The sequence below is a fragment of the Danio aesculapii genome, chromosome 4, assembly GCF_903798145.1.
Source record: "Danio aesculapii chromosome 4, fDanAes4.1, whole genome shotgun sequence".
Classification (NCBI taxonomy): Eukaryota; Metazoa; Chordata; class Actinopteri; order Cypriniformes; family Danionidae; genus Danio; species Danio aesculapii.
Window position 1 is genome coordinate 46,554,586 of NC_079438.1, and position 112,013 is coordinate 46,666,598.

At 36.7% G+C, this 112,013-nt stretch overlaps 6 protein-coding genes across 8 annotated transcripts; all 6 read left to right on the forward strand.

Moving 5' to 3' along the window:
- Positions 1-25,437: 25,437 nt before the first annotated feature.
- On the forward strand, positions 25,438-27,503 carry b2m (beta-2-microglobulin). Its single transcript, XM_056455844.1, has 4 exons — positions 25,438-25,578; positions 26,355-26,627; positions 26,732-26,778; positions 26,870-27,503. Exons 1-3 carry the CDS (start codon positions 25,515-25,517, stop codon positions 26,743-26,745), a joined length of 351 nt encoding a protein of 116 aa, XP_056311819.1. The 5' UTR covers positions 25,438-25,514; the 3' UTR covers positions 26,746-26,778; positions 26,870-27,503.
- A 1,786-nt stretch (positions 27,504-29,289) lies between these two features.
- On the forward strand, positions 29,290-40,391 carry irak3 (interleukin-1 receptor-associated kinase 3). The gene is given in 14 exon segments (XM_056455092.1): positions 29,290-29,308; positions 29,311-29,439; positions 30,271-30,453; positions 31,805-31,848; positions 31,979-32,045; positions 32,521-32,672; positions 34,581-34,645; positions 34,736-34,847; positions 34,930-35,048; positions 35,125-35,323; positions 35,468-35,530; positions 37,369-37,536; positions 38,860-39,277; positions 39,374-40,391. Coding segments are annotated over 14 exon segments (1,893 nt in total). The 3' UTR covers positions 39,529-40,391.
- Positions 40,392-40,789: 398 nt separating this feature from the next.
- helb (helicase (DNA) B) lies at positions 40,790-52,066 on the forward strand. Of its 2 annotated transcripts, none has more exons than XM_056455093.1 (13): positions 40,790-41,063; positions 42,947-43,300; positions 44,081-44,313; positions 44,399-45,406; positions 46,087-46,264; positions 46,399-46,540; positions 46,687-46,823; positions 47,290-47,374; positions 47,476-47,535; positions 47,614-47,812; positions 47,908-48,060; positions 50,017-50,631; positions 51,481-52,066. In XM_056455093.1, exons 1-13 carry the CDS (start codon positions 40,847-40,849, stop codon positions 51,607-51,609), a joined length of 3,510 nt encoding a protein of 1,169 aa, XP_056311068.1. In that variant the 5' UTR covers positions 40,790-40,846; the 3' UTR covers positions 51,610-52,066. The 2 variants fall into 2 exon arrangements, with proteins under 2 accessions (XP_056311068.1, XP_056311069.1); XM_056455094.1 differs by having other exon boundaries at positions 46,459-46,540.
- Positions 52,067-52,653: 587 nt separating this feature from the next.
- dera (deoxyribose-phosphate aldolase (putative)) lies at positions 52,654-65,325 on the forward strand. The gene is made up of 9 exons (XM_056455845.1): positions 52,654-52,783; positions 53,310-53,407; positions 53,494-53,641; positions 55,502-55,597; positions 55,724-55,858; positions 57,076-57,204; positions 62,563-62,675; positions 62,762-62,911; positions 63,131-65,325. Exons 1-9 carry the CDS (start codon positions 52,753-52,755, stop codon positions 63,185-63,187), a joined length of 957 nt encoding a protein of 318 aa, XP_056311820.1. The 5' UTR covers positions 52,654-52,752; the 3' UTR covers positions 63,188-65,325.
- Positions 65,326-94,920: 29,595 nt separating this feature from the next.
- Positions 94,921-100,132, forward strand: mgst1.2 (microsomal glutathione S-transferase 1.2). Its single transcript, XM_056455849.1, has 4 exons — positions 94,921-95,191; positions 96,932-97,061; positions 99,588-99,682; positions 99,761-100,132. The coding sequence occupies exons 2-4, from the start codon at positions 96,945-96,947 to the stop codon at positions 100,005-100,007; spliced, it is 459 nt and encodes a 152-aa protein (XP_056311824.1). The 5' UTR covers positions 94,921-95,191; positions 96,932-96,944; the 3' UTR covers positions 100,008-100,132.
- A 1,159-nt stretch (positions 100,133-101,291) lies between these two features.
- On the forward strand, positions 101,292-104,723 carry mgst1.1 (microsomal glutathione S-transferase 1.1). 2 transcript variants are annotated; one of them, XM_056455846.1, is made up of 5 exons: positions 101,292-101,487; positions 101,803-101,849; positions 102,194-102,330; positions 102,848-102,939; positions 103,012-104,723. In XM_056455846.1, the coding sequence occupies exons 3-5, from the start codon at positions 102,205-102,207 to the stop codon at positions 103,256-103,258; spliced, it is 465 nt and encodes a 154-aa protein (XP_056311821.1). In that variant the 5' UTR covers positions 101,292-101,487; positions 101,803-101,849; positions 102,194-102,204; the 3' UTR covers positions 103,259-104,723. The 2 variants fall into 2 exon arrangements, with proteins under 2 accessions (XP_056311821.1, XP_056311823.1); XM_056455848.1 differs by lacking the exon at positions 101,803-101,849.
- The last annotated feature ends 7,290 nt before the right edge of the window (positions 104,724-112,013 follow it).

Sequence of the window (112,013 nt, forward strand, 5' to 3'; positions counted from 1 at the left end):
CACCAATGCAATATCTCCTCACCATTTTCAAAACTACCTCTGATTTCTTCTACCAGCAAACCAACTTTCAAAAGACACACGCTGCTATATAGTTGTCATTATAAAGCAGGGGATGGCAGCGAGTGCCAACGTTGAAAACAAAACCTTGTCGTAAGGGCAGGCGAACGCTCTGAATACCGTTTTTTATTTTTTATTTTATAAGAGTCGGGCAGGTAATAACTGAATTCTGAGGTCTGTTTATAGTCATATGTAGAACTAATCATGCAGCTAAGGGAAAAGAAAAAGTACTGTGTTTGTTTCTAGTAAATTTCTCTCTCTCTTTTTTTCACATTAGCATATATCTGACGTTTGTAACTAGACACTCTTGTCTCTGCAGCTGGGATGTCTGTTTTACATTTTTAACTTGAATATATATTTTGTACTGATTTTACTCAATGGTTTCTAAGGATCAAGTGCTTGTATGACACTAAATGATAATGTTGCGAATGGATTTTTCCTTTTCCTTCTCTATTTTTTCTCCCCTCCTCCACTATTGCTCTGAATTTATAGTTTTAGTTATGTACTATTCAGATATGTACCTCAAAAAGAAAAGAAAAAGGATAAAAACGGACTAATAATCAGCTGACAAATACCTACCTCCAGTCTTGAAAACATTTTATTTGTTTGTTTTTGCCTGGTTTCTTCCAGTACGGGTTCAAACGCTGTACTGAAAAAGACTTAAGGACTGCACAAGATCCTGTTTTACAAACTTTTTACAGTTGATTTTTTTTGTTTCATCTTAATTCAGCTGGGGAAAACGATGGCTAAGAAAACAGCTACACACACAATATGATGCACAAATGATTTTTCCTCAGCATTTGTTTTGTTTTTCAGTACAAATAATTCTAAGTGAGATTTTAATGAAGATTTTAGTCTGGTTTCTGAAATAAATAGCAAAGATATGCTTGTGTGTGTTCATGCTAGGGCTGCACAATATTGGAAAAATCTAACATAGTGCTATTTTTTATTGTGCGATATGCACTCACTGGCTACTTTATTAGGTACACCTGTCCAACTGCTCGTTAAGGCAAATTTCTTATCAGCCAATCACATGGTGGCAACTCAATGCATTTAGGCATGTAGACATGGTCATGACAATCTTCTGCAGTTCAAACCGAGCATCAGAATGAGGAGGAAAGGTGATTTAAGTGACTTTGAACATGGCATGGTTATTGGTGTCAGACGGGCTGGTCTAAGTATTTCAGAAACTGCTGATCTACTGGGATTTTCATGCACAACCATATCTAGGGTTAACAGAGAATGGTCAGAAAAAGAGAGAATATCCAGTGAGCGGCAGTTCTGTGGGTGCAAATGCCTTGTTGATGCCAGAGGTCAGAGGAGAATGGCCAGACTGGTTCAAGCTGATAGAAAGGCAACAGTGAATCAAATAACCACTCGTTAAAACTGAGGTATGCAGAGGAGCATCTCTGAATGCACAACACGTCCATCCTTGAGGCAGATGGGCTTCAGCAGCAGAAGACCACACCGGGTGCCACTCCTGTCAGCTAAGAACAGGAAACTGAGGCTACAATCTGGACAGGCTCCCTAAAATTGGATAATAGAAGATTGGAAAACCGTTGCCTGGTCTGAGTCTCGATTTCTGCTGCGACATTCAGATGGTAGGGTCAGAATTTGGCATCAACAACATGAAAGCATAGATCCATCCTGCCTTGTGTCAAGGGTTCAAGCTGGTGGTGGTGTAATGGTGTGGGGGATATTTTCTTGGCACACTTTGGGCCCATTAATACCAATTGAGCATCGTGTCAAAGCCGCAGCCTACCTGAGTATTGCTGACCATATCCATTCCTTTATGACCACAGTGTACCTATCTTCTGGTCTGTGCTATTTGCAGTGCATGCGTTAGGACTATTTTGATGCGTAACAATCTATAAATACAATCAAGAAAGAGATACTATTGTAATACAGTGTTTTATTGTTTCCTGAGTCGAACAGTATCCAAGTACAGTAGCTGAATGATCAAAGTAAAAAATAATTCAATATAATTAATCATAGTTAATGTCACAAGTGGTACAATTTATTATACCTGAATGCTTTTAAGGTCATTAAACAAATCACAGGCATCAAAAACACATGCAAATGATGAATTATTACATTTCCTATATCCTGCGAAGTGACTATTGCGAACGATCACAATACGAAATCGATGCTGAAACGAAATATCGTGCAGCTCTAGTCCATACATTGGCAATAAAAAAAGTGATTAATACTTGATATGTTTTATAGACACACTAAAGTTGTGAGGTTGGGTTAAAGTTTTTTTTTTCATTTAAAATTTGGCTAGTTAATATTAAAACAACAAAAAATGTCTTGTTTATTTCACCTTTAAATGAGTTTTTCTTAAGCCACTGGCAGATATTTGTATGTTTTTCGTCCAAAAAAATTTTGAAAACTTTTTAAAATAAATTTTTATTTCAAGAATTGTAGTATTTGTACTGAAAAACATTTAAAACAGAGGCAAAATCTACGTTTTGCAGTGTACACATTACATTACAAAAAGAAACTTGAAACGTTCGTTCAGGTTTGACAAAAATATCTTCGGGTTTTGTATATGAATATGAATATGTTTTTGAAAAAATAGTAGATATTGAGATATACTTGATTAGCGTTTTTGTGTGTGTGTGTGTGTGTGTGTGTACTTTACACAAGTGTGATTTTCTTTCCTTGTCTTATGGTTCAAACAGATGTAATGCTCATGAAGTGAAAGAATCCACCTTTTTAGCCTGTCACCATGAAAACCTTAAGAAAAGTTAACATGGTAATCTCAACTGGGCCTGAGGTAGAGCCTCAGAGGAAGCTAATGGAACTGTTGGCATGCCTTTTGAACTCACAATGGCATGTAATGACCGTCTTTATATGCGGCAGCTTGGCTTTTGCCACAAACCAACATTAAACGTTGCTCAAACACTGTAATGCTACTACCTAAATGGTTACAGTTCTTGTTAAAATGTCAGTTTGCGAATCAGACCGCCTCTTTATTCTCCTACAACGAAACAGTCACTTGCTTAAAGAACCACTCCACTTTTTATTGGATATAGGCTCATATTACAAACAGTTTTGACTTTTTACGATTTTTAGCATAGCTTAGCATAGATCATTGAATCGGATTAGACCATTAGCATCTCGCTCAAAAGTGACCAAAGAGTTTCGATAATTCTCCTATTTAAAGCATGACTCTTCTGTAGTAACTAAGTCGATATGACTAGGAAATATACTCTCATTCTGGCGTAATAATCAAGGAACTTTGCTGCCGTACCATTGGTGCAAAATTCCTTGATTAGTTTGCCGGAATGTGAGTATAGTTCCTAGAAAAGATCAACTTTTCATTTTCTGAGTAAATTTTTTAGTCTTAGTACCTGATGTTACTACAGCAGAGTTAAGCTTTCAATAGGAAAATTATACATTCATTCATTTTCTTTTCAGTTTAGTCCCTTAATTAATCTGGGGCACCACAGTACACATACACTACGGACAAATACAGTACACATACATTACGGACAAATTAGCTTACCCAATTCACCTTTGGACTTGTGGGGGAAACGGAGCACCCGCCATATGAACATGGGGAGAACATGCAAACTCCAAACAGAAATGCCAACTGACCTAGCCGAGGCTCAAACCAGCGACCTTCTTGCTGTGAGGCAATCGTGCTACCCACTGCGCCACCGTGATGCCCCTGGTCTAATCCGATTCAATGATTTATGCTAAGCTAAGCTAAAAGTTGTCACGTATCCGGAGATCGGCAGTGTCAAAAATGGTAAAACTCAACTGTTTAACTGTAGGTGACTTGTAAAATAAGCTAAAAAAGAAAAGTGGAGTGTTCCTTTAAGTTTACGGACGGCGAATATCGACTCGACCTTTTGCGTCGTTTTTTGTAAGATCCGTGTATAATAGAAATGTGCTCCTGAAACTTGGCTTTGTGTTCATATATGTTGGTTTAAACGTGCATCCACAGGAGCCACTGGTTCATGTGCTTTCAGCTCTGGGTGTCTTAATGAAGATGAAGTTGTATTTTCACGACAACATGTTCTAGTACAATCGAATACAATTTTCTACCTCCAAGAGGGCCTCCTGTTACCTCATTTTTCAAACTTACTATCTGCTTAAATTCAGGTGCCTGAGTCCAGAGAGAACGGCGTAAAAGTTTTAAAATTATATATACCTATATAAATAAATAAATAAATATATATATATTCATAGTTTATTTTTGTGTGTTTCGGGGGGATTTCTTTCTTTTTTTTTAATAAGACTGTACCTCTCTGCCTCTCAGTCACAGGTTAGGTGAGACTGGACAATTTGACTTGTTTTTAAAACGCTGTCTTACATTTATGCAATGTTTGGTCGTTTCTGTGGCTGATGGAAAAAGATCACTAGGTGGTTACTCTCTCGGCTTTTCTTCACTTGATATAACTTGTTTTCTAACAATAATGGCTGTTTCACTTAGTATCACTGTTTGTGATTTCACTTAAATTGCTTGCTTATTTTAAAAAAAAAGGACAAAAAAGAAAACATATTAGAAAAAAAGTCCTCTTTATACATATCCACCTCTTTATTCAGCACAATAAAAAAGGTGCCTGTGATCACTGTTGTGTATGTAGTTGATTTTCGCTGCAAGCTTTATCTGAGGATTCCTGAATGTTTTCATTTATGTCATTTGAGCCACTTTACATTTAGTTCATCCCTATTAATCAGGGGCCGCCACAGCGGAATGAACCGCCAACTTATCCAGCATATGTTTTACAGATGCCCTTCCATCTGCAACCCATCACTGGGAAACACCCATTCACTCTTATTCACACACATACACTACGGACAATTTCACTTACCTAATTCACCTATAGCGCATGTCTTTGGACTTGTGGGAGAAATCGGAGCACCCAGAGGAAACCCACACGAACACGGGGAGAACATGCAAACTCCACACAGAAATGCCAACTGACCCAACCGAGGCTCGAACCAGCGAGCCTCTAGCTGTGAGGTGACAATGCTACCCACTGCGCTGCCCATACTTTCATTCATCTGCATTTTTATCCAGAGCTACATGCATTGAAGTGTGACTAAATTGCCAATATTAACCAAATAAACTGTATAAACTATATACTTGTACAGTATATAAATCAAAGTCTCATTGCTAGTCAGTGAATTATTTGTGAATCTGAAATATATGTACATTTTTGGGGCATAATTGACATTTATACATCTGAAAGCTGAATAAATAAACTTTCCATTGAGTTATGGCTTTGTTAGGATAAGAATATTTGGTCGATATACAACTGTTTTAAAATTTGGAATCTGAAGCTACAAATATTGGGAAGTGAAGTCTCACAAACTAATATCGAGAGGAGCACATGTTATGATCGACTACAGCTTATCCTTGTCGCTAAACATAAGCTATTCGGATCATTCCAAAATTTCTATAAATATCCTGCCTAAACTTCATTCCCTATCTTCGTTTTGGAACGAAGTGTCCGCAGTTTAATTCACCATATTTAACAGTTTATGCTGAAATCATTGCTGCTAACAAAAATGAGTAATGTGTATGATTCAGCATAGCGTGAACTTACCTGATATAAAATGAAAACTGCAGAGTCGAGCATTTTTAATTAGGTCCTCACTCCATTCAGCTCCCTTTTAGCCAAGGACGTCTGCGGTTGGCATTAAAAGCAGTGTGGTGTACCTTAAAAGTAAAGTTTTCTATTTTTGAACATCCAAACATTTGGCATCCTACCGCACAACACGACATGTTTGCTATTGCAGCCGGTCTTTTTTTGCAGCTGGGAACCCATGTGACATCATGTGTGATGTAATTTGGTAATTCCTCTATAGGTAAAAAACAAACTGGGGGGCTCTCGAGAAATACCTGATCTCGTATCCCTCCTGATGCTCATTGACCAGGCGGAAACCTTGGGCTCATCTACAGTATCTCCGAGCTCAGGGTTCTCTCCAGGGACAGAATGATAAAAACCTGCTATTATAGTCGAGCATTATTAGTGTGAACTCTTAAAAATCAGCTTTAAATTTGTCCAATCAGTGATCTGCAGTCTCTACATATCACATTTGAACAGAAGTATGGTTCCTTTGGATCCTCAACTAATTTACACTGTACCATACACAGTGGGAAAACCCCCAAAAGTGAGCCGTACCATGCAGTGGAAAAGTGGCTAAATGGTGCTGATGGGAATGTTCCTTTTAGGAGTGGTCACATTAGCAATATTTTACCAACAAAAACAGTAATATTTTTCATCTTTATGCACAACTCTTCAATGTTTAGATTCAATTAGATGGTAAAAAAAAACAATCCTAAAACATCTCTGTCAAAAGCATCAATCATTTCCTTGTGTGTAAAACTGGAAAAAAGTACTTCGCGCTACCTTTATTAGGGGCCCTAATTCCTTCCTTAACACATACACAAGCCAGCGCTGAAGTGTCAGAGGTCATTCCAGGGCAGGACGTCCAAGCTGCACGTTTAGACATACAGAGGCCATGTATGGAGCTACAAGGTACACAATGTTATGGAATTTAGTCGACTGCTTTTTTTTCGCACCCTCCTCCCTCCCCTGTTCCTCTTCCACATGCTCCCCCCCTCTTCCCAACTCTGAAACATCTCTTTAACTCCCATTCTTTGGTGTACTCACAGGGGAGACGTAGCCCACCCTGGAGCCCCTGACCTCTGCTCTGCAACAGACTCTGTGAATGGGCCCCCACTTCAAAGCCCTGCCGTCCCGTGCGCTCTGACAGGGCGCCTCTCGCACCCCTCCTTTGTGGAAAGCCCCCCAGCTCACCTCGGCTATTTGCCCCCACCCACCGCAGCACTGAGGATTTGGTTGTTAGTGCCAGCTCACATCGTCAAGCTGCTCAGTAATTTGGGCAGATTGACCCACATTGAGGGAGGGAGGAGAGGGAGTTCACTGCTACCACAACCATGTTCAGAGGTGGTCTTGCCACCTCTTCCTCTTTTTCTGTGCCTTTGTGTGAGAGAGCGGAGCGTTTCCCGCCTCTTTCCTGCTCGTTAGCAAGCACCAAACTGCACATTAAAAAAATATTTGGCTGCTTGTTCAAGCTACTTATTTAAAATGAGCTGAAACAACACAATTCTTGAGTTTTTTTATGGGAAAAACTTCATTGTTTTATGTTCAATCTACTTACATTTGTAAAATCTAATAAGTTAACTTAATTCCTTCATGTTGTCCCAACACAAATCGATGGTGTGCAACCTAGCATTTTTACAGTGTGTTCAGGTAAGAGGCCTTCGACAGGAATCTGGCTCAGTAAAGCACCAAGTATACTTTTTTATTCTGCTCGACACACACTAGTATTATTCATGCGTGTTCAGGGATATAACTATTTTTATGCGCACTTTGAATATGTAGATAAAAAAATTGCTTAATAGAAACGGCAAGATGCACATACATTTTGAAAATGTGCATAAAAAAGTATGCGCACATCTGAGTTGGACACACTACGCTGCATAAACTGGCGGAAAGACATTTACTGAATAAATTCTAGCATGCGCATGCAAATTAAGTCATGTGATTTTATTTTAACAGATCATGTAATAACAAAAATGAGCATGATGGGACGGCATTATTGAACAAACGTCTTAAATGTTGTTTTTGGTCATTTTAAAATGCCTTTGCGAATTCAATTTTATTCAGATATTTGGGGCCAGTTTATCAGGAAAAGATGATATTGTTCTTTTTGACTCGTTGCATGGAAACTTTGATGGATGAAAAAACCTTTTATGTGATATTCCAGTTTTGAACATGAATCTAATTCACATCTTCGCATGGAAACATAGCTAGTGTCTGCGCTTTTTCTTTACAGAAGTTATTAGTAGGGCCAGACATCTGCTGACATTTTTTGCTGTTTCTGCAGAGAATTTTGTAAAAAATCTGCAGATTTATGTGGAATGATTTCAGGAGTACCATAACTAAAAACTTAATATATAAAATAAAAAATAATCAATTTTTAACCTTTGTTTAATGTTTACAATGCAAATCCAATTAGATCCACTTATTTGGTAAACAAAACAAGTCTCTCATATAATATATCTACTAAAATATAGAAAATATTACTTTACAGACTGTATTGCAAATGAACATTTTAATATTACTGTTATTATATCACATTAATATTAGTCAAATTAATTTGAAAACTGAATAAATATAAATTTACATAAGTAAATACATAGACTTAATGGTCTGCGGATTTCTGCGCACGCAGATTCCATGTGGGCCTAGTTATATGAGCAACAAAAATGTCTGTACTCATTTGTACTACATCTGTGTTCACAGTAGTTCCCCTTCGGATGGGGAACTCCAATGCTATGTGGAAACTTCCACTATGGGGATTTCGTCAGAATCCAATCATCTGAAAGAGTATAAAAACGGGCCAATGAAATGCCAATGAGTTGGCAGCGTCAGCGTGCACAGCTGGCGTCAATGACAATCAGTCATGCTATAAAGACGCAGCCAGTGCCATGCTCGACATCCTTTCGCTTTCAGAGCCTTTCACGAAGCTTCTGAGAGAGTCTTTGAGGGTATCTCCAACCTGTGTCTACAGGGAGAGATCGAGAAGCAGCTTCTCCCGGTCCAGAGCGCGTATACGCAGTGGCAGATGGTCGAGCTGGGTATTTCTCCCTTGCCTGGCGTCCTTTGGGTCCGGTCCTCCAAGAGCGGTTTGTATATAGGAAAAAAGCTTTCCTAAAAGAGCAACACGGTCGTGCAGCGCGTCTTTTTCAAGACGTCACTCCGACCGTGCGTTTCTGGATGCGGTGGTTTCCTATCCCCGGATGATGGGCACGAGCACAGCGTTTCATGTCTGGGGGTCCAGCATGTTAATGCGGTGCTCGCGGGCAGTGCATGCCATCACTGATGTCATGTCTGTTGCGCAGTTAAGATCGCGGCTCGCTCTTGCAAAAGAGCCACCCACCCCAGTTGTCCCCCGCACTGCGGTTGGCACTCGGGCAGATCTGAGGGTTTCAGTGAGAGTAAATCCGCCGCCCCCGGGCCGTGGACCTCTCGCTCCTCCACGCGCTCCATCCAAGCTTCAGGTGAAGAGAAGCGCTCCGTCCTTGGATGGTCGCTCTCTCACCTGATGACACCGGGGGTCAGATGTCCATCGCTGCATCGGAGGATGGGCTGTCATTGTCTGATGAGGATGCGAGCCCGCTCGCTCCCTCCCTCCGGGGAGGAGAGCGCGGCGTTAGCATCTAAAAAGCAGACGTGATGGCCGTGCTTTCTCGGGCTGCTTCGGCCGTGGGTCTGGTGATGGTTTATCCCCCAGCCCCGCGGCCGGACCGACTAGATGGGTGTATGTGGAGGATATAAGGAGGCAAGACCTTCAAAGCCTCCCGTCCCCTTCTTCCCGGAAGTGCACAGTAAGCTCACGCTGTCCTGAGGGCACTTTTTTCTGCCCGATCTGCGTGCGCTTCCATCCTCACCATCCTTGGAGGTTGGGCTGTCAAGGTCTGACGAGGATTCGAACCCGCTCGCTCCCTCCGGGACTTTGAGCGCGGCGTCGAATCCAGAAGCAGACTTTGCGGCTGTGCTTCCCCAGGCTGCTTCGGCCGTGGCTCTGGAGATGGTTTATCCCCCAGCTCCGCGGCCGGACCGATTAGAGGGGTGTGATGTGGAGGATGAAGGCGAGACCTTCTAAGCCTCCCCATCCCCTTCTTCCTGGATGGGCACAGTAGGCTCACGCAGTGTGCTGCGTGCGCCTTCCCCCTCACCATGCACGCTATGGCCACCTACCAGCGCTACCAAGCGCAGGCGCTGGCCCGGCTGCGCGAGGATGGTTCTGACCCAGGACTGAGCATGCGCTCCGCACCGCAACCGACTATGCTCTTACAAAAAAAAAAAAAAAAAGTCGGCTGTGTGTGCCCTGGGAAGGACGATGATCACATCCGTGATCCAGGAATGCCACCTCAGGCTAAACCTGGTGATGTGCGTGACGTTGACAAAGTTCGCTTTCTTAACTCACCCATATCCCAGGCTGGCCTGTTCGGCGACACTGGCGGTGAATTCGCCCAGGAATTCACGCCGGTGATAGAGCAGTCGGAGGCGATGGGCGAGGTCTCTATCGGCGGGATTGTATGACCGCTCCCCCCCCGCCGAGCCATCCACATCCACTGCTTTTTCGCCGAGGACGCCCGCCCGCAGCTTTGCTTCGCCGCCCCCGCCTGCGCCTCCGGCCACGCGGCTGCGCCGAGCATCGCGCCGGCAACCAGCGTCCCCCGCCCAGGGCGCCGCTAAGTTCGGTAAAACGGACCGCGAAGCGTCCCTGAGGCGGGCCATCTGGGGAGGAGGGAATTTGCTCTTTCCCCGCTGGAGGGCGGGGCACGTTATTTAAAGGCGTAAAAAAAAAAAAAAAAAAAAAAACGCCATCAAAATCCTCAGTGAAAGAGCACTTTTCCCCTCCTCCGGATGTGACAGCCCGAACACTGCCAGTCTGGGACGCTATGCCTTCCAGCTCGCAGGATCGGTGCATTTCGCCAATGGCTCATGGAGCACGAGAGAACGGTCTCCTTTCTCTCCACTCCCAGCCCCTCTCCTGGAGTTTGAGTGCGAGACGAGAACATCTCCTCTCCTGCTCTCCTGTGGGACCCCAGCGCTCCCCGGATGAGCCCACTCACTCCACGCTGCCCCGCCGCTGGCACGTCAGCGATCGTGCGGGTGGGACCATTTGCGGGGGCTCTGCCTGCCTGGTTAGCGCGGGCCAGCCCATCGCAATGGCTCATCCATACGACCAGACTCGGCTATGCGATTCAGTTCGCTAAACGGCCCTCCCAGGTTCACGGGCGACCAGGGTCAGTCCTGCGTCCGCCCCTGTCTTGCGAGAGGAGATTGCTGTCCTCCTGGCGAAGGATGCAATCGAGCCGGCCCTCCAGCCGAGATGGAGCGCGAGTTTTACAGCCCGCACTTCATCGTGCCCCAAAAAAAAAAAAAAAAAAAAGCGGTGGGCTATGGCTAATCCTATATCTGCACATTTTGAACCGCTGCCTTCACAGGCTGCGCTTCGGAATGCTTACGCAGATGCGCATCACGCGATGCGTTCGTCCTCAGGATTGGTTTGCAGCAATAGATCTGAAGGACTCGTATTTTCATATCTCCACACTTCCACGCCACCGGCAGTTTCTGCGGTTTGCGTTTGAAGGTCGAGCGTGGCAATACACGGTCCTCCCCTTCGGGCTCTCTCTGTCTCCGCGAGTTTTCACCAAGCTCGCGGGGGGTGCCCTCGCGCCCCTTCGGCTCGCCGGCATCCGCACGCTCAATTATTTCGATGACTGGCTGATTTTTAGCCCACTCTCGGGAGCAATTGATTATGCACAGAGACAAGGTGCTCCGGCACCTCCGCCCGTTGGGGTTTCAGGTCAACCGAGAAAAGAGCAAGCTCGCCCCCGTGCAGAGCATCTCCTTTCTCGGGTTGGAGCTGGACTCGATCACTATGGAGGCGCGCCTCTCACGAGAGCGCGCCGAGGTAATGCTGAACTGTCTGAGAGAGTTCGACAGGAAAAAAAGTGGTCCCCCTGAAATTATTTCAGAGGCTCCTGGGGCATATGGCATCCGTAGCCGCGGCCACGCCGCTCGGATTGCTCCATATGAGACCACTACAGCATTGGCTTCACGATCGGGTCCCCAGACGCGCATGGCACGCGGGCCCACACCGAGTGACTGTCACTGCGCTGTGTCACCGCACCCGTACCCCCTGGAAAGGACCCCTCCTTCCTACGGGCCAGTGTGCCCCTAGGTCAGGCGTCCAGGCAGGCTGTCGTTTCGGCAGATGCCTCCAGTATGGGGTGGGGGGGCCGTGTGTAGCGGGCATGCTGCTGCGGACCTGTGGAGGGGAACCCAGCTGCATTGGCATATCAACTGCCTAGAGCTGTTGGCAGTGTTTCTCGCTCTGCGCCGCTTTTTACCGGTGCTGAGGGGGGCAACACGTGCTGGTCAGGACGGACAGCATGGCCGCGGTAGCGTATTCCATCCGGATGGGGGGTATACGCTCCCGCTGCATGTCTCAGCTCGCTCGCCGTCTGCTCCTCTGGAGTCATACGCGGCTGAAGTCGCTGCTTGCTATTCACACCCCGGATGGGCTCAACCGTGCGGCCAACAGGCTCTCACGGCAGCTCCTTCCCCGGGAGAATGGCGACTCCACCCCGAGTCATGCGTAAGTATGCACTCCCCCCAGTGAGCCTACTCGCGCAGTTTCTGTGCAAGGTCAGGGAGGACGAGGGGCAGGTCTTGCTAGTTGCGCCCCTGGCCCAACCGGACCTGGATATCAGAACTCTCCCTCCTCGCGACGCCCCCCCTGGCGAGTCCCTTTGAGAGAGGACCTACTCTCTCAGGGACAGGGCACCATCTGGCACCCTCGCTTAGTTCTGTGGAACCTCCACGTGGGGTCCATAAGACGCGACGAGGAAGACTTAGGTAACCTACCGGTGGCGGTGGTTAATACCATCACTCAGGCTAGTGCACCCTCTACGAGGCATGCCTACGCCCTGGAGTGGAGTCTATTCACTGAGTGGTGCGCTTCTCGCCGAGAAGACCCCCGATCTTGCCAGATCAGTGTTGTGCTTTCTTTCCTTCAGGACAGGTGGAGCGAAGGCTGTCGCGCTCCACACTGAGGGTTTACGTGGCCACCATCTCCGCTCATCATGATGCGTGGATGGCGGCACCGTGGGGAGGCATAACCTCATCATCCAGTTCCTCAGAGGTGCGAGGCGGATGTTTTCCCCCGCCCCCCTCTCATACCCTCTTGAGATCTCGCGGTAGTGCTACGAGCCTACGTGGGGATCCCTTCGAACCACTCGACTCAGTATCCTTGAGATTTCTGTCCTTGAAGACAGCTCTGCTGGTCGTGTTGGCATCGGTTAAGAGGGTTAGGTACCTGGAGGCATTTTCGGTCAGTGACTCGTGCCTAGAATTCGGGCCGGCCTACTCTCACGTTGTCCTGAGACCCCGGCCCGGCTATGTGCCCAAGGTTCCTACCACGCCGTTTAACAATCAGGTAGTGAGCCTGCAAGCGCTGCCCGCGGAGGAGGCAGACCCAGCCCTTTCATTGTTGTGTCCTGTTCGCGCTTTGCGAATATATGTGGACCACACTCAGAGCCTTAGATCCTCTGACCAGCTCTTTGTCCATTACAGTGGTCGGCAGATGGGAAGTGCCGTATCTAAACAGAGGTTGGCCCACTGGGTAGTGGATGCCATCTCCCTCGCCTTTGGGCCAGGGTGAGCCGTGTCCCCCGGGGGTGAGAGCGCACTCCATTACGGAGCATCGCATCCTCCTGGGCGTTAGCACGCGGCGCCTCTCTGACAGACATTTGTAGAGCTACGGGTTGGGTGACACCCAATACATTTGCAAGGTTACAATCTGCGAGTGGAGCCGGTTTCCTCAAGGGTATTAGGCAACCCTTGGTGATTGAGGAAACGATTCGGTTGAGGTGTCGAAACACGCTTGCTGCGCCACTCTCCCTAACCCGGAGATACGTGCGCTTTTTCAGCTTTGTCAGTTTAGTTCCCCATTTCTTTGGCGAACCCTGCAGAGTTCCTCCGAGGCCCCCAGCACCTGACTCAGCGGAGGAGTCAGGTGTTGGCCCGTTACGTTGTCGGCATGCCCGCTGGTCAGCCCGCGTTCTGGGTATAGGTGCCTGCTATGTGTGATCCCCGCTGGCGATCCCATACGTTCACACAGCCACGGTATAGTCCCCCCTTTTTAGGGCAGGCTCGTGTCTTCCCTCCCCGCTAACCATCCTTATGCTAGGACCCCCCCATCTCTGGGCTGGTCCATAGATTGTCACCAGGTCTCCCCTCTGGGTAGCAGGTGAGCTCCGCAGCGTCCTCCCTATCGGGACTGAACGCTTTCCCAACGTACTGTCGTATCAAAACCTTTTTACAGGGTTATTGCGACTCCCCGAAAATATAACCGTTTCTGAACAGGTAAGTGAGGGCCAGGGGACACGTTGGAAGACTGTGTCTCGGGGCGTTGTAGGTGCGCTTGCTCTACTGCGTGGCACACCCTTCGCCAGGGGCGCAGTAAGGTTCTTTCGTTGTGGCGTTTTCCATAGATTTCCCCATAGTGGAAGTTTCCACATAGCATTGGAGTTCCCCATCCGAAGGGGAACGCTACGGTTACTAAAGTAACCCTTCGTTCCCCGAGGGGGGGAACGGAAATGCTATGTTCCTTCGCCACAACGATTGTCCCTTAGCTGTTGAGCGTGAAAGTCTCTTCAGCTAGAAAAGGATGTCGAGCATGGCACTGGCTGCGTCTTTATAGCATGACTGATTGTCATTGACGCCAGCTGTGCACGCTGACGCTGCCAACTCATTGGCATTTCATTGGCCCGTTTTTATACTCTTTCAGATGATTGGATTCTGACGAAATCCCCATAGTGGAAGTTTCCACATAGCATTTCCGTTCCCCCCCTCGGGGAACGAAGGGTTACTTTAGTAACCGTAGCGTTTCTTGTTACTTTTGTCAAGGGTTGTGCGGATCGATAGTATCGATACCAATGTTGGTATTGGAATAGGATCGATAATAGCATAATGAGATCAAGGCTTATATTAGTAATCTATGCTGCAATGCTATACCTTTCATCAAAATGTAGTGTCTGAAACTTATTTTTTTTACATTTGCTACTGCATGCGTGTAATACTCTTTATACAGTATGTCTGGAAAAATTAAATAAAAAAAAAAGCTAAGTATCGGTATCGGGTATCAATATCGGTAACACTAGCCCTGTATTTGATATCGGATCGATTATTTAGACTGAATGAACATCCTTGCCCAGTATTGCCACCTTGTGGACAAATCGAAAGATAGAGAATAATTTGCATAAACGACATGCCTAAATTAATATGTGCCATGCCGTCAGATGCTACAACAGCTTTCAGAAAATTCTCATTTTACCATAGGTTCGACTTCTAAATGTAAACGCTGTTTACTCGTCGTCTGAATCTCATTACACACTTTTCAAATTGATTTATTAATCACCACAATTCGAATCGTGCAAATGAGAATTAGGCTACACCAAATACCCGCCTGTTAAAACCGTTTTTAATTCAGTTAATTGGGCGGATTACTTTGCTACTTCTGCTATTTGTTTCACTGCAAAGATTAAAACATTGTTATGGATTCAGTCCAGTTTTGTACGCCTTAATATCGTAAAGTTAATGTTTTAAATTCGCGGCTCAAGACCTTTATTCTTCATTTGCATTTGTGTTTGAACGGCTCGCTTCTTTTCTTCTCTATTTGAGGTGAGTGGCAGATGATTGTTACTTTTTGTGTCATCCACGTTAAAGGATGTCCGTCCTCTGTGCTGAGCAAATAAAACGCTTTTCCTGTCGTCCCTGTGTTTTCTGCGTGCAGCTGTTGACCCTTTAAATCCAATTTCATGCCTTTCTATATAATCCTTACACCCAGATATCACGTTATAATCTTATCTATAAGCCTTTTCGAACATTAGCATATTTGTATCTACTTCGTAAATGTGCACGCGTAATTGACATGACATTTCAAACATGTCTTAGACTACTTTTAATGTCATACTTTCTTAAACCGTAACAAACAACTCTTTTCCAACTATACAGATTTTATGACTTCTATAATTGCGAAGCAGGCGAAATGTTTTAAACATGTCACACCGCAGGACCATTTAAGACCGATTGCTAACTTTTATTTGGTCTTAACACTCTTTAGGTTAAATGAAATGGTGATCAAATGTCTATTAAGGAATAATGATAATTTAATAATGTAGAATCCTAAAAAAAAAAAACCCACATAGCCCTAAAATAAGAGACATTTTAACATTTCCAAATAAAAGTGGATGCATCTTTAAATAAATATGATATAGTCTATTCTATGTAGGCTAAGCTGTTATTTTTCCTCACTCTTAGCCCATATTATGCATCATAAATATTATTATTATTATTAATAATACATTTTATTTATAACACGCTTTTCTAAAACCCAAATCATTATAAACAAATGATCAAAATTACATAAATATATTTTTTTCAAAAGAGTAAATTACCTTATATGTATGGGCGGATTAACCAATGAGCAAGATAAGCGGCCGCTTAGGGCCCCAGGAAATCTGAGGGCCCCCAAATAAATGCCCAGAAGAATAAATTATACCTATAAATTATATATAACATAATTTTTCTGTCCTATTTTGTATGATGAGTGTCTAAAAAAATAATAGTTTGATGTTTATTACATCTGCACAAATATGTCCCACACCCTCAATCATGTAGAAGTCCAGCAGTCAAATTAGGTAAAGATTTAGGTTTTAAAAACGAAATATTTCATATATAATTTTTTGTTGTAAATTCACTTTAAGAAAACAAATCATTTAAAAAGTTTTACAAAATGCTTTACATGTTGGTATTATTAATTTGCAATAAAAATAACTTGCATTAAAACAGCATTTCCAAACTTTTGGGCCCCATGGCTGGAATTGCTTAGGGCCCCCGAATCACTAAATCCGCCCCTGCTCATATGTTTGACCCATATGCAGTCTTAACTATTTAACATTACATTTGACTTATATACTGAATATTTAATATAATTATGAAAGTGTTTAAATCATTATTTATAACATATATTAATAATGAATAACATATTTTGAAGATGGAAAATAAACATTACACTTTTTTTGTAAATAAACTTTAATAAAAATCATATATATGTTACTATGTTTTGCCTGAATTATTGTTTTTCTCTGATATGCATCAACTTAAATCCTAAGAATGCAATTACACATGCACAAAAGATAAATACTACTGCAAAAGTAAGTCCAAGGTGCTTGAAAAATGTGGAAAAAATATTAAAAAGCCTGCATCGACATGGCTATTCTTTAAGATATAGAAATATTCCATGTCAATAAAGGCTTATTAATATTTTTTCCACATTTTCCAGTGCCTTTGACTTACGTTTGCTGTTACTTCGGATAAATTCCTTACCCAAAGAGCACTGACACATTAATTAAGCTACCCCTGAGCACTTTTTGTTTGATTTTGGATATACACCACTGATTTAATTATTGTTTTTCCCCCCACATTACTTTTTTTAAGCAGTTGTTTCTGAACGAAGATGCGTTCAAGCAGCCACTCCTCCAAATAGTTCATGGATTGTGCATGAAGTTCAGTCCAGGGTTTTTCCAAGTCTTCAAGTGGCATGACTGTTTCGACCCATCCCACTTTTGGACCACCTTGTCCCCATTCAAGCCTTCAAAGTACAAAACTTCTGAAATGGAGGTGAGTCAGCAGCATATTTTTACTCTAAATTCTTCAGTGCTGAGGAGTCTACATCTGAATGGCTCCTCAACACATGATCCTCTTCCATTCACTAGTGACTGTATAGGAGTGAGTCACACTGATTCTACTTCCTTCGGGAGATTGAGTGTGTGTGTGTGTGCTGTGGGTTGTTTTGGAGGTGTGTGCATGTGTTACGGGGGTTAGTGGGCGACTGTGGGTGACATTACGAGTCAGATTGATGTCTGTTTGTGTTAGGGACGTGGTGAAACTGAGTATGTGTGTGACTGAATTTCATCTTTGTGAAGCTTAGAGTCTGAAGGGAAAATCAGATATTTGAAAGATGTAGTATGCAGGTTTTAGAAAGTTTTAATCTGTTTGGACTTGTGTATTTTGGTCATGTGTATGTCAATGCTATTTTAGTGTCAGTTTTAGAGTAATTGTAGGGTTGGTTTAACTTTTTAACTTTTTAATATATGTTTTCTGTTTTCAAGTTTAAAGTTGTAGTAATTTTTTTGTTGTTTTAATATATATAAATTATATTTTATTTTAGTTAAATATTTAGTTTTTTGTATGTTTTAGTTCCTTTTAAGTTCGATTTAAGTTAAAAAAATAAAATAAAATAAAATAAAATAAAATAAAAAGAGAGAAACATTTGGCAACTTTTAAAATTTTTTATTCAATTTGTGTATGCATTTATTTACTTTTAATGAAATAAAACAAGAATATCTTCCCTCTAACAGTTCCCTCTAATAACCTTGCTGTATATATTTTTAGAAATATATTTGGCTTTGTTTTACTTATTTAATTTTTACTTTATTTAAATAAATGCAGTTGCTTCTTCATATATGCAAAAATAAAATCTAAATAAATTTGAGTCGTCTTGTAACTCCCTAAAGCAACATATTGGCAATGTAATTATGTAATTATAAGTAAAACATTAATTAACAAAAGAAAACAAATAACTAAAGACAATAATTAATAATTTATTTTTATATTTGTAAATATGTTTACATGATTAGTCATGTTTTTACTTTTTAATTTAGACTAAATTAATCCAACAATATTGTCTTTAATTTGCTAGAATTAGATTTCAATAGTTTATTTAAATAATGTAAACTAATATCTAAACATTATGAAAATATATGTATTATTATATTTAACATATTTGTAAACAGTGTTTTTTTATATATTTTATAATATTCAATGTTTATTTAATGGTAATCAGTCAACTAGACTGTGAGTGACCAATCAAAATCAGGTATTTCAGAATATTAAAGGGACAGTTCAGCCAAAAATAAAATTTTACTCACTACTTACTATCAGTTACTATTACTATTAACTGTTACTATTAGTTCCAAACCTTTATGAATTTCTTTATTTTGTTCAACTTAAAAAAATTATATTTTGAAGAATCAGAAAATCGGTAAGCATTGACATATATAATAATAAAAATCATATAAAGGTTATATGATGAATCAATCATGACAACATATGTTTTTAGTTCATTATAATTTGGTGCAGTGGGTAGCACAATTTCCTCACAGCAAGAAGGTTGCTGGTTCAAGCCTCGGCTGAGTCAGCTGGCAATTCTGTGTGGAGTTTGCATGCTCTTTCGGTGTTCGCGTGGGTTTCCTCCATGTGCTCCCGGAGTCCAAAGACATGTGATATAAGTGAATTGGGTAAGCTAAATTGTCCATAGTGTATGTGTGTGAATGAGTGTTTATGGATGTTTCCCAGTGATGCGTTGCAGTTGGAAGGGCATCCGCTGCGTAAAACTTGCTGGATAAGTTGGCGGTTCATTCCACTGTGGCGACCCCTGATTAATAAAGGGACTAAGCCGAAAAGAAAATGAATGAATGAATGTAACTTATTAAACTAAGTTAATCATGTTCTAACTTAATTTCATAAGTTATGCAAGCTGTTTTAATTCTGCTTATCATAATATAAGTTCAATGGACTGATAAGGTTAATTTGATTCAGCTTAAAAATTTCAAGCAACCACGATTTTTTACACTATAGGAGAAAAAAAAATACTATGCAGGCCAGTGCTTACTGTTCTTCATCTTTCTTCAAAATATCTTCTGTTGTGTTCAACAGAAACCTTCTTCAGGTCTGTGCCAAGTGAAGAGTGAGTAAACATGACAGAATATTCAGTTTGGGAAAAAATCTAAATCTGAAAGGAATCTAAAACACAACCCCTTCCTTCATTAATGCCACCTCAGTGTGTCATTAAACACAAGCACATGAGCACACTTTTCCATGTGTAATGTGCATTCATGTCAACTGTGAGTCTCTAGTCAGTCCCGCAGGCTGTTTGTTTACTCTGTGAGAGGATGGGATAGGAGTGTGTGGCGCTGCAGTGACTAACGCCGGTGCTCTTGACTCATCCCGCCGTCAGCTCGCGTGCCGCTCCGCTCAATCTGGCCACTCTCGCACAGTCATCGAGGAACGATTCCCCTCTTCTTCTTGCTCTCTGTGACTCATCTTGGTTTCATTTTGCCGCCACCCAACTCGCCTCCTCCTCCCTCAATGGGTCCATCTCTTCTTTCACTCGTCCGTCTCATTCCTTCGCTCCCTCTCTTTCCCTTTCCTTCCTGGCTCTGTAAATGACCTCATTTTAATGAAGCACAGTCTTGGCACGGAGACCTAAACCGCATGGCTGGAACCTCCCTCTCCTCCATCTCTCGAAAACCCACCCTGCGCTCCAAAAAATCTGGCTTTCATTCCGCGCGCTAATAGAAGCGACCGGGAAGTCTGGGAATTCTAGAGTAACTCCAAGAATTCCACAACCAGCGTTTGATTGCATTCCATCTCTTATGGCAACAACACCAGCATGTCATAAAAGTACTTTTCCGAGGCTCTCGTGCTGCAACATCGTCCCATAAAGCGGGAGACGATTTACACAGTGCGGTCCACAAGTCTGGGAATGAAAATGTGATTTCAAACTGGAAATAAACAAAGGGGTTTGGGGCTTTTAAAACGAGGAGACGACGTGACGTAAAGCGAAGAGATTTTTAAGATGCTGCAGTACTCGTGTGACGCACAACTTACATTTTTTTGGTATGCAGAAAGTAGGTCCGGATGAGGGATTCTTCAATAATTCTTATATACACTCACCCGTTAATGTTTTCCCACAGAATTTTTATTTGCACAATATATCAACACAGGCTCATTGTGAAAACGTTCCCCCGTATACGTTTCTGGAGAGCGTAAATTATAGAGCCATGTAGGCTGCAATGCTACGGGGCGGTATCAAGAGCGTAGGTTTGCACTTGACATTGGTGGGGACGGGTGACTCAAAGATTAGGAGAACTGGCAGGGATCATTTTATACACTTAGCATAGGGATCCACTTAGGGATCGCTTTTACATTCAGCATTTATACTTTTACATTTGTTTATTCTGCAGGGCAGCACGGTGGCGCAGTGGATAGTACAATCACCTCACACCAAGAACGTTGCTGGTTTGAGCCTCGGTTGGATCAGTTGGCATTTCTCTGGAGTTTGCATGTTCTCCCCGTGTTCGCGGCTTTTCCGATGATACCAGTTTGCCCAGTAGCTCGCCCCGTATGTCGGCAGACATGAGATGTAGAGAGGAGTTGACCGCGAAAATCGGGTTCAAGTCTGGTGAAGAACGCTTCCAGAAAGCAGGTAAAACAAAAACAAAAGGCTAAAAATAAAGTAAACAAGGAAATAACAGGGTGAGAATGTGGTAAGATCTAAAATTTGTGGTGAAAAAAGCCACAAGGGCACGCGGATCAATCTGCTTTTGAAAACACTATCGGTTGGGTTTAGGGAAGGGAGTGGATGGGGGTTTCAGTTGCTTGGTCAGTCTGTCAGTCGACAGTGGCCTCTGGTGGATTTATGTGAGAACATCAAGTGTGAATGGCACTCGCGAGAGAAATTTGAGATCTGAATAAACATACACAGCGGCCTCTGATTCATGAAAACAAAAATTGCAACACCAAAAAAAAAAAAACCTACCTCCTGGGACATATTTCACGCTTTCCAGACATGTATATAGGGGTACATATCAATAATGAGCCTGGGTTGTAATATATCTAAAGGTCGAAATATCACAAATCATAATATAGATTCTCATATTCTTCAGCTTAGTCCTGGATTTATCAGGTGTCGCCACAGTGAAATGAACCGCTAACTACTTTTTCAAATGTTTTACACAGTGGATGATAAATCACAATATAAATATAAATATCACAGTGTTTTGCGATAAATTAGTGATTTAATACAAGAGTATCTTTGCGTGCAAACGTATAGCTCGGAAAGACTTATCAGTACATCAGGCAATGCTTCATCTCTGACAGCAGAGTGGACATGCTGGTTTTCTGTATAAAAATCTGTAATTATTTTAGTAACGTGCTGAAATATGACCAATCAAGCCATGTTAAGGCTGTAACTGCACTCTGTTTCAAGTTTTTTTAGTTTTTGAAATCTTACAAATCAGACACATTTCTAATAATACACTGTTAACAGTTTCCTACAGTCACTTACTGGCAGCAGTTGGCCAGTTTTGCAAAAATACTGTATTTACATTTACAGCACTGTTCATCTTGCTGTGTATGCGTTTATAGAATTGTATGTCTGTAAAATATACAGTCATTTTCACAATGCAAATTTGCAATACAGCAACATACTGCATACATGTTCTACAGTAAAATACAGATTATATTACAGTTAAGTACTGTGTAATCTACAAAAACATTAACGGTGTACAGAAAATGCTTATGTTTCCTTGTGAGAACGGAGAGAGGTGTAAATGAGTCCAAACGAGGCGCTGTTCCATTTGAGTAAATGTCTGCCCGAGCAGAGAAATCTGGTTTCCTCTGTTCGACATTAACTTAAGCTGCTAATTGAGCTTCAATTACAGTTTAAGCTGTGTGTTAGAGTAGAACATTAAAGGGATGTTCACTCTAAAATTAAAATTTGCTATTTTCTCACAAGAAGTTCGCACTCCAGACTGTCACAATCAAGCTGACCGCTGAGGCTGTAGATTAAAGGAAATAATAATGTTGTAAACAATGCAGTTTTTTGCACAGACCAATCATATTGCTTTAAAAGACATCAGTGTCATCTTCAGGAGCCACATGTATTAATCTTGTTCTCCCTGTAGATGTTATTTAGGCTCTCAAAGCAGCAGTAACCACTGACTTACAGTTTCAAGTAAACATCATCGTTAACGTTCAACTGAAGATAAAAGTCACCTACATCTTGGATACTATGAGGATGAGTAAATACTAATTTTCATTCTTGAGTGAACTATCCCTTTAACTAGACTTCATGACTGATAGAAAAAAATATTGTTTGTTACCTGATGTCATATGCTCAAGTCATTTGTATAAATGTACAGCTTATGATGAACTCAAGTTCAAATCTTAAAAAGATTAATGATAAAGATCCTATAAATAGCCAGTCTAAATCTGAGGTATTTTCAGTAGCTGGTTCAAACCTCACACTCTGTGTTCTCTGCCTTAATTCTCCACGTGATTTTAGCTTCAATGTTGGTACAATACTGACAGCTAGTGGACATTAATGTGCCATAGCACACTGCTCTGAATTTTCAGATCTACAAAAGTACCAGTATTTTTATGTTTAACCACTAACGGAAAAAAAAACTCCCTAGATTATGAGTTGATGCTTCTTTTAAAGTTTTTTGTTTTCGGTTTAGGTAAAGAGTCGGTATTGGGTAATAGTCATTGTACTCTACGTTTACTTCCGTATATGTAAGACATCATACAATCAAAAATTTCCAGACGTTATCACATGATTTCCCCGAGGTGCTGATCAAGGCTTGGCATCTACTTTCACTTTTTGTTTATACAGTAACTTTAAATGTGTTTGATTACTTAAGTCAAGCTCAAATGTAATAAATTTCATCGGATTACTTGAGAAAATATACATATAAAGAAACAAGTGTAAATTCATACTGGTGTCTCAAAAGGGAACAGCCATAATAATGAATAAGCCCTGGCTGGACATGCTAAATTTATTAATAATTGTTTGTTTCAAAAAGGTGTTGTTTAATCCTCATTAATATGTAATAAATGTCATAACTGTCATAATCATTCCTAAAAGTCATGATTCAATATTTTTTCAACTAAAAGCATAATTCATCTGATCAGAATTCTTAGAGGGAAACTTTTGAATTTTAAAGACTGGAATGTTGCCATGTTTGTCCATAGTGTTAGTGTGTTTACCCATTTTAAATGGTTATAAAATGTAGAAATACACACTTTTAAAAATTATTTTATTATTATTAATAATATTATTATTATGAATTTATTTAGATTTTTTTTGTACACCACACATTTTCCATCTACACAAACATAAATGCATGACAAAACCTAAAAAAATTTAATGCAAAAACTCCACTGAAAACAATTTTTACTCTACAATGTCTGATAAACTTCACTAAGAAACAAAAAGTAACATTGCATTAAATGTGAAAAATAAAATAGACCATAGAATTTTCTTAAAAGACAACTGTAAAAAATAAAGTAATGTTTGTATTTAAAATTAAACCACTTGATTTGATGTGCATAGCTGTTTATCTTATTGTATTTTAGTAGTTTTATTTTAAATCCCTGTATGCTAATTATTTATATGATGTTTTCCAAAAATGGCATCTGAAATGTGCCCAGGCTGGTAAATCTGCTTTGGTTTCATTCAAATGCCCAAACAAACCGGTGCACAAGGAAACATCCTTCATTTCTGAACTTGAATCAGATGAGCACAAAAGTGCCGAAAGTAGACTTTTACACAATTTTCCCCAGCAGTTTAATACATTGGAGCACAGATCTACACAAAGCATGTGCCATAATATTGTGATTAGTAGCCATAGAGACTGAGATGAAGAATGTTGTGGCAGGGAATCTGGCAAACAAGGCCAAGCCACAATTCATATGTGTTTCTTTATTACCCTGGCTTGCCACTTCACTCCATACAGTCCAAAAGCCAGAGGAACGTGGATGACTTCAACATTCCTTTGGCCGCTGCTTTATTTAGCATATTTAGAGGGTTTTTTCAGTCGTAAATTCACACATTTGGGCAATTTTTATTAATATATATATATATATATATATATATATATATATATATATATATATATATATATATATATATATATATATATATATATATATATATATATACATATATATATATACGTATGTATATATATATATATATATATATATATTATTGAATTTTGTGTTCTTATAGTGTATGGGAAAAAGATATTTTAGGGCCTTTGTATTTCAATATGAACAAACAGTATAAACAAAATTTGAACATAAAACCAAAACAACAACAATAAAAATATACTTACTTCTAGTCTAATGTTGTTTAGATAGGCCTTAAACTGATTTTTCATGTCCTGAAAGAATATTAGCAAAATATCATGCATTTAAATATAAAGATAAACAATAATAATACTAAAATACATATTTACAATGTATTTCATATTTATAATTATTGATTTATGCAATTAATATAAACAGTTTTGTGGAGTAAAGTATTTTTAGAAGTACAGTAGAAGTACACTATGTAGTCTATGTGTACACTGTTCCCTGCCCATTTGTTTTACTGTTTAAAATGATATTAGGATACAATTATGGCCTATTTGACAGTTTACCATTTTCCTTAACTTTTACCAACCATCAACTTGAAAATGGCTATTGTTTTCGTTCACAAAGAAATGCCTGCTTTTAATAGCTTTAAAAGTTGTTACTCTGGCATTTACCCGTTTTTTATTTCCTTTAAGACAATATTAGGATAGCCTACATGTCTGTTTACAGCTTTTAAGATTATGAATATGTTTGTTGGATTGCTTTGGCATGTAACCATAATCATAGTGATGATCGATTCGCAAAATGGTGGATCATATGTATTTATGAAAACAACAAGGGAGGCGTCTTATTATTGTTTAGGTAAGTTTGGGGCTTTCCAATGGCTGCCAGTGTGTTTTCTACCAGACCAACGCCATATTTTGTATAACCTCCCTAGACCAAATGCACCCGGCAACACCTTGTAGGATTTTTACTATTGGCTGCTTTTCATTTTGTAGGCTGAGCTTTTGTCGTTGGTGACAGTGCATTTAAGGTTATCCTCGATTTACTTTCGATATTAACTGCTGCGGTCCTGAATACTGAAGGATTGTCTGTTTGGCTCTCTCGAATAAAACGGCTAAAATGAGAGCACTCATCACTTTTGCACTTCTTTGTCTGCTGTACATCACTGTACAAGGGAAAGTCTGTAAGTCATTTAGATTGCATATCTGAATTCTGTATTTTGTTTATTGTGCTGCATTGTTGGTTCTTTCTGATGATTGCAAGTGAATAACTTCAAAGTATTCATAAAACTGGAATATGAAATGTGTATCTGTGTTTATATATAGGTATGTGTGTGTGTGTGTGTGTGTGTGTGTCTATTTTTAGGCCAGAAGTGATTGTATTTTAGTTTCTAAGATTGTTTTTCTAGCCCTTTTAAGGAGGCAACGTGCTTCATTATATGTTAAAACCATTATATAACCAAACTAACATATTGTTGTGGTTGAAAAGCCTCTGGCATGTTAGCAAGTAAAAAGTAAGAATCCACTTGAAATGTATCGATTTCTCCGAATTTTTTCATCTACTATGTATGAGTTTAAGTAAAACGTTAACATGTGTTTTAATCTATAAAGGTCTGAGAACATTTCTTTCAAATTTCTAATGAAAATGTTGTCATTTAGCGCACTTTTTTGTCAAAAAATGACAGTTTTAATCAGAATAACAAATGTTTTCATTTGTCGCAGGTGAAAATCAGGGTTAATCCCCCAAATATTGATATTTTAAGACTTCTAACGTTAAAATGGTTGCATTACATCATTTTAAAATGAATTTAAACATGTAAGCGTTTTTTTATACGCCTAAAAACGACGTTCTACACAACGAAGGCCTGTTAAGCCTTTGTGTTTTCGTTTTCGTCGTGTCCATGTTTGCATTCTGCCACGACCATTTCCGCAAACTAACTTCATAAAATGTCTTTTTCAGCCACTCCCAAAGTTCATGTGTACAGTCATTTTCCAGGAGAGTATGGAAAACCAAACACCCTGATCTGCTATGTGAGCAGCTTCCATCCTCCTGATATCTCCATTGAACTGCTGAAGAACGGAGAGGTTCTTCCGGACACCAAGCAGACCGACCTGGCCTTCGAAAAGGGCTGGCAGTTTCACCTCACCAAGAGCGTTGCCTTCACCCCAGAGAAAGGAGATGAATATGCCTGCAGAGTTCGACACATGAAAGACACAAAGAAGTTTAGTTGGGGTGAGTAGTATTTGCTTATATTCAATATTCGTTAAGAAGACATCTTCGGAATACCTTATGGGTTGACATTACATGTGGATTGAACGTCTTGTGTTTTTCCGCAGAGTCCAACATGTAAATCCAAACCCGTCAGCGAGGCGTACGATGGAGCGTAAGTGTTTCTGTCAATGAAATTTATCAATGAAAAACAGATAAAAGGATGAGTTAGAAATATAATAAAGGTGTTTTCCTTTCTTTTATAGGATGGATTCACATGTCGTTTTACATCATCTACAGAGTCCATATTAAGGCCCGTTCACACCAAGGACTTTAGCTATGCCAATACTGATTGAGACAGGCCTTCAGTTTTGCAAATCGTTTTCACTTTAAATGGACTATAACAAATTATTGTTGTTGCAATCACTTTTACGCTGATTTCTTTTCAACCTGATTCATAATAATGATATGCTGAATAAACAGAATGTTAATATAGTTATCGTTCTTGGTGTGAACGGGCTGCTGTTGCTTCTTGAGCTTTTTATATAGCTAAATTACATTGTAAATTCCATGACAGTCTCTGAAACCTTTCCTTTTCTTCACGAAAGGTAGGATAATTTGACCAAAGTAGCTGCTACCGGTTTTTGGGTTGGCTTAGATTCCTTTCTTTTCACTGTATATTCGTTTTTGTGTAAATTACAGCAGTAAGCTGTGGACTTGTAGTCTATTCTTAAAAATAAAGTCATGTTGGACTTTCTGTAATTATTTGAGAAAAATACTGTCATTGTTCTCTTTTAAAACTGTTGTTATTTTCTTTTATTAGTATTTGGAAACTTTAAATTGGGGATTTTAATAATGATTGTCATTTAAAGAAGATAAATAAAATTTTGGAAAACCTAATGGAACATTGGTGTTTATTTGCTTCAATTATTTTGTATTTTAAGTTAAATCAATGCTACTTGTAGTGACTACAGTGAATTTCTGTTATGTGGCTAACCTAAAACATACATGTCTGCCTAGCAACTGAGCAAGCTAGCTGGTGATTGGATGTTTAAAATGAAACAAGTAAGAGTTTCGCTTTTTACACCGCTATTAAACAGGTAAAATCCTCGATCTGTGCTCTACGGTGTATTTTTTGTTTTTGTTTTTGGACAGTAGGCTATGAGTTTTCGTGGCGTTTGGTAGGAAATGCTGTAAAAGCTGCAGGCTGCAGCGCGCCATTATCGCATCTGAGATGAAGTCACATGATTTCCCGGAAAAATTGTGATGTGACAAAACCAGCCTCGCTATGATTCTCAAGCCTTGCATAATTTAAGCTACGTCATATCAATAACACTATAATAAAACCGTGAAAGTCAAATGATGTGCAACTCAGGCTAATAGTCTATCCTATTTTGTAAACAAAGCTGTAGATATATAAACCAACAAACACTATATATTTATTTAATTAATAAAACAAATATAGAAATTGCAGAAGCTGAACAGAAATAGTTATATATTAGGCGACTATTTCTGTTTAGCTTCTGCAATTTATATTTTTGTTTTCTATATTAAAATTTTTTTTATGTTTATAGCTTTATTATTTATACTTATTTGTCACTTCTTTGCATTTATGCTGATGTAGGTTTAGCTCATGAAAAGGATTCAGAAAAAAATAAGAAGCTGCATTTTAGTTTCATATTAACATGTATTTCTGTGTGTGCGTTTATGTGCAGTTCTATTATGGTTTACTGTAAATAGTTATATCTTTAATTACATTAAAAGAGCTGTATGAAATAATTACATGAAGTATATAATGGTGTCCTATCATTTATTTATTTATTTATTGTTCTTCTTCTTTGTTTTTATATTTGTAATGACTATTTTCACGTTTGTTAGTTACATGTCAAGTTATACATGTATAACTTCATAGCAAATGGCAAAAGACATTATTGTTATTATTATTTCTTCTTCATCTTCTTCTTCTTATTATTATTATTATCATATTGTTTATGATGATGATAATGTTAATGTTGATGATATTTTAATATTAATAGTAACAACAATAATGACTATCATAATAAAATAGGTAGTCATAAAAATGGTTATGGTTATGAATATGTAATGTGCCTATATATTGTCTCATTACCCTAACCTGCCTAGTTCCCTAATTAACCTAGTTAAGTGTATAGAAGTGTCCTGAAAAATATCTAGTCAAATATTATTTACTGTCATCATGGCAAAGATAAAATAAATCAGTAATTAGAAATGAATTATTAAAACTATTATGTTTAGAAATGTGTTGAAAATATTCTCTCTGTTAAACATAAATGGGGCAAAAAATAAACAGGGCGCTAATAATTCAGGGGGGCTAATAATTCTGACTTCAACTGTATATATATATATGATGGCAATTGGCATAAGACATTATTATATATATATATATATTATGTATATAATTATGTATTATTTGTTTTTATCATTACTGTTATTTTTGTATGCAAAGTACTATTTATTTACTAATTAGCTGCTAGGAAATGTTTTGTTTTGCTTGTCTTCTCTCTTCTACGCACAAATAAACTCTATGTTTATAGTTTGAAATGGTTTGAGGAAGTAGGTGGGGTTTGGGAATTTCCGTATTTTAGAAAGAGACATCAACACAAGAGAGCAGTGTAGAGTCATAGAGTCATCAGTCAGTAAGAGAGGCATGAAATACCCAAACATCATCATCACACGCACAACATGTCAGGTAAAACCGAGCCCTCCACGCTCCTCTTCGACGTGCCGCCGGTGCTCATGGAGAACTTCTGTAGGCTGATGGACAGCGGGGTCGACGGGCTGGGATGGAGAAGTTTAGGTAAAAACTTTCTTACTGTTATAAAATAAAACACTGTACGCCCGTTATTTGTAAGTATGATGTCTAACAAACCACAATTGTATCAGTTTAGCCGTTCAATGTGAATGAGTTGATGTTAAATTAGAGTTAGGTAGATGTTGTAAAATAACCTTTAGCTAAAGGATGTTTTTATATTTATTTAATTAACCATTCAATAGTAAAAGCCTATTAACCATGTTTTGTGGTGGATTAATGAGGTGTATAACCAGTTTTACTAGAAGTATGGTTGAACTATGGTTAATGTCATTTATTGGCATGATATAACTACAACTGCTATGGTTATTTGAAGTAAACTAGTGTTCACTAGAGCAAGGGTGTCCAAACCCTAATCAAACACACCTGAACCAGCTAATCAAGCTCCTAGATATACTAGAAACATCCATACAGGTGTGTTGAAGCAAGCTGGAGCTAATCTCTGCAGGACCGAGTTTGGACACCCTTGTTCTAGAAGAAACTGATCATTAAGTGGTCTATATTCATGGTTCAAGATGACCTACCACCTTCTAGCATGTTTTATACACAAGCTAGTCAAGTTGGACTTCAGAAAAAGCAGGATTCCCAAACTAATTATAAGGTTGAACCAGCTAAAACCATCTTATATCTGATACACTGGATATTATGGGAATCATTTACTAATACTCACCTCTACAATAGTTAACATTTAAAGTGAATCAAAAATGTTTTTCAAAAATGTCCTAGGACAAGAATGGGTTCCGTTGAATAGTTTTAGGACAGCTTTAATAAAAGGTGATGATCCACTTCAAATGTTGACTACTGTATTCATCCTTACAGCTTCTCGCATCCTTACCAGTCAGCTGGAGGTGAGATGTATTGAAATGTACGCAGTTGCTGGGAAAAGTCCAACAAAGGAGCTGATGTGGTCGTGGGCCCAGCAAAATAAAACTGTAGAGGATCTGCTGAAGATTCTGGATGAGATGGGTCACGCTCGAGCCAGGAGTCTTTTTCAATCGCAAGGTAACATCTTCTTAATGACTGTAAGAATATGGTTCTGGTTGTGATTTATTTTTATATTTACAGTAATATACCGTGATAATATAGTAAGAATTATAGTTGGTATAGGTTTTGTAGACGATAAATTTGTTTCATATTTACATACTGTGTACTTATTATAGTGATTATATAAACTAGGGAACCTATCCATGAACCTAAGCTTAACCCCTGTAGTTTCCTTACACTGTGAAAAGTGATTAGTTCTTTAAAGCGAGTTAACCAATCGCCTTAAAAGAAACAAGTTAAATTTACAAACATATTGTAAGTAAACCCTTTGTAACTTGGAACTGTTAAATTGACTTAATTTTTATTATTATGCAAATTGTATTCACTTTTTTAAAACAACAGTAAACTAACCACTTTTTCCATTACACATTCATTATGTTTGTTTTTTTCCAGCTTTTCTGTATCAAGCAAAATGACAGTAACTAAAATAAATCTGCTCTTCCAGACTCCAGAGTCTTCTAAATTCAATACAGGCTACAATTGTAGATTTTATATACTTAATGAAGCACCAAATATATACTATTGTGATAATTACAGTAATTATTTAAAAACAGACGTGGTAAAATAGTCACTGTTAAAAAACAAGAGTTGACTTTAAGTACAATAAGCATAATTATAAAAATTAAGTCAGCTTAACAGTTCCAGGTTACAATGGGTTTACTTACATTATCTTTCTAAAGTCAACTTGTTGCTTTTAAGACAATTTGTTTACTCGCTTTTAGTAACTAATCACTTTTTACAGTGTATATACTACACTTTCTTAGGTAAATATACTGTAAATACACATAAAGTATGCATGCTGATAAATAAAGTGAAATTAATTCTTATACTGTATGTAATACACACTGAAAATGATTATTCATTAGATTTACTAAATTGTTTTAAGTTAAGCGCTTACAAACTATTTATATGAGCTGAATTTAAACAAACAAATTAAGTTGAACATCACTAAATTGAATTTATTTGTTTAAATTCAGCCCATATACATAGTTTGCAAACACTTACCTTAAATAACTTTAGTAAATCTAATAAAGCATTATTTTCAGTGATGGTCAGAGGCCATTCAATTTTAGCTTGTTAAAACAATACTGCGTTTTTATCTGCTAGATTTATTATAGATTAATAACATCCGTATATTTTGCTTTAAAAAGGAACCACACCTATGTAAACAGAAGTAAACTGTGAAGTGAAGCAAAACAAAGCATCCGATTTTAAAAAACCACAGCCAAAGTAATCTCACCCACAACACACCAGCTGAAAGATTGATATGATCAAAACTGTGTTTAGCAGCGTATTTCTTTTCGTTTAGATTCATGTGTGCTGAAGTCATCTTCACCACCTCACTATCCCACGGTACTGCCTTTTTATATATATATTTTGGTTGCTGTTATTAACTTCCTTTGCACAAGATGCTGATCAGAGGTTTAGTTTAATCTGGTTTTGATTATACTGTATGTTATCTGTTGTTGCTTTTTCCAATCAGTATCTGCGAAGTACTGGGAAAATGTGTCAAGTATCAGATCTTCATGCAGAGTCTGTTTCTGTTAAAGGTATTTCACTCTTTAAATATAAACACTTAAGTATTTGCTCTCTTTAGTTAAAGGGATAGTTAAACGCAAAATTAACGTTTACATACTTTTTTTTACCCTTAAGTGTTTCCAAACCCTTTTTGAGACAATAAGATGAAATTTGGAAGAATGTTGGTCCTTGTTGACTTCCATAGTAGGACAAAAAATATTGTGGAAATTAATAGGCTCTTAGTTTTTAACATCCTTCAAGATACTTTCCATTGTGTTCAATAGAAGAAAGAAACTTTTAACAGGTTTGAAATAAGTGAAAGATGAATACATGATGACACAGATCAAGTTTTTCCTCTTTTTTCCACATTATTGAGGATATGGTGGCGTTTCAGTGCAGTTCATCTAGTTCAGAGCAGGATTTCTTGAAATTAGGTGTAAAGTTTCATTTCTGTTTTGAGCGGTTTCATAAGCGTATGAGATGAAACCTTGTTTGCTGATCTCGTAGGTGAAAAACAGAAGTGTTTCATCACATATTCTGACGTCATTGAGGGAACCAGGCATTTCCACCAGGACTTAAAAATCGGAGGCGGTGGATTTACTGAGGTCTACTGTGGACGATGGGGAAACAGATCTTTTGCTGTGAAAGTTTTCAAACAGGTCATACACTATTAATAGCTCTTTTTACACCTCAGGTTTTCACATTGGGTTAAACTTTATATACCAGGTTTATCTGTATTTTGTTATTGTGTTGCAGTCGTTCAATATTAAATTAATAATATAATTATATAATTACAAATTCAAGGTCTTTAAGAAACAGTTAATAATACAAGTAAAAATAATGATGTGTGTAATGTACTAATTTTAAAGTTATATACACTACCAGTCTAAAGTTTAGGGTTAGTTTTTTCCATGTTTTTTTGACAATGATTCTGTTCATCAAGATCTTATTAAAGATCATCAAGATTTATTAAATGTATAAAAAAAAGAGAAATATTTATTAAAATTTTAAATAACTTTTAGCTTTCTTATTGTATGTAGTTTCAAATGAAATTATTTCTCTTGTTATTGTTGCATTGATTTCTATTACCATTAATAATAATATTATTATTATTTTCCCAGAGATGGGTTGTGGCTGGAAGGGCATCCGCTGCGTAAAAACCTACTGGATAAGTTGGCGGTTTATTCCACTGTGGCGACCCCGGATTAATATAGGGAATAAGCCAAAAAGAAAATGAATGAATTAATGATTAATAATAATAATAATAATAATAATAATAATAATAATAATAATAATAATAATAATAATAATAATAATAATAATGAAGGATCATGTGACTGAAGACTGGAGTAATGAAGCTGAAAATTCACCTTTAAAATCACTGGAATAAATGATTAAATGAAATGATAAACTACTTTTGAACAGTTATTTTATAGTGCAGCCACATTTCACAATTGTACCATTTGTACTGTATTTATAATGAAATAAATGCAGCCTTGGTGAGCAGGAGAAGCTTGTTTTAAAACATTTAAAAATTCTACTGACCCCACACTTTTGACTGGTAGTGTAAATTATTCATTCATTTTCCGTAGGCTTTGTCTCTATTTCAGAAATCACCACAGCGGAATAAACCCTTTATAACAGTTAATTGAGGGAAATGATGGTATTGTCAAAGTTTTTAACTGAAATCTATTAATATATCATACATCATTTACTATTTACATTTAGAGTATTTCAATTCAGTATAAACTTAATACAGCAATGGCTTTTTTTAGAAATTGTGATTACCTTTGGTTAAACGCTCATCAGCCATTTTATATTTGTAGCACAAGAACTTAATAAAAAGGTAAATAATCAAATTGCATATTTGGAACGACAATAATAATGCATTATGTTAATAATTACAAATGCAGTCTATTGAGTTGTGTTAGTTCACAACTGTAACAAATACATCTCTGGATTTTAATAAAGAGCAACCGATTTGAATATTATCAGCTGATAGATATGGGCCAGTAGGGGCTTTCTGCGCCTACTAGTAGGCTCAGAAGGCTGTTATCATCCATTCACATGGTTAATCAGCTATAGATCCACAAGAAGTATTTATATATTTATTAAATTTCCCATTAATTGTATTTTATTAACGTCTGCCCCTACCCCATCCCTAAACCCAACCGTCACAGTAATGTAAAAACAGATCTGGATCTGGAGTCTTCTCTATTAGTATAGCTGATTAACCATGTGGATAGATGATAATAGCCCTCTGAGCCTTTATCAGCTGATTCAATCGCGTGATAATATTCAAAGTGGGTGTAATTGAGAAAAGAACATTGAGAAACGAATATGAATGAATCCGGTAGATGTTTTTTTTTCATTGTTTATTCAAGTAAACTATCAAAAGTAACCATTGTTAACAAATGAAACCTTATTGTTAGCTAAATGAATTGCTCTAAAAGAGGAAAAGATAACAAATGTTTATGCTTTTACAGTTTTTTCTTGTTTTGGCATTATTAATTTATCATTCAAATTGTGAAAAGGACTGATCAAATCATTTCTATTATGTCTAACAGGAAAATAAAACTGACTGGAAGGCACTGTGGGAAAAATTCACCAAAGAAATTGAAGTTCTACAACTGTAAGTCCAGACTTTGCATACCTAACCACATTCAAATAAGTTCACTTATCATTTTGTCATTTATTTAGTTACGTTTTTTTGTCATCTTAGCAACCAGCATCCTAACATCTTAGAGTTATGGGGCAGCTTTTCAGATTCAGATCGCTTCTGTTTGGTTTACCCATTCCTTCATAATGGATCATTATTCCACAGCCTTCATGAGGTCAACCATCCACCAGTTACATTTCCTCACAGTAATCTATCATTTCAAAGGATTTAGTCTTACTTTTGGTTTCGTTTTACAGGAAGTCGTGAAGCCTCTATCATGGCAGGAAAGGCTGAACATTATCAAAGGCACGGCGAAGGCAGTCCATCATCTACACACTTCACAACCGTGCACTGTTATATGTGGAAACATTACGAGGTGCTGTTGAAAAGCCAAAAATACATTTGTAGGTGGCAGTGAAGAACATGTATTGAGTGTTGTGTTGTTTTGACAGTTCAAACATACTCCTGGATGAAAACCTGCAGCCTAAATTGTCCGATTTTGGATTAGCTCGCCTGAGGCCACACTCTGTTGACCAGAGCTGCACCATCGTAATGGATACTGCTCTCCATAGCAATCTAGGCTATCTTCCAGAGGAGTACATGCGAGATGGAAAGCTGTCGGTCAAACTTGACGTTTACAGTCTTGGCGTGGTGAGAAGCTGGAGTGTCCTTAGAAGAGAATGCTTAATTTGTATAACTAAAATATTTACTTATGAATATTCTATTGTTGATGGTTCATGTCAATTCCAACTGCAGAATTGTCGCTAAGAAATAACCTTTTTTTTTTGCTTGTAGGTTATATTGGAGACATGTACAGGGCAGAAGGTTAAACAAGAGTCAGCGAAAAACTTGTTTTTGGTAAGTTTGATAAGAATCCACCCTATAATCCAGATCTATGACTTATGAGTGGTTTTATGATATGCGTCTAATTTAATTTGATTGGTATTAGATTAGATTAGATTCAACTTTATTGTCATTACACATGTACAAGTACAAGGCAACGAAATGCAGTTTCGGTCTAACCAGCAGTGCAATAGCAGCAAGTGCAGGATACAGGTATAAGTTATAAAGTGCAGTTATAGAAAAACTATGGTAATATTTACAGATGGATGTACTATGAACATTATATACAGGTTGTATTAGCTATGAACAGAGATTTACAATAAATGAATATATGTACAGGATGCTATTAATAATCAGGAGTGGCAGATAGATAAACAATTACAAATGTTCATGTGCAGTGGGTATGTAGAGTTCAGATAAGTGAATCAGTGCAATGTAGTGTAGTGCAATGAATATTATGCAATATTGTCAGGGTGTCCGCGGGGTCTTAAAATGTAAAAATTAAAAATTTTAGGCCTTAAAATTCACTGAAATTTTGTGTTGTAGGTCCTAAATCATTTTAAACAGGTGTTTTTTCCTATGTTCATGTAAAGCAACTAGGCCTGGGATGATAAACTGTTTCAACGTTTACCGCGGTTTGGAAAAGTCTGAGTTTAAAACCGTTAAAATATTCTGTTATACCGTTCCTAATGTATATGTAAGGGTTTTTGTTTGTTGTAAATAAATCTGTGTTATTGAAACTAATGAAAACAGCAGAAGTCAATGATTTATTTGAATTATTTAGCCTGACATGTTTACTGTACCAAACTATTATAAATGTTTCCTAAAATAAATTATATTGTGTTTAATGAGGGGAAAGGGTTTTTTTTTTACTCAGACGTTTAAAAAGAACTTATTTTAAAGCAGTAATCACAATAACATGGTACCGTGAAACCATGATATTTTTATCCAAGGTTATCATACAGTCAGAAACTTTTAGGCCCAATGCCTAACAGCTACCATATCAGGATGACACCCATCCAGTCACTATTCCATCTAAATAAAAGTTTAGCAATATGGATTAATTATCTTCTTTACAATAACATTTGTTTTTAATGTTTTTTAAATGTTTTAACTGGGCCATTAGAAAAAACCTAGTGTTTAGCCTTGTGTAAGTCTGAAATTTAATTCCTAATAGTTTAAAAAGGGTCTTAAAAAGTCTTAAATTTGACTTGATGAAACCTGTAGAATCCCTGAATGTGCACCTTTTGTAAAGCTGCTTTAAAACAATATTTACTGTAAAAAGCGCTATACAAATAAACTTGAATTGTATACTACAGGGTTCCCACGCTACTGGAAAATACTTGAATTTCAGACATGCATTCAATGATTGGAAAGTACTTTAAAACAAACATACTGTAGGTCATTGGAAGTGCTTGAATTTAAAGTTTATGGTGTTATTTCACTTTACTGTGCTGCTTTCAAAAACAGAGAAATTCTTAACTTAAAAAAATCTTACATTTAAATCTAATACAAGAACTATGACAAACAATGCACATTTAATCCATATTTCAAACACCTCATTTGAATGTTACCAGTATTGAATTCATCGAATTTTATTAAACTTCTTTGAACATGACTGTTTAAAATGGTCTACATTTTTGAATTGACACATTGAAAATATTATTGCTTTTTTATGTAAATATTAAGTGGAAGTGAAATGTTCAGTACAATAAGGACTTTAATAGCGCTATATAGGCTGGGGGTGTGAATTACAAAGGTGCTTGATTTAAAAAAGTCCTTGAATTTGCTGTCTATCTTTACAAAAGCTTTGTGAGTAAAACATATTAACGAATGTCATTGGATTTGTTTAGAGAGATGTGCTACATTCAGAGGTTGAAGAAAAAGGCTGTGTGGATGCCTGTCTGCGGTTTTTAGATCCTAAAGTTGAGCACTGGCCTAATGCTGTGGCTCTTTGTCTGCTGCGACTTGGACTTGAGTGCACAGGCAGCAAAATGCGAGTCAGGCCAAACATGGAAATGGTTAGTAAATGTTCTTTACACACTTATAAACACTTACACTTATTGACGTGAGACACTGAAGCACAAGAAAATGTTTTATACACCTGTCAGTTTTGAGATTTTGGCTTTTCATTAAATGTTTTTTGTAAGTTTAATATAAAGAAAACATCCAAATGACAATGTTTAGTGTATCTTTTATCATACTTTGTCAATTTCTGACTGTACATTTCATTTACAATATCTAATTCTAAAGGCTAAATGAGTTTTTCCTCCTAAACCAAGCCATAAATGTAGCATTTCCATAAAACAAGATTAATTGTTTTGTTTTGTCTATGTACTGAATGTTTTACAGAGGGATATGTTCATACATAATATGCCTGATTTACTTATTTTATTTCATTTATAGTCCATTTTTTTACCCAAAAAAGTTGAAATAACCAATATTTTTTGTGTGTGTACACATTTTATTATACAAAATATTGTGATAAAATTTTTTCCTGGCTATTGACTGTATTTTATTAATTATTAGATTAGATTAGATTCAATTTATTGTCATCACACATGTACAAGTACAAGGCAACGAAATGCAGGTATGAAGTAATAAACAGAGATTCAGCAAATCCCCAAAGATATAAAAATGTTTGACTCTGATATGCAAAAAACTTTACAGATCAACAAAACAATGTGCTATGATCTGTATTTTGTCCGTGCTTTCATTGTAACAACTGAACATACTCTTATAATCGAACTTTGATTGGTAAATTTCCTCCATTTGTTATTTGTTTACTTTATTTTATTTATTTTTATTTTACTTTTCATTTTCTACTTTATTGTTGGGTTGTATGTTTAGGCAATTTTGTTTCCCTTTGTCCTTGTACTGCACTTGTACTATATATAAACAATAAAATATGCTTTAAACACAAAGAAATTAGCACACATTTAATAAAATAGTGCCTCATTTGCATATTTAAACATTGTAAAAGGTCACACTTTATTTTGATGGTCCGTTTGGTGAATTTTAAGTTACATTGGATCTACATGTCAACTAATTCTCATTTGATTATAAGTAGACTGTTAGGTTGGGGTTGGGGTTAGAGTTAGTGTAAGTTGACATGTACTTGCAAAGTTTCTTATAGTCAGTTAAATGTCTGTTGAAGGAGCAGTATCAACAGATATTAAGCAGACATTCTACTAATACTCAAATGGACCATCAAAATAAAGTGTTACCCAGACAAAAGTTTACAAATCTTAATATAATCAATCAACCAAGAATATATGACTATATTAGGATGTGTTTTACCCCATTTACCTGCTGTCTTACCTTAACATTTGACTTTTTTCCAGGTGCTTCAAAGACTAATCTCACTTCTTCCCTCGCCTGCACCATCCGAGGACCAACCACACACTCTAGATGACACCATGCCTCCTGAGCGGCCATGCAAAAGCTTCCCCATTGAAGACGATGAAATGCACAGTCAGCTAGAGGAACTGCAAGCTCCCAAACTGGCAGATCCGTGCGAGTGCAGCCAGTCTCAAGTCACTTTCTTGAGTAACGAAGATCGCAGCTTGCATAGAGCTTTTCATCAGGAAAGTGACCGAGATGTTTCAACATCAGAAAGTGTGCATTCAGACTCTGCAGCATCTCTGGATTTGTATGGCAGTTGGCCGGTGGAGTGCAGCTGTAGCACTGAAACCGAAGTGCAGGGTTGTGCCGACTGCTGCGCTAATGGATTCAGTCAGTCGGTTTTATATGTCACTATAGGTAAAGTAGACGCTATGAAGGGAGATTTGTAGTTAAAGTGTTAAAAACGAAATAATTTATGTCTCAGAATTCATTTCCAAAATCTTTCATTTTCAGATGATGATGATGATGATGATGATGATGATGATGATACCTTGCCTACTCAGAGTGATGCCAGGAATCCGGCAAAAGAGAAAATGAAGAATAAAATTCACCTGTACAATCAGGGATTAATAAAAACTGAAGAACTTCTTTCACTTCAGTCAGAGTGATTCACCTGGATCAGATGGATATTTATAAAGAAATGAACTTTGGGATTTTAAATATTGGAGCAGTTTTATTTAGTTCAATTTTGTTGTTGTTGCTGTTTGTCCTGTTTTAAAATATCTGACATGTATCTGCTTTTAAAGTAAAGCTGTTATTAAAATAAAACCTGATGTATAAAACAGAAATGTAAGCTCACTTTACTAAGAGGTTAAATTTAATGTAATCTAACTATGTTTACCATGAACTGTAATGTAATGTGTAATTATATAGTGCATTTATCGCTCAAAGTGCTTCACAATCATAAGGGTGGGGTGGGGGGGGCGAGTGGGGTCTCTTCACACCACCACTAGTGTGCAGCACCCACTTGGAAAATGCAATGGCAGCCACAGGACAACGGCGCCAGTGCACTCACCACACATCAGCTATAGGTGGAGAGTGACTTTATGGATGTAGCTATAGGGAACTAACAATGATGAATATGTTTACAGCATGTATGGTCTGTATTATGGTCTGTATTAACTAATTGTAAGTATTCTATATGGAAATTCTATATGGAAGATGAAGAATAAAATTCACCTGTACAATCGGGTTAATAAAAACTGAAGAACTTCTTTCACTTCAGTCAAAATGATTCACCTGGATCGGTTGTATATCTTTATAAATTAATCTTTTGGGTTTTATTCTTTGGGTTTAATCAGGCGTAGGAAATATGGGAGCATTGCTTCATTTCAATGTTTTTGTGTGTGTGTTGTGTTTACAAATGTTTGATATTTATTTGATTTAGTTAAAAAGTAGTGATCTAACAACTGTTTTTGAAAGAAAAATGGGATGTGGGAATGTTAATAAACTGAGATATAACACTTAACAATGCGGTTTCGTTTGTTTACAGTTATATTTAACTGTTAACAGGAACTAACAAAATGTAGACAGGATTTAGTCATTTTAAAGTGCCCCAAAGCTCTATGAATATATATTCTGAATATTACCCTGAATATATTTTCATTTGTATTAATATGATTTAAGGTTTTATTTATGCTATTATTATTATTATTATTATTATTATTATTATTATTATTATATTATTATTTTGTACTATCTTATTTTGTTTATTTTCGACTTCTTATTTATTTATTTATTTATTTATTTATTTATTTATTTATTTATTTATTTATTGAGTTAGTTTGTGTTTAACAGGAAGCAGTAATAAACGGACTTTTATTTTGGCTTGATTGTGATTGGCTGTTGTAGGCAGTGTTTACAGTCATATGTCATGTGCCGAACCGCGAAATGCAGATAACTTCAAACTGACATTTGTCAATCAACATGGCGCTTCAAAGTCCTATTGCTGGATTAAAAACCATAACTGGTTACATTTTACCAGAACGACAAGCTGTCCAACCAAACAAGGACGAAGGTTCAGAATCTGAACGTGAAGATGAAGAGGAGGAAGGACAGCCTGAATTTCTGGACATGAAGGAGATGAACTCTGTGTCATCTGGAGGAAACATGTTCAAATCTTTAATGCCAACATCAAAAGAAGGTAAAACTGCCTTTTTATTACGTTTACCTATATGAAGACAAACATGTTTACGTTTCACATTACTACATGTAACATTTTACGTTAACGTTACATTTTACAGGTTTAACGTTACAAGTAACAAAGTAACTAACGTGGAGATATAAAGTATTCATGCTACATCTCTTTTGAAATTATATGTGAAAATAATACCAGAGAAGGCATAAATATATATATATATATATATATATATATATATATATATATATATATATATATATATATATATATATATATATATATATATATATAAAATTTACGTTTTCACACATAGGTCTGCTTACATTCAAATAAAATAAGTCACGTTTACTGTTTACCCTGTTATGAGTAACAAAATCAGCCTGTTTACTATTTACATTAAACAAGTAAATCATGTTTACACTTTAGAGTTTTACAAGTTGCAAAGTTTGCAATTGATCGTTTACAAAAAATATCTTATTGTATGTTAAAAAGGTTATCTTAAGTTAAATGATTTAATAATGTAAATTATTATAAATAAAATGTATCACAATGTATTTAATAATACAATTATTTTCAATTCGCATTATTAGATGTTCTAAAGTCATATGATTACGCATTCAATTGTTATGCATTCATGCATGTTTGCATCATAACATAACTATTTCTTACTATTATAACAAACAAATAACTATTTAAGTATTTTTTATTCCCTTTTGTGACTTTTTTTAATTGGTTTGTTTTATCTATAACTATATTTGTATATATTTCTAAAATTACAAATGCTTATTTATTATGTTATGTTTTTAGTGTTTTTTATGTTCTTGCTTGGTTTTTTAATGTAATTTCGTTCTGTATTACAATCTATTGTGATGTTCTGAATGACAAAAATAAAGAAAACTGAACTGAACATATCTGCAATTTACAGCGCCAGACTATTTACACAGTATAACTAAAGAAAACATACTTAGAAATAATGTACATTGACGTTGTTACGAGTTAATAAGTCAGTTTGTTAACACATAAATAAGTAAAAATATTGATATTTACAGTCTGAATTCTATCATTCTATGAATTCTGTCAACAGTCTATCTCTTACATATCTACTTGTCTTTCATATCATACTGTTCATAATTGCATATAATAGGCAAGGCAAGTTTATGTATATAGCCAATTTCATAACCGGTGGTAATTAAAGTGCTTTACTTAAACATGAATAAAAGACAAAGTATTAAAATATTTTTTTAATTATTAAAACTGATTAAAACAGATAAAAGCAGATTAAAATGAAAAAGAAAAGAAAGACATAATAGTGCGATCTGTCGGACATGGCACAGTGTTTATTCAGTAAAGGCACAGCTAAACAAATGTGTTTTTAGTCTTGATTTAAATGTGCCTATATATAGTATTATATATGTAGATATATAGCATTAAAGTAATAATACTTTAAATAAAATCTATTATGAATGTAACTGGGAGCCTGTGAAAAGACCTGAGGACAGCTGTGATGTGCTCTGATTTTCTGGTCAAAACTATAATAATAATAATAATAATAATAATACATTTTATTTAAAGTTCTTTTCAAGAAACCTAAGGTCGCTACAACATACATATACAATTCTACAAAAAAAAAAAAATAAAATAAATAAACCAACAGTATAAAAATAGTGATGATAAAATACAAATAGATAAATGCAAAATGAAGTAGTGCAGTTACCAACAATATGTTATTTTGAACAGATGAGTTTTAAGTCTAGATTTAAGTCTAGGGGAGAGTCCGTATATCTACTCATATCTACAATTAAAAGTTTTTAAAAGAGTTTACACTTTTAAAATAAAGGTACAACTTTGTTTAAAACAGTTGTTTCATGCATTTTCCTCTTTTACAGTGTCTATACTGGTTGGTAAAAAGACATACAAGGTCGAGGGCCGTTTCCCCCTCTGTGACCCTTGGTGGGAAGTTACCTGTACAATTCGCCTAGGCCGAGTCAAGGCATTTGTTAGAGGCTACCCTTTCTACAGACTCCGCACTGATCTGAGATCAGAGGGTCGGTCACTTGTGTCTCTTTTTCTCACCGCATGCAAGGCACAAGCTGATCATGTTAAAATGTTTATGGACTGGTTGCCCAATGACAGAAACGTGGAGCTTGTGAATGTGCTGGACGCTCTGCAGGATTTTGAAGATTCCTCGCTTGAGCATGAAGCTGTGGCTCAACAGCTCAAGTCAAGTGTCAGTTGCTCAGGTGAGAAAATGTGTAGCATGTTTATCTATATAATGTATACATAACATGTAAAATGCATTTCAAAGTTAACCCTTATGGATGTGTTTTGAATTTTTTCTTTTATTTTTCTTATCACTTTGGCTGTGTGAATGTAAACAGCATTAATTTTGGGCAAAGGTGCATTTTATTGAACTTTTAATATGTAATCATTTTTTACTCTGGATGCAAAAAATGGATCCTCTCAGGATGAAAATGCTTAGCCTTTAGTATATGAGAAATAATATATATATATATATATATATATATATATATATATATATATATATATATATATATATATATATATATATATATATATATATATATATATATATATATATATATATATATATATAATATATATATATATATAATATATATATTATATTTAAATACAACAGTGTTAAATGGTTAAAGCCTTTAAAAATATTGAATTATTTTTTTGTCAATAAAAGTGTATAAAAATATGCTTTTTTTTTGTACTATATATGTATTTATTTAATTAATTATTGTTTCATTTTGTCCTCCATGGGCTTATTTCTCACGTTTTTAATAATTGATTCACAAGGATTAAGTGTTAGTTGGTTAAGTTTTGCAACAAATTTACTTTTAAAAACCCAACAAACAACAAATTGAAAAACCTCATGAATATTTATCCTGGGCCAGAAGACCAGATCCTGAAGACTTTAATCTGATCTAAACCTATTTTTAACACAAAAGCTATACTGAAATAATCACCACTACTTTTCTTGTTCTTTTCAGTTGTTTGGACACATGTGAAAGCTGCAAGCTTGTACCCTGGAATCATGAAATATCTGCCAACGTTGCTGCCAGGCCAGTATCTGGACATAATAAAAAGAGGAAGCTTGGAAGATATTCCAGAAACTTCAGAAACTGATGATGACGCTCAAAACGAGCAGAAGAAGTCAAATGTGTTGTCTAAACTTGAGGAGCTATTAAATACTAATAATGTGTGGAAGCTGGGCTTCAATTATGTAAGATTCCTTTTGCTTTAAAATCACTTTTAAAAATGAATCTCCCATTACTCCCATTATAAATAAATATTCCTTCTTTCAACAGATCATGCTTAAGGAATTGCATCTGATCAGGTGTGAAGCAAAGCTTGAGGCCTTCAAGCTGTGCGATTTATTTTCGACTATCCCGCTTCTGCAGCGTAACGCGTTGATTTTATATGCAGAACTGAAGAGACACTGCAGAGCTACTGGAAGCACATACATAACTCAGGAGATGCTTGTGAAGAAAATATTTTCTGAAACAAGAGAGGAAGGTGCCTGGGCAGCTCTGCACTTCCTTGTGACACAGGGGGTGCTGATGAAGGAGAGCTCCAAGGTTGCACTTCGAAACCTGCTGAAGTACGAGAAAGGCATTGCGGAATGTTTGAGGGGCCTTGTTCAAGGAGACTCTTGGAAAATCCACCTGGATGTCAAGGAGGTTCTCCGCAAAGCTCAGATAAAAAGATTAAGAGCGAAGGCTTGTGAAAAACACAATGTAACTATGAAATCAAAGGATGATGCAAACACATCTGCCTCCGCTGCAGAAAATACCACAGCTGTGTTTGAGCAGTTAAGCATTGATTTAGACCAACCTGGTACTTCAAGCATGGTCCACAATGGAGAAACACCATCATGTGATGATTCTGAAAATACAAAGCTCACTATTAAAGAAGAAGATCTCACTTCAGACTCAGATTTGGACATCGATCCCAGTACGATAGAGTTGGATTGCGATCAAGTGCGGGCAGCAGAAATTATGTGTGCCAATCCGGTGACCGTGATCAGTGGGAAAGGGGGTTGTGGGAAAACCACAGTGGTCAGCCTGGTGTTTAAGGCGGCCATGGAGCAGCAGACAAGCGACTTGGAGGAGGTGCAGAACGCCTGTGAGGACTTTCAGAATGACTCTCATGGCTCTAGTAATGGGCTGGCGTCAGATGTGCACGAGGAGAAAAACCATAGCGAGAAGAGCATCAGTAATGATAAATCTGTGGAAGTTCTCCTCACTGCTCCTACAGGCAGAGCTGCTTCACTTCTGACTAAAAGAACTGGGTTTACTGCTTACACCATGCACCAGGTATACATAACTTCACCTGATAAAACTTTACATTACATACTGTAGCATTTCATAATATAATGTTACATGAACCTGAACACTGTATAAGATTCTACAGCCTTACTTTAACCTTTCATTGCATGTCACTACTTGACATAGCTTTACATCATATTAAAATGTTCAACTTTACATTAGAGTTTATGACTTAAATGTGTTTATATAAGTTTACACCACATCTATTAATAGTGTGACATGAATTTCTTGATTCCATCACATAACATTTAATAACATACATTTATTATATATACTTTTACATCAATTTAGAGCCTTTATATACAGCACAAAACAGTTAATATCTTAAATGACTCGGATGTTACACTTTAGATGGCTTAACATTGTAGATAGCATCATAACTTAACATGATTGAAACATTACAAACTTCATGGTGAATCAGAATTATTGCATAATTTTACACTTTAAACAACAAAACATTTTAAAACATGACTTCAAATTGACACGTTGCTACACTTCATGATTTAACTGATTTATTAATAAAGCTAAATGTGACTTTGAATCAAACTTTGTAATGTTATGTCTTCAAATTTGTATTACATCTCATGACATTGTTAAAGATAACAGTGCAAACTTGACTTTAATTGAATTACCAGATAATTATCCCATAACATTTCACAACATTTCAGGTTTTATGGAGTTTTATGACTGTGAAGAAGGATCCGAGTGGGAATCCACAGGACTGGAAGTTCTCAAAAGTCCGGGTGCTGGTGGTTGACGAGGGAAGCTTGGTGTCTGTTCAGATCCTTCACTCCATTCTCAGCATGCTTACTAAACACGCACAACTCCAGAAGTTCATCATTTTGGGTATAGACATATTTCGTGCATGATAGTTTATTATTTACATTGTATTTGCAATGCTTTTATCAGCAACTTTATTCTGTAGTTCACACTTGCTAAATTAAAATGCAACTAAATAAGTACAAATTTTCTGTCTGCAGGAGATGTGCGGCAGTTGCCCAGCATTGAGCCTGGAAACACACTGTATGATCTGTTTGAAGGTCTCAGAAGAGTCCGCTGGGCTATTGAGATGCGGACCAATCATCGAGCCGAGTCTGAGCTCATCGTCAGAAATGCTGGACTGTGAGCTGATGATTTATTCTCTTAAACATTTAGTTCCTTAAACAACTTTAGTTCCTTAGTGAGCTGTGTGTATATGAGTAATGTAATACTAGATATTAATAATGGCAGTTTATTAATCACTGCTTTTTACTTCCATAATCTTTTAGCATCTCCGAGATGGGTAAAAAGAAGTATTACAAGCCTCTGGAGTTTGATGCCACCATAGACATGACAAACCCCTCTGCAGTGCCATCTGACAAAAGATTCATTTTTATCAAAATCAATTCGGAAAATGATTCTTTTGGTAAGTGTGCAGACTTTAAATGGTATCACAACACTTAGATAATGCATGCTAGAAGTGAGGATTTATTTGAGGTGTTTAATCTGTTGTTGTGTCGCATCAACACATTGATTGCTTATTCAGTAAAGTTGTGAACCTGACAATCTGAATCACAAAAGAAACTCACGTTGATCTAGTGGAGACTTCCTGAAAATACACTTCCTGTCGTCTGACACACGTTTGACACTTTCTTTGGGTCAAGATCAATCAATACAGAAGCTACACAGCAGCCTACAATACATTTTACTTCCCCAAAACCACATTAATGGAAGTTCTAAATCTCCAATTAAAAATTGTATGCACCGTTGAGACACCTATCAAGCTAAATAGTCAAAGATCTTACTGAAAGATTATTAAATGCTTAGAAATTTTAAGGATTCGTAATTATGAGACTTTATTTGTTTGTATTTACGTTATTTTTGCTGCTTAGACCTTCAGGACGCCATCGTGTTCTTACTTAAGGAAGCTCCTGGACTGAAAGTTGATAGATCATCACAGTTTGTGGCTTTTCGGAGGTAAGACAGATTTAGGCTCGCCTCATCATGTGGGGATGTCTGTTTATTTTAAGGTTAAATGTCAATCTTGATCCTAAAGGGTTTGATTTTCTTGTTCATAGGAAGGATTGCGAGTTAATCAATGAGCTTTGCTGCAGACATTATTCAAACCACACCACAAAGTGAGTACACAAAAGTTATTTTCACAGATATACTATCATAACTTAAGTGAAAACTTAAAAAGCATTCGATCCTTTCAGGACTGCCAAGAAAACATTCAACTTTCAGGTAGGTGATAAAGTCTGCTGCACCAAGAATGGCTACGTTATAGACAAGGATGAGAAGAAAGAGACGCTCTTGGCTGACATCAGAGCTTCACTTGATAATGCTGGAAGCCAAAGACAAAATGATCAGAGGAAAGAGCGACTGTGCAATGGAGAAATTTTCTTCATTAAAGATGTACATTGCTTTTATTTATCTTTATATTATAATTAAAAATATAAGTAGTTCTTTTGACTAGTTATTGATTGATTTGACTTGTATTTGTATCACAGGATAAGACTGAATGTGATGAGAAAGAAAGACATAAAATCCGTTACCTGACACTCGATGATGAAAGCGACCGTATGGTGACTTGTAACTACAGAGAACTACAAAGAGAGTGTAAATTGCGCCATTCTTGGGCAAGAACCATTCACACCTTTCAGGTATTGATGCTCTTTGTTCATCTAGGGCTCTGTTTACACCCGGCATCACCATTTGTCTCAAGGCCTGTTTGGCATTGGGCATTAACATTTGTTTTCAGCGACCCGTAAACAAGATTTTCATTTACACCTGGTATTAAGATGCTTTTTCTTTGATATATTCCCAAGTTGTCAATGGGGTGTTAAATGTTCAGCCACGTTCACAGCTCTAAACAACCTTTTCTGTTGTCTCCTATAAATGCCAGAATAATAATATGCTACTTTATGAAAATATTTCAGTGTCAGCTAGATGATGTGGAAGAAAGAGTTGGTTTTTGTCTGAAATGCAGTGCTTTACATTAAAAAAAAACTATTTTTTTTGACTCCAGATGAAATAGATGTTAGATGAAACACTGCCTTCTTGCATTCTCTTTAAACATTAGCTCTCATGCAGCACCTGTGAATTGCTGCATTTCTTTTGTGAAAGATGGGCAATGATTTATTTTATGTATAGAATAATAATAATTATTATTATGTAATCTCAATCATTTTATTAAGGCTTTTATAGTTTTGCAGTTTTTATTTTGATGCTATTTTTAAATTTGCTGTACATTTCAGCTTAGTTTGCATTCGTTTCGTTAATGGTTTTGTTAGTTTTAGTTTAGTTTTTATTTTGTGAACACATTTATGTTCATTCATTTCTTCATTTTCTTTTTGGCTTAGTCCCTTTATTAATCTGGGGTTGCCACAGCGGAATGAACCACCAACTTATCCAGCATATGTTTTCACCCAATTCACCTGTATCGCATGTCTTTGGACTGTGGAGGGAGGAAACTGGAGCACTGCGTCGCCACATTTATGTTTAGTTTCAGTTTTACATACATGTGATTTCAGTCACCAAAACATTTCATGAGCTGTCTTTTTGTGCGATTCAAAACACCTGATGCCTTGTAAAAAATTAATGATAGAATTTGAAAAGACATCATTGAATCTAGTTACTTTTGATATACTAAAATATATATGTTAAATGACAATAATGAATACCCATGTTAGGGCTGCATGATATCGGAAAAATCTGACATTGCGATATTTAATTTTTCTGCAATATATATTGCGATATCAATACAATTTCACCAGATGGCTTGAATAGCTCTATTTGGAAAGTAGGATTGATTAGGGCGAATTTCTAAGGGTGTAAATCATGTATAAATAATAACGAACCTATTGCGAGCAAAAATAATTACAATAGAGCAACGAAAAAAAGTAAAATAAACAGTGCTTAATGATTTTCTGGAGAGTCCAACAGTATTCAGGTATAAAAATTGAATTCTAGTCTTCATTGTAATAGTTCACTAAAATAATTTCTCTTTAAGTCTGCGCAATAGCCTAGTGGTTAGTGTACTGACATAAAGTGCAGTAGCACATCAGGGTGTCCCGATTTCCTTACCCTACCCCGCTCTCTCTCTTTCTCCAACTTTGCTTCCTGTCTCAAAACTGTCCTATCTAATAAAGGCCAAAAATAAATCTTAAAAAACATATATATTTTTTCTTTAAATTTACAAATGTATTTTTGTGCCCGAATGCTTCGTGAAATCTCTTTAAAACAGATGTAAATGATAAAGTTTCACTGTGTTATGGTTATACTTTGGTGTGACTCTACAAATCTCCTGTATTCACTGTTGTGCTGATCAATTATAATTCTACTCAACATTGCATATCCTGTGACATGACTATTGCAGACACACACATTGCGAATATCGATGCGGAAACGATATATTGTGCAGCCCTAACACTTGTATAAAAGCTTCATTTTAAAATCAGACATAAAATAAATTAACAAGACACAAAAAAAGTATATGTTGCCATTGCATTCTGTATTTATCTTTGTCCACTTTGAGATGGTATCAAAAATGCATGTTAATACCAGGTGTAAACAGTTCTTCAGCTTAATGCAACGAATTATTTCTTTCTCCATTTCAGGGTTCAGAAGCTGAAACAATTGTATACATTCTTGGAGACAGCCCTGCCCAAAACTGGCAGCATGTATACACCGCAGTGACTCGTGGTCAGAAGCGTGTGTATGTGGTGGGTACAGAGTATGATCTAGAAGGTACCATCAGGAAAAGAATCACCCCTCGTAACACACGACTATGCGGCTTTGTCAACACAAAAGTTGGCCAACAAGGTGCTGAAGACCCTTTAACACCATTTGCCTCCACAGAGACTCTCGTGAACCACAGTTTCGGGCCTTCACAATCAACACCAGTGGCCTCGCAAACTCCAATCTGCCCTCAGAAATTCTGCAGCACACGACCTTCATGCGCACGAAACCTCTACGCTGATAAAAATGGAGAAAGCAATCAAACTTCCAATATCTCTTTGCAAGATGACATGGCATTCAGTCAAGCCTACTCGTGGTCACCCATGGACAGCTGCGATGAGGCAGGCAGGGTGCAGAATGAAAATATGGTTGATTTATCTAATGTTGATGATGTTTTGTTGGCAACACTCAGCTCATCCCCAAATGAAAGCAGCAAGGGTTCAAAACGCCCGATTCCTGAAGATACCTACAGAACGCCATCTAAACTACCAAAGGTAACAGATGCACTAGAACTTCTGGAAATAATCAACAATGTAGCTTTTTGTAATGATGTTAAAGTCCGCATGAACCTGAAGCTGCGACTGTTTTTTTACATATTGTGACGCAGTTCCTAGAGAAACTGAATATTAAATGAGAAAACAGCTTGTTTTTTTTTACTGCAAGCTGATTGGATGTAGTAAAGTATGCATTTCATTCAGAAATATCTGGAAGAGAGTTTCAGGAGAGATATTACAACCTAACAGACACCTCCTCCTCCTCCTCGCCATTTCAGTTTGTAGTCAAAACTGACAGTTGGAGACAGCGTAATCTGATAATTTAACTGAAAACAAACAGAAAGTGCATTTTCATATTTTACCTTTACATTACAAGAGCAAACTTTTTTAGTTTTGTTTTTTAGTTTTATAATTGTGTGGATTATTCTGAAGCTGCCTGGGGATTGATTTTGTACCTTTTAAAAATGCTTCACATTGAGCCTCCTCCTTTGAGACAAATCCTTGAATGTTTTCTTCCAAATTTTTAATTGCTCTTCAGTGACCAACATTTAGTCACGTGCACATTCGATGTTCAGGGGAATTAAAATTTGATTTGCTACATACATATTGGTGTAATGACAATCATGCTATAATGAAGATATAAATATTCAATGTATTTGCACAAAAACAATGCCAAAATGTGTTCATGGAATCTCCAGAAATGACCATTTTATGATGGTTGATGTCTTGTATCTTTGTTCATCATTATGAAAATTCATTTAACAATTCATGTCAAGCTATGTACAATAGATAGAGTTTTTTTAGACTAAACATTAGTAATATTCTGTGCTTTTTCTTTCTTTGCTTTAGCAAACTGCTTCAGAAGAGTCTCCAATGGTCAGCTCAAGGCTGAATCTTCTATCCCTTTCGAGTCCTGACCTCAAATCCAGCCGACAGCTCTTCCAAGACGATTCAGATTCTCATAGGGGTCAGCCTTAGAATGGTCAGTCTCTGACCCAACATGCCAAAGCTGGAAAGATATTAATCAGTGCAGTTTATCTGGAATTTTCCTAGGATTTTGGGGGAAAAATAATTTACCTGTTTCACCCATTGTTGCTTGCATCTAAAAAAAAACACTATATTTTATAATATATTATGGTTCTTTATAAGAGCTATGTGAGTTCTGTCTGTTACCTGCCAAAATGAACGGAAGAAATATAGAACAAGATTGATAAAAAACTGAAATTTAAAGTGCCAATATTTTATAAATATTCAAGGAAATTGTTATAAACCAGATTTGCATTGGACGACAGCTGTTTTTTTAAATAACATCATTTTAAAAACAGTTTTTTAAATTCTTTAGATAAAAACCTAAGGTGCAAAAGTGTTGTTTCGATTTGTTTGTGTGTTAATATGTCACCATAATGCTTTCTATTACGGTTGAAGCAATGGTTTTTTTTTTCTGGACAAAACGATTACATAAAATGTAATAACAGTAAACCTCAGAATTTGACTTTTAATAAAAGTATGTGAATATTTTAGAACATCAATATGATAGTTGCTTAACATCTGGTTGTCATCTGAATAAACCAGAAAGAAAAGTAGCAGCTTTCTGTTTTTATTCAAGGTCATGAATGCACATAATACACTCATCTTTTGCTTTACCTTTAATAATACCTTATCAAATCTAATGTGCTGGATTCAACTCTTATATTGTAGATACTTTCCCGTTTAAATAATGCATATTATGAGTATGAAACACCACATGCTATTTTGTTTTCGATCATATTTATGCTTTACCACTCAAGCATCATATCTTCGAATTTCTGGAGTGCCAAGTAATTTAGATATAGAAATAGAATGCATTTATATTGCTTAAAATAAGTTAATTATATCTATTTGCAATTTAAATATCTGTTTTTGTAGTGTGTAAAATGGATATACATTAGTAAATACAAAAATAACGACATTATTCTACGCCTTGCCTAGCTGTGAAATGATTGGCTGAGAGTGTTGACGTATCAGTGACTATCAGTGATCCCGGAAGACGTCAAGTCGTGTAAACTGTCAACGTGAGGAGCTGCATATTGTCAAGCAACCGGATTTTTACAATTAATTTCAATCAGTGATTTACATTTCATCATGTCTGCGAGAAATCCAGGAATGCACCTTGGTTAGTACGTTGTCGTTTTTATCATGTTTATAGTTAAAACTAAAGGAAGATTATTTTAAAACCGCTACTCTGCCACGTGATAAGGTTTTACATTCAATAATATAATAAAAACAATATTATTACTATATTGTACAACTATTACTATACTATACTGTTACTATTTATAAACACACTGGCTTAAAAACAGAGTTGTAATTATATTGGCTTCACTTAAACTATCCAATAATGAACCTGAAGTGCAAAGTATCTTCTTTGTGTTGTGTGTGGTTAATCTTTAACTCCAGCAGTTATTAACTCACTCATAACTTTCATAACCTTTCCTGTGAATGATGAATGTGGTTTTATTTTTCTTTCTTTTCATGTATGCAGTTGATTCTGAGATAAATGGAAATGTAATGCCTTTAATGAATCTCCCATGACCCTTGTGTCTCATGACTCGCATTAACAGAAGAAGAAAGAAAGAAAGAAAAAAATAGATCTGGCCTTTTAAAGTTATTATGTATTGTTTATTCTTGCTTTATTTTAGATCTGGAATGGGTGTCAAAAGTCAGAGTCAACACTCAGGCTGTTCATAAAAGAGCTCAGCAGATCCAGGGACGCAAAGTGGCCAAGAAACAGTGGCAGGTAAACAAACTGCAAGGTTTGTCATACATAATTATTAGATTGCCTGTTTAAAATTTCATGTCTATTCACCTTCATCGCTATTGTAGGCTGCCTGGCTGCTAAAGGCTGTCACATGCATCGATCTGACGACCCTCGCCGGTGATGACACTCCTTCCAATGTCCATCGACTGTGTATGAAGGCCACACAGCCCATAAGAAATGATCTGCTGAAGAGCATGGACATGCATGACAAAGGTCTGCCTCGAGGATTTTTGCAGGGATTTGTTACATGATTCCTGTTGGTGCACTTGAATGAGTGATTCTGTCTCTAGTTTTCTGTCAATCATATTGCAGTTTTCAATGTCGAATGTGTTGTTTTTCTATTAAATGTAGGTAAAATAAACAAAAAACATTAAACCCAATTTATAATTATAAGCTTTTTAGATTATAAAAATAAGTGACAAACTAATTCAGAGACTTGGATAATTACACCAGTAATACTAAAGGTTAATGAAAAGTTAATACATTGTTATTAAATGCCCCAAATGCTCTTTTTTTATAATATATATATATATTTATAAAAAAATAGTATATATACATTTTAAATTCTAAATATATTTACAGCATTACTGTTTTTACTGTATATTTAACCAAACTTTCGAACATTATTGTATCTTTTATTCAGGGCTTGACATTAACACCCGCCAAATGCGGGTAGATCTCAGCTGTGGCGGGTTAGACAGACACCCCCACTAGCCACTTTGGCTGGTTGAAAGTAATTTTTAAACTGCCAGAGCTGGCTCGTCCCTAAAGATTAAAAGTTAGTTTAAGATTGCTTGTCAATATGCACGCAAATGTGATCTTAGAACTGAGAAGCAGCACGATTGATAACTTTCGTGCGAGCAAAATAAAGCAGGTGAATACCGAATGTGAGGTGATCACACGCACAAACACAGGTGATCCTCGCTCAGCTGATGTGTAGCGTGCGAGTACTTAAAAGCTCCCGTTTCCTTGTGCAAAACAAACGTGCCTGGAAATGCAACTGGTGCGATCGGTTCTCATTGAAATAGACTGGAACCCACAGTCCTGCTGCTTTCAAGAGCTCCAGATTTTTTGTAAGCAGCAACTGTTGCCGCTTTCGCTTTTACCATTCTTTGAACAAGTTATTAACAGGCCTAACATTAACAGTGTTCACCTGATCATCCTTTCACTATTGCACACGGAATGTTTTTCACCTGCTTTCTTTTGCTTACAGTTATTTTTATTAATATGGTTTATTTATCATCCTTTATAATAACATAATATAAACATAATAGGAGAATAACTCTCCATTTATCTATAGTTACCTGATGATCTGGGACCTTTAGCCTGGACAAACTACTGTGTATAGTTTTAGATAAATGAGAATAATTTTTTTGTAATGTCTATTGTTTTTAAGAATATTTTTCTGAATAAAAAGTGTATGTATACAGCTATATTTAGCTTGTTTTTAGATATTTTTTTTAAATTTGTGGCAAGGAAATAAATAGGTTTTACTGTGGCTAGAGGAAAAAATGGATAATCCTTAGTGCTGAGCCCTAAAAAGACATGTTAAATAAAAAAGGAGGCATGTGGACATAATTTACATCAAGTCATTTTAGCATGCCACAGTCTATTTATATTTTCCCAACAACAAAATTGTGGCTAGTAATGTTGGAAAACTACTAACCACAGTGGCTGGTGATTAAAAAAGTTAATGTCAAGCCCTGGTTTTATTTATAAATTGTAATAATGTTAAAAATTATGTTTTACGTATTAAAATAAATATTTTATTTTGTATAATGTTTTGATTGCGCATCTTTAAATCTGCCCACAAGAGGGAGACAAAGCTCTTTTCAAAGAAATTGTTTATCTGAATTGATCAATAACTTATTAACTTGCTTACTAAAATGTAGTAATAATAATAATAGTACAATGCAACATAATAGACAGCATACATAAACAGAAACTTTAAATGTCTTTTTGTTTGTTTGTTCACGTTTTGTACATTATTTTCAAGTTTTTTTTTAATCTGTGTATTAAAAACATAGTTGGAACACTGCTTGGGTGTGTTTATGCATGTGTGTATGTTTCCAGGCATCTCGACTGCAGCTGTGTGTGTGTACCCATCACGGGTGGCTGACGCTGTGAAGTCTTTGAAAGCCGCCAACTCCAGTCTTCCTGTTGCGTCGGGTATGCCGTTAGAAACCGCTTATCTCAAAAAACACTTAATTCTTTCTTTAGTCATCATCCTAGAGAGGGTGCAACAGCATTGTCTCGCCTCATGTTGTCTATTACTGCTCTTTCTCTCCGCTTCAGTGGCCACGGGTTTCCCGGCTGGACAGACGCCACTGAAGACACGTCTCGAGGAGGTCCAGATGGCTGTGAAGGACGGCGCTGCAGAAATTGATATCGTCATAAACCGGACATTGGCACTCACTGGACAGTGGGCAGGTGTGTGTGTGTTTGTGACAATATCATCATTTAAGCTTCCATACAATACCAGAATGTAATACCTTGGTATTAGTACTAATATAAATCGAAAGGGTGAAGAGACAATTGTGACCTTTCAAGTTAGCATGAGGCACTTCAACTGAACATTTCTACATTAGGTAATGTTTAGCTTTATTCATGAGTCAAAATCCTTCAAAGATTAAATACTGATTCAAGTAATCATAATAATAAAGTAATGGGGATTGATCCTTCCTGGACGGATGTGAAGACAGAAATTCACTCCAACAAAATACCAAAGGTGAACAAATAATATCAGTATAGGAGTATAAGCAAAGTTTTGATTTTGGAGAATGAATTAAATTAAACTCAAAGTTAATATTTTTGATATATCTTCAGTGTTATATAAATTAGACATCCATCAGCAGTGAATGATCAACATTTATAGCATTTATATATGCATATTATATGCATTTGACCTGATTCAGGATTCGTACGGTCCTGGAAAACCTGTAAAAATCAGGGAAATTTGTTTAACAAATATCTGTATACTTGAAAATGCTTTAATTGAGAATATAGCGGGTAAATTTTAAATAGGATAGCGAGGGCCATCTCTTCACGCATAAAAATACATTTAGAAACATAGAGTGTCATAAAATGTATTATATGCTGTATAAAATGTATTACAGTATTAATTATTTATTAATAAAAGTGCATTTTTTCTTAATATTTACATTGCATACACAGACATTACGTGAAAAATTAGGTGCTGAATATATACTTCAAAGTCATGGAAAAATCCTGTAATTTTAGTAGTAAAAATGTGTGTAAACCCTGCTGATTGTGCTTGAAGTGCAGATATTTGTAATATAATGCATTCAGACTCACTGTAAACAAAACTGAATTAAGTGACATATTATGGAATTTGATTTATGTAGGAATATACTAAATAGGACTATAATAGCAAAGTAATAAAATACCAGCAAAGATGCACCGTTTAGCTTATCTAAATTGTGCAAGTTGGAAATGAGGACGTAGTAGTCAAGTTTTCAGAAGAAGGATTAATGAATCAAGTTGAGCTGAACTCTAAGCAAGGTAGATCTCTAGGAACAGGACTGGGAACCCCTGATCTAAAACTAGTGTTAAACCTGTTTTTTTTCCATTATGTACACTTGGATAGCAGATTATTTTTGTTATTTTTGATTATATGATTTCTTCAGCCCTCTATGATGAGATCCGGCAGTTCAGAGAGGCCTGTGGAGACGCTCATATGAAGAGCATCCTGGCGGTAGGAGAACTGGGAACTTTCACAAACGTCTACAAGGCCAGTCTGGTGTCCATGATGGCAGGTGAGGACATTAGAGGGATAGTTTAGTTTTCAACAAGGGGATTTTTGTAGTCTTTATTTGAATCATGCCCAAATCAAAGTTAAATGAGGTGATCTAAAAATAAATAATAATATTTCTAAATACAAACATCTACTATCATTTAAAAAAATATAAACTACAATTTTATATTATAAGTGTAAATTTCTTTCTTTTACAAAATATTTGTTTTTACAAATATCCAAAAAATAGTATATGAATAAATTTTGGTGTACACCAAATGACATATACAGGATACTTGACATTCTACTAATAATAAACATCTTATTTATTCATTCATTCATTTTTTTTTTTTTGGCTTAATCCCTTTATTAATCTGGCGTCGCCACAGCGGAATGAACCGCTTATCCAGCATATGTTTTACGCAGCGGATGCCCTTCTAGCTGCAACCCATCACTGGGAAACATCCATACACACTCATTCACACACATACACTAGGGACAATTTAGCTTACTCAATTCACCTGTACCGCATGTCTTTGGACTGTGAGGGAAACCGGAGCGCCCAGAGGAAACCCATGCGAACATGGGGTGAATATGCAAACTCCACACAGAAATGCCAACTGTTGGCATTTCAGTTGGGTTGACAACTGTTGGCATGGGTCAGTTGGCATTTCTGTGTGGAGTTTGCATGTTCTCCACGCATGCTCTGGTTTCCCCCACAGTCCAAAGACATATGCTATAGGTGAATTGGATATGCTGAAATTGTCTGTAGTGTATGAGTGTGAATGCGAGTGTATGGATGTTTCCCAGGGATGGGTTGCAGCTGGAAGGGCATCCGCTGTCAAAAACATATGCTGGATAAGTCGGCGGTTCATTCTGCTGTGGCGACCCCAGATTAATAAAAGGACTAAGCTGAAAAGAAAATGAATAAATAAATGAACGAATGAGTTTAAAACTTTGTCTTTCATGTCAACATAATTTCTTTTTCAAATTTCAGCACCACATGACATTTAAATGCTACTATTAATATACATTATTTATATGAATATATTTCTTTTTCAATTGTTATATTTATTAGTTCAGAAAAAAATACATATAATGAATATATTTTGTAATATAACACAAGTTCATGAAAAATTCATAAAAACATTTGGTAACTTTATTTTGATGCTTTATTTGAGTATTAGTAGACTGTCTGCTTAATATCTGTTGATGCTGCTCCTTCAGCAGACATTTAACTGACTATGAGAAACTTTGCAAGTACATGTCAATTTACACTAACCCTAACCCCAATCTAACAGTCTACTTATAATCTAATGACAATTAGTTGACATGTAGATGCAAAGTAACAAACGGACCATCAAAATAAAGTGTGACCAAACATTTTTATTATTTGATTGTAATACACATTATAATGACGATGACTTTAGTAAAGCAACTAAACATTTTCAATTACGTTTGAATAATTTTAAACAACATATAGTTATTAAAATACGCAAATGTATAGTTTAGCTGAGGGTTGCCCCAAGTTTTTCTTACGAAGGGCCAAAAACCAAACTTGATTGAGACTAGTGGGCCGAATGTAAATATAGTTGCCATGGGTAATTCCCTAATTTATTTAATATTATTTAAAAATGACTAGAAAACATTGCTTTATATAAGTATTTTTATACATTTTATAATGAACTTATTATAGTAAAAACAAAACAATCTAATTTATAACAGATTTACACTAGTTTCTGCCTTGATTTGGTTGCTGATGCCCTGCATAGTCCTCTATCCCTCGAGTGACAGTATTTTAATTTCAGTTTGCTTTTTTGTAGCTCAGCAATAAAACAAAAGAGGTTACTTTAAAAAAAAGATTATGTTAAATTAGAAATGAAGATCTCTGTGTCATTCTCACTCTCCTCTCAGATGGGATGGTGGGCCAAATCAAAGCTTACAATGGGCCAACTTTGGCCTGCGAACCCTATTTTGGGATCCTCTGCTTTAGCTAATGAGTTTAAATTTGCTCTGTATGGTAAAAAAAAGTGCTGTTTATCTTAGCAAGTTCCATATTTTACCCACAGAGTGGCGCCGTTGCTCATTCTTTCAGCGCTCTGCATCCACATGTGCACACACACACATACACACAAAGAAAGAGAGAGAGAGCAGGCCACTGTATGCTTAAATAGCCATTGCACATTAAGCCGATTACTGTACCCAATTGTCAGCGGCTCTGATAGGGATCGTTATTAAAATGCATTGCTTTTGTCGCCGCGCTCATTCCTTAATCTCCCCTTGTTCCTATGAATTGCGTATGAGGTTTCTGAAATTGAATGATAATTTCACCTATTAATCTGCGACGCCGGAGCTATTTTACTCCCACGCTCTCCGGCAGTGTCCCCCCGCTCCGCCGCAAATGAATAGAGCTTCATTACTGTCGCCCGCGTTTAATAACCGTTATCCATTATCGTGTAATTAAGACTCCCCAGAACGAATCTCAAGGATTATGTCAGTTTGAGGGAGAGGCTGAGCAATAGAGTGAAAGAGTGTCGCAGGAAAAAAAAACACATAGAAACGTATCTTTAATGAACTGGAAAATGTTCATCTTGTTCTGCGCGGTAATGAACAGTCATTAGACGTGAGGAAGGGCAGGCGGGACGCGGGTTCGAGCCGCTCCACAGTTTGTGCTCCATCCATTAGCAGCGTCGTTTTATCTTCTATTTTTATCGGGACGCTGATAAACCGTAATTGGCTATGAAGGGAGAGAAATGAGAGCTCTTATTGATGAAGGAACGCACACCCTGCCGACGGGACCATATGTTCTTGTCTAGCCGTCTCTGGCCTTGGCGACTAATGTCCTGAATCTGACGCCTGCCCTGAACGGGCCTCGGTGGAGGTGCTAAAAATGAGCTGGGCTTTCTATTTTCAGAGCCGGTGTGAACTTTGACCGGTCGCTCTGAACAAAAAAGAAGTGTCAGATGGAGGATTTTGGTCAATGAAGAATTAGAGTTACTAGCCAGCTTTACCTGGAGTTTCACAGTGCATGTTGTTTTCTGGCAAAATTTTGGATGAATGACTCTGAAAATGTCATATAGTGTGATCTTCAAATAAATATTGTAACTAGAAGGGAGGCATCAGGGCCTTCCAAACCCTGACAGATGGTCTAGGCCAGGGGTGCCCAGTCCTGTTGCTGTAGTTCTACCTTCCTGCAGAGTTTAGCTGCAACCTTGATCAAACGCAGCTGTATTTAATTACCAAGTGTTCCTTCAGATCTTATTTAGTTGGTTTAGTTGTTTTTTAGTAGTTGTTTAGAGTTGGAGCTAAACTCTGCAGGAAGTTAGATCCAGGAACAGGATTGGGCACCCTTGGTGTAGGCTATTAAAAATAAATACATACAGTGTTGGGGAAAGTTACTGTTGAAAGTAATGCATTACAATATTGAGTTACTCCCCAAAAAAGTAACTAGTTACATTACTTAGTTACTTTTTATGGTAAGTAATGTGTTGTGTTACTTTTTATTACCTAGCTGAGACTTGATCTCTTTTAGAATCTTTTTTAATAGAGGAGCTCTGCAATTAGCAACACACTGTATAACCTACACCTGTATAACCGTTAAAAAACACATTAAAAATATATTTTAGGATAAAGTTATCTGAGAATTTCCTGACTCCAGAGCTCTACATGCCCTATATATAGATTATTGAAAGTTTAAAGCAATGTGTTTGCTACTTTTGTACTATTTGTCTTAAGTGAAATCACTGTCCATTGAGATAATCCTTTTTCCTTTTCTTCGATGTTCAAAATAATGAACATATTCACTCATTGACTGCGTGATTTATTGTAACTACTTTAATTTGATTCTTCAATTTATTTTTTAAATGCTAATTAATTTAACTAAAAAGTAACTTGCATTATATATTTAAAAAAGTAACTCAAATATTATTACCTAATTTTTAATAGTAATATGTTACTTTACTGGTTATTTAGAAAAGTAATATTATTATGTAACGCACATTACTTGTAATGCGTTACCACCAACACTGGATACATATACATAAAGCTGTACCCCATTACATTTTTTGTTTATTTTTATTTTTTCAAATATCATTAATTATTAATTCATAATTATTGTTTGGCGGAACAAAACACATTTTTCCTAAGAAGGTAAAACTATTTGCTATTTTATAATCAAACTTTAGTTTATACGAAGTGACGTTTCATAAACTAATTTCAAGAGGAGCACGTGATATGATTGAGTATGACTAGCATGGCTCATCTGTAATCAGTAATAATCCAATCAGAGTGATCCAAGCTTACAATAAATGGATCATTTTTCCCCACTGCTCTATCTTTGTTTTGGAAGAATCCCTCCTTCCACCCCATCTCCTCCTTTTCCTTCCTTTTCTAAGGGGAGCTCTCGAGACCAACCTAATCTCGGATCCCCTTATATGCTCATTGACCAGGCGGGAGACTTGGGCTCAATTATATCCGAGCTCAGCGTTCTCTCCCGAGACGGCATGCCAAACCTGCTATTAACGCCAAACATATCAAAGTGGGAACTCTTAAAACTATAATCAAAATGTTTTAAAATATTTTGAAGGTATTTTTACAATATTGTCTTTTAAAATCGTTTAATGGTATCTTAGTATCAATAGTATCTTTAAAAGAAATGACCAGAAGTACCATGAAATATCATGAACACAGGGTTTTATATATTAATTAAAATAATTGTTCATTAAATACTTCTATATTATATTTAACTAATGCCATAAAACTGTATACAATTTTGTGGATTTAAATAAGAATAATAATAATATATAATGATAATAATAATAAAAAATAATATATATGAACAAATATATATATATATATATATATATATATATATATATATATATATATATATATATATATATATATATATATATATATATATATATATATATATATATATATAACTAGTTTCAGCTAATTTCAGCTAGTTAGCTAGCTGAAGCTTTTTTTGCTTTAAAAAAGCCAAAATCTAAGCTTAAATAAAAATTTATAAATACTACATTGACATATTTGCAAAAACAAAATAAACATAAAATGGACAACCACAAGAAATTTAATAAAACTTTCTTTGAAAATAAAAACCTACTGTATATAAACCAAAACAACAACAAAATCAATCAAAATGACATATCAATCAATTTGACAGATTTTTATGAATATTTAAAATATCTGATATCAACATTTGTTTCATCATAATAACTTTTTTGAGTACCAGTAGTCAAATTATTGCTAGTTCATGTTAGCTTAATCATTTACTAACACTAACAAATGGAGTCCTTAACATAGTATCTTTTATCATAATTGACCTCATAATTAACCTAATTAACCTTCTAACCACCAGGATCTGACTTCATCAAGACTTCAACCGGCAAGGAGTCAGTCAATGCCACTTACCCAGTAGCCATTGTAATGGTGCGTGCCATTCGTGACTACTACCTGAAGACCGGCCACAAAGTAAACCTTTCCTTATACCTCTAAAATACACCTTCTTTACGTAAAGCATTCTGCCTGTATGACCGATGCTGTTTGTCGACCCTCAGGTGGGTTTCAAGCCTGCGGGAGGCATCCGAACAGCGCAGGAGTCTGTGATTTGGCTGACGCTGATGAAGGAAGAACTGGGAGACGACTGGCTCAATCCACACCTTTTCCGACTCGGAGCAAGCAGCCTGTTAGCTGACATCGAGCGGCAGGTAATTAAAGCAGCTCTCGATTCAGCTTCAGGTGTGATAAACTGATAATTACCATCCATTATGGCTGGAAACAGACACTACTCAGAGAGTCCGGCATCATGGTTCTGGTTTCCTGTGCTGAATAGGATATAGATTAGCTCTCTTATTTATAAGCTTAGTGTTTTTTATCAGCTTAACTGAGGCTCAGTGTTATTTTAAACTGGCTTTTTATTGTTACAGATTTACCACTACGTGACCGGAAGATATCCTGCGTATCATGAACTTCCCATGGCCTAAATCTGTGAAGAAAAAAAACAAAAACATGAAGGTTTGGGAGAAAGAAAAGCGTTCGAATCAGCCAATGATGCAATGAATAAGGCATCACGTCTGTTTATGAGGTCAATTATGAAAAAGGTTACTATGTTAAGGGCTCCATTTGATAGTGTTAATAAATGATTAAGCTAATATAATCTAGCAATAATGAATATTTATACCATGGAATCTTGTTTCATCACTGAATATCTTGCAGTTTAAACTCACAATTGTTTGTTTCACAAAATTATGAGAAAAAATGTTACAGATTTGCATGATTTAAATACAGAATTGTGTGGAAGCCTATAAACTCGAAATCGGGAGATAGAAATTCACTATTTAGAATAGTGAGAGCCCATAAACTTGCAATTGGGGAAAAGCTTGGATAACTGCAAGATATCTATAAATAAACAGGATTGCAGGATGCAGGTACATATAAAGATGTAGTGTATTAGGAATTGTGCACGGGAAGTTTATACATTTGGACCTAAAAGAAATAGATTAGTAATTGCGAGAAATCAAATCAGAATTGTGTGAAAGCATCTAACCTCTCAGAAGTGAAAAATAAAGTCAGAGTTGTCAGATATAAATGCATAATTGCAGGAGAAAAGTCTTAATTGTAAGAGCATATAAACTTACAGTTATGAAAAGTTGGAATCTCATCTCAGAATTTCGAAAAGACCATTCATTCATTCATTCATTTTCTTTTTGGCTTAGTCCCTTTATTATTCTGGGGTTGCCACAGCAGAATTTTTACGCAGCTGCAACCCATCATTGGGAAACACCCATACATGCTTATTCACACTCATACACAACGGACAATTTAGCTTACCCATTTCACCTATACCACATGTCTTTGTATTTGTGAGGAAAACCGGAGCACCCGGAGGAAACTCACGCGAACATGGAGAACATGCAAACTCCACACAGAAATGCCAACTGACCCAGACGGGGCTCGAACCAGCGACCTTGCTGTCAGGCGATTAGGCTACCCACTTGCGCTCTAGGTGAATTGGGTAAGCTAAATTGTCCGCAGTGTATGTGTGTGAATGAGAGTGTATGGGTGTTTCCCAGTGATGGGTTGAACCTGGAAGTGCATCCGTTGCGTAAACCTTGTGCTAGATAGGTTGGCGGTTCATTCCGCTGTGGCGACCCCAGATTAATAAAGGGACTAAGCCGAAAAGATAATGAATGAATAAAGCAATTGTGTAGAATATATTCAAAATTGCTAGAAATAAAGCGAGAACTGTAGGAGCCTGTAAATTTACAGTTCATGCATAAAAATTCCCTCGGCTTAGTCCCTTATTTATCAGGAGTCGCCACTGTGGAATGAACCGCCAACTATTCCGGCGTATGTTTTACACAGCAGATGCCCTTCCAGCCACAATCCAGTACTGGGAAACACCCATACACACTCACATTCAAACACTCACACACTACGGCCAACTTAGTTCATCCAATTCAATTACACCGCATGTCTTCTGTGGGGGAAACCAGAGCACCCGGAGGAAACCCACACCAACACGGGGAGAACATGCAAACTCCACACAGAAATGCCAGCTGACCCAGCCGAGGCTCAAACTAGGGAACTTCTTGCTGTGAGGCGACATTGCTAAACACTAAGCCACCCTACTAAATTAGTAATTGCAAGAGTTAAAGCCAGAAATTCTGCCCTATCTGCAAATCACATATAATTAGTGTGTGTGTGCCATATCTATAACTATGCCAGAAAAAAAAGTTTCAGTTATACTATGGTAAAAACAAGCTTCCAAAATATACCATAATATACAATATACCAATATAACAATTACTTTATTTTCAAAATGTTGGTGCCATAATATTAAAATGACATTATCTAATAATAATAAATACTGTCGGTGCATTGTTCAGTCATGTGATCAAATGTGATCAGTTACAAAACAAAACACTTCAAAAAGTGTCACCAAAAAAAATGTAATGGTAAAATGAAGTTGTATATTGTAAAAACTTTCGACGATGATGTCTTTTCTTTCTGCGAGTCTTGTAGCATAACGCTATCCCCAAGAACATCTCCAGATTTCAGGATGACATGCTGCAACCTGAACCATCAGAAGTAAAAAGTGCTCATTTTTCATCAGCGCAAAGGCCTCTTGCATCACTTTCTCATATCTGCCATTCCCAGCAGCGCTTGTTCCTCCGACAGGCGTGCAGATCTGGTAATCTGCACCTGGGGTTACGCTATCACTGTCCGAGCCTGATGTTATTTGACTTCCGCTCAGCTAATTTCATTAATCAAGCGCTGGATGTCAGAAGTGTGTGTTTGGGATTAATTAAGAGGGGTTAAGAGAGTTTAAATGATCAGATAAAGCCGCGTGCCGGTTGGAGCTTCGTTTGAAGACAGAGAACTTTCTTTTTTCTTCTCTCTCTCTTTCTTCTTTAATTAAGAGATCGCGGGCCGTGCCCTTGACTGGGATGGAGGATAAATGACTGAATTAATTTGTGGAATTGGGAATGAGCCGGAGAGGTGCGAGTGCATGGAGCGGGGTGGAAACTTGGCGAAATTCGGTCGGAAAAACTGGAGCACAGATAGATTTGTATTCACAGTAAAAGCTGGTTTCACAAAAGCTTAATAATACCTGCATAAGCACTATTGTAGAGCTGGTATTAGCAGTCCTGAGAGAGACACGAGCAGCGGGAGGCCAGAAGACAGAGCTAATTAATGCTCTAAAAGAATTATTTAGAACTTGATTAAAGCCCTGATTTGAGGGGGTGGGGTGGGGGGGGGTGGCGGAGGAGAAAAACTTTTGAAATAAAAATGTGTATCCAACCATTCAGCCATTGACCTGTCTGTGTTGTCTGTCCGTCCATCCGTCCGTTTCTATCTATCTATCTATCTATCTATCTATCTATCTATCTATCTATCTATCTATCTATCTATCTATCTATCTATCTATCTATCTATCTATCTATCTATCTATCTATCTATCTATCTATCTATCTGTTATTATGTCGATAAAATTTGATCTGCCATTGTTTCCATCTATCCATCCATCATCCAAATGTTTTTTTTCCATCCATTCATCCATCCAATTGATATTCCATCCATCCATCCATCCATCCAAATGTATATTTTTACATGCATCTATCCAAATGTATATTTTTGCATCCATTCGTCCATCCAATTGATATTCCATCCATCCATCCATCCAAATGTATATTTTTACATCCATTTATCCATCCATCCATCCATCCAAATGTATATTTTCCATCCATCCATCCAATTGATATTCCATCCATTCATCCATCCACCCATCCATCCAAATGTATATTTTTACATCCATCCATCCATCCATCCATATATATATTTTTACATCCATCCATCCAAATGTATATTTTTACATCTATCCACCCATCATCCATCCAAATATATATTTTTTATCCATCCATCCGTCCATCCATCCATCCATCTAAATGTATATATTTACATCAGTCCATCCAAATGTATATTTTTACATTCATCCATCTATCCAAATGTATATTTTTACATCCATTCGTCCATCCAATTGATATTCCATCCATCCTTCCAAATGTATATTTTTCCATCCATCCATCCATCCATCCATCCATCCATCTATCCAAATGTATATTTTCCATCCATCCATCCAATTGATATTCCATCCATTCATCCATCCACCCATCTATCCATACGTCCAAATGTATATTTTTACATCCATCCATCCATCCATCTAAATGTATATTTTTACATCCATCCATCCATCCATCAATCCATATATATATATTTCCATCCATCCATCCAAATGTATATTTTTACATCCATCCATCTAAATGTATATATTTACATCAATCCATCCAAATGTATATTCTTACATCCATCCATCCATCCAAATGTATATTTTTACATCCATTCATCCATCCAAATGTATATTCTTACATCCATCCATCCATCCAAATGTATATTTTTACATCCATTCATCTGTCCGAATGTATATTTTTACATCCGTCCATCCAAATGGATATTTTTCCATCCTTCCAATTGTTCTATCATGCCTCCCTTAATCTTTCTATCGCTACTGTTTTATTTCTCTTTTTATCCCTCTGTCTGCTTCTCCATCCATCCGTCCATCCATCTTTATGCATCTGCCACGTGTTGATTGTGTGTGGTTGATTGTGATGTGTGTGTGTGTGTTTGTGTGTGCGTTTCATTAGCAGTGGCTCAGTGTAGAGTAAGAGTGATGGAGCTCCAGTTCTCCGCCTGCGTCTCCACCTCTCCGAGGCCATGACAGATTAGCTTCACTTACATAAAGGCATGTAGATCATCTGCAATCTGGAGCCGTGTGGCCCGAGCCACCAGGCCAGATAACGCTGAGCGATTGATTCTCTCCTTCACAGACAGCACTTCCTCTCCTCAGCTTCCTATCACTGTTTTTCCTCCAAGCTTTCTTCTTATATTTTCATTTTTTTTAGACAGTAAATCAACTCCAGTTGTGGTCTTTGTTTTATACAAGCTCATATACAGTAGATGGCAGATTTAATACACATATTTTATTAATCTTGGTTTTCGCTAACACTTTAATAAACCAAAATGAACAAATCTGACTAAGTACTGCATATTATAAGGGACTAAAAGTTATATTTAAATATATATTGCATCAGGTAAAGTATTTATGTTTATATTTCCTCAAAATTCTACACACAATACCCCATAATGACAATGTGAAAAAAGATTTGTTGAAATTGTTGCAAATTTATTAAAAATAAAAAACCCTGAAAAATCACATGTACATTAGTATTCACAGCCTTAGCTCAATACTTTTGTGATGCAGCAATTACAGCCCCAAGTCTTTTTGAATATGATGCCACAACTTTTTCACACCTGTCTTTTTGGAATTTTTGCCCATTCCTCTTTGCAGTACCTCTCAAGCTCTATCAGGTTGGATGGGAAGCAACAGTGTACAGCCATTTTCAGTTCTCTCCAGAGATGTTCAATAGGATTTAGTTCTGGGCTCTGGTTGGGCCACTTAAGGACATTCACTGAGTTGTTGTGAAGCCACTCCACTGATATTTTGGCAGTGTGCTTTGGGCCATTGTCCTGCTGGAAGATGAACCATCGCCCCAGTCTGTGGTCAGGAGCACTCTGAAGCAGTTTTTCATTCATGATATCTTTGTACATTGCTGCATGCATCTTTCCCTCTATCCTGACTAGTCTTGCAGTTCCTGTTGCTGAAAAACATCCCTACAACATGATGCTGCCACCAACATACTTCACTGTAGGGATGGTATTAGCCTGGTGATGAACACTGCCTGGTTTTCTCCAAACGTAACGCCTGGCATTAGCTCTAATCAGTTAAATTTTAGTCTCATTAGACCAAAGAAGTTTGTTTCTTATGGTCTAACAGTCCTTCAGATGAATTCAGGCTTGGTTTGTGCTTTGACATGCACTGTCAACCCTGGGACCTTATATAAACAGGTCCAATCAACTTAATTTACCACAGGTGAACTCCAATTAAGCTGCTGAAACATCTCAATAATGATCAGTGGAAACAGAATGTACCTGAGCTCAATTTGGAGCTTCACGGCAAATGCTGTGAATACTTATGCACATGTGATTTTCAGGTTTTTTATTTTTAATAATTTTGCAACAATTTCAAAAAATCTTTTTTTCACATTGGTATTATGGGGTATTGTGTGTAGAATTTGAAGGAAATAAAAGAATTGAATCCATTTTGGATAAAGGTTGTAACATAAAAATATGTGGAAAAAGTGAAGTAATTATTTAATTACTACTGCGATTATTAATATCAATTTCTTCGTAATTATAATGTTAATAATTATTATTTCAGGCTCTGCTTTAGACAGCATTGTAGCTTTTTTTTCTAATCTAAAATTAAAATCTAAATGTAAATGAAGAAATATATGGTTTTGAACATTGAAATGGGATTATTTTAGTTATTTTTAACATGTTCAAAATTTAAAAATGCAAACTTATCACTTCTAACTAAAAGAAAAAATCTTCAGATTCTCTCCAGCACCATTTTTCCTACTGAAGTTTTTTTTTTATTATTATGTCATTTGCCAGCAAAAGTAGCTTAAATATATTGTGAATATGTGATGTATAACCAGACCTAGTTTCATCTGTTTCTGTCCTATATCACATTTTCTTTCAAATCTTTATGAACAAATCCATTTGTTCTGGCAGTCTAATTTGATTACGAGGTCATGCAGTGAATGAAATGTAAATGAACTCAGGAAACAGCTGAAATGCCAAAGGGAATGACTGAATTACATGTGAATTATTCATTAGAATATGTAGGTCTGTTCAAGGCGCTGTTTTGCATTTGAAGTGTTTCATTACATTTGACATGCAATCTGATACAATTCTTCATCCCTCAGAAATCTTGTAACGGCAAAACTCGGTGGTTCACAATGGCATTCCCAGCGGGGTCCAAAATTAAACTCTTTCCAACTGCCAAATGTACGTGAAATTAGCTTTGGCAAGTAAGTAAAAGTTTTGTCTATAATTCGCTGGTAACTGTATTAATTTTTATATCTCTGACATAATATGTGGATATGTTTGATGCTCAGGGATATGATCGAAAACCCATGACCCATGAAGAATTATTTGAAGCCCCTAGAATTACAACAAAATGAATGAATATATTTATAAAATGACCATGTATGTTATAATAAAATTATATATATTTAAAGTATTTATTACTGTTATTATCAATACATCAATAAGGTAAATAAATATCTTAAATGAGAGATAAATAACCTTTTTTTAATTAATAGACAGACAGATTTTTTTGTTTATATACATAATAAATCCATAATTATCCTGTTATCATTATCCATCCATCCAGCTCATATTTAAATTGTATAAATATAATTAACCATTTTATACTAGACAGGTACATTTATGCAGGTACATTTTACATAATAATAATTATTAATAATATTAGTAACAGTAGTAGCATTTTATATAGCATTTATTATTGTTGTTGTACATCTGTCATAATAAATATATAGTTGAAGTCAGAATTATTAGCCCTTCCTTTGGTTTTTTTTTTTCTTTTTTAAATATTTCCCAAATGATGTTTAACAGAGCAAGGAAATTTTCACTGTACGTCTGATAATATTTTTTCTTCTGGAGAAAGTCTGATTTGTTTTATTTTGCCTAGAATAAAAGCAGTTTTTAATTTTTTATGGACCATTTTAATGTCAAAATTATTAGCCCCTTTAAGCTATTTTTTTCCCAACTGTCTACAGATCAAACCATTGCTATACAATAACTTGTTAACTTGTTACAATAACCTAATTACCCTAACCTGCCTACTTAACCTAATTAACCTAGTTAAGCCTTTAAATGTCACTTTAAGCTGTATAAAAGTGTCTTGAAAAATATCTAGTCAAATATTATTTACTGTCATCATGGCAAAGATCAAATAAATCAGTGATTAAAAAATTTGTTATTAAACTATATGTTTAGAAATGTGTTGAAAAAAATCTTCTCTCAGTTAAACAGAAATTGGGTAAAAAAATAAACAGGGGGGCTAATAATTCAGGGGGGCTAATAATTCTGACTGTATATACATATATACTATAATGGCTTTAATTAGTATTTTTTATTATAATGATGATTTTGACTATCATAATAACATTAATAATAATTCACAGGCTTATTTATGGACTACAAATGTGTCTTATTTCATAAACCATTGATAGGTGTAGCATATATTAAGTTTGGGCTCTGATTTCCAGCATTACCAGACTAGATTTACAGTAACTAGAAGTCAGCCATTCCTATATCTGAGTCCAACGTGTGTGACATAGATGAGGTTGCCAGTGCAAGCACTCCTGTATATTGTGTCAGTAACCCGCTTTCTGAATCAATCTGACTGACTCTGTCAACCCCTCGCTCACTGACAAATGTCTTCTTTCAGATTGATTGCTTTTCTGCTGTTTTATTCATACATGTTTTTTCTCTCTCTCTCTCTCCCCCTTTGTTCCTCCAAGCACTTGTGAAAAATGGTGCGCTCAGGGTTTCTGTTTCCAGGCTAAAAAAAATAACATTTCTACCGATACGCAAGTCACCTGTCAACCACATTCATCACAAGCCAGGATTTTAGAGGTTTGTGCACACATTACCCAGCGGCAGCATAATCAATTGCTATGAAAACATGTTATTCTGTGTGATTAATAGCATACACACGTCTAATGCTTCCCTCATTTGTCTGAGAGTCGCTCAAGGAGGCTTAAACAGAAACATCCAGTGTGTTGCATTCGCTCTGATAGGGTGCCATTGCTTATCATTGGCACGTCATTTCTCTCTCCTGCTGAATTTTAACATACCGGGAGACAAAAGAGAGCAAAACGACTGTAAAAGATCTGTGACAGAATGTCAGAAGTTGTCTTCGAAACACTGCCGGTGAGATTATGAATAATTTGTCGCATTTGTTGAGCTGACATCAGGCCTGACAGTTTGGTGTCGATTGCATGTTAACATGCTTGTTTTTGGCGTCCCTGGTTTCGGAGTTTTCCACATAACAGATATTGTCCATTTGTACACACGTGATGTGTGTGGAGTGTTGGGGGACTTGTTTTTGACAACTTCGTTTTACATGTTATATGCTAGTCTGGATGTAAAATCATAATATAGCTGCAGCTGAGCTCATCACTTGCTGAATTTTTTTAATGTAGTAATTTGTCAAATAAAATTTATTGTTATTTTTTGTGTTAATTTTGTTCCAGTTTAAGTGAGGTCCTTTGTTTAAGTTGTTTTGTTTGTATTTCTTTTTTCTTTTTACTTTTTTACACTTTTGAAAGTGTGCAAAATCTAAATTTATAATGTCTATTTTGCTGACACATAGTTAGTCTTTAGGTTATTAATTGATCTGTGCAAGATAATTCACTGAAAAATCAAGGGGCAGTACGGTGGCTCAGTGGTTAGCACTGTTGCCTTACAGCAAGAAGGTCACTGGTTTGAGTTCCAGCTGGGTCAGTTGGCATTTCTGTGTAGAGTTTGCATGTTCTCCCCGTGTTCGCGTTTCCTCCGAGTGCTCTGGTTTCCCCCTCAGTCCAAAGACATGCGGTACAGGTGAAACTAAATTAGCCGTAGTGTGAATGTGAGAGTGTATGCGTGTTGCCAGTACTGGGTTGCGGCTGGAAGGGCATCCACTGCATAAAACATATGGCGCAATAGTTGGTGGTTCATTCCACTGTGGCGAGCCCTGATAAATTAGGGAGTAAGCCGAAGAAAAATTTATTAATAGTCTTTAATCAAAGTCTGACCATTTGCTTCCACATTTGGAGTGGCGGTCCTTTTCTGATGATGCCAGTTTGATGGCCTTAATATTCTTAACCATGCCCCTATTACCGTTAGATTGCTATGAGGGAATGATGTGCAAAAACAAAACCCCGCCCCAACTCAATATTCAGTTTCAGTTGGATGTACATCAACATCCTGAAATGTCTTAGCAACTTCCGATTCACATAGACTTGATATTTTTTATTGAAATTTTAAGCTATACAAGTTTTTAAAAAAGATTTAAAGTCACCACGAAACGGAATTAAAAAAAAATGTAGGGCAGTGCATTCATCTTTTGGAAACCGATTGGATTGTTGGAACATTAGCCTTGCTAACAAAACAAAAGAGGATTGACTAATGGATGAAGGCAGATGCCCAAGATGCCCTGATAGCGCCGTCCTTTTTATTGCAGCTTTAAAAGTGTATTATTAAATAAAAACTAGCTTTGATTCAATTTCAGCTTATGTAATATTAGGCCATTTTAAGTTGTTTGTCTTAACCAACCCTGAAAACGTACTGCTATATACATTTCTGGAGAGCGTGAAATACGTCCCAGGAGCTACGTTTTTTTTTGCAGTTTTTGTATTCAAGAATCCACCAGAGGCCACTGTGTATGCTTTTTCAGATCTCAAGTTTCTCTCACGAGTGCCGTTTGCACCTGTTGTTCTCACGTAAATCCACCAGAGGCCACTGTCGATTGACTGAATGACTGGCTGATCGACTGACCCAACCTTCTTCTTTCCCAAACCTAACCAATAGTTTTCAAAAGCAATCCAGGAAAAGATTTGACCACTTTCTCACCCTGTTATTTACTATGGACTGTTTTTGTCTCCTCTCTGCTTCTCAAGTCTGCCGTCGTACATGGTGAGCCACTGGACAAACTGGTAACAACGGGAAAGCCTCCACACGGAGGTAAAAGGGTCAGCTGGGAAGCGCGAAAAGTAATGACGTCATACCACCGCGTAGTGTTCGTTTTGAAAACGAAATGTAGCCATACGTACTTCTGGTTACATATTTCGTGATCTCCAGAAATGTATAAAGGGTTACGTTTTCAGAATGAGCTTATGTTGGTTTTGTTTGTTTTTGTTTTGCCTTTTTAGTTTCAACCAAATGAGCTCATTGCTTTTGTGTTATTTTTTTTATTTCAACACATTTTTTTCATGTTGAATTTTCCTGCCTTCCCCCAAACCTCTACATCTTCCATAAAGGTTAAAAGGGACACACAAGAACGGATAATAGTTTGGGAAAATGAATCCCGCACACAATAAAAGCTGTCCTTCAAGCACACATCAAGAAACTCCATTCATCCACCGGAGACAAGATTTCTTTCATTCACTAAAGGCTGGAGGTCATCAAAACTCGCACTTTGCGCCTCATCAACACTGCAAAAGCAAAGCAGAAGATGAAGCCAATTAATCCCTAATGATATTAATGATGCAATTAGAACATATATACCGGCTTTTTCTGTGAAGGCGATGGAAACCGCTCTCGATGTCTTGTTATCCGGGGACTCACTGGTGTCAATCTGCCGCCTCTGAAGCTGCGGTGATGCACACAATAAAAGAAAGGCGCGCGCAGCTCGTGCAGGAAAATCTCACCGCGCGCACTCGTCTTTCAATGTTGACCTTGGCACGAAGCTCCCAAAAGACCGAGTAGTGAAGGAATACATGTATACGAGATCAAACCTGCGCCCGGGTCTCACCTGGCACCGACGGCCCGATGTCTGCCTCTGCTTCCGCCACTCTTGTCAAAACTCCGCTGGCGAAATTAATGAGGAAAAGTTCATAAGCTTTGATCCCACTCAGATAAATTATTTGTCATTGGCAGATCAGCCGAGTATTTATAATCCATTAAATTGCGGACGAGACGAAAGGTTGAATGACTTTTTACAAAGACTAACGTGAGTCTAAGTGCTGGCATTTCTGCAATATCAATAAATCCTCATGCAAGTAAAAGGTTATGTGGGCTGACGATAGGAAACTGTGCTTAAAACAGTACGTAGCCTATGTTTATTAGGCTTTCAATTAGTAGTACTTACTCCCAGGGCCATTTTATATCGAAGTTGATATTTAGCCGCACCATATTGGCGTTTTGTAACATAGTTTTTATGAGGTGGGTCGTTGGCCCAATGCTTAACCCCCAACCAGGAGGACCAGGATATATACGGACAATTTAGCTTACCTAATTCAACAGGAGAAATGGGAAACTGTGGGAAACTGTTCTGGCAATGGGGAACGGCACTGAAAACAGTACATAGCCTATGTTTTTTAGGCTTTCAATTAGTAGTACTTACTCCCAGGGCCATTCTATATCGAAGTTGATATTTAGCCGCATTATATTGGTGTTTCTTAACATCTAGTTTTTATAAGGTGGATCAATAGCCCAACGCTCAACACCCAACCTGGAGGACCAGAACATATACGAACAATTTCGCTTACCGAATTCACCAGGGGAAACCGGAGCACCCTGAGGAAACATGCTAATTCCACACAAAAATGCCAACTGGCCCAGCCGGGGCTCGAACCTCCGACCTTCTTGCTGTGAGGTGATGGTGCTAACCACTGCGCCACCATGTCACCCCTCAATTAGTATTACAGGCTGAAAATTGTGAATGTTGTCATTGCTAAAGGCTTTATTTTATTTGTTAAATCAAATGGTAGTTTTGTGCTGACCTTATTCTTACACGTGAGGTCTCCAGACTTCTGCCATCATTCACTTCCATTGATTTCCAGCAATAAGAAACAGCTTGTTATGGTTCTTAATGCTGTAAACTGGTTTTTTCTTAATTATATTTATGTATTGTCATAAACTTGTTTGTAGAGCAAGTCTGACTCTGACAGTTTACTGCAGGTTGTTATTCCTAGTTATTTCCCTCATAGGTTAATGAATCTGAAGTCCTAAAACATTTGTATCCTAGTAGTATAACTTAATTCCGCATTGAAGAACAAGCTATTTTTTTCTGAGACACCAATTACTAATTTGGTATCTATTATTATTACTAATTATTACTATTAATTGCTAATATTATTATCTAATTGTTCTTATTAGCCTAGATATGGACTGGTGTTTAAGATTCTATTCTGAACAAAATGTAGGCCTACAATGTTGTCAGCAGCAGTTTATAAGAAAAGTTAAAAAGTGCTACACAACAGCATGCAGTCTTGGCACTGTTATTCATATAGTTGCATAATGTATAACAATTTTGTAGTAGTAAGATTCTTGATTAAATGAACATAACACTAGTTACAAATAGTTTGTTTGCAGTGACCAAATTGAAGCACTCAGCCTCTTGATAAGGCTGAAACTAATCATCTGCAACCTGATATACATTAGCCAGGCACATATTTCATGCTGGCTTTGAGGTTTACCAAACAAAAAGGCCACAGTTGCAGTGCAATCAATATGGAAATACTCGTCTGCTCTCCAAATAAATGAAAAAAGCCCGCAGAGGAGGTTCAGGTGGTGGAGATGAGTTTGAGGGAGGGGCGCTGAAAGATCAAGCTTCGTTCGCAGATTACAACACTTGATGGATACTCCAAAAACATGGCGGTGATCTTTATTGATCATCTTGTTTCTAATCAGTGAGTGTAATCATTGACTCCTGTGAGGCCGTAATAAATGCACGTCATGATTTAAGGGTCGTCAGTTGGGCTATTTTAAAATTTTAATTTAAACATCAAGACTTTTGGGCAAACTTATTGCCAAGTAAAAATCAGGGTTCAGAAAGGTCCCTTGCAGGAGAATCTGTATCTAGAGAAGCTCTCAGTGCTTGCGGACAGGTTTCCCGAGGTGTTTTACCCCAGCTTTAATCTATATTAAATGATCTAGTTTCACAAGATGAAAGCCTGTTTGTTTTGTTTAGCAAAACTTTCCCAGGTACAGTCGCTGCCTGAAGCCTGCCAAAGGTTCAAGATACAGAGTTTGCAAAACAAATTCTCCAGGCATTCTTGGTTGTTGAAATCGGCAGCAGGGATGCTTGTTGTTATATATTAAACATATGTGTGCATCACTTTATCACTACTATATTCACACCTACGGGCGAGAGGCACATTTAGCACGTCCACAATGTTGTTGACAGGTCAAAGGGACCTTTTGATTAGGCGTAATGCTCTGGGAAGAATCTTCCAGCCTGTAGCAGACGGATAATTGTTTAGAATAGGGATTCTCAGCGGACTCTTCTGAGCTTGTCAGCTGGTGTTTGAAGTGTGCGCTGACATTGGGAAAAACTCAAGGGCAGGGGTTGAGCAGGAAACAGTCTCTCAAATGAGAAAGGCAGGGGAGCAGAAGAGATCCGAAGAGGAAAAACAAAGACAAAGGCGACTTAACAGAACTTGTAAGTGGCGTTTGTGTATTAAGGTCCTTCAGTGTGTCTGTGTATAAGTGAGCTGCTTCTGAAATTTTTATTAAACACGAGATATAACGTTTCCCCTCAGAGACCTCCGGAAGCTTAAGAAACCCAAGGACCTGGCAAAAAGACCTTGGGTTTCTCACCTGCTCATCACTTTGAGAGTCTCCCAACATGAAACAAGATGTAGAAGGATACCTCACTTAGTCTACACTCAGGTGGGTCTCCCTTCATCTGAGAGTAAAGAAAGCAGCCAGTGTACTTTAAGGCACTTTGAACATGATATGAAACAGCACAAGGCTTGCAAACGTACCTTCTGGGGTGGGATCGTGTGGAGTTCATTGTCTTCTCTTGTTCATACAAAGAAAACTGTACTCACTGGACTAGGCAGCCTTCTTCCACTGCTCCAAGCTCCAGGTCAGACACTCATGTGCTTCTTGTAGGCACTTCCATCCAGTCTAGACCCTCTTGTGCTCCTTGTAGGCACTTCCAATGGTGGTCATCATTTGCAGTCTGATTGGTCTACTGTTATGCTGTGTTACGTTATGCTACCATAAGTGGCAGAGTGCACTTTGTTGCAATACATTCCTCCCATAACCATCTAAATGTGTTGTACTTTTCTGTTGGCTTGGGCCACATGGGATAGCCTCTGTTGCCTTCGAGCGTCAAAGCGCCTTGGGTGTCCAACATCCTGAGGCCAGTTTTTGCTATGTGGCACATATGTTGAGAAATTCTCATCACTGCTATTCAGGAATAAAGAGCCATTCACACCAATGATAACAGTAAAGGCATCGTTCTGAATGTTAAAACAAAGGCAGAGTTCAAACTATAAAGATAAAGATGTAGAGAAGTAATATAATAATATTGTTAGGATCACTTTGAAAACTATTTTTGTCCAACTTACAAACTATAAAACACTGATAGCCAGTCAGAAACTATTAAAATATAAAGGACGCATGTAACTTAAAGCTACAGATGACGATGTGGAGAAGCACACCTCCTTTGATTACTATGTTAAAAACAATTGGATAATGTTATCATTGTAAGAATGTGAAGAAGCTATGCGAGCCAGGCCATGAATTTGAGGTAAAGTAATAAAAGTACTTCAGGTATCCAGTGATAGTTTCAGCATCTTTGTGTTGCCTTTGTTTTCTCATTTGGACAAATATCAGTATCGTTATATTTAAATTTGCGGTCCTTAACCCACCGCCTTGCCATTTTAGGGATACCCAGTAGTTTTGCCATTACATTTTGCTCATGTAGCTCAGATCTTCTTCACCATCCAGAACATTGATTACAAGAACTGAGAATTGATTGATGGCTTACCATCTCATTTATTATGGTTTACCAATTTAGATATATTGTCTTAGGGAATGTTTGTATTCTATAATGTCAGACGCTGCTATTTTATGCCGATTTTAGACTGCACGATTTTTAAAGTAGTCGTGTCACAAATGTTTTCACACTGTATGACTATCTTGGCTAGCGTTTCATAGCTGCTTTGTTTATACTGCAAGATGGATCAGTCACATGGGGTTTCACACTGCATGACTTTAAAATAGGAAGAATCGCCGACAACTACATCTCACATCCAAACACACGCGAGAAGTGACATGGAAACAATGCATGGTCACGTAGTATATCTTTTGTTTTTAACTACGTAAGGAGAAAGAAGCCTGTAGTGATGTAGAAAATGTACTTAATTTTGCTCACCTGGCTTTGAGGGAATTAGCAATTTCTCCTCAACTTTTTTCTTTTTCGACCCTGTTGTGATATTGCTCAGATGACATGTCAAAACAGACACGGCTACTACTACCAAATTTACACTAGTTTTTCCTTCATTTCTTTGGTCCAAATAAACTGAAAATTAGTGATTTAACTTCTCCCCTAACCTCCCACTGGCCTGCACATACCCATGCTAGTGGACTCTACTCTCTCATTGGCTGTAGGTGATTACCAATGTTATTTTCAATCAGAACATATTTCACAAGTTGAATCGCCGACAGCTCCAGATATTTAGTATGTTAAATATCTCTCATGTGTCTGCGATTCTCTTAGATGGCGTCTTTAATCGTTCATACTGTGTGATTGTTACTCACATGAACGAGCACCAATTTTCCTGTGATTTCAGGCATTTGTTGGTGATTTCTCAACCTGTCGGCAAGTCAAAATCGGGGCTAAAATCATGCAGTCTGAACTCTGCATTAGGCCTCTCGCAACACATGCTTGACGCTGAAAGTGTGCACACTTCAACCTGGAACAAGGGGATAAATTATAGCAAACAACAAAAAGTTGCGTGAAGTTTCCCTGGGTGTCCTTGTGACAGGCATAAAATGGCACAGTGCGAAAAAGAGGACAACCCACTAGACAACTAGACGAGAAAGGAAACAGTCATGAAGAAAACATGAGACTTGTATTCTCTTCCTCGACACATATTAAAACCGAGCGATGCTGGAAACGATTAAACAAAATCTACTGTCGAGGGAAAATATATATAAAACTTTTTTTTTTCCATCAGTCAAAACTGTGACAGAATTGTCACAGTCGGCTTTGAAGTTAGCGTTGGAAGCCAACGAGGGACCTCGCGAGCGGGTAAATAAAAGATGGAGCATTTCTCCCCCTCTCTCCTTCACTGGTTAATAGGGCAGCCCCTGCTGATCAAAAGAACATTAGCTTTGATTAATCAATCAATGCCCTGGCGGCCCGCGCTTTCCTGTCAATGACTGGGGCCGCCAGCTAGCACACCGAATGGAGGTTAGCGTATGATCCAGACCCCTCCGTACAGCATGCCAAACATCCGGCTGCCGTTCTCACGCTGCGATGCCAGCCGAAATCCCCCCACAATCGATCTTTAGTCTCTTTTACTGCTTTAATTTGTGAACCCTTTCCTGCTAATGACTCTGTTTGAGGTGTATTCATTTTACCACAGCAGACTTCATCCTGTCTGCGCTTCCTCCTTTGAAGTCATTTGAAGTTTTACGGCAGCCATAGAGGCGAAGTTTAGTGTGAGTAGCAAGCGAAACATCACAGAATTCTTAGAGTGAAACTAATTTTTGCAGTTTTTATAAGTTTGCTTTACAGCTGTAGAGATGGTTTAATGATTGTAAATGGCTTGGTCTGGGGTATTTCACCAGATATTGATTGCAAGAGTGTTGAATGTTGCGTTAAAGGATTATTGCCGCTATTCAGTTGAAGTTTATCCAAATAGGAAGTAAAAATATTTTAATTGAACGAAAATTGTATAGGGCAGCACGGTGGCTCAGTGGTTAGAACATGGTTCGAGTCCCGACTGGGCCAGTTGGCATTTTCTGTGTGGAGTTTGCATGTTCTCCCTGTGTTTGCGTGAGTTTCTTCCGGGTGCTCCGGTTTTCCCCACAGTCCAAAGACATGCGCTATAGGTGAATTGAATAAACTAAATTGGCCGTAGTGTATGTGTGTGAATGAGTGTGTATGGATGTTTCCCAGTACTGGGTTGCAACAAGAAGGGCATCCACTGTGTGAAACATAATCTAATAAGTTGGTGGTTCATTCCGCTGTGGCGACCCCTGATGAATAAATGGACCAAGCCGAAGGAAAGTTTTATATTTCGAAACTTGGAGTTTGTTGCAATTTTGACAACAGTAGATGTCCGTTAATTATTTTCAATAGTCTGATCTGATTCTACGGGGGTCGAGAGAGTCAAATCTGCACTGCAAGAAGAAAACACATGCAAACAGAAAAACTGAGATATTAAAAAAGCATCAGTTTAACAATACATGCGCACACAAATTCTCACAATAGATGCAATTACAGAAATGCACTGCAAATAGCGCACACTTCTCCAGTAGTATCTGGATGTAGCCTTAATGATGCAAGCTGAGACTGCATCACTCAGCGATGCAATGTCAGACACAATGCACTCAAATGGGGCTAGTGACGTCACTGTGAGGTATAAGGTTACGTGTGGGGTTAGGTGAGCCCATTAAAAAGCATTGCATGCAGCTCGGATTGCATCTGCACCAGGTCTGCATCCAGATCCCTCTCAGCCACAGTAGAGGCAGCAATATTGTCGCAGTTCTGAGAGGTTTTCGTTCATTTTAACATCCTGGTCATTTGGTTTCAAATAATCTGATGAATTACATAATTAGATTAAATGAAATGTTCTTTTACTGCCATGTTAAACTGTCAATACTTTTTACACTTTTGGGAGTCCACTGACACTATTCTGGTCTGGATTATTTGCAGCATGTTTCTGTATTTGTATGTTTTGTGAGAATTTGTGTGTGCGTGTTGTCAATTTGATGATGTTTTCCCAATTTGTTAATGATTTCCTATTTGCATGTGTTTTTTTAACTTGCTGCATGTTTTAACTCTCTCATCCACCGTATGATTTGCTCATTTAAATATATGCATATTGTAATGCCACTTAAATATCATAAATGTGAAGTATGTATGCACATTGTATCACATTTGCAATTGTACTTGAAGGAGTAGTTCACCCAGAAATGAAAATTGCGTCATTGTTTTTGCATCCTCCACTTGTTCCAAACCACTTGTTTAATTTTTTTTCGTTTGTTGTACACTAAAAGATATTTTGAAGAATGTTCAAAACCATTAGCCATTGACTTTTTCAGTGGCTTCTGGTTTTCAACATGTATATTGTATAAATGTATAAATATTTTTGTGTTTAACCATATAAAAGACGTCAAGCAGGTTTGGAACAAGTGAAAGGTGAGTAAATGTTTACTGTTGGGTGCAAATATACTAGCATAAGACAATTTCCACTTAAACGTCAGAACAATTATGCACCTATCTACCTGTTTTCCCCAAGTAAGATGAGCAAGTCAACACTATGACCAAGCTTACAGATCTTTCATATGTTCCAAAACACCAGATGGCCTTCGGTGCTCCACAAATGCAAATGTAATTTCCTATGACAGGGAAAGTAAACTTTCTTAGCGGAGTGTGTGTGTGTGTGTGTAGGGGGGCTCCCAGTGGGGGACGGAGCGCTGAAGAAGCCCTGTTCCAATTCTGTCATTGTCAAAGTTTGACATAATAAGCGATTGTTCGCGCGCCTTTGTTGAGTGATACAACACAAGAGCAGGGTCCCAATTCCTCGCTGTTAATTTTTTGTTGTTTAAAGGGAAAAGCACAAGATGTCTATTCCTTTAAGGGATGCTTGGCAGTGCTTATGCTAAGTAATATAACAAACCTGTCGTGATGTCTGTTTGAGCACCTTTTATCTTTCCCAATCCACAGGAGGGCTCTACCTTTGCCATGTCGTAGAGAAAGCGGCATCTCTGAAATAATTTAAGTAGCCCTTTTTTGAAAGCCCAGACAAGTTAAGAGAATTCACATCTCAGATCAAAGCTGTGCAGTTGCAGTGCCACTGGAGTAAGTATTGGCTCTCTAGCTTTCTGTGTTGTGATCAAGTGCTGTTTTTTTCTGGTTAAAAGCGCTGCTAGCTTTGCCTAGCGTTAGCTATAAAGTTGAACATGTCTGCATGTTTACTTGCCAGGTGTGTGTGAACAGCAAATGAGGTGTCAAGATGTATAATGCGCACTTCTTTTTAATTAGGTACCAGCCAAGAGACTGCTTTATCTCATGCACCAGCGCTAATGTAAAGTCAACAATGGCCATTCATTCTGCTGTACTTAACATTATTCAGTACTTCAGTTGACATTAGGTTTAATGGTTAATGCATTCAAAAATGAAACTTCTGTCATGTACTTGCTAATTTTGTGAAACCTAATGGAACACGAAATTTATATATAGCTCCAAAAAAGCATAACACTAGTTTGTACGACTTAATGTGCCTTTAATATGTTTATTAATTATGCAGATATATTTATCCAGCACCACTTGTGGGATACAAAAAGAAAGTCAAGTCAACCATGCTGGTGTGTGTGTGTGTGTGTGTGTGTGTGTGTGTGTGTGTGTGTGTGTGTGTGTGTGTGTGTGTGTATTTATATATTCTAAGTCGATCTCTCTCTTTTGTATTTTGTACTGCTGTATTCATACCAAAGTAATCTGGTAATGTACTCTGGTAATCAAAGCAAACAAATATTACCAGGTTACATTGGTATGACTACAGCGCTACATTGCAACAGATAAATACTGGGAAATCTCTGTAGACTAATGGGATTTCATGCCGTTCAGTCTTATAATCTTTAATTTTCAGCAAAATCACCTGTTTTGTCATCACTTTAGACTAGTGGTTCCCAAGGGACTCATTAGAGGGTCGAGGGACAATGATGAGGGGTCACTTGGTGATTTCCAGAATTCAAATAGATGTTATTAAACTATTAGAATTACCATGTAAAAAATTTTTTATTGGAGTGCGACCCCTGGGGTGTTTAGATTAACCACACAGCAATAGCGTCAGATGCAGCGGATTAATTTGAAAAAAGGCCCGGTTAAATTTTCTGACAACCTTTGTGGCAATCTAATACATAAAAAAAGATATTTGAGGTTAATATTACATTAATAAATTACTATAAAAAGTTATATGGTTATTAGACTGTTGCATTTTTGTGCTGTCAGTATTCTCATGTTTATATAGGCCTGTAGTTTTTTGTGCAATGCTTTAACATTTTTAACCACCTTCGCAAAAAAATGGTGGTTGCGAGTCACTGACATTGTTATTTTAGGGGTCGAGGGCTGAAAAGTTTGGGTTTGCTTTAGACATTACACTAGAGAATCATTCAAATAGTAGCTCTAAAGTGTGACGTTGTTGAATGAGCAACGGTTTCTGCTGTTCTGATGTCAGCTGCAGATGTGAATGAATGGTGGATGAAAATAGTTCCTCATGCAAAAGGATTTTCAAGACTCTCCGTGATTGATTTAGTTTTTTATATACACGATTATGCCGTCAAACTGTTGTATAAACGTAATATCACACTCGTAGCAGTGCGATATGGCTGTATTTAGGCCGACATACAGCCATTCGCACTGCTACTCGTGTGTATATGCTGCTAAGGATGAAGTTGAGAAGTTTTTTTTATTTATCCAAACAATAAATACAAAAATAATTTATTACAAAAGATAATTAAAAATACTGTATACTAACATAAATTTGACTCAAAATTTGATGGTAAATTTCATTAATAATTACAAAGAAATTCAAAAAGTTATTTGCAGAAGTTTATTTCTTAATCTTTTAAATTGCAAACTTTTAGCTAACTTTAGCACAACACGTCATACATTGTCCCAGTATAAATAAATGAAATAAGCTAATTTAGCCGATGTTCTAGTCCAAACAATATTTTGCTGCTAGTAATGATGACATGTAATTTTGTTCTGTTCCTTTTACAACATATATCTGCAGTCTTTAAACAGTGCTTTAGTGATGAGAAGCCATTTATAGATATGTTTGTTTTTTATTTGTTGCTTATGTTTTGTTTAAGAACGAGTAAAGAGTATATTTAAAATGTAGACATTTTGATATCACTTTTATATAAAGCATGACTGCATTCAAAGTACTCTAATCAATTGTGCCATCCCTTACTGCTAAGTAAAAAGAGGGCCTTATATTTCTGTATAACTCCATTAAATAACAGCAGACCACTCACATTTAGCTCCTCCATCCCTTTAAGATCATCCTGATGTTTGTATCAGATTCATCTGAGCTCCATTATGCGTAAGGTTGAAGACAAGAAAGTTTTCTTTATTCATCTTCTTTCATTCTTGACAGACAAATCTGCTGGGATTCTCTCTCGTTTTTTTTTTCCTTACACAAGAACATCTCTAATTTCATCAGCTCTCCTGACTGACAAGCATCATTACGGATAAAATTATCTTGGTAATTATCCTGCCGAAAAGAGATTTATTTCCCTTTGTGAGGAGGAGAGCGGATCCACGGGGCCACGCAGTGATCTGCAACGTGGAGACGCTTCGTTAAAATAAGCATCCTAATGAGACGAGCCCTCCTGCAGAGCGCCGAGGCCCAAGCGTTACGCCTAGCAGGAGCACTCGCTTTTTGTTCAGATGTGCATTAAGTAAGCGTGAACGCGGTATCGTCTGCGTTTGGAGGGCCACTTATCGAGGAATTCGCAGTACGTAATTATCTTAATTTGCACCCCGGAGCCATTTCCGACATGAGACCTTCTGCCCGTGACTACTCTGACGTAACTCACTCATAGGCCCAGGCCACCAAAAGGTGCCAAGCTACTGTCAGGATTGCGAGATGATTAGCAGAGTTCATTGACTGAAATACTCACTTGGAGATATTTAGTTTGCAAAACTTTGCCTGTGGTTGCACTTTTGCAAATTTGAATGTTAACTCGCTTGAAAGGACTTTGTAGACTTTGCAAGCTGCGGTGAGCTGAATATCAAACTATTATTATATGCACTTGGATAAAGCCTTTATTCCAATAAATGGTTGAGAGAACATGCAAACTCCACACAGCCTAGACTCGAACCAGCGAGCTTCTTGCTGTGAGGCGACAATGGTACCCACTGCGCCACATTTTTCAAAAATACATATCAGAAAAGAATAATTACTCTGGAAATGTTTACGTTTTATAATACATCATTAGCAGTTGTCGATTAAAAAACCCCATCTTTTCCAGAATCACCTAACCCCTGTGAACAAAACCAGGACCCCCTCTTCTCTCCCGTCCACCACACCATAGGACAACCTCTAAACATTATGCAATTCTGAGTGTGCCTCGCACAGGTGAGTGGGCTTGACAAACCACCTGTAGAAAACACACTCTTTCATCTCTCTATCATTTAAATCAACACTTGCACCAGTTTTGCACACTGGCACCAGACACGTTCCTACAATCAGGGCTTGACAATAACTTTTTGGATCACCAGCCACTGCGGCTAGTAGTTTTCCAGCGTTATTAGTCACTCATCATTTTCACTAGCTACAATTTTGTTGTTGGGAAACTATTTTTATATGCATTCATTTGACTTTGACATGCTAAAGTTACTTGATTTAAATTCTGTGTCATGTCCACATGCCGCCTCATTCATTAAACTTTTTTGTGTGTTGTGAATGACCTTGCTCAATGAGCATTAGCAAATGAGTTTACTAGTGTCACGTTACAATTAGTTTTATTTCACATGACTTTTTAGGGCTCAACACTAAGTATTTATCAAATTCTTCTTTGGCCACACCAAACTAATTATGTCTTTGCCACCAATTTTAAATAATGTGTCAAAACAAGCAAAATTTAGCTGCATACATATAGTTGAAGTCAGAACTATTAGCCCCCCTGAATTATTAGCTCTCCTGTTTATTTTTTTCACCAAATTTTTGTTTAACGGAGAAAGGATTTTGTTCAACACATTTCTAAACATAATAGTTTTAATAACATAATAAAATAAATAATATTAGACTAGATATTTTTTAAGACAATTCTATACAGCTTAAAGTGACATTTAAAGGCGTAACTGGGTTAATTAGGTTAACTAGGCAGGTTAGGGTGATTAGGCAAGCTATTGTATAATGATGGTTTGTTCTGTAGACTATCGAAAACAAAATATAGCTTAAAGGGGCTAATAATTTTGACCTTAAAATATAAATTAATATTTTTAAATTAAAAACTGCTTTTATTCTAGCTGAAATAAAACAAATTAGACTTTCCCCAGAAGAAAAAATATTATCAGACATACTGTGACAATTTCCTTGCTCTGTTAAGCATCATTCGGGAAATATTTAAAAAAGAAAAAAAAAATCTAAGGGGGCTAATAATTCTGGCTTTACTGTACACTTTTTATTCAACAAAAATGTTCTTAAAAACATGACATTAAAAAATAAAAAAAGATTGTCATAAAACTATGCACAGTAATCTGTCCAGGCCAGATCACCAGTTAACTATACATAAATGGAGAGTTAATCTCATTTTAAAGCAATTGCAATAGATAATAATTAAACCATATTAAAAATAACTGTAAGCAAGAAAGCAGGTGAACAATACCTTGTGCGATAATGAAAGGATGATCACAGTTAACATTAAACCCATTAATAATCTGTTCAAAGAATAGTTAAACCAAAAGTAAAACTGCTTGTTAAAAAAAGTGAGTAAATCTGCTGATTTTAAAGCGATTAGTTGATAAATCTGTAGCTCTTAAAAGAAGCAGGACTGTGGGAGCATGAGCATCGCTTATTGTCCAGTCTATTTCAAAGAGAACCGATCGCACCAGTTGCATTTCCAGACACAGTTGCTTCGCACAAGGTAACAGGAGCACGCCTTTGCCTCTCTGTGCACGTGATCACCCTTCACTCGGCATTCACCTGCTTTCTAAAATAAACAGTTATTTTAACAGTTAGTCATGCTGCTTCTCGATTTTAAGATCTTATTTGCAATAATATTGACAAATGATTATAAATTATAATTCTAATCTTTAGTGACTAGCCAGCACTGGCAATTAAAAAATTATTTTCAACCTGCCAAAGTGGCTAGTGAGAGCGGCTGTCTAACCCGCCACAGCTGAAACCTACCTGGATTTGGCAGGTATTAATGTCGAGCCATAATTACAATCATCTAAAAAAATCCATCGTGCATTTATGAAGTGAGCTTCTCACAGATGAGTTAGTTTAGCAAACCACTTTTTGAAAGATTCTTCTCTCTACCCCCAGCATATTTATGTATATATATATACATAAATGTATGTATGTGTTATTCAAAACCTATTGCTAGCGCCTTGCTCTTGTCATTGATATGTTCATAGGATATAATTTCATATAATCCTTTTTAAATGAACGGATTCCTGGTGGGAATATTTTCTGTAAGTGCCTTGTGAGTCTCACGGTTTGTGCGTTTGATTTTCATAATAGATCATTAGCAGTTGTACGGGTTGACTAATTTTGTCATTAAACTCCGAGTTTAGGTGAAGCTGATGAGGAAACGAGCTCTTCACGATAATGAGCACTAGTGTTTGATGTAATTAAGTGCAAAACAAGTGGTCTCCTTTCCTAATGGTTCTAATAGTTAAGGATTGTTGTAGATTAATAGGTTATTAAAGACTAAAAGAGCTGAAATTTGACTTTTGAGATTGCAGTATTATTACCATTCAAGTAAATAGTCGGTCTTGCATACCTGAAATATTTCTCCACCAAATATGGCTGCTAAATAAACTCAGATTCCTTTTAAAGCAATTGCAGTGGACAATGTCAAATATATTATTTAATTTTTTTTATTATGCAAAAAATAAGCCAATGAGACTAATGCAATCTAGAGTACCATGCAAGCTACTCATATTATGTTGGCCAGTGTACTACATAACGCAGATAACTTTGGACCAGAAATGCACTGATATATTGGTCAATAGTATCAGTATCAGTAAATAAATGCAAAAAATATCAGCTGATTGTTTAAATGAAAGTTGTTATGACAGCTTGACATAAACAAATACGTCACAACTAGTCTTCATCTTTGTCGTGACAACTTGATATTACCAAGAACATAACTTGTCATAAATCTGTCATAAACATGATTGTCATGAGGCATTACAATTGTGTCATGAATATATTCTGATCACGTTTTTAGTCTGTTTTTGTCATTAAAATGTTTCATTAATGTCTCAGTAAATAATTGTTATTTTTAAATAAATAATCTTTTAAATACAATAATGTATTATTATAATTTTTAACAGTGTCATTAATATTTAATGACATTTTAATTACAGTTTTTTGTACCACTGTAGTTGAGATAAAAAAAATTACAATGTTTATACCAGATTTATGACAATTTTGTTGTCTTGGTGATGTGAAGTTGTCATGACAAAGACAAAAACAGGTTGTGATGTATTTGGTCATGTCAAATTGTCATAACAAACAATGTCATCTTTGCATTTAATATGTCATAACCGAGTGAATGACACTTAGGGTGTATTTACATTAGGTACAGTTGCTTTGAACCATGCCAAAGCGCAGGGCCATATGTCGCCACCTACTGGTCTGGAATGCATACTACATCACTTTTTAACTGTTTGCATGGATCTTTGTGAATCAGAAATGTCAAACAGTCTAAATATGCTGATTGCATGATGTGAGATTTACAGCATACAGATGCTTGTACCAACTCAGCGTTCTGCTTTTGAACGGCCAGCCTCAGTGTGTGTGACAGCGCAGGAAGAAATGTAGACGCCGCCTTGGGTCGATACAAAAATGTATGTGCTTGGAGCCTAGGAGGCATTCAGTAATGAAATCAATAGCTGTGCTTGGCTCCTGGCATTAAGATCATTGGTCTGGCTGTTATTTAGTCATCGTTGTCCTACAACCCGGGCGTAAGTTGGCTACCAGTGAAAAAAATCAATAAAGTGACACCACAGTCGGCATCCCAATTACTGGTGAGACTGGTGAGAGATCAATTCATGTGTTGGCCATTAACAGGTCCTTTTGGGAAATCATACTGCATTATTTGGGTTGCCTTCTCTCTGCTCTCTTTCCCCGTCTCGCTCTAAAACAGTGAATTATACAAATCAACAAGAGATCGTACAGCCAAAGACCTGGTTACCTTGTTTAGCCTCGCTTTACGTGACTCTCCCTACAATGATCTTGCAGTAATGTGTGTTATTATTAGGTTGTTGCTAGTATTGTGTGCTCAAGCCTACCAGTCAGATATAATGAAAAATGTTACATAAAGGGCACCTATTTTATCCCTTTTTAAAAATTTAATATAAGTCTTTTGTGTCTCCATAATGTGTCTGTAAAGATTCAGTTCAAAATACCCATCATATTATTTATTATACATTATTATATCTGGGAAATTTGAGCTTTTAGGTCATTGTGCCAGTGCCTTTAATGCAAAAGAGCTAGTTCTCCTCACCCACCTTTCCCACGTGCGTTTCAGAGATCTGTTTGTATTGCTTTGGTGCGTGTAGCCTTCACGTAGATAAACAGCACAGTGACAGACAAGAATGAAGCAGATCTCCCTTATTACAATAAGAACTTTCCCAACTGTTATTTATTATATTTGTTGTGGAGTTAATTCAAGCCTTTCTGCATCAATGAGTCAGACACGAATTAACGTAACAATTTTACTGTGTTTATTTCACTGTTTTAAAAACGTTTTACACATGTAAAACTCATTCTTAAGGTGCAGATGATCACAGTGAGCTGAACAGATCTTTTAATCCCAGTTGCTTTGTGTACATCCTGACTTGTTGATATGATTATACGCATTACTAGAGAGACATGTTAATACACGGCTGTCAATCAATTCGATGGGCGGGGATACCACACTCCTGCGTCATGTTGTGGTGGGCCTCAAAATGGGAGGGATTTAATCCTAATTTAATGTCAGGAAATTTAAAAAAAGAGACTTATTGTGTTTATATCACTCCAATATGACTGTGGATACACTATACCTACACACAGTTCTGTCCAAACAGCTTACAATAGATGATTTTCATCATCTGTGCCTTTAAGATGAGAGACTGTAGGTTTTTATGCACCTGTCAATTTATTTAGAACTAAATTCTAAAGGATTTTACTTTTAGTGATGAATATGTTCAAATGTGATTGTAAATTATTTTCTCTATACTACATTTTATTCTTATTAAAATAAAATAAATAAATCCCCTTTACATTAATATTAATGTACATTATTTTTATTGAAAGTTCTTTCGGTCCCACTTTATATTAAGTGGCCTTAACTAGTATGTACTTACTCTGAAATTAATTATTTCTTACAATGTATCTATTGTGTAAATACATGTTTTTACATTGTGCTTATGATTGATATAATACATGCATGTAATTAGATCTGTTTTTAATGTCTGTAATTGCATTTGTAATTACGCTGTTGACCATCCCTTACACCTTAACCCACTTTTAAACCTACCCATACCACCAAACCTGTCCATATCCCACCTCAAGAGCACCACAAGTGTTACAACAATACCTTATGAACACAGTAAGTACATTGTATTTATTTTTGATGCAAGTACATGGCAGTTAAGGCCACCTAATATAAAGTGAGACCGCTCTTTCATTTTATTCTTAACATTTCATTGTTTAGTTTTACGTTTATATTTTATTTGATAAACTTTAGATAGTGGAACATTTCTAGAAATATATTTGAATAGTTAAAACTATGTCGATATTTATTTAAAATAAGAAGATTTCATAATATTAAAAAAGTTTTTTTCTGGCACATTTGAACTATTTGATGCTTCATTTGTTAATAGTACACAAAATTCAACTCTACAGTTTAGGCCTCTACAGGCCTTTTATTGACATTTTAGTAGTTAAAAATAATATAATGTACGGTGCATGTGGACAGTTTTCATAGCGCTTCCCTTTTTCCACATTGTTTTACATTACAGCCTTATTCCAGAATGGATTAAATTCATTTATTTCCTCAAAATTCTACACACAATACCCCATAATGACAATGTGAATTTTTTTTTTTTAAATTACAGCCTCATGTCTTTTCAAATATGATGCCACAAGCTTGGCACACCGGTCTTTGGGAAGTTTTGCCCATTCCTCTTTAGAGTACCTCTCAAGCTCTATCAGGTTGGATGGGAAGTACAGCCATTTTCAGATCTCTTCCGAGATGTTCAATAGGATTTAGGTCTGGGCTCTGGCTGGGCCACTCAAGGACATTCCCAGAGTTGTTGTGAAGCCACTCCATTGATATTTTGGCGGTGTGCTTTAGGTCATTGTCCTGCTGGAAGATGAACCATCGCCCCAATCTGACAATCTAGACACCAACCTAGACAATATATGAGTTTAAACTGTTAAAAATGTTTAACAAACTGATGTTTTCAAACTCTTCAAGGTTAAAAGTTGATGAAAGAAACATCAAGGTCACACAATGCATTTCAAACACATGCATAAATGAGTAAAAACAAAAACATAAATCACAAAATACAGAAATCTGCTAATTTACGGATATTTTTACAGTGTTGTAGTAATTATGGTTTATAAATAATCAATTATTATTATATATGCATAATAATATATAATAATTATTATTACAATAATATTAATAGTAATAAAAATGACATTTTCAAAAATGACTTTTTTCATGTAGTTTTTAAAACACTTTTGAAGTGTATAGTATATTTATGCATCATTTTTGCCAAGAATATGCTTCAAATCATGCCAAATCAAAAATAAAGATGCTTCACTGTTTGCCAAACTCTATCGTAAAACTTTCAAATTGTTTTAATTTAAATACTTTTAAAACTCAAAACACACACACACACACACACACACCACCTACAGACCACCCAGTTCAACAGCATAAATACACCATGCACTTAAAATTCATAACTCTTCGGCACAGCTATGCATGCACTTAGTCATCTGCGCATCTCACGATCCTCAAAGTCTACAATTTATTAAGCATGAAACTGCATCCAAGTCTGAAGGAGAAGCAGTTAGCGTGGTTCGTGTGAGCTGCGGAATCAAACCCTAATGATCTGTGTCTCGCAGCATTACTATTCCGATGGTGAGCTTGTTGACACCTGACACAGACCACACTGTTAAATCGGTGACATCTTTAAATCCCTGATTGACATCTCTCATATGTGCTCCTCTGGCAAAAGTAGCACAGCCTCACATTTGGTAAACATGGGGTGAAACGCATTACTAGGGAGAAAAAAAAAGTGAACGTCGAACGTGTCAGTCGGGAGAATATCTCATCAGTCCACATTCTTTATCAACTAGTTCTCTGCGCTGCACTTTTTTTTCCCCCTTATGCATATGTAAAGAGCAGAATATGTTCCAGCAGCGATAAGGATGTTGCTCGCACCTGCAATGCCTTACAGAAAAAAAAACAGCACAATGGCGACATGACGCGCAGCTGTTTAGCGTGACAGTGGTGTAATTGTAAAGAGGGAAGAAGACGTCTTGCTCTTCACTCAGCTTGAGACGTGTCTAACTTCGCGCTGCGGAGGAAGATGACAGGATCTCTTTAGTGCCTACAATTACATGGCATGATGCCTTATGTGTGCAGTCAACAGAATGAGGCCTAACGAAGCGGATAACTTAAACACATAGCTTGGAGATGCCAATAGTTATATGGCAGTGCACCATGTAGGGAAAACATCTGAGGGAAAACAAAATAAAAAAAGCAGTATGTTTGTTCAGGTAATGGTTTTTCTTCTATGCAATTTAACAATCTCAAAACAGTAGTTCATATTTAGTCATATGTGTTTGATTTAGAAGTTGAGATAGGGTTTTACAAAGTCCCTTCAAGGCAAGTCGCTTTACTCTGCTGCCATCTTTAAAACACCTCTTGGGCATTCTGTCTGAATGGGGAAACGTCAAATTCTTTGAAACTTTTAGCCAAGCTTACAGTTCAATTCAATTCAATTCACCTTTATTTGTATACAATCTTGACATAAAATCTTCTCTAGCAGCTTCACATAAAAGGTCATAGTAAATAGGAACAGTGTAGTTCAGTTTGTATTGTTTAATTTCAGTTCAGTTTAGCTCAGTTCAGAGTGGTTTAAAAATCACTACCGAGAGTCCAAACACTGAAGAGCAAATCCAACCATGCGCAGCTCTACAGATCCCGAACCATGCAAGCCAGTGGCGACAGCGGAGAGGGAAAAAAACCTTCACTAATTGGCGAAAATGAAGAAAAAAAAACCTTGAGAGAAACCAGACTCAGTTGGGCACGACCATTTACATATTACAGTTACATTACATATTTGGAATCACCAATAAACTTAACAACTGTCTCATACGTTTCCTTTCTAAATGTCAGAATCAAACAACATCTGCATATGTTTAGGTTGCCTGAGCTAATGCGCATGTGCACTCGAAAGAAACGAGATCACGACACCAACCTCATTTATGGCCGTTCTACATATTATCATCCTCTGGATAATGATTGCCTGATCGTGCTGGTCTTCGGAAATACTCCACGACTTGTTCTTGATGGCGAATCTCCTCCAGAAATGAAAGTGACTCTTTGTTTACAAGTTTGTTGGCGTTTGCGTAGTTGCTGTCATGTGTATTTGGTTACAAAACCAGATAACTTTTGTTTTGAAGTGCACTTGGTTCATTTAAAAGAGATTTCAAGCTTTATTTTGATATATTTCTTATGTTTGTGAAGCAAGTATTCGCTGAGATTCCAGTGTTTGTTGACCACCAAACCTGGAGAAATGTCAGTCTATAGCGATAGATGATTGTAATAGTAGGCGGGGCTTCATTCGACATGTTGATCGTTACACTTTTCCCCATGCAAAACTGTACGCGTGCCACATCTTTTGTATTCTATAGTCTTTGGGGTTTTATGGTGGGACCTTTTATGGAATAAATCCCATTTATAAGTGGTTTAAACACAGTTTTGTGGCAACAGTACGTGAATGTATTTAGCCTCTAATGGTAAAAATGAACTATTTTTATTCATTCATTCATTCGTTTTCTTTTCGGCTTAGTTCCTTTATTAATTTGGGGCGCTACAGCGGAATGAACCGCCAACTTAGAAAAGAAAAATTACAGACTGTCTTAGTCTTTGGAGTATGTTTTGAGTACGTTTTTCTATTTAAAAAAATCAGTTTATATTGAAATTGGGTTGGAATATGTGTCCTTCTTGCTGGCATCATACTCTACACTGTAAAAAAAATATATGTCTCAAAGTTGTAAATTAAAAAAAGACTTGGTATGTTTTAAAATGTAAAGTTTTGTAATGAAAAAAAACTATTCTGCCTAAATTTGAACTTTTTAAGAGATTGAGTTAAAACATAGTAAAAAAAACCTTACTATTTTAAATGATCACTTTTAAAGTCAGTGCGTTACTTGTTTTTTTTTGTAGTTTCTTTTCATCAAGTCGTTTATAATTGTTTGTAAAATTATCATCTCATACAAATTCGTACAACTTCTCATGATATTGGAACCCATAACCTTCTCATTGTTTGTGTGATAGGTCTGTTTTGAACTACAGTTGAAGTCAGAATTATTAGCACCCCTTTGAATTTTTTCTTTTCTTTTTTTTAATTTTTTTAAACCAACTGCACCTTTCACATGAAAAACACATGAAACTGGTTTTCCAGAAAGAACAGAGGGTTGAACTCAAAACATTTTTTGCACATTTTCCCCTCCCTCCTCCACTGTTACACAACATGACAAACAGGTTTAGGAAGTCAAAGAATGCAAGTACAGTATGAGCTTAAACCTACACTTACGGTGTGCATTGTAGAAAGATTTGGCAGTAGTGTTTATCTTGGCTGATCTATTATACAGATCAAAATAATCTAGGATTACTCGCTGATCCGAAAGTATTAAACTGTTAACTGTAAGACAATAAAACATTATCTGCGCCAGAAAAGAGCAACGTACTGGCTCTGCTTCAAGTAGGCTGTCCTTTATACAAACTTGCGCCACAACTGAGAGAGTTCACAGACTTCTGACAAGCACTTGTCATTCACTAGAATCGTCTGCCAGGTAAGCATTGTTCAACTATTCACTTTAGTTTCGTTTTTATAGTTTACTTTTTGTTTAGTTTAATATTGTAGCTTAATAAAGGCGTTTGATTATGATATGGGGACGTGATAACAATATAAAGAATTTATAAACATTGGTTCAAAACTCCACGCAAGCGACGCGACGCGACAGAATTTACACCTGATTATAAATTAACATACCCACGCGTTGTGTAATAGTAGTAATTAGGCTCACTTGCAGCGTAGATAAGTTAATAATAAGATCATGCGAGTTATATATACAAAATTGTCGACTTGGTTTGAATATAACGAGCAATAAATAATAAATAAATAAAAGACGATCTTGTAGTTTTATAGCGTTAAAATTTGAGTTAAAATAGGAGTTTTGCAACACATATCCCCATTAAAACATTGGTTTTATTATTATTGTAAAATTATAACCATGTAATTTTGGAATTGGTCATTGTCACCATGACGTGGCGTTAAACTGAAGTTGCTATCTATTATTTAGCAGGCATTCCAAGTGCTCAAACCTGACCTTCTGTAAAACTTGAATGGGATCTTTTTGTTATATGATTTAGTACTGAACATTTAGCAACATCTATCATAGTCTTATTGGCTTTTTTGAGGGTGCACAGAACAGATTGGGATTACAAAATCAAGTCAAAGTTTCTTTATGATAATGCAGCACATTCTTTTCTGTTTCATATCTTAAGCAAACAATCCCCCCCCCAACCCCCAAAAAACACTGTGTCATTCCATTATATATATAATGAAAAAAGAGCATATAGAATTTGATCAAATAAGTAAATAAAGGGAGTGACAACCCCTGGAATGACAGTGTTTTTTGGGGGGATGGGACAATTGTTTGCTTAAGATATGAAACAGCTTACCAAACAGAAAAGAATGTGCTGCATTATCAGGGGTTGTTATATTCAAACCCTGGAAACAATATATATATATATATATATATGGTCTTGTAGTTTTATGTAGCTTAAAATTAGACATTTGAAATGCAACATATCTCCCTACAAAAATAACAATGGTTATATTATTCATTTTCTTCAGCTTAGTCCCTTTTTTACGAGGGGTCGCCACAGTGGAATGAACCGCCATGGTTTTATTATTATTCTAAAAATAACCATGTAGTTTGGGTAATTGATTAGCTATCATTTCAGTGCATTAGAAAAGAAAACTCATTTTGAGAAAACAAAAAAGATGTATTGTTATTTAAATAAACAGACACAAATTGATAATATGCACTAAAACTGTCAGAAGTGTATTTTTAATGTTTTTATTTCTTTCTATACTGAAAAAACTCTTTGAAAAGCCAGAATCACAAATTTTAGCATGAATTAGCTTGATTAGCTTGAGCCTTGTCTTAATTTTTTTGTAAAGCTTGGATTTTTATGTATGGATACAATATTGAATGGATATTTCACCTAAAAATGTACAAATTTAATTGTTTCATGTTTCCCAGTTCTGGGTTGCGGCTGGAATTCGCTGTGTAAAACATAAGCCGGAATAGTTTGTGGTTCATTCCACTGTGGTGACCCCTCATAAATAAGGGAATAAGCTGAATGAAAATGAACGAATGAATAATTCTTCCATACTAGATTTTTCTGTTAAGCACAAAAGAAGATATTTTGAAGAATGTTGGAAACCTGTAAACATTGACTTCAATAACCTTTATTTTATTGCTCAATTTTGCCTTTGTTCTATTTTACATTATCCTTTGTAGGAAATTTGTCAAAATGGCCGATTTGATGAACAGTGATGTATTCCTGGCCTTCTGCACGTATGCCACTATCGTCGTCCTCAAAATGATGTTCATGGCTCCTCTGACCGGATACTTCAGGATGACCAGAAAGGTGCAGTTGGTTTATACAATTCGGTGACTAAATAAGATTAGTTCCACATGATGTTGAAATTAACTTGACCATAAAAACCAACGCAAGACTCTAAGTGCCTGATGTAGAGCTCATCTTTTATAACCGGTCATTATTTCCAGTGCTCCCATTTTGGAAATGGCACTCCTCCAGTCACATTAGGAGCATCTGGTGCAATTTACTGCAATACTGTAAAAAAGCCAGATTTGCCTTTTTGGCCTGTATTATAATGATAGTAATAATAATAAACATCCATTCTGGCGTTGATGAAATATGTCGTATTTTCAGTAACAAAACTAATACTTTATGATGCTGTTTACAAAAGTTAAGACTAAAATAAGTGTAGTTGATGTATATTAATTGTGGTCATCAAGGCCAGTGTTTTATAATGTTGCTCTTCGGCAGCTGTTTACACTTGTAACCATTTACAGTTAGATTTATTTCGGTCAATTTGATCACAAGTAAATGGAGATGCATTCCTGTTTACAATGGTGTCTAGTCTAATCTCTTTTGTCCACTTGATTCAAAGGAGGCGGTGTGTGTACTCTATATAATTGTAATCTAACTTTAATTGTAATAAGCTCATGTAATTTACATAGAAAACAATATGATACTATAAAATATCATAAACACAGAGCAGAAGCTATCAGTTCAGCCACAGAGCCAACACTGTAAACTTTATACATTTTTGTTGCTTCCAAACCTACAATTTAAGATGCCAAAGTTTTAGGCTGTTTACATGTCAGAGATGTAGGCAAAAACTGCATTTTTCAAAACCTGCATATTTTCCCCTCGCATTTTTCAGATATTTCATTCATACACAACATAAAAAAACTGACATTTTACACTTTAATAATATTAGGTTCCACACAATTCCTTCACGTTGTCCCAACACAAATCGATTAAGTTAACTTAAAGTCCCCAAGAAATCAAAACTAACCAAATGATTTTGTTAGCTCACAATGCTATTGTGTGGTGAATAATTAATCTGTGCATGTCATTAGAAAAAAAAATAGTTTCCCCTCTAATCTTTAATCGAAATCTGAAAATGCACTTCCTGTTTGTTTTCAATTTATCAGATTACGTAATTTTGAGGTAATGGGCATGGCTAACGCTGCTCCAACTGTCAGCTTTGACAACAAACAGAAATGGTGAGCAGGAGGAGTCTGTTAGGTTGTAATAACTCTTCTAAAACCCCTTTCCTGATCTTTCTTGAATGAAATGCCTACTTTAGTACGTCCATTCAGCCCACAGTAAAAAAAACAAGCCTCGCCCACTGTTTGCTCATTTAAAATTCAGTTTCTCTAGGAACTGAGTCACAATACGGAAGAATAACAATCGCAGATTCCCGTTCACGAGGGCTTTAATTGTTTTTCACAACCTTAAGTAGATTGAACATGAAACAATTAAGTTGTCCCAAAAAAACTCAAAAATTGTGTAGATTCAGCTCATTTTAAAAAAAAGTAGCTTAAACAAACAGCACAAACCTTTTTTTTCCAAAAAATGCAGTTTTACATATGCCAGGCCAGTCGTTGACACTGTCAACTTTTAGTTAGTAGTACCTGTAGGGAAGTGTGTGTAAATGATGTAAAATTGGTGATGTAAATGTAAACTTTTCTGAAGAAGTGTTGCGAAACTGAACAGCAACAGCACTGCCATGTGCTTTGTAATTTTGTATGTTCATTCTGACTTGCAATGTAAAAAACAAACAAACAAAAAACTTAGCTTAAAATTGTAAGACAACTTGCTGCTGCTTTTATGAGTCGACTCAACTTAAATCAATGCAATGTGACTTTAAAGACTTTAAATGTGTATTTTACTAACACACGTTGTTAGTCTTAAAGTGAAAATATAACAAAGTTAGTCTACAATAATAAAAAAGAAAAGACTTTGCTAGTCTTTAATCAAAATCAAACCATTTGCTTCTGCTTTGGAATGGCAGTCCTCCTCCTCTGATGTTAGTTTGACGGATTGTTATACACAATTGAAGTCAGAAATATTAGCCCTCCTGAATTATTAGCCCCCCTGTATATTTGGTTTTCCCCAATTTATGTTTAACAGAAAGAAGATTTTTTCGACACATTTCTAAACATAATAGTTTTAATAACTCATTTCTAATAACTGATTTATTTTATTTTTGCCATGATGACAGTAAATCATATTTGACTAGATATTTTTCAGGATTCTAGTATTCAGCTTAAAGTGACATTTAAAGGCTTAACTAGGTAAATTAGGCAAGTTAGGGTAATTAGGCAAGTTATTGTATAACAGTGGTTTGTTCTGTAGACGATCGAAAAAAATATAACTTAAAGTGGCTAATAATTTTGACCTTAAAATGGTTTATAAAAAATTAAAAACTGCTTTTATTCTAGCTAAATAAAACAAATAAGACTTTTTCCAGAAGAAAAAAATATATAAGAAATACTGTGAAAAATTCCTTGCTCGAACATAATTTGGGAAATATTTGAAAATAAAATCACCGGAGGGCTAATTCTGTTCATAATTCAGGCCTTTTCAAACTGGGAGGACACTGCAATGAGCAAAAGTCCAGAGGCGCGAAAGAAGATGCTTCAGACCAATCCTGATGTAGAGCGTGTCCGAAGGTAATGCCAAATCACCAATGAATCCTCTTTTAACCTGTTGGAAACCTTCTGAAAGTGACTTTCACTATTGATCCACAGGTGCCATCTGAATGACCTGGAGAACATCATTCCCTTTGTGGTGATCGGGCTTCTGTATGCACTGACCGGTCCAGATCTCTCCACTGCTCTGCTGCACTTCCGGGTGTTTGTAGGCTCTCGTTTCATCCACACCGTATCATACGTGCTGGCTCTTCCTCAGCCCAGCAGGGGTCTGTCCTGGGTGGTGGGAATGATCACAACCTTCTCCATGGCCTACAGGGTGCTCACTACAGCTCTCTATCTGTAAAGATGCCATTGCATTGCAGTATGAGGCAGAATGGTAGAGGCCAGTTTTGTATGTTTTTTATTGGCTTTATACTTTCTTATTTCACTGTAGTGTATGCAATTGATAATAAAATCTGTCAACATTCATCTGCATTTTTGATGCTTTTTCAATTATTATACAGGTATTTGGTAGAAGCTGCTGTTGTAATGTCAGTTTCTTCTATCAAATGTTTGTTATCAGTTAACAGGTCATTGTCACCATGACTCGGCATTACACTGATTTTGCTATCTGTATTTTTTTAGGATGTATTCCATGTGCTCAGACCTGCCTTTTAGTAAAACTTGAACGGGATCTTTTTGTTGCATAATTTAGTAATTTACTGAATATTTAGCAACATCTATCGTAGCCTTATTAGCTTTTTCCTAGGGGTGCGCAAAACAGATTGGGAGACTGATTACAAAATCAAGTCAAAGTTTATTTATGATAATGCAGCACATTTCTTGCTGTTTCGTAAGCTGTTTCATATCTTAAATGAAATTGCATTCTGTTAAATAGACTGTAATATGGCACAATGTCATTACTATTGTCACAAAAGAACACTATGTGTGTCAGTCCAGGGGTTTTCAGTCTTTTAGACACCCATTAATATAAATATTTGAAAATCCTTGTGCCCCTATCCTAAAATGATAAAGGTATCCAAATCGATTTTTGTACACTACCTGACAAATCTCTTGTTGCCTATCCAAGTCTTAGGAACACCAAATAATAACTTGACTTCCAGTTGATCATTTGGTATCAGAAGTTGCTTACATGAAAGGCGAAGGCCTCTAGATTACGATTATTTCACCAAAATAAAATATGATCATGCCTTTATTTTGAATTATTTAATTAGGACAGTAAGGTCTGACTTTGCTTAGACAAAAGTATTGTCACTTAACAGCTATAATGTTCAGTATAGAATATAAAGTCATAGTGCAGTGGAAAAAGAATTAATATTGTGTATGACTCCCATGAGCTTGGGCGACTGCATCCATACAGTAAATCTCTGAAATGACTCAAAGAAAGCGTTTTTGCATAATTATTAATAAATAATAAATAATTTTAATAATTATTGTATTTTTGAATTGTCTTAATCCGTTTTGTGTTGTGTCTTCCATCAATATGTTCATTCATTTTATTTATATGGTTAAATGTTTTAGTAAACAATCAAATTACGTGTAATTAATAACATGCAATCTGTTTATTTATTTTTAGATCGAGCTTTTCTTGGAAATCAAACTCTCGCGTTACCTTTTCTGCTGTTGACACTACAGTAAAGCGCTTCAGGGGCTCCGTGCAATACATGCATTGTGCAAAACAAACATTAGTACAGCAATAACAGTTAGCCAGAGTGTCATTATTATTATTAGATATAGTTATGTAGGTTACTTGACACGCCCACCTTCACACGTTAGTTCAGGAGTGAAAAGCTGTGAAAGCAAAGCAGAGTGGAGACAAAAAGGTGAGAAATGCACCAAAACGCTTATATTTCAGCTTATGCTTCTCCCTGTCTTCTCGCTCGTGCACTTTTCTTTATTCTTTTTGTCAATATTCAAGTTTTTAAACAGGCATCTTTGCACATTTTTGAAACTCCGGAGAGACCGCCTCTGGCGTCCTAGTTTTACGCTATTGTTTCCATTAAAGTTGCATAAACATCGACGAATGAGTGCTAAAAAACTAGACTGAAGAGACAATATTAAACGCCAGTAATGTTAAATGATTACATTTTGCGACGTGAAAAAGCAGAAAACAAGCGAATTGTTTGTTTCTCTTACAGAACTATAGGACAGAAGCGGAGCTATATGCTGTTAATAAAGTATAACGGTATGATTTCTATGTCTGTTTGTCCAATTCTGGTAACGTAAACAATACTAACAGGCTACCACACGATTTTTATCTTAAAGCTTGGGCTTTGTGATTGAAAAGATGCAGAAAAATCCTGTTTAAACTGGCTGCTTTTCTGAAACTTTGTAGCCTATAGTTACCAAGTCTTTTTGACTGGTAGAAATTGGCTATGTTTCTTAAGAGAATACAAGAAGTTAAGCAAGATCTGTATTAGCCAGTATAAAATTCTGCATTTGCGAGACTGGCTCATGCGATTTTCTGCTTCAAAAGCAATGCAAATGAATACTGTTTGTGTAATTCGTTTGTTTGGTGTGTATTTGCAGTTTGAACTAAGATGGTAGAAGTTGTGCACATGATTGACAGTGAGGTCTTTCTGGCCTTCTCCACATACGCAACCATAGTCATCCTCAAAATGATGTTTATGAGCCTCATGACCGGTTACATGCGAGTGTCAAAACAGGTACACGATTTTTGTGCTCAATTCATTGATATGACTTGCGTATTTCAGAATTTGTGAACTTTTGAACTGCTTCTGCACATTTAAACCTGATATTGAGGCACAAGGTAGACATATTAGATTAAATGGTCAGATAAAGCCCAAAAAAAGTTCAGAAAAGTGGACAAAACAGATGTCAAATACTTGTGATTTGATCTACCAAAACACCTTTATACCAGATGTAAACAGCACCATAAAAAAGGAAAATTTCCAAATCTTTTATGATGTTTTTTGTACTGTTGAACACAAAAGAAGATATTTTGAAGAATGTTGTAAAAAAAAAAAGTTTAGTATGTACACAATAGGAACAGAAAATACTATTGAAGCCAATAGCTGTTTCTTTCTTCAACATTTTTCAGTATCCGATGCTCATTGTTCAGAAACTCAAACTAATTCTAAACAAGTGGAGGATGAGTTAATGTTAGCAGTATTTACAGTTTTGGGTGAACTATCCCTTTAATAATGCCTTTTTTTTCTTCAGGCCTTCTCCAACTTAGAGGACACAGCCATGGCAAAGGGGGAAGACAAGAAGAAACTGGTTAGGATTGATCCGGATGTGGAAAGAGTGCGACGGTAAACATATATTGGTTTTACAACACAATCACTGGGTGATCTCTTCCTGATGTTTTTGTTCTTGAATCCCAGATGCCATCTGAATGACCTGGAAAGCATCGTTCCTTTCGTGTTGATCGGTCTTCTGTATGCACTGACGGGGCCGGTTCTTTCCACTGCTCTTTTGCACTTCCGGGTGTTTGTAGCGTCCCGATTCATCCATACAGTCGCATACACAATGGCTCTTCCACAACCTACCAGAGGTCTAGCCTTTGGCGTAGGGCTGCTTACAACTTTATCTATGGCATACAGGGTGCTCACTACAGCTCTTTTTCTCTAATGAAGAACACTCGCTTCAAATACAGTTGAAGTCAGAATTACTAGCTCCCCGTTAATTTATTTTTTCCCCCCAATTTCTGTTTAACAGAGAAGATTTTGTTGAGCACATTTTTAAACATAATAGTTTTAATAACTCATTTCTAATAACTGATTTATTTTATCTTTGTCATGATGACAGTAAATAATATTTGACTAGATATTTTTTCAAGCCACTTCTAAACAGCTTAAAGTGACATTTAAAAGCTTAACTAGGTTAATTAAGTTAACTAGGCAGGATAGAGTAAATGGGCAAGGTATTGTATAACAATGGTTTGTGCTGTAGACTATAAAAAAAATATATAGCTTAAAGGGGTTAATAATTTTGACCTTAAAATGTTTTTAAAAAATTAAAAACCGCTTTTATTCTAGCCGAAATAAAACAAATAAGACTTTCTATAGAAGAAAAAATATTATCAGACATACTGTGAAAATTTCCCTGCTCTCTTAAGCATAATTTGGGAAATATTTAAAAAAAAGAAAAAAAAAAAGAAATCAAAGGGGGCTAATAATTCTGACTTCAACTACATAACATTTTGTGTTAGTATACGTGCTTTTAGCAGTCTTGCTTGAATGAAGATTTGAGTGTGTTTTCTATTGGCTTTTAGTGCCATGTTCCCATGTATGCACTTTATACACACTATAAATGATTTTTTTATAGGCATTGGTGGTTCCTTAAAGGAATAGTTCTCCTACAGATGAAAATTCCTCCCTCTCAAGTAGTTCCAAAACATTTATGAGTTTCATTATTCTGTTAAACATTGAAGAAAATATTTTGAAGAATGTTGGAAACCACTGACTTCCATAGTAGGAAAAACAAATGCTTATTATAAATGGTTACAGGTTTCCAGCTTTCTTCAGAATATCTACTTTTGCTTCGAACCCATAAAGGATTGAAACAAGCAACGAGTGAGTAAATGATGGGTGAACTATTCCTTTACAGAACTATTAATATCCTTGCAACATTTTCCATCCACAAAAGATTCTTTAAAGTGGATCTTTAGATCGTTAATAAAAATAACGGTTCTTATCAGAAATGTTCACTAAAAGGTTCTTAAGGGAATCAAATGTTCTTCTATGAAATCATTGCAAGACGCTCTTTTGGAAAGTTTCAATAAAAACTACAACACTGATGGTAATAATTATTGTGATCTTTAACATCTGGCACACATTTGAAGAAGAGTCTGAAGTTTGAACAGTAGTATACATTGTACATTGAACAGACATTTGGTTTTTTGTTACTCATTAATCAGACTTTGAGCAACATTTTCAGATGGTGTGCTTTAATCTGGGATTTTGAAGTTCATGCATAGATTTGACCATTTACACCAGTTGCAAAGACTTACCAAGTTAACATTTTAGCATTTTAATACTCCTTGTAAGCAGGTTTTACAACGTATATTAATGCATTAAATAAATCATGGAAAACAGACTCGTTCTACAATTGTTTGTAAAGTGTGCAAGAAACCAATTCATGTTTTGTCCACTAGAGGGAGCTATTTGAAAGCCCAAGTATAGTAACTAATGTTACGTTCATGTTTGTGTAATGCACATGTCTTTGTGTTTTCTTATCCACCCTTGGTATGCAGGCACAAACACTCATTTATCTGTGTGATTGTGTTCTGCTTCAAAAGATGAAGTGAGCTGTTTTATATAGCCACACACAATGCTAATGCTGATCAATGTTAGCAGATGTTTGGTAAAAATAGCATTGCTTAACTTGCTTATTCATGCTTCACTCTACCTTAATATGTTATGAATAGCCTGTAAACACATTCCATACAGCTATGAACAATCTAATCTATGGCACATAATTAGCCTTTTAGATTCATTATAATGCATTTTCGTGAGTCTTAAATAGATGTATAAAAAGTTATCTTGTTGAAGACTAAGTCTGATTTGTGATAGTGATCATTTGGGAAAAACTCAGGATCTTATCTGCACACAATCACATCTGAAGAAAACTAATCATCAATTTTGACGTAGCCTAATGAGTGGAAGGTGAAGTTAAGTGGGAAAAATGGAGTATGTCTAGTTCACCTAAAACGCATTTTCTACTCATCCTCCGCTTGTTCCAAACCTGTTCGAGTTTCTTTGTCTGTTGAACACAAATTAAGATATACTGAAGATTGTTGTGGAAAAACAGCCATTGTCTTCCATATCTTGCCGCTACTATAGATGCTAATGGCTGTTTTTCCTCCAGCATTCTTCACAACTTTATGTTTTGTGTTCAAAAGACATTCATAATAGTTTAGAACCACATGAGTGTGAGTGTTGAATACGTTTTATTTTCGGGGTGAAGTGTCCCTTAAAATCTGTGTTTGTTTGTCATTGTGGGATTTTGGTTTAAAAGTATAATGCATTATTGAATCAGCCGATTCGAATGTTGTCACTCTATTGAATGGGCGTTATCAGTGGTTCTTATTGATAGATATGGGCCAGTAGGGGCCTTCTGCACCTACTAGTAGTCTCAGGCTGTTATCATCCATCCACATGGTTAATCCGCTATAGATCACAAATGGCTGCAGCCGGAAGTTAATGAGAAATATTTATAATATTTAATAAATTTCCCATTAAATGTATTTTATTAACATCTACTCCTACCCCAACCCTAAACCCATCCGTCACAGTAATGTAAAAACAGATCTGGATCTGGAGTCTTCTGGATGGATGATAACAGCCTTTTGAGCATATTAGTAGGCGCAGACAGGGGCGTAGCGGGCATTGTAAAAGTTTGGGTGGGAGCGTTGGGGTTGGGGGGGGGGGGGGTGGATTAGATCGTACGAATTCATACGAATTAGCCACTAAATCAAAAAGTTACGAATTGCCGTGAGATTGTGTTGGGGGGACAGCTGAATGAGATTCAAAAGTTTACCTTCATATAATTATTAATCACCTGTTTCTAAATGGTCTAAAAGTGAGGGGGACGTACCCCACCCCGTCCCCCCTCTGGGCACAGAAGGCCCCTACTGGCCCATATCTATCATATCATATCTTGATAACCACTGATAACGCCCATACAATCTAGTGACAACTTTCGAAGTGGATGATTGAACAAGGGAATTAAATTAAGGTGGACTTGTAAGAAGTAAGCATAAGATAAGTCATATTACAAGAGGTGCTTGAAGTGTAATGTTATGTTTTAAACTAATCTTATTAGAAGCATGCTTGCAAGAATTCATCCACATTAAAAGGATAATTCAACCACAATTAAAAACGGACTCATCATTTACTCACCCTGGTGTTGTTCTATTGCCGTGTGCACTTCATTTTTGTGCCACAAAAGGAGAAACTTAAAAAAAATCTTCTCATGGTCATCAGTATAATAGCAGTAAATAGTGTAAAGCTTTGAAAAAAGAGTCCTAGAATGGTTTTATCCAACATCTGCCATAAATTCCACGTTTCTTTAGATAATATATCATTTTAATGTTCTTTTTAACAAAAATTCTGACCTTGACTGTTGGTTGGTCTCATTAGCACAGCAGCTCTCTATGATTCACTTAGAAAAAGCACACGAGATGTTGAGATGAACACAGAACTTAAAAAAGAATTCATTTGTTTATTTTTTGTGTTTATTGCAACCAAGTTCTGCATTCATCCGTCATTCTTCAACCAGATTGAATAAACCACCTGAATAAACCTGTTTTGGGGGAATTCTAAGCAGTGTGTTCTATGATTATTAATCACAACTTCTCAAAATGATTTGCTAGGGTGTTTTTTATGGGCAAATTAGTGTCAACTGATACATTAGTAGTGGTTCATGAAGATGGTGGGTCACCAACCAATGGTCGAGGTCAGTGTTTTAGTCATCATTAAATCTAGAAGTAGTCCACACACACACACACAAAATTATTCACATTTAATCACTATTTTTAAGTGTGTTCATATTAAAAACATTTACAGTGCCTATAGAAAATAATCATACCCGCTGAAATTATTACTTCATTTGTCATGCAGTCTCAAATCAAATCGTATTCCAAACAACTTTTCCAGCCTTTGAATGTTTCGTAGCCTTCTCTAAACATGTGGCTTTCTACAACTTTATCCCGAAGGTTTTTCGAAAGCAGGGTATAATGTGAGTAAGGGTATAGATTTTCACAGTGTATGATGATTTTTCTATAGGCACTGTATGTGTTTCTTCTGTTGAACACCAAAGAGGATATTTTAAAGAAAGAATGATTAGTAGGAACAAACAATACCATATTCTTCAAAATATCTTCTTTTGTGTTTAATAGAAGCGACACGGTAGCTCAGTGGTTAGCACTCTTGCCTCACAGCAAGTCAGTCAGTTGGCATTTCTGCATGGATGTTCTCCCCGTGTTCGCTTGGGTTTCCTCTTGGTGCTCCGCTTTCCCCCACAAGTCCACAGACATACACTATAGGTGAATTGAATAAACTAAATTGGTCGTAGTGCATGTGTGTGAATTAGTGTGTATGGATGTTTCCCAGTACTGGGTTGCAGCTGGACCAAGCTGAAGGAGAATTAATGAATGAATGTGTTCAATAGAATAAAGAAACTCAAACAGGGGGCTGTTTCATAAAAGTCGTTTAGAAAAGCAGGGATTAGAGTCAAAAACCAAATTAAATGTCCACGCAATAATCAATAATCTAAATTCAATAATCTAGATATCTGCTTGTGCATGTTACTGTCGTGAAAACCTGAAAATCATTCTATTTTGTTATTTAATCTAATAAAAAATAAACCAAAGATCACTGTCCAAATATTAGTACAACTAAATTAATAAGTTGGGGGATAATGTTAAATAAAATTTTAATAAACAAAACAAAAAACAGAAACTTTTGAAAATGGTGTAGTTTGCATTTGTTTCGTTTGCAATAACTTGTTTGAATTTAATTGTATATATATATCATTCTATTCTAAAAGATGTTTGGTGTATATATATTTACTATTAAGTGACTATAAAGTTAGAATCATTATTAAGTTGTTAAGTAAATTAAAATGGCATCTAATTATGGCAGGCGAATGTTAACGTTACTTTGATTAAGCTTGAGCTTAAGACTTAGCCTGAGAGTTAACCAGCCCTGGACCAGGCTAGTTTCTCAGCAAAAGTTGCCAGAGTGTGAACTGTTGTAAATTTGATTTATGAAACAGAATCCACCATTAATAAAACTGACCTACCAAAATAAGCCTGGCTTTTCTCTAAGCTTGGTTAATGGAACAGGCCTCAGGTTTGGAACACGTAAAGGGCGAGTAAACAATGACAGGATTTTCATATTTAAGTGTACTAGTCCTCTAAGTTTGCAATGAACACTTCACAATGTACAGTACTGCATGTGTGGTATTGCCTCTTTTGATTTACTTGCATTTGTTTTAAAAAATTGGTCTGGAGTTACTAACCAAAATATGGAAAATAGTCAGCAGGACATTTTTCAAAGAGTTTAATACCATGGCGTCAAAGAGAAAATGGTGCAAACGGCAATGGAACCAGGGCAAGTAAATAAAAACTAAGCATATTTTTGGGTGGATTATCCCTTTAACAATGTCATAACAGACATTTTGACATTTTGTGCATAGGTTATCCAAGATAAAAACTCAAAATGTGCTTAAAATGTTGTCAGGAACACAATTTTACAAAATAACTTGATAAAGAATAATTTTTGTCTGCTTTTTAAAAGATTTAAACCAGACAAAGTGCAACAATAAACTGGCACACATTTCAAGTGGACAGTCTTTTATACTAAGAACCCCAAAACTGGTCAAACATGTATGTTTGTTGCCTGTATGAGGATCCATCCGGTGCTTTGTCCTTCTTAACCAGCCGATGACACAGTAAATACTACTACTTACCCTCAAGGTCGCCACGGCTGGCCATGCATATGCCCCGTAAAGGCTTTTTCTCATTTGTTTTGGGTGCGTGCCCAGCTTCAGGGTGTGCAATATTTCAGTCAAGCCAAGCATTTTACAGGCCGGGCAGATGAAGAACAGCTAAACCTTGCTCTGTGATCAATAATGACTGATCCGCCCACAAGGGTCTCTCTCTCTCTTTCTCCCCACTGGGAAAACACTGGGGTCCGGCCTATTCGAGAAGTTTTTTTAGGTGGAAACTCAAGGCTCTTGGAGTTGCAACCTTGAAACTGGACGTTCTGTAAACAAGTCGAGGCTGACATGTGCTTGAATGCATGCTGGTGGTCTGTATGTATTGATAGACAGATACCGTAATGGTGTATTCCTCCCATGCTGTTTTCTATATTACGACAGACATCATATATTTCTCAGATCTTCCCACTGCCTTATTGTAGACCTCGTTAACTGCACGGCCGCTTAATTAGGCAGCACTTCAAAGTCATGGCGTGGGCCAGTATCAAGGTTTAGCAGAGATTTATATCACACAATGGCTCCACGGGTCCTGAAAAATTAATGAACGCTTAGCCGGGATCCGACTTATAGGCGACACGGCGCAATATAAATCAATTTGAGTTTGAGCCTTGCAATCCGGAAGCGGTGTATCTGCTGGACTAGACGTTTTTAGAGCATTTTCAGAGGTAATACGGACCGAATGGGTCAGGGGCGAGATGTGAATGCACGGTCTCGTGACCTTTCTTCAATGACGGCATGCTTTCTTTCTCATACGCGCAGCTAACGGCTTGTGAGTTTATGTGAAGTAATTATGGGTGCAGAGATCAGCTATAATCACATTGAGACAGTAGCGAGCGCGGGTCAGGACCATATGTTTGACTCCTTTCTCAGCGCAAGAACAGACTTCAGTGGAATGCGAACATAATAAGGACTAACTAATGCCTTTCGCATTGCTGCTCTCTTCTCTGCCCTTCATCTCTAGCAAAGCCCATTACTGAGCTCAGAGAATTGCAGCTAGCTTGCCATTTCTTCACACTTGTCAGTGCCATTTATACACAGGAAGTCAGATTAGCTCATGTGGGGTAAAACTCACGGTGAAATGGCCACTTGAAGGGGCAAATAAATCTACCTAAAATGCTCGGTGGAGCAAATGCCCTGTGTTGACTCGATGATTTCAGCGTATTTATCTCAGCGGAACGCCTAATAGATGGCCTGTAGGCCAGAAGCCACAAAGAAGTGGTGCTTCATCTAACATTAAAGCATAAGCCTCATTTGGTGTTTGCGCTAACAGCAGAAGCGTAGATGGAAGTCGAATTTAGATGCGTTTTTGCTGCACTTTGGACACAGAATAATCACAAAAATATTAAAAATGCACTCGGAAGCCTTTTATCCTCAGTAGTCTTTTGCAAAATAGTGTACATTAGCATGATGCTCTTAAAATTGATTTTTTTTCTCTCTCTGCATTTTTAAAGTGTTGTCAAAAAGATCCCCTTTCACAGGGGTTTGTGAATTCCTCTTTCTATCATTCCAATTTTAATTTGAAGTCAACTTATGAATTAAGGATGCATTTATACAACAACAATGGAACCAAAAATTAAAGTTTTTCCCTTTGCGTTTTAAAAATGTTTCACATCTACATGTCAACATTTTCAAAATGATCTACATTGGCACATATCCACGAAAACAGCCAAAAACACTGTATTATGTATGCCAATATTTTGTCCACTACTTGCACAACATCCATAGTGTACTGGTCGGCGTTACTGTTTCTTGTCTAGTACTGTTTTATTTGCACTCAATGTTGCACATACCACACTTTGCGCTCTTATTCTTATTAATTTTAGTTTATCTTATTTTATTCTTTTACATTTTTATAGTAGTGTGTAGTCCTTTGTGATGTTGTCAATTTATGCTGTTTGATGTAGCACCTTGGTCCTGGAGGAACATTGTTTTGTGTCAATGTTTACTGCACTGTATATTGTTAAATGACAGTAAAAGTCAACTTGACTTGACTTGCCAGTATTTGGCACTGTCACCTTAGGCAAACAGTACCTGTAGATACTAAATATTACCAGACGATGTGCTGTTTGCGGCTCAGCGCTTATGTCTTTGTATAATTTGCAGTAAATCAAAGTCTCACTATCTTTCGGATGAGACGTTAAACCGAGGTCTAGATTCTCTGTGGTCATTAAACCACAAACTTCTTGTCCTGGCCAAATTCTCCCTACCAGCCCTTACGAATCATGGCCTCCCAATAGAGTATACGTGGAGCTAGTGTTTCTTCCCATACTGATAAACTTCCGGTGAACGGTTAATGTGACTTTTTCCATTTTATACGATTCCTTTTACAGCATCACTGTTGTAATGTAATTAAAATATAATCAGTTAAATAGATTTTGGCATTCATTTAGTTGCTCAAGCCATTTACACGCATGCGCCTGTCAGAATTAGCAGACTAGCGCAGAAGCTTTATTGAATATACTGGGATAAAATAAATGTTCCTATTTTAAAGACATGACGTGGAAAAATGTAATTTAATGCAGCGCTTCTTGTACGTTCTGAGACCCTCTTTATATCGGATATCAGTCAGGCAGTGGAGATCGCTGATTTAAAAAAAAAACTGACCTTAAATGCGCCGAATTTGTAACGGAATACAGTTTACCGGAAGCGCTTGACCCGGGTAACTGACAAATTTAAAGTCCTTCGGCATACTTCCGCTTATACCCTATCTTTTCAATCCATTGAATTGGCTGTATCTCTGTTTTTCCATCCACCTATAGCTGGTGTGTGGTAAGCGCACTGGCGCTGTTGTCCTGTGGCTGCTGTCGCATCATCCAAGTGGATGCTGCACACTGGTGTTTTTGTGGAGAGATCCCCTCATGATTGTGAAGTGCTTTGGGTG

What these genes read in the sequence shown, in the direction of transcription:
- b2m (XM_056455844.1), top strand. Translation starts at nt 25,515, where the DNA reads ATGAGAGCACTCATCACTTTTGCACTTCTTTGTCTGCTGTACATCACT. An exon ending in CACTGTACAAGGGAAAGTCT is followed by an intron (nt 25,579 to 26,354) that starts GTAAGTCATTTA and finishes TGTCTTTTTCAG; the next exon opens with CCACTCCCAAAGTTCATGTG.
- helb (XM_056455093.1), top strand. Translation starts at nt 40,847, where the DNA reads ATGGCGCTTCAAAGTCCTATTGCTGGATTAAAAACCATAACTGGTTAC. An exon ending in ATCGTCAGAAATGCTGGACT is followed by an intron (nt 46,541 to 46,686) that starts GTGAGCTGATGA and finishes ATAATCTTTTAG; the next exon opens with CATCTCCGAGATGGGTAAAA. An exon ending in AAATTTTCTTCATTAAAGAT is followed by an intron (nt 47,813 to 47,907) that starts GTACATTGCTTT and finishes TTTGTATCACAG; the next exon opens with GATAAGACTGAATGTGATGA.
- dera (XM_056455845.1), top strand. Translation starts at nt 52,753, where the DNA reads ATGTCTGCGAGAAATCCAGGAATGCACCTTG. An exon ending in AAATCCAGGAATGCACCTTG is followed by an intron (nt 52,784 to 53,309) that starts GTTAGTACGTTG and finishes GCTTTATTTTAG; the next exon opens with ATCTGGAATGGGTGTCAAAA. An exon ending in CATGGACATGCATGACAAAG is followed by an intron (nt 53,642 to 55,501) that starts GTCTGCCTCGAG and finishes GTATGTTTCCAG; the next exon opens with GCATCTCGACTGCAGCTGTG.
- mgst1.2 (XM_056455849.1), top strand. Translation starts at nt 96,945, where the DNA reads ATGGCCGATTTGATGAACAGTGATGTATTCCTGGCCTTCTGCACGTAT. An exon ending in ACTTCAGGATGACCAGAAAG is followed by an intron (nt 97,062 to 99,587) that starts GTGCAGTTGGTT and finishes TTCATAATTCAG; the next exon opens with GCCTTTTCAAACTGGGAGGA. An exon ending in GATGTAGAGCGTGTCCGAAG is followed by an intron (nt 99,683 to 99,760) that starts GTAATGCCAAAT and finishes ATTGATCCACAG; the next exon opens with GTGCCATCTGAATGACCTGG.
- mgst1.1 (XM_056455846.1), top strand. Translation starts at nt 102,205, where the DNA reads ATGGTAGAAGTTGTGCACATGATTGACAGTGAGGTCTTTCTGGCCTTC. An exon ending in ACATGCGAGTGTCAAAACAG is followed by an intron (nt 102,331 to 102,847) that starts GTACACGATTTT and finishes TTTTTTCTTCAG; the next exon opens with GCCTTCTCCAACTTAGAGGA. An exon ending in GATGTGGAAAGAGTGCGACG is followed by an intron (nt 102,940 to 103,011) that starts GTAAACATATAT and finishes CTTGAATCCCAG; the next exon opens with ATGCCATCTGAATGACCTGG.